Source organism: Miscanthus floridulus, chromosome 10 (genome assembly GCF_019320115.1).
Source record: "Miscanthus floridulus cultivar M001 chromosome 10, ASM1932011v1, whole genome shotgun sequence".
NCBI lineage: Eukaryota > Viridiplantae > Streptophyta > Magnoliopsida > Poales > Poaceae > Miscanthus > Miscanthus floridulus.
In genome coordinates, this window is record NC_089589.1 from 10,561,247 (window position 1) to 10,667,741 (window position 106,495).

Below are 106,495 nucleotides of genomic sequence, written 5' to 3' on the forward strand. Positions count from 1 at the left end.
CACAACAGTCGAGGGGCAGTAAGGCAGTTAGCTAGCTAGAGATGGCTATAGAATGGGAGTGAGCCAGGCCTTGTGCACATAGGGACGCCAGGGCTATAATAGGCTTCTAACATGATTGCACGAGGTTCATCATTACTAGTATTCAAGTAGGGAATATTTTAGATGATCGGACCTTCTATCATCTGGCGAAGTATACAGTGCACTCCAATCCAAGCAGTTGTAGGCTCATAGCAGCTGAGGGGCAGTAGCTAGCTAGAGATGGCTACATGGTTTCATAGGTTCTGATTGACTGCACTCCCTAGGCTGTGGTTGACGCTGCCGCTTTATTAGATCCCGTGGATTTTAGAAAAGTCTGTATTATTAGGCGTATCCTAGAAATAAGGGTGCAATTAACTTCCGATGGAAGTCGAGCTCGTCTCTGGTTCGTTCCAATTAAAGGCTGCATGCATACATGCATGGAAGCCAGGGAGACGGCTCTAATAGAGGCTTAGACATGATATTTTTAATTAATGCAATTTCATAGTCTTCCTCCGTTCCTTGGTATCTGAAATTTCATCCCGTGCGCCTAACAAACCGGCCCAGAGGCAGTATGAACAAATGCACTCAATTTGGTACGACTTTCAAATATACAGACGACACTATATACTGTCCTACGAGATGAAATGTACAATGGGTGGACTTTCTTATGTGTGCAGTAAAAAATGTGAACAGAAAGAAACGTGCAGATCAGAAAGAGAACTAGAAAACTCCACATTTCCCGGTAATCTGACCATCTTGTCCACCCAGTCGTCCGCCCAACCGGTAATCTGAACCATGTCGTCGTTGGAATTCCCATGCCCATTCGTAGAGGGTATTTAAAACTCCTACTGTAACCCCCACTCGGCTGCCTCCCCTACCTCCTCCTCAATCAATGTAAATCGATCATGCCGCACTGTCTCTCCAACGCTCCATCTCGCTGCCATCCACATGTCGTAGCTCCATCCACGCACACGTTGTAGCTCCATCCACGCCATCGCACGAGCCCTCATATGGCCTCCTCGTGCTCCGCATCACGCGACATCGACAACAACAATCATGGCGGTGAGGCAGCACCCCATGTCGCATTTGCTGGCGCTCCCTGACGAGCTGGCCATTGAGATCGCTGGCCACCTCGCTGCGGCCTCAGAGTGACCCATGGATGACCTCTACAGCCTACGGGCGACCTGCTCATCCATACGCTGCATCTGCGGCAACATCGCTGTCGGTCAGCGCGTGGCACAGGACCAGTGTAGATGTGGGATGGGGTGGGATGATGTCGGCAACTACTACACCCTCCTTTCTAGCCTAACCCAACTCGGTAACCCGAAGGCTTGCTTCCTCACCGGGATACCTATGGTATTTGAGGAAATCCACAGGCCCTAGCCATGCCTCGATGATCTCGCCCGCGCCGCCGATGGTGGGCACAATCTGGTGGCCTATCTGGTCGCCATATTGCTCTATAGGCACAATGATGATCCCGCGACGATGACACTACGACGCGGTACATGAGATGGGTCGAGGGCAAGGAAGAATAGCGGGCGGCGGTGGCAGATCAACGAGTAGGTGGCTACGCAATAAGGGGTGTGTCCTATGCCACCATGAGGCGGCAGCCGAGGTGATCCATGAAACAAGGTGAGCCTAGGGCAAGTTGTCACTGTCGCCGCCAGCATAGGTGCGTGGCGATCTTCCATGCACAGGCGGCGCTTGCGGCGATGCAAACGGATGGGAAGGAAGGGTTGTGTATTGCAGCGAGGACTGTAGGCTTCGCCGTGATTTTGAGTTGTTCACATGGGAACTTGGAATAAGAAACTAGTAGTTCAGTCTTTACATGCGAGCGTGAATTACTCCCTCCATTCTGAAATATATTGTATTCTAGCTTCAGGAGTACTTTTCAGTGAACGCACAATATTTTTCTCTCACAACAAATTAGCATAAACCAAATTTCAGCGAAACGAACAGGGCCTCGTTTCGCTAAAATTTGGCTTATGTTGAGGCTTATGTTGATTTGTTGTGAGAGGAAAACATTGTGCATTTGCTGAAAAGTACTGCTAAAGTAGTTCGAGCTCCTCAAATATAGTGTATTCTGTAGCTTTTGATTTTCTGTTGTTTTGTTTCAATTTTATTTATTTCCTTAGGGATTCAACAAAAGTACTCGTACAAAACACGTTTCCCTGTATAACGTGAAGTGTGTCCGGTCTGGTCATATTTATTATGCTCGGACTTTCTTACGTGTTCAGTAAAATTTGAATAGCTATGTGGCTCGTCCTTTAGGCATTAGATCGATGCAAGACTTGATCGGATGAATTTTGTTATGCATGTTTACCATACTATAGATCAGAAAGAGAACCAGAAAGAAACCTGTAGGCAAAACCAACCGACAAGGGCTAGAAACTGGCTACCAAATGACTAAAGAACCTGATCTACACCATCCTCAACAGAGTTTAACCCACCTAATACAAAGTTGAACAAAAGTAAACACAGACATGCAGAGGGATAGAAAAGACACCCCTGCCCCTCAATACTGCGGCAGCAGCAAAGATTCTTGGCAATTAATATGGGCGTCCTGAGTTTTTTGAACTGCTTTAGTCTCTTTTAGTCACCTAAACCAAACACCCTAGGATCTTTGCTGTTAAACTTTAGTCCTATGTTCCCTTGTTCTCGGAGTTATTAGCAGAGGAGTAAATAAAGTTCCATTTAATGCTATATCACATTGCATTTGATGTATCTTTCTTATGTTAGGAGTTGGGAGTTTCTTACGTGTTAGACGCGTCCAAACGAGGAAAAAACTACGGAGGAAACTGTCAGACGTGACCAAATGTACAGAGGTTGGACTTTCTTACGTGTGCAATAACATCTCAACACCAATGGCTACTCAGCTCTACATTAGACTGAGGTGAGACTTGCTCCTCGCTGCAAGGTTCTTGCATGTTCAACAAAGATTGACAAAGACACCAAGGCAACAAAAAAACAAACAGAAACCAAACGACCTAAGCTACACCACGCCCAACACAGTTCAACCCACCTAATACAAAGTACCACCCCACGACCAAGGAGCAATGAGACGTTTGTGTGGTTTGGTGGTGCGGCTTGGCCGCGTCATGGCAATGCGAGCGTCCCTGCTGCAACAGGCTGCTGACACCACCCACGCGCGCGCGTCTACGCGGGAATGCAGGAGCACGCAAGCAGTCACGACAGTCGAGGGGCAGACTAAAGGCTGAAGACGAACAAGTTACATACTGAAGACTGAAGCAACCACGAAAATAAGACGAGTTGGGTTCAACATAGATCAAAGCCACTTATGATACTACTACTGAAGTAGGGGTCATTTGATAGCCGGTTTCTAGCCCCTGTTGGTAGGTTTTGCCTACAAGTTTCTTTCTGGTTCTCTTTCTCATCTGTAGTGTGGTAAACATGCATACGGAATTCATCTGATCTAGTCTCGCGTCGATCTAATGCCTAACGGAGGAGCCACATAGCTATTCAAATTTTATCGCACATGCAAGAAAGTCCATGCATTGTAAATCTAACCGGGCCGGACACATCTCACATTATACAGGGAAACCTGTTTTATACTAGTACTTTCATTGAATAAGGAAACAAATATAATTGAAATAAATTAACAAAAAAGCAAAAGCAATAGGAAATCAAAAGCTGTAGAATACACTATATTTGAGGACAAATTTCAAATGCCAGAATACACTACATTTTAGAGAGTGAAAGGACTAGTCTCTTATTCTAAATTCCCATTCGAAAAAATGGATTTCTTGACGAAGCCTATAGTCCTCGCTGCAATACATAGCCCTTCCTTCACATCTGTCTACATCGCCGCAAGCGTCGCATGTGCAAGGAAGATCACCGTGCACCTGCGCCAGCGGCGGCAGCGACAACCGTGTCCATGTCGTATTGTAGATCACCTTGATGGTCGGGCAGTGGCACAGCACACACCCCTTGTTGCTTAGCCACCTACTCATTGGTCCACGATTCTTCCTCACCCTCGACCCATCTCATTCACCGCCTCGCAGTGTCATCCTCGTTGGCACTGCTATTTTGCCTATAGAGCAATATGGTGACCAGATAGGCCGCTAGATTGTGCCCGCCATTGGTGGGGTCAGTGAGATCATCGAGGCATGGCTGGGGGTTGCGCTTTTCCATGAATATAGTTTGTATCCCAGTGAGGAAGCAAGCCAATAGGCTGCCAACTTGGGTCAGGCTAGGAAGGAGGGCATAGTAGTTGACGGGGTCGGCCCCCATCCTCCTGTGTCTGACCCGGTCCAATGACAGACCCTGACCAATGGTGGGGTCACCGCAGATGCAGTGGATGGACGAGCCAATTGCCCGTAGGCTATGGAGGTCGTCCATGGGCCGATCTGAGATCGTAGTGAGGTGTCCGGCGATCTCAATTTGCACGTCGGTAGGGAGCGCCATCAGCGACATGATTGTCGGCGTGGATGGAGCTACGACGTGTGATGGTGGTGAGCCAAAGGGGTGGAGAGGCGAAGTGGCGCAACGTGCATTGATTGAGGGGGAGGCGGCCGAGTGGTGGTTACAGTAAAAGTTCTCTAAATACCCTCTGCGAACTGGCGTGGGAACTCGCAATGACGACACATTTCAGATTACCGGGTGGGCAGGCGATCGGGTGCATTGAGTGTACACTGTTTCCAATCCCAAGAGTCAAAATGTGAAATAGGGGATGCCAACCAACCGTGAAGCCTCCATCATCATGTCCTGTGGGAGAGCAACCATTCAGCTCACCTCTTTAACCATCGTCGTGTCCTTTGGGAGAGCAACTATTTGGCTCTCCTCTTTAAAATGACCAGTGGGCTATAGAGAGCACCACCGACTGGGGTATTCTCTCATACATACGTACCAGTACACATCACATCACCTCCTCCGATCCCTACTCACCAGCGGCGCATAGAGCGAGCAATGGGGCACTGGTCATTCAGCAAGTATTCCACCAACTTCGAAGACGAGGATGGCAAGGAGGTGAATCAACTGACGCTGAGCCTCGAGCGCGAAGAGGAGCTCACCAAAGATGACGGGGAGCCCACCGATGGTGAGGAGGAGGAGGTGCCGCAGGTGGTAGAGGAGGAGGAGAAGAAGGAGGAGGAGGCACCGGCGGAGGAGGTGGACAACATCACCAAGACCATTCCACCGGGGTTCGGCCACATGCTGCGTAACAAGAAGCACAGGCTCAACCCTCCATCCCCCAACATGATCGTGGAGGACGAGGATGACTCCTCCTCGAAGTAGGACGATAAGGAGGGCGGCGACAACGGTGATGGCAGGGGCAGCGGTGTCGATCAGTAGGTTTAGTTAATTAGTACAGTAACAGTAGGTCTAGTACTAACTAGTAATAGTACAATGGCGGGTGCGTTGTAGTGCACTTTTGGTCTATTTCGAATGGCCTCATGTACCTAGATAAATATTAGGAATTAGGAATCAATATAATGGCAGTTTTAACTATTTTTAGTGCTTTTCATGTATTTTGGAATGTGTTTTGATGAGGGCGCATAGGTAATGGCTTTCTTTGAACAGTGAACAACATTGCAATGAAATGATCAAACTGATATAAACACTGAACAAACACTGAATAAACAAGTGGACTGCCAATTACAGATTGAGATACATCAGCATTATTGACATCCAGATACATGCCACAATTAACTAAGTTCAAACCATTGCCTAACTCATCTTGTTGCCCTTCCACTTCTGCACCATTTTTTGCATGTCCAGCCTATGGCAAAACGAGGGGGTGGACTGCCCTTTGGTTGTTGATTTTGCATGTCCAAGATAAAAGAGCTGGCCAGACACCTAATATATGGTCTGGCCTCGTCTAATACAACATGGCTGGACTATGCTTTGCTGGCATAAAATATTAAACACCTATTCCTGGGTTAGTTTTATAGAGCTAGGCATGGCTACATGCATAATAAGAGGAGAGCAGTGCTACTAGAAAGATAACATAACATCAAACAAGACTTCATATATATATGTGGAGTACAACAACGATACGAGTTTAGACTACATAACCATGCCTTCATCGACCATAATAAGTGGAGAAACGTGCCACACTAGTCATACAACTACTACATAAACATACTAGTTCTAACTACAGATGATTAACATGACTCGTAGTAGTAATGAGCGCCAGGCAGCATACTCGTCCTAACTACAAATGTTTACATGACTTGATCCTACTAATTAATTCAATGAGCGGTGCCATCCCACAGCTCTAAGCCAGTCATGCAACAAGGGCACCAATAGGCCTGATCAAAATCCAACGCCTGCAAAATAAACTGGCCTGGGTTGAAACCAGCAAACCTCTCCACCACATTGAACCGGAGGATCACTTCACCCGCTCCCGCCGTGGGGCGTCGGGAGCCAATCCAGCGAAGGCGAGCTAGACCACGACGGGGCCACCTCTGTAGAGCCCTCGAACATGTCCTCGGTGGACAGTGAGTGGGACTGTGATGTTGTAGGAGACCCACTCCCACCTTGGGGTGCTAGGAGCGGATCCGATGACAGCGAGCTCGACCACGATGGTGCCACCAATGATGGCAAGGTGGACCGCACCGGGAGCGGCGGTGGCGAGCGAACCACCGATGCTAGTGGCATTAACGTCGTTGCTGTGGGCGACGGGGAGACCAATGCCAACCTAGGGGATGGCATGTAGGGCCGCGATGGTGCATACGACGATGGTGAGGTGGACTGCACTGGGAGCGATCGTGGCGAGCGAACCACCGATGTCGGTAGAGTCAAGATCATCGTTGTGGGCGACTGGGAGACAAATGGCAGCCTAGGAGATGCCATGCGGGAGCACGATGGGTACCAGCAGTCAAGAAGGGTACAAACAGGCATCAAAGTGGGGTGCGCCAGCGCATTGGAGGAAGTGTGGACCAGAGCCTAGCCACGGTTCCTCGAGGAGGACCTAGAGCACTTCATGGGGACGACATTCATGGGAACCGATGGAGAGGCAAAGATGGGGACTTTGCGAGGCAGTGTGAGGCCAGGGATTTTGGCAATGTAAGGGGGGAGTGAGGCCAAGTTTTGCACACATAGGGATGCCAGGGCTAGAACAGGCTTCTGACATGACCGCATGACATTCATCATTACTAGTACTATCTGAGTAGTGAATATTTTAGATGGTCGAACCTTCTGTCACCCGGTGAAGTATACAGTGCAGTCATTCCAAGTAGTCACAGGCTCGCGGCAGCTGAGGGGCAGCAGTTAGCTAGAGATGGCTACATGGTTTCATAGGTTCTGATCGTCTGCACACCCTCGGCTATTTTTGAAGTTGTCGCTTCAGGAATCCAATACCGTACTACTTCATGCATGCATCCACAGACAGTGCAGCTCCTGTTTGTAGCATAGCTGATCTGGCAAAAGCTCTACTCATAGCTGAGTACAAGAGTTACATGTCCGGCCCATTCAAATTTACACTGCTTGGACTATCAGGCAAACATACTGTTTACAAGAAACAGGTAAACATCATTTCGTCTAATATCATAGAGGGACGTGGTCGGGGGAAAAGTTGTGAGCGAGATGGCTGGGAAAATGCAAATGGGTGAGGGAAGGGGGGATCCAGAAGGTATGATATTGATGCAATGCTATCGAATCAGGGAAGGGGGCGAGAGTGAAGCGAATGCGGCAGGAAAGCTGGACACAAGAAGTGAATCGAGAGAAAGAGCTTTTGACCACCATGACACGCTTGATACTAGAATGCCTAGTGCAGTTGTGATAGGTCTTTTCTATACTTATTTCACTCCAATTCAAGCAGTCACAGCAGTCGAGGGGCAGACTGATTGCTACTCCGTATGACACTTTATTCTGTCCTACGAGATCAAATACTCAGCGGGCGGACTTTCTTGCGTTCGCAGTAAAAGTTAACAGCTATAGCTCCTCCGTTCTGCATTAGATTGAGGCAAGACTTATTTAGATGAACTCCTCACTCCATGGTTGTTTCAAGGTCAATAAATTTTATCGAAGACATGAGTTAGCCTCAACAGAGATCAAAGGCACTCATGAATGTTTAGCATATTATAGATCAGATCAAAGACAACTAGAAAGAAATTTGTAGCGAAAAGCAATCAACAGGGGCTACAAACCAGCTACAAAATGACCAAAGGACCTGAGTTACACCACACTCAATATAGTTTAACCCACCTAATACAAAGTTCAACAAAAGATAACACCAACACGCAAATAAGAGTTCACATATTTGCAAGGGCGTCCCACAGATCAAACCTATTCATGACTACTAATACTACTGATACGTCCCACAGATAGGGTCGAGGCCGGCATGCTGGATCAGCACCACATCCACCTTCGCTAAGACGGTGTTGGCAGCCAGCTCAAACTCTCGACTAGATCAGCGATGTCATCGTCCATCGATCCCGGCGGAAAACCCTGCTCCGCCACTCGGACATTCAACGCTACGCCAATCTAAAGCTGGGCAGCAGCTAGCACTGTGGCAGCCCCCTGACAAATGGCTTTGGTCACCATGGCTCAAAGGCAGACCGACAGAGCTTGGAGGTGCTCCTCTGCGTTGACCGAATTGTCCACTGTTTCCATGGGGAAGGCCGCGTCACAAGCGGCTTGCACGCACAGCTGTAGGGTCTGGACCCACGTCCTTAGTTTCATAAGAAGGTTCATCATGTTATGGGCCTACTCCTTGACCATTGCCTAGTTGGCTCATGCCTGGGAGGCCTCATTCTCGAAAACTTGAAGTGCGTCATGCGCGGCGTCTTGCTCACCACGTGGCATCTCGGCGTTCAGCCAGGATGATGACAACAACACTTGGACCTTGCGGTAATCCTTCAATAATTGATGGCAGTCTATGTCATCTGAGTATTCACGCTCTTCTGATGATTCTCCCACTTTAGAACCAGAGGGCTATGCGGGGACACATGGGCTCGGTGGCCAGCGACGACGGGACAACTCTCCAGCAACACTAGGGGGAAGCCCCACGACCGGGGATGGCACCGTCATGGAGAAACCACTGCACAATGCAAGCCAAGTTCAAGCCCATATAGGATAAGGGGCAGAGTGATCGGATTGAGAATGCAAACGACTTATACGAAACTGACCGGAGTAGCATGGCACAGAATCGCAGGTGGCTGCCCCCATCGGTGGATGCCTCATGAGGATGCTTCCGAGCATGACCACGGACTAAGAACTAGGCTCTAGGGCCAATGAGGCATGGGACACTGTCATGCCCACGTTCACCTATTGAGAAAGTAGGCACATTCCAAATACTAGTTAAATTAAATAGCATGAACACATACTAGCTAGTGTGAGCATTGCTGGCATATTCTAGTTAAATGAAGACAAACAACATAAATAGCGGTATGGTGATGATCCACCTTCGAAGGGGGAACTGGTGGTAGGTCAGAGACCACACCGACGAGAGGTCCATCTATCAGAGGAGGATGGCCAGTGTGGAAGGCATCTAGGGCCTCCCCATCACCACGATCCTACGTGGACACTCCAATAGCTGTCATCATCAGATCGTCTACCTCCTCCAAGCAGATGGGGACGCTCGACTCGATTGTAGGGTCCATCGCGCCCTCGAACTCCCACTGGGCCGTCAGTCAAGGGGAGGACCCAATAGCTAAAGAAGGTATGGATCACCCTCAGCGCCGTCAGTCCTCGGTCCTTCAGATCCTCAATCGCATCCAGCAATAAGCACAAATCTTGTGGTTCCAACAGGGTTGGCGGCCTCGACCATGATTTCGGCGTGTCAAGACACAACCGGTCATGAGTAAAAGTTGGCAACGGTGACCGCTCATTGTTGGGGATGTAGAGCCACCTATGCTCCCAATCTAGGTCTGTAGCATAGTGGCGGTCATGGCTCAGGTAGCGCTCTTCCAATCCGAGACAAACTTTGATCGAGGGGCCCCCATCGGAAAACAACAGTGCCAAGAGGACGCTAACGGAACCACCCAGAAAAGATACCGCCATAGATCATAATGGGCAGGTATTCCCAGGAAGCCCTCGCACAGCATGATGAAGACTGAGAGGTGGAGAATCGCCTCTAGGGTTAAGTCATGGAGACAGAGCCCGTAGTAGTAGAGCAACCACCTCAGTAAGGGGTGTGCCGGCAACCTGAACCCAAGAAGGTGGAAAGGGACGAAAGAGATGACCTCATTTTCCTTCGGCCTTGGCTCTACTTTGCTTCTCGCCAGGACTCTCCACCCGATCTCCTCGGCAGCCTCTGGGATCACCCTTCTCTCTCGCAACTGGTCGAACTCAGCCCAGTTGATAGACGACCTCGTCCACTCCACCATGGTCCTAGTAGGAGCCATCAGCGGCGTAGTACGGTGGAAGGCAAAAGCTTTGGGATGGAATCAGGAGCTCTGGAGAGAGAAGGCAGCAGGGATAACCTTCCCTCTCACGCCCTTATCTCTGCTGCTATAGTTTGGGGGCCATCGACCACCCCACGACCGAGACGTTTGCGTGGGTGGGCAGCGGGGCTTCGCCCCATCCTATCAATGCGATGGGCCGAGAGGCGACGTCCCCTGATGTAACAGGCTGCTAACGCTAGCCACGCGCGTGCGCCTACACAGGAATACAGGAGCACATCGTCTGGGTAGTCAAGATTTTAGACGGCCGGACCTTGTGTGATCCTATGAAGTATAGACAGTGCGGTCTAATCCAAGCAGTCATGATAGTCGAGGGACAGACTGAGGACTTGCTTCAATTTCTCTTAGTTTGCAGAGGCACGCATAAGATTATAAAAACCAAATTCTGAATAAAATTATCTTTGATGCATGGTTCTTGCAAGTTCAACAAATCTTATCAAATACATGAAAATAAGACGAGTTGGGTTCAACACAGATCAAAGCCACTCATGACTACTACTACTACTACTGATACAAATGTTGTGATTGAGTGCAATCCGTTGGCAATAGCTTTACTCATAGCTCTGTACTATATAGTGTCCGACGAGATCAAATGTGCCACATTCGGACTTTCTTGCGAGTGCAGTAAAATATGAACAGCTATCTAGCTACTCTGTTTTGGTGGCTCGTTTCTCAATGCGTATTTCTCAGAAGGCATGCTCCTCAGAGATCATGGAGATGTGGCCTCGCCTTACCTCCTGCTATCACCCGGCATCTGCTGGAATTCAGGTCCATCAGCCGTGCTTGTCCCCTGCTATAAAATTAGAGAAAAAAATAAGGGAGTCAGTACAGTTGCCTTGTAACCTTGCGAACTCACCTTTCTTGTTCGCCGCCTCCTCCCTAGGACCTCGTTCTTCAAGCTTGAACCATGTCGGTAGAGAAGCATCCAAGGGAGGAGATGATGGTGCATGACCTGGACGTGACTAGGCAGGCTCTCCGCATGGAGAACCAGGAGGCAGAGCGGCTGTGGTCGTGCCTCTTCGCTGTGGAGACGGTACTCGCCACAGCCGATAGGGAGACAGCCACAGCTGAAACCATAGCGGGTTAAGCGTAGGCGTAGCTCGCTGCTAAGGCATTGTCATTACCGTATCTTCTTAATTTGTGTGGCACCACACCTTATTAATTGGTACAGTTTTCTCGTTCTTACTCTTTTAGCCATCATGGAGCAGCTGAACATCGTGTTCGTGCTACCGGTGGCGCCGAACTTCCTTGAGCACGTCTGTGCTCTGCCGGCACGGATCCAGGAGGCAATGACGCATGGCCTTCACCATGGGGCTGCATCAGCCCTGGCCACTGCCCACCTCCATTGAAACATGGACTAGCGTGCAGTGGAGCTGGGGTTTAGGCCGGAGCTGCCGGTCCAAAGGGCTTCATAGGATTTTTTCTTATAGGATTTGGATCCTTCGAAATTCTTGTTTCTCCTCCATTCCAAAGGAGCCATAAGTTTTTGAGTTTTTTTTGTCCATTTCTCAGGATTCCATTTTGCAGTGTTGGTGGGCCCCAAACAGACGGGGAGATCTACATACCTACGCGAAAATTTGATTTTTGGCAAAAATTTCGCACCGTGCTGAGTAGTGTTGCCAACACGCACCGAAAATTAGATGTCTCTCTTTTGCCCTCCGCGCGGAAATTAGGTTTACCATGCCATCAATTTCATACAAGGGCATTTGTGGTACTATGATGGCCACATAAAAGGGCAAGGAGTCGCCGTCACCGCCTCCACCTCCGCCTCCATCTCCATCCTTCAGCTGCCATCGTCTCTCCTCTCGCTCTAAATCCTAGCCCCATGGCCTTCCTCTCCACTCTCTAGCCGCCCCTCTTCCACCCCTCTTCGGACCCTAGGCGCCATCAGCATAGCAGCTCAGCTCATCAATCTCCACTCTCCAGCCACACCCTCTTTCATAGCTTTCTGAACCCTAGCTGGAGCCAGATCCCCTTCGATTCATCAATAGCAGGTCAGCTGACGGCGGAAGGACCGCATTGACGATGGTATAGGCCGGATCCAGATCCCCTACTTAGGCACCTGTCACGACCAGCCGGATCTAGTACCCCTTTGTCAACGCCGGCCGCACCAGTTCCACGACCACGATGACAAGATAGTTGTGCCAACGACGAAGCGTAGCCAGGGTACGTGGAGGTAGAGGTACCCAAATTCCTTTTATGATGTATGTTGTATTGTAGTGGTTCAACTTGGGATATGTAGATAGCGATGGGGTTGTATATTTCCTATAGTTGAGTGTAGCTGACATGTGCTTTATTAGATTAATGACTTCCATATAAGCTGTAGTTACTAGTTAGGCGCTTATTTGCATACTCTTGCTCTTTGTTATGTTGACATTCACTAGAAGCTTTAGTTAATAAATACCTTTGTAATCTAGATGAATAGCCACTACTGCTTTTGAACGAGAGCGGGAGGCACAAGTCACAAAGAATCATAGGAAGATGGAAGAACCAGGGCTGGTTGTTGAGGGATTTGGTGATGCAGATGAAACATATTCAGATTTACATGATGAGCCAGTGGCCCTTGCAGTTGAGGTGCTTGTTGTACCTTGTATTGAGTTCGGGCGGGAGGGGCCGGGGGTGGAGGGGGTTAGATAGCTATGCAATGCGTTGCTGTCTGGATAGCAATGCAATTTGTACATGCTTCCTGCTTAAATTTGTTTCTCCAATTTCAGCATCCGGTTCGAAGAAGCCACAGAGGAGGCTCCGCCAGCAAGACAAAAGGCAGCGCTGATATCAGTCCTAGAGGAAGGCAGTCCAAGAGAGTGAAGTCAACATGACCTGGAGAGTTGACTCATGGATATGAGAAGAACAAGCAAAACCGTGCAAAAGAGAAGTGCCACCGAGCTATAGGATCTCGCTCCTATGTTGTATAGCTACTATCATTTGTAAGTGATGGTTGTATTTTATTGTTACTCTAGCCTTTGTATAAATAGAAACTCATGTGCACTGTTAATAAAAGCAATAGAGCAGGAGCCTAAGGCCCTCTTTGGAATGCGGGATCGAAAAAATGTAGGAACAAGAAAAAAAACAGGAATATGATTGGAATGCATGTGAAAAATAGAGAATTTTTGTTAGAAGGGGTGTTTGGTTTTGTACTGAAAAAACATAGGAAACCAATACAATGAGGTTTCACTGGATGTTTTTTTCCTATGTTTTTCCTATGAAAGTTGAAGGATAGGAAACTTTCCTATGGTTTTCCTTCCCCCATTTCTTCTTGTGAACCCAAGGCCTCTACGGTGCTGATTCCATAGGATTACTAATTCCTATATTTTTTCTTTGAAAATCCTATGAACCAAGGGAGCCCTAAATTTGGCATCATCATTTAATTTTGAAGTTGCAATACCTGTGCATTGTGCTTATGTAATCCATATCTATAATCTATTGTTTACTGCTTGAATTTCACAGTATGTAATCCATATCCGTACCTGTGCGTTGTGCTTATGTTGAGGGTGTTTGGTTGAGGGCCACTGGCTGCCACGCCACAAACTATGGCTCACCATGGGAACCAGAGCAGCTGTTTGGTTGCTGACTTAAATGAGGCTGCCACAGCTTTACTCAGTAGAGAATGAGCCACAAGAGTGTGGCGGATGAAAACCCCGCCACCGCCACAACTCGCCACATCGTGGCTTTGTGTGGCCAAGATCCAAATAGCCCCATAATCCATATCAATATGAAATCTGTGTTACTTGTTATGAACTAATCTCTTAGGTTTTTAATTAAAGTCCTCTTCCACTATTTATAACCTAATGTTTAATGCTTAAATTTTATAGGAAGCTATGGAAACTATACGAGCAGAACCTGTTGCTGATGGGCACAAACCAATGACAAGTGTTGATGTTGTTCCCACGGTCCTTTGCCTCTCCCATGGCCAGGTCCACTCCCAGGTCAGCGGCAACACCCTTTTTTTGAAGAATGCTGGTATCCCGACAAGCTCCTTCAGAACAGAGACATCGACAGAGAGAATGCTTCGGGAACAGCTTATTGCTGAACAGGAAAGTTTCGCTAACCTCTTCGAACAAGTGAATGAACTGAAGAGGAAGACAGAAAAGACTGAAAGGGAGTTTGAGGAGTTCAAGATACAGCAACAGGAGAAGTACAATAAGCTACGTGAGGATATCATGCGCTTCAGCTCTTGTTCTGATAACTCTCAGTCAACTCTGTTGGCTTGATGTAGTGAACATTTGTGGTTTGATGTGTGTACTCGTGTGCTGGTTTGATGTGGTGAAACTATCAGCGGGTTGCTGCTGATGTGTAAACAGTAATTTGTTGTATTTTATTGTCATGCTGAATAATTATGTAGACATTGTCAAATAATTATGTAGTCAATCTATGCAGCAGTGATGATCTTGACTTACTTATATGATGAATTGATTGTTGGGCACGTGGTAGAACCTGGGCAGGCCACGTGATCAAATAAAAATACGACACGTGGACGAACCAGTGCATGACACATGAAATAGCCATGGCACTGCACGTGGGCTAATAAAAATCTGACACGTGGAAGGAAGTCATCAAGCCACGTGGCCGAATAAAAAAACAAAACGTGGACGGACAGCACCGTGACACGTGGTCGAACAAGAAACGGCCATGTGTACCAATAAAAATACGACACATGGTCCAATGAAGAAATAACATGTGACCCAACCGCAACATGACACGTGTGCCAATAGAAAACAGACATGTGGAACAACAGGGGCCCGACACCTGGTCCAATAAGAACCTGAAACGTGCAAGAACTAGAGATGGCCATGTTATCCAATAACAAGGTGACACGTACCCGAACCATCTCCAATGCAACCGGCTATAGCAGGTACATGTGGAAAGCATCTCCAACAGAAGCAACCGCCAGCGTGGCTACCCCCTGCCACGCATGCCAAAGTAGTTCTATGACGATCAGTTTTTGTCATAGATCTATCCAATTCTATGATGATTTTCTAGAATCATCATAGAATTGCAAGAGTGACGCGACTTCTATGACGAACTAGTTTTCGTTATTAATTTGTCGTAAAACTGAAATTATGATGAATTTGGCTCCTTCAGTGACGAAATCTATTCGTCATAGAAGTGGATATTTCTAGTAGTGAGAGTAGAGATTCATCTCGAGAGGCGTGTGGCCCGTGCGACCACATGGGGTCCCAATTTTAGGGCCCCAACACCCTATTTTGCAAACCAACACAAACGCATCAACTCTCCAGATCTAGTTTTGTTTCCTTGTGGCTCACGCCTATCTATCTCTCGTTTTGTCATCCTGATCAACTGGTAATGTGTTGTTCTGTTGTTTGTCTCATGCGAAAGGGTCGAGGTGTCATGTGTGGGCAAGGGTGAGGTGTTGTGGTGTAGACGACCGAGGGCGAGGCACGAGGCATGGATCTGATAGAGGCAGCATGGTCTTGCAATGGCGGCGGTATAGATCTGATCAAGGGAGCACCATGTCTATTTCCTTCCTCTTCCTCTCCTCTCTAGCTCTCACTCACTCCCAATATCCTTGTCCTAGATCCACAATATGCTTGGAGGCGAGGATATGGTGGTACGAACGACGATGTTGGCCTCTAGAGATTGTTACTAGGTGATCGGAGGAGGCGACGCAAGCGAGGATCGATGGTTGACAAGCTCAGAGGTAGGCTTGGAGAGGGCTCAGAGGTGGGCTTGGAGAGCAGCAAGGACATGGAGGGCCATCGTTTAGAGGCGGTTGAGGGATCAATGGGTTGGAGGCGGACTCTGAGAATCATTCTCAACGGGCTAGTAGTGGGTTGGATGGGTTGGTAGCAGGACTTTTGTTATTTTCAGATGCAGCTGATAATATCAACTGGCTCTAGAAATAGATTTATAGAGAAGGCTGATGTTCTGGCCTGTCTCTAGAGATCAATTTCTAGAGGCATAGTTATATACCCGGCCTTAAAGATGGATGATTTGTAGCGACACTTGTATAGAGGTGGTTGGCCCATTTGTCTTTGTGAACCAAATCTACCTGCCCCTAAAATGCAATTCCGTACTAGTGCATTTTGTCTCAACTTTTAGGTGCCGTTTGGATCCTTCATTTTGGAGGAATTGAAATCTATATAATGGATTAGGCTATTTAGCTTGAAATTGGATATTCAGTAATATTCCCAAGCTCACAAATAAGCCTATCTCAAATTCATAGGGTGAGAGATAGAAATATATTCTAAAGATCACTATGCTATAATTTTATTCTCCAACTTATAGCACACTCTTCAACTCACTTCCCTACAATAAAAATGCAACATATAAGTATGTCCCTTGTATGCCTAACAATAAATATAAAAATATATTCCATATATAACTATATTAACTTAATTAATCTATGCTTAAATTGTAATTATTAGAATGAATTCAATTCTAAGGATCAAACGGGCCCTTAGATATATACGTACAAATTAAATTAAACCCTAATAGCATACGTGTGTGTCTCTGTATATATTGGAGGTTTGGATCACACGTCGTCATGGACGAATGTGGGTACATGCGCCATGTAGAAGCCGTCGAAGAGCATACGTGCCAATAATATATATACACACATATTCAGTTCGAGGACGGAATTTCCTTTTTAACGTACACAAGCTGAGAGTGTGTGTCCTCAGTCCTGACGACCGGCCGTATCTAGGGCAGATTCAGGCGGACTATTATGAGTTTGTTGCATACTTGCATGGATATATGCATATACATATCAGCCGGACACTGTATGGATACGGGCGGTGGGGTGGGCGTAGTGTAAGCACTCCCCTACTACCTGTGCGATGACAATAAAACTCTTCCATGAGTCCCTCCCTTGTCCCTTGTAAGTTCTTATTGACATGAAAAGGATCGGATAAAGCTATAGGGTAGAGATATAGAGATTGAAGATGGGTCCTCTCTTCCATCAAAATTATAGATCCGCCATTGTCCGTGAGTGCATAATTCACTACTACAGATATCATTTGTAGGGGTGGCTCATGGCTATTTGTAGTGGCGGTTTGGCCAGCCGCGTCTACAAAAGGGTGGCTACAAATTGCTGATTTTAGAGGCAGTTCGCCAGTCGCCCCTATAAATCGAATTTGTAGGAGCGGCTTACGATTTGTAGGGACGGCTGGATCTAGAGCCGCCTCTACAAAATTTATTTTCCAGAATCACGAATTCGGGTCAAAAAAATAGGAATTTTTTTTAATCCGAGGAGGCTCCAGCCACCTACCCGCTCTGTCAAAGTCGCAAGTCTTCCCCATCCCGTCGCCGACTGTCATCGGCGCCGGGAGAGCAGGTCTTCGAAGCCTATGTCCCCTCGTGTCCCTGCACGGGGTAGGGGCCGTATCAGGTTTTTGGGAAGCACCGTCGCGACTACTCGCTGAACGTCTTCTTCCCTCTACGCCGGTGTTCGCGGATCTCCATCAGCGGACTGCTTCGTCTACTTTTGCGCTATCTCTAGCGCCAACAACCCCACTGTAAGAATGCCTACACTTCCTCTGTTGTTCGTTCTCGCATTTCTTCCGTTACTAGCACTAGAGAGTTGAGTTTATCTTGGATCGTAGTGCTAGTGTTACTTCACATCCCTATGATACGTGCTATTGTATTTTTCCTCAATTTCATAATCAATTTATGTGTCACTGAATTGCTATTATTTCCAACATGTATATGATATATATATATAGTAGCCAGATATTAGAGAGTTAGGTGCTCATAGGGGTAGGGTGTACGCGCGTGTGTTCATTGGGATAAGTGTACGCTCGTGTATGTGAGTGTCTGCGTCTGTGATCGAGTCTCGAAAAAAATAGACCTACTAGTATACAACACACTTTACTACTCTCTCCGTCCCTAAATGTCTGTCGTTTTCGCTTCCCGAGAAACAACTTTGACTAAATATATATTAAAAAATATTAATGTTTATGATACATAATTAGTATCATTGATAGATATTTGAATCTAGTTTTTTAATAAATTTATTTGGAGATAGAAATGTTGTACGTATTTTCTATAAATCGAGTCAAAGTTATCGACACGTAAATCGTGGCGACCAACATTTAGAGACAAAGGGAGTATATGTTAAGTTGTTCTATACGAAAGCAACGCGTATAGCAGTTTGTTATACTATATGAGCTACTAGCTAGTTGGTGTGACTCTCATAATCGTTCCCGTGCGTATGCAAGACGTTTGACTATATAAATTAATTAAAACTCACGTATCTACGTCATGTAACTAAGACTGAATGGTTGTATATATATATAAATGATTACCAACCCGGGATCGATCGCGGTCCGTAATAATTGAGAGCCTAAACTTTTGTTTAGGGCTTGTTTGTTCTTTAGTCCTTGACTAAAAATTAACCCTTGGGCTAAAAGTGCTAAAGTTTAACCTAAGATGGTTCTTTGGATCCAGGTGCTAAAAGGTGACTAAAAGATGAAAGGGAGATGAGAGATAATCAAACTTATCATCCCGGCTTATCAGCCATGGTATAGTGTTTTTCTCTCACAACAAAATAGCACCAGCCGGCTTATCAGCCGCAAAAGCCATCAGCCGAACAAGGATGATTTGACAAAGTGGTGCTACAGTAGACATGTGCTAATGATGGATTAATTAGGCTTAATAAATTTATCTCGCAAATTAGTCTCCATCTGTGCAATTAGTTTTATAATTAGCTCATGTATTGTCGTCCTAATTAGCATCTAAACGTCCGATGTGACAGGGACTAAACTTTAATCCCTTGATCCAACCAGGCCCTAATGTTTGACAGTTGGTGTCTTGTGTGAATATTATTTGTACCTACGAGTAGGTTGACGTATATATATGCTACGCTTATTAAGGTACTTTCGTTTACCTCAATCTCTCTACCCCCACTAAATATGTAAACAATTATATAATATTGTTAGTTAAGTGTAAGCAACAAAACCCAAATTTGTCTCATTTATTTTTTGGATCCGACGTCAATTTATTTTTTGTATAAGAATTAAGCGGAGGAGGACGCCACGGACTGCTTGGCGTTTGGCTGGATCCTCCGAAAGAAATCTAGGTTGTCTCTAGTTTCACCACTGCTCACAAATACATCGACCCTGGTTATGAGGCCATAATTATGTGGGGGGGGGGGGGGGGATTAGTGGGGACGGTCCCAAGGAGTAACTGGGGGCACCTAACACAAATTTGTGACACGTGCCCATGCACATACATCCAATGCATAAGACTATATTGCTTAAATTTAGGAGGAATAGTTGGAAAGAAAAGTTATAAATTCTCTAACGTGTTAGATGTATGTGCATGGACATGTGTGATGTGTCACAAATCCACAATGGGTGCATGCACGGTTGCTCTATAGAGATTGTCCCACTAAATTTTTTTGTTGAAAGGTATATAATTTATGTGACACTCCCATCCTTGAAGCAGTAACGAAGACCACGTCCTATTCGAAAGGAGAACTGAGGTTGACACTAATTACATAATAGTGAAGTGGGAGACAAGCTAAAACTATCTAATTCCTCTGTTTTTTACGTGTTACATTAGTTTTGTCCAAGTCAAACATTACTACCTTTCACCATTCATTTTTTTAAAAAATAATAATTTCACATCATATGAATTATAATCATGAAAGTATTTCTCGTAGTGGATTTAAAACGTAAATCTTATTTCATGAACTTATATAATTTTTTTCAATCGATAGCCAAACATACAAATGTTTAGCTTGGAATAAATAAAGCTAATACGACATGTAAATAAAAACGGATGGAGTACGCAACCAATAATGACGGATATAATAACAGGCATGCAAGCGAAATAAAAAAAAACAGCACTTATTGAGCAGGTGGCAACCACGCATTTGAATTGACACAATTGTCGGACTGACAGATTGTACGTAGGTCCTCGGTTGTTTACGTATGAGAGTACGTGATAATGAGCGTGCATATACATGCGAACTGAAATTCGTTTTCGTGTGTTGTTGAGAGCTGAGACAAGCTAATAATTTAGTAAGTGTGAAATCGGCTCCTCCCAGGCGACTCACCAAAGTATGCGTCGTCCCAGTACACACCTGAACTAATAAACATGCACGCATGTACTATACTATACTCCATCTATGTTCTAAAGAAAGTCGCTTTGATATTATCTTACGTCAAACATTTTAAACTTTAACTATAAATAAATTCTTTTGGATTGAGTTTAAAAATATAAAAGTGATGTAAGTAGATTCATCTCAAAATGTAGTTTTATAAAAGTATATATTGACCATGTTTTATAAATTCTAGCAAACATGCCCATGTGTTGCAACGAAAAAATATATTTTTATATCTAATAAATATGGCAAAAACTATAGAGCCTGATTGGTTGATAGCTAAACTTTGGTTACCAAAACTTAGGCAGACCGAAGTTTTAGCAGTCATTTGATTTGTTACTAAACTTTGTCAGCATCTCACAATTAACATGCCAAGTCTATGGTCAATACTTTTGTTCCAGTTTGGCAATTTTTTTCTTGCCAAATTTTTGTTGGTAGCCAACTAAGCCGGCTGATAGTGTCTTTTTAGAAAATATAGATCACGTCTTGGACATTCGCTCAAGCATGGTTTGATTAGCAGACATTGGCTTTTCCATTTTATTTTACTTGTATGATGCGACTATCTTTCTCTATTTTCACGTTAGTCTCGATGGAGATGACATTTGTTCAAGCATGATGCCATGATTTGATTAGTTTAGTTAGGCTAGTTTGGTAAAAATTAAATAGGAAACAAAGGGTACAAAAATAAAATGAAAGAGTCCCATGGAATCGTAAATTTTTTTTGTTTGCATAATAAAAAATCGATCATGTTTTATTGTTGCCCACGTCACTACACCGAGCCACACGTATACGGCCTTCTCTTTTTTTATCTGGCTTGTATATACAGCAGCACCAAATATTAAAAAATCAATCATGTTTTATTGTTACCCACATCACCACCCAACCACATGTATATGGCCTTCTCTTTTTTTTATCTGGCTTGTATATACAACACGATGAAAGTCGTGGAATCAAATTGCGCATAGCAATTGGGCTACCCTGCTATGTGCAAAAAAGTAATAAATAAAAGAACAAAAAAAAGAGAAAACAAAAAGGATTAGAATTAGAATTCCTATTTACTCATATTGGAGAGATCTATTTGAAATAGGATTCTTATCTACGTAAGTTATCTCAACAAGCCCCACAGATGTCATATATACAAAATATAGAAAGGCTATAGACACACGACCCAATACGTTTTGGAATCGGACTCCGTATCGTGCTAGACAAGAGCTATTATAGTTGGTATGAGCACGGGTTATATATATAAATCCGGACGAAAGAAACTCTACATTGTTCGGTAGTTAGAGGGAGATGGACCAAAAAAATGGACAGGCAAAAAATGAGCTGAAATTTTACCTCTTTATTATTACTAGCAAACATGCCCGTGCGTTACAATAGAAAAACAATTTATTGCATTATCAGTGGCAGGGCACAATGGCCACGACAGCATGCACGCCTAGTGTCACAGGGCATGACCGGCAACCTAGGACGTTGGTGTGCCAACCATCGAGAAGACATGGGCTAGCACTGCACAACGGTGTGATGGGGCGGCAAGACGCCCGTGTGGGTGTGGCTGATCGAAGGCAGCTGCCTGTGGCAGCACAGGCGTGGCCTAACAGTCGCGGTTGAGCGAAGGTGCAACCCTTATGGTGCCTTAACATCGAGAAGAGCGGCGTGCATGAGAGACCTGATTGTGCCATTAGTGTATGCGACAACGCAACAGTTGGTGGAGGTCAGCCTAGCAAGGAGTAGCTGGATCACGGGACGGTCAATCGATTGCTCTACTGTTGGTCTTCCTAACAGCAGGTCCTCATAATTTCAGTATACTTGATGTGTCCTCCTTGTCCATTGCAACAAAAACGTATAACTTACGTCATTTGTTCGAATATGTCTTGGGATCAGACTAATGTATCATGGATTCATACGTGCTACTCTAACTCGTATAAACATGAGTTATGAGTTTATGTCATAGATAGGGCAGAGAACTAATTAGGAATGTCTATTTTATCTCTAATTTTTCACATACTAATCTTAATAAAACCTGCCAAAGTTGTTATATTTAGGGAAGTGCAGTGACAAATGAGCCAGGAGAGTGGAGTGTGACAAATGAACCAGGAGAGTGAACGCAAAATTTAGAGGAATACACTACTACAGGAATCAATTTGCGCAGCGTGGCCAAAATGGGCTCTGTGGCGGGCACCTCTTTTGCCCGCCACGGTTAACCGGTGGCCGGCCAGCGAGGCCGGCCACCGAGGCGCCCGCTGCGGGAAAAGGGTTTACCGCGGCGGGCGGTATGAATCGTCCGCCGCGGTTAATACGATTTACCGTGGCGGGCTCTTTAAACTACCCGCCGCGGTAAAGAGTTGATTTACCGAGGCGGGCGCTTTATCTTGCCCGCCGCGGTAAAGCCTGTACAAATACACAGCGCCACCCCTTCATCTTCTCCACGGGTCTTCCTCTCTCAAACTCATGGGGGGAGGCTTTGTCCTAAAATTTGAGGAAACTTTTGATTTGAGTTGAAGGGCTTGGATTTGAGGGAGGAGGACATCATAAGAGGTTCATAAAGGCTCTCCCTCTCTCCTTCCATCCTCTCTCTCTATTTCCATCACCTAGAGTTCTCTCTAGATCTAGATCTAGATTTAGATCAATTTTAATGGAAAAAACGATGTCATGTATTTCTTTAACTTTAGATTCATCATAGATGCATGCTTCATCTTTCACATCGTCATTTCCTCTCTTTTTCATGATTTTGGACGTAAAAATCATCAATTTCTCCTAATTCTTCTTTATTTAATGTTGATTGTGACAGATAATGTTCGCAGGTATGATGGATAGGTCGGAATGGATGTACCGAATCGATAGAGTGAATGATCCACGGTACCTCTTTGAATTAAGGAAGTTTATTGCTGCTGGTAAAGCTCACCGTGAGAGACTGAAGCGGATGACAACCATATGTCCATGTTCTCGTTGCAAGAACCAGAAAGCCCACCGAGACAGCGAGGTGCAAACTCATTTGATCATGTATGGTTTCATCGAGGGCTACACAGTCTGGACATTTCACAGCGAGAGAGTTGGTGCGAATGGCGGTGCATCTGGAGTGAGCTCTTCGATGCTGACGATGACAGCACCACCGATGAATAAAGATCCTTTAGGAGCACCCAGCTCCTCATCATCTTCAGCAGCAGCTGCGCCAGCCGACAGTGACAATAGTTGTCGTGATTACATCATGGTGGATGATCTAATGCAAGACATGGCTGACGAAGCCGGCGACAGTGGGGATGGTCAGGATACTGTGAGCCAACCTGAGGATGTGCAGCTTGTTGAAGATCTAGTCAAACACTTCGATGAAGACGACGTTGTGTTGGGTTGCCCAAAGTGGTTGGAGAATTTCAGAGAGTTGAAGCAGGCGGCAGTTGATCCTCTCTATAAGGACGGCGGCAATTGTCCGAAGGAGTGCACGGCGCTCCGTTTTAACCTCCATATGTTGATGTTGAAGGCTCATCATGGTTGGTCTGACACTAGCTTCAATGAGTTGTTAAGCTACCTTGCCACCACGTACCCAACGGCTAACAAGGTGCCCACCAATACTTATCGGGCCAAGAAGCTGATCCGGCCAGTGGCGATGAAGCTTAGAAAGTTTGATGCATGCCCTAACCACTGCATCCTGTATCGGGGCAATGAGTATGAGAATTTGACGAGTTGTCCGCACTGCGGCTTTAGTCGGTACAAGAAAAATGCTGGTTGTCGCGTGGATGCAGAAGACGAGGGAGGCTTGCGGGGTGGTCGGAAGAAGAACAAGAAGGGGGCAAAGAAGAGCAGTGCGGCCAAATAGATCTCAGCTCAGCAAGACGATGAAGAAGAGGGTTACACGCACAGAAAAAGTCCAGCACTGTCGGTGTGGTACCTGCCCGTGACTGATCGCCTACGTGCAATATTTGGGAACCTGGATGATGCCAAGCTCATGTCCTGGCATGCATCAGCTGACCGCCTGAAAGACAATGGCAAGCTACGGCACCCATCCGATGGCAAGCAGTGGAAGGATTTCGACGAGGCCTACCTGGAGTTTGGCAAGGAGCCTAGGCATGTTAGGTTCGCGCTGAGTACCGACGGGATGAACCCGTTCGGTGAGCTTAGCAGCTCGCACAGAACTTGGCCCGTCGTGCTCACCATGTACAACCTACCTCCCCATCTATGTCAGAAGCGTAGGTACCTTATGCTGACCATGCTTATCTCTGGACCGAAGCAGCCCGGCAACGATATAGATGTGTTCCTAGAGCCATTCATGGAGGAAATGAAGATACTATTTGATGTTGGGGTCCAGATGGTGGATGCATCCCACAAGGAGAAGTTCACACTAAAAGCAATCATCTTTGTCACCATCACCGATTACCCCGGTCTCTTCTCACTGTCGGGACAGATCAAATGGAAGACCGGCTACGTAATTTGCATCGACAGGACCTGCTACACTTACCTTAAGGGATCCAATAAGATGGTGTACACGAGGCATAGACGGTTCCTCGCCAAAAATCATAGGTATAGAAGAAGTATTATGAACAAATACTTTGACAATCAGGACGAGCCGCAGCGTGATCAAACGACGCAGACTAGTTGGAGGACAAAGGTGTATGAGATGGTCAAGGACATGGATTAGGTGGAGTTTGGAAAGAAGAAGAAGCCGCCTGAAGAGGGGCCTAAGCAGACAAGGAAGCGAAAGTGGGACCAGACAGAGGAAGTCCCCGCCGCCATTCCTTTCAAGAAGAAGTCAATTTTCTTCAAGTACCTATCGTATTGGAAAACACTGAATACACCCCATGCCATCGACTGCATGCACCTAGAGAAAATTGTCTTCGAAAGCACGATCGGTGTCCTGCTAGACATCAAGGGCAAGACAAAGGATGGTATCAAGTCACGGACAGATCTTGTCAATCTGGGCATCAGGCCGGACCTTCACCCGGGACCGCCTCAGAACGGTAAAGTCGATATCCTGGGTGCGGCCTGCAACCTAACGCAAGACAAGAGGACAGCTTTTCTCAAGTTGCTTAGGGGTATCAAGGTGTCGACTGGTTTCTCTTCCAACATCAAGAGCCTAGTCTCCATGAAAGACCTCATAATGACCGGTTACAACTCACACGACTGCCATGTCATGCTGACGGTGTTCCTACCAATTGCGATTAGGGCTATCCAACCAGAGTACGTGAAGATGGTCATCACACGGATGTCATACTTCTTTAACCGCATCACCCAGAAGGTCATTGATAAGGCTGAGCTGCCTACCCTGAAGGAGTTCATCGCGGAGACCCTTTGCCAGCTCAATATTATGCCACACCTAATGATGCATATGGTCAATCAGATCCATCAACTGGGCCCCGTGTACCTACACTAGATGTGGACGTACGAGTGGTTCATGTCCACCCTCAACAGATACGTCCATAACCACGCTTACCCGGAGGGCTCTATGATCGAGGCATACACAACGGAGAAGGCCGTGAACTGGTGTATGAGGTACATAAGAGATGGGAGGGTGATTGGGCTGCCTGTCCATCACCACGAAGGCAAAACCTCAGGGATGGGGTGCACAGGCCAAAAAGTACGCACTGATGTGGCAAACCGAATGGTGCAAGAAGCTCATTACAGCATCCTTCATCAGTTAGTGAGCATGGAGAAATACATTGAAAAGCACCTGGAAGAGATCCTTGCCGCTAATGACGGGCAGCGCACGGAGGCATGGGTCCAGAACCATCACAAGAGCAATTTCATAGAGTGGCTCAAAGAGAAACACATACCCCTTGAAGGATGCCCTGATGAAGATACAGAGACTGTTAAGAGGCTTGTGTTAGGCCCATCCAGCCAAATCACCATGTGGCAAGGGTATGACGTCCAGGGCTACAGGTTCCACACGAAAGACAAGGACAAGAAGAGCTCGGCACAGAACTGCGGTGTTCGATACGAGGGCGAAGAAGAGTCCACGGGCCAGAGGAGGCAATACTATGGGCAAGTCGAAGAAATATGGGAACTTGACTATGGCCAAAACCTACGCATAACCGTCTTCCGTTGCCAGTGGGTCAAACCGAATGCGGTTGCAGTGGACAGTTATGGGCTAACCACTGTGGACCTCAAAAGTATCGGCTACAAAGATGACCCGTGGGTACTAGCAACCAATGTCGCGCAAGTTATATGCAGAGGACCCAAAAAGGCATGTGGTTGTGTCCGGAAAGCAGCGGATTGTGGGAGCTGATGGGGTGCAGAGTCCCGAACAATACAACAACTACGCAGAGCTCGAGCTTTTTACCGATCATCCAAAGAAGATCAAGGCCGTCGAGGACCGATTCAACAAGTCCAGGATGATGCCGTGGGCCCGCCCCGATGGTGAGAAGAGGATGGTGAAAGCACCTACACCAAAATGATATTTGTATCCCAGAAACATATATGTAATAATATAGCTCGATCTATTGAAGACAAGTTTTGTAACTTATTATTAATATCATGGAAACATACTACTCTACTAGTACTACTGAATCTACTACTACTATACAATACTACTCTACTAGGATCGCCCAAGGCACCCCCTCCAACTACCACAAGGAGGTTCTTACCTTCGAGGTGGTTGGATTCAACAAGACAAGGACGATGCCCTGGGCCCGCACCGACGGTCAAAAGAGGACCGTGAAAGCGCCTGCACCAAAATGATATGTATGCCAACCATATCTATAAGACAAGTTGTAATATTGTAGTGGACTCCATTCAAGACAAGTTGTAACTTATTATTAATATCATGGAACCATATGTATGCATCATATATTTTGTTGTGTTGTTTTTTTTCTTTTTCATATTATGTGATCTATGTTCAAACAAATGAAACAAGCTTGTATATATATATACTCCTCTATAGCTAACTACTCCTCCAACTACGACCCTACTACTACTCTACTCCTCCAACTACTACTCTACTACTCCAACTATGTACTACTCTACTACTACTACTCCAAACTATACTACTATCTACTACTACTATACATACTCCTCTATAGCTAACTATCTAGTATATATACTACTCTACCTAAGGGATAAATAAGATTCCAGATTGAAAAAGGGGAAAATAAGATTTCAGATTGAAAAATATTAACCATGACGGGCGCTCTAAGAGGCCCGCCACGGTACATATTAACCGTGACGGGCGTTCTAAGAAGCCCGCCGCGATAAATATTAATCGTGATGGGCGTCCTAAGAGACCCGCTGCGGTTAATGATGCCTTATATATACTCCGCCACCTCCCCCAAATCGGCTAAGTCCTTCGCCGGTTCAAAAACGACCCCAAAGGGCTACCCAAAAACCACCACGCCGCCGCACCATTGCCGCCGCTGTGCACCTCCATCGTTGCCCCTACCCTCCATGCCATGGTGCCCTCGTCCTCCTTAAGCGCACACGCACCCGCGCCATGGTGCCTTTGGACGTCGACGGGAACACGGGCCAGAACCCTAGGCCCATCCTCCACCGCCGCCATCGCCATTCGCTGCATCCGTCGCCGTCCTCCTCCTCCAGGGCCGGTGTGCTCTCCGCGTGGGCACCGTGTACCTCCGTCTGCGTCCCCGCGCCGGTGTGCTATCCTCCCCCGTCTCCCGTCCCCGTCTCCGTCCGCCTCTTTGTCTCCGTAGTCATCCGCGGCCCCGCGCCGTCCTCTATGGCGGCCTAACCCTAGCGCCGCCAATGCCGCAGCCGAGCCCCAAGGAGACCGCCCCGGTAATGTGCCAATTGCTCCCCTAATCCCTCCTATGGAGCAATGCCAACTATGGATGTTCTTCTCCGATTTGTGTTTTCCTGAGCAATGCCAACTATTGCTGCCTATGATGCAATTCTATTTATTGAGCACTTGATGCCACTGCCTATGATGGCACATGTTGAGATGAATTTGGAAGAAAAAGTACTAAATGCTGCCTATGATGCGATTCTTGTTAACTGAGCACTAGATATATATGATGCCATTGCCTATTTGTGAGTACTAAATTATCAGGCATACATGTGCACACCCATGTCCTTTGCTGGATCTGCTCCTTTTAATTTGTACTACTCTTGAGTGGGTGCTCAGTTTTAGACAGCAGGAAGGGAAGAGAAGGGGTTGGCTTTTTCCACTGCTTATGATTTGTACTACTGTTATCTCTGAATCTAGGAGGATACTTGCTGCTGCCACTCTACTGCTATCTGCTACTACTATACTCTACTACTATCTGCTACTACTATACTCTACTACTATCTGCTACTACTATACTACTTGTACTTGCTGGATGCTCCACTACTATACTACTACTGCTACTGCTGTACTACACTCTACTGCTGCTGTACTCCCATGTCCTATTTTGATTTTTTGTGGCACATATGCTTTGTTTGGTGTCTCCTATTGTGGGCTCTACTACTCTACAACTACTACTACACTACTCTACTGCTGCTGTACACACTGTTGGCTGCTCCACTACTCTACAACTACTACACTTCTCTACTAACTATCTCTACTCTCTACTCTCTACCACTACTACAACTAGTACAACTACACTACCACTATCTCTACTCTATGTACCTATATATGACTACTACTACTACTACTACTATAATATACTACTATCTGCTACTACTACTATTTTCTATATTGCTGGTTGCTACTACTAGCTGCTACTATACTCTACTACTACACCCTACTGCTACTACTATACTCTATCTGCTACTACACTCTACTATTTGATTTTGACTACACTTGATTTTGACTAAGTCACTTGATTTTGACTCCATCTATGTGGCATATATATGCAATGATGAACTTTTAAAACAAGAGCTGAGGCAGTGACTCTATCTTGATGGCCGAAGGACTTAGCCCTTTGGGGCCGAATTTTGAAACTATCTTGATGGCTTTTGTTTGGTATTTGTAATGATGATTCTTTTCACACTTCTAAGCTGAGGTAGTGGCATATGCAATGATGTGAACCCTTTTATGCTGAGGCAGCGGCGATGATGATCGAGTGCCCCCGCTAAACTAGGATGGCTTGTATACCAGATAGAAGCAACCAGTTTAAAAGCGATGTGATGACAATGGGGCAAATCTGAGCCAACTACTACTACTTTACTACTCTAGTACTACTCTACTTTACTACTCTAGTACTACTCTACTTTACTACTCTATAACTGTGTCTATACAACTGAAATATGTATTCATTGTAGCTTTCCAATGGCGGAGGAACCGATAAGCGAATGGCGCGACCCTACCCCTAGTGCATCATCATCAACTAGCCTCGAGAGCCACGTGTCCGTGACCCCGAGGCCAACAAAGAAATGTCGTACAGAGGACGAAGATGATTCGACCTACCAACCGAGGGACGACAAAGTTGAAAGTGCGCGGTCTCCAAACCCTGAACAGATGCCGGTGGTGCCTCGAGAATTGAATTTCGAGGAGGAACAAGTCAGGGACAAAGAACCCCCCACTCCATCTCCAACCACTTCAGGCAAGTCTAGGGGTCAGAGGACAAAGCTGAGAAGGGGGGAACACAGGAGGCACCGGAGGGAAATCCACGGCGAAGTCCATGTGATCCATGAGGTGGGACCAGAGGGAAACCCATTGTCGCCACCCACGGTCCTTGCTAAGTTCAGCAACCAGGTGGCATGTATAGTCAAGGACAAGGTGGAGATCACTTGGGAGGACTGGAACAATGTCCCGGTCGACTACAAGACACATATCTGGGGTGAGGTGACGAGGAGCTTCCATTATCCCGAGGACGCCGATCTGAACAAGTGCAGGGAGTGGGTCATGCACGTGGCAGGAAGAGCCTTTAGAAACTTCAAGTCCATGCTGACCAGGTACTACCTGAAGCTAGGCAAGTCACCCTGTGTCAAATACACTATGGTGAAGGAACATCACTGGGAAGAGTTCTGCAAACAAAGAACAACAGAAGAAGCAAAGGCAAAGAGCGCCAAGTTCAGCGCACTCGCGAAGAAGAACCTGCACCCCCACCACTTGGGCATGACTGGGTTTGCTGGTAAGAGGCCCTAGTGGCGGGAGGAAGAAAGGGCTAGAGCTGCCGCCAGGCTTCCCGATCCGTACGACGGTGTAGACTTGAGGGCTAAGGACTTCATCTATGCCTGCAAGCCGAAGAAGCTCAAGGAGGGCGCGAGCAAGTTCAATGAGCCCAAGTTCGAGGAGGTGGAGAGGGCTATCATCGAGGTCGCTAAATCCAAGGTCAGCTTCGAGGTTCGCAGGGGCCAGGACTTGCTGACCCTGGCGCTGGGAACCCTCGAGCACTGTGGCCACGTCCGTGGCATGTCGTTGAAGATGAGCTAGAACTCAGTGGAGTCATGGCAATCCGACGCTGCCACATACTGGTCAAGGTAGAGGTACAAGGAGGGCATCTTTCAGAAGGGCTATGATCAAGGCGTGGCCGAAATGATCAGCCGGTCCATAAAAGAAGCCTTCATGAGCAATGACCCAGATATGGTGTCGATGAGGTCACAGATACTTCGCCAGGCTGGCATGGCCGTGCCTCAAGTTCCACAAGGGCAGACACAAGGGCAGCCACTGCCGATGATTGAGGATCGCCCAAGGCACCCCGTCGACGCCATCCGGGAACCCATGCGCGTCTAGCTCACAATCCCGTTCGGTAGGGCAAAAAAGTTGACCGTGGGTGAGGGTTACATGCACCCCAAAGAAGATATCAAAGATTTCAACCAAGACCAGATCCCTGCCAACTATGCTGTCGTGGTACTTACATGGTATGCGACCGAATACGAAGAATTTGAAATGGAATATCCAAATGCAGAAGGGGTAACGATCCTTGGAGCTGCCTTGGGTTCTGAAGTCCTGTGGAACAAGGACAACATAGAGATCATTCTCTCGACGCCGACTTCTACGCTGACGGCGACACCAGCATCACAACCATCCGTTGCCGGATCTTGTCCCCCTGATGATCTGGATCACGGCGACGGCGATGACGAAGGCAATGGCAGGGATGACAAGGGAAGGAACTCACCCCGAGGCATAAGCCCTCACCCTCGTTCTCCTCCTCCAACAACAAGTCCACCTCCACCTCCCGGCAATCCGTCTAAGGGCACGAGCAAAGCACCGGGAGGCACAAGCCCTCACCCTCGTTCTCCTCCTCCAACAACAAGTCCACCTCCACCTCCCGACAGTCCATCTAAGGGCACGAGCAAAGGACCAGGAGGCACAAGCCCTCACCCTCGTTCTCCTCCTCCAACAACAAGTCCACCTCCACCTCTCGGCAGTCCATCTAAGGGCACGAGCAAAGGACCGGGAGGCACGGAGGAACCGGGGGCAAAGACACCTCCTGCTGCCATTGCGAGCACAAGCCACTGTCCTCCACCACCGGCGAAGACTAAAGGCGACCAAGGGCAGCTCACATACTCACTTGAGTTTGAAAGGTATGGTAGTGGCGAGCATAATTTGCTAATAACTTTTCTTTTGCCATAATATGGTACTAACATTTCTATCCCAGGCCGAGATCACCTTTCCATCTATTTCCTGAATCAGATGACTGCCCCGGCCATTACGAGCATGGGAAGTTCATGATAACCAAGGCCCAACTCGTCGACGAGGAAAGGTGGGAGACAAGGAGGTTTCATCTCTGGTACATGGAAGCGGCAAAAGCTGGCCTGCATGGTTTTCTAGTCAAGGTTGTGGCAGAGTACTTCCACTTGCCCGGCAACGATGTGGAACTCCCGTGGACTTCCACGACATGTACAGACTACTGCGGGAACAAGACCTTGACATCGCCCAAGTCACCTTGTTCTCTATGTAAGTGATGAATTGCGAGTTTCACATATCACCTGCCTTTGAATCGATCAAGACTACTTATATATGCCACGATGGCTTGTCCTTGCATGTTGATGGCCTATATATCCAAGGAACTAAAACTTGATGTTATCTATCTATCTTCAATGCATATTGCTCAAAGAATCATCATTGGTTACCACCTAGATGACAATCATCCAACCATGAAAGACTTGACCAAGCGACAGAGAGAGGCGCACAGGAAGAAATTGATGGACAATGAGAATTTGAACATTTCAAGATACATACTAGGAGCAATAAAGAAGATCAGGGGAAATGGGTGTATCCTAGCTGCCTACCACTTTGGGTAAGTCAAAGACATGCCTGTAGAGATAAGTGGGTAGCTAGCTAGTATTATTATTTCTCGTCGTAACCTGTATTTTGTTTCAATGGCGCAGCCAAGGCCTCAAGGGTCACTGGGTTGCATTTATCATCTACCCTCAGGATGGTAGGGCCTGCATATTAGATTCGTTGATAGTGCCAAACTTAAAAGGGTACAAGGCCTTTGAAGATTGCCTCAGAGTGTAAGTGACTGAACTGTCTTCTCATATGCGTTCTAAAGCCATGCCTAATACTAGTACATTTCGTATACCGCTTATAAGGAGTACGTGAAGGATCCTGAATGCTATGATCGAAGAACAGAGAATTTTAAGGCTAAGCATAAGAACCACATCAAAATCAGACGCAACTTTCCGGTAAGTATTTGAAAGGATTAATTGTGCTTTCCGTTCATATGCGTTCTAATGCCTGTGTTGTAATGCTTGCGTATCGATCATGCAGTGTGTCAAACAACCGGTAGGATCACAAACCTGTGGCTTCTACGCCTGTGAGTTCCTAAGGGTGTGCAAGCAGTACAACAGCAGTTGGAGGGTGCTCAAGAATGGATTGAACTGGTCGAGAGACATGCAGAGCATCCAACACAGCTTCAAGCAGACAAAGACGGACATATGTAAGTTTGTCTTAGACAAATGCATGCTTGAAGGGGGCACGTTCTTCCATAAGAACAGCCCGCTAGCGATGTTACCGGAGTACGAGAGGCTGAGGAAATGGCCAACGATGATGCGTCCACAGGATTACACCTTAGTGCATGTATAACGACTTTAGTATGTAAATGTAATGAATTAACGATGACAAGAACGACTAAGTGAATGTATATATATGTATATTATCTCATGTGTAATGCCTGCATACTTTTTAAGTTTAATCTGTGAAATCTGGATGTGATTTGAATTTGAATTTATATGCCTGCTGTATTTTATATGCCTGCTGTATTTTTTTAATTCAAAAAATAATTTACCGAGACGAGCAAATAATAAAGCCCGCCACCGCTAATCAACATAACCGCGGCGGGCCACAAAAGGTGTCCGCCGCGGTAAAATAATTTACCGCGGCGGTCGATGTAACGTGTCCGCCGTGGTAAAAGTATATTTACCGCAGCGGGCACGTTACACCGCCCGCCGCGGTAAATCGGTTAACCGCGGCGGGCAAAGCTGCCCGCCGCGGTTAAGCCATGATTTACCGTGGCCTCTAGGCCGCGGCGGACGGCTTTGCCCGTCGCGGAAAACCCAAATCGTCCGCCTCCAGTAAAGTTTATGTAGTAGTGATATTTTTTCATTTAATCTTAGGCTAGTAAATATGCCTATATATTGTTATAATTGGATAAATAAAAATTCGATCTTGCATACCTGAACAACCCAGTGTTGCTGCTCGTCGTCGGCGGCGCCACGGGAGGGAGAAGACCGAGAGAGAAAAGCTGTTGCGCATGCAAAGCAGGAGAGAGAAAATACTTATTTAGTTCTGGCATATAGCATACAGGGAAAGGACCGGGCTGCAGGCATACAGAGGAGTAGGAGAAGGGGAGACAAACAGGGACGTCATGTTACCTTATTTTTGGTTGAAAAGAGATGTGTTAGGACATGTCGTGCTATCCACCGCAAACGACTTTAGGATTATTAGGTTGGATGAAAATATAAAGTAGTAAAAAATTTTGCCTCTTCAGTATTAGGGATAGAGGTATAAATATAGATATAGATTTTATAGCAAAAAGTAGGGGTCAAATTAAGTTGTTCACATGATATCCATGGCGACGTACATAACACGCCGTGCACATATGCGAAGCTTGTTTGGTTCACACCCTGACATGGAATGGAAAGCTGTGCCAGGCCGATCGATCCAACTCGCCGTTCGTTAACTGTTTCTCGGATCATGGAATGGAAGGCTTGTTTGGTTCAGACCAGTTTCTCGGATCGGGAAGCAAACAAGCTCGCTATTCGTTAACTGTTTCGAACAAGGAATCTAATGAGCAGACGCTACCTTTAAAAAAAAAATGAGCAGACGCTCGTCCCGCCACAAACGTGTGTGTGTATCCAGCCGTAACAAGGTTGAATCGGAGTAGCAACAAGATGTCATGGTCATTCCTTTCAAAAAAGATGTCATGGTCATGTGGCCGGGTCATTCGCTCATCATCACACACGACTGTGCTATACGTTTGTCCTGGACATGGTTCGTGCGTGGCGCCGAGGTCGACATGCATGCATCGTTCCTTCAAGCTTCTTTCAGTCCTGCTCTTGGATCGGAGCTGTAAAGAAACGAACTGATGTTACAAAAGGGAAAAAGTATCATTCTAAATTATAAGATGTTATGATTTTTTTAAATTCATAGTTTTTGTTATGTATCTAGAGATATCAAAATGTTTTATAATTTGAGATGGACAAAGTAGGTCCTTTTTCTTTAGGTCCATTTCAGTTGTTACAAAAAAAAAATCTACTGTTCCTTAAGGTTCTGTTTGGATCCTTGGAATTAAATTCATTTTAATAATCATAATTTTGACGCATATTAATTAATAAGCTAATATATGGATTATATTTGTATATTATTATTGGCTCTACTAGAGAGATACTCATGTGATGCATTTCTACCGTAGGGGAGCGAGTTAAAGAGCATGTTATAAGTTGCAAAATAGAAAAATAGGATGGTCATCTATAGAATCAATTTCTATCTCACCTTATGAATTTAAGATAGGCTTATATATGAACTTTGGAATATCAAATTTCAAACCAAATAGCCTAATTTATTTAATTCCTCTAAATGAAAGAATCCAAACAGCCCCTCAGTTTTTTTTAAATCTTTTTCCTTTAGGTTCATTTCAGTTACACATATACATGAAAAAAGCCCATTTTTCCTTCAGCTTAATTTCAGTTTTTTCTTAAAAAGGAGGGCTCTTTTTCCTTCAAGTTCGTTTCAGTTACAAGAAAAATAGGTCCTTTTTCTTTTAGGTTTATTTCAGTTTCTTATTTTTATTAAAAAAAATTGGCGCTGAAGTGTTCGGATTAAAAAGCTCCTTTTTTCCTTTAGGTTAATTTCAGTTTGTTTGTTTGTTTTTTCCTAAAAAACTCTTTTCCTCCAGGTTCATTTCAGTTATTACTAGAAAAAGGGTCCTTTTCCCTTCCTTCAGGTTAATTTCAGTTTTATTTTCTTTTTAAAAAGTTCCCTTTTTCATTGGCGCTGCAGACCTGTAGTGTTCCTGTTCGTTTAATCGTATCAGTCATGCTTATCAGCCGTGTGTTGCGACGCAAAATGATCGAGCGAACAAGGTGCTACACTCTACGCAGCGGCCTGCCGTGCGAGATTTCTGGCGGTGATGTGGCAACGGCGACTCGGCGAGCAGCATGCGTGCAGACTCAAAGCAGCATACGTGCATGTGGCGCTGCCGCCCACATGCCGCCCACAGAGGCCGGCCGGAGCCGGACCGTACTGTCGGCTTCACCGTCGCCGTCGGAGATATTAAGCAGCGGCCAGCACTCAGCAGGTGCCGCTGTCGCGAGTGAATAAACGAGCTAGCTCCATGCCCCCATCGCCGTCGCGGCAGCCGGAGAGGCGTCCGGCGACGGACCAATCATGCACCCGCGCGCCGCGCGCACAGTGCGCCACGACCCAGGAGGCCACGACGACGGCGCGCGACACGATGGCACCCATCCGTTCCGGTCCGGTCCCGATGTGGACGGCTCCGTACCAGTCCCGCGGAGCCCACCACCTCTGACTGACATCGCAGGCCACTCCTTTTTTTTTCTTCTTTCTTTCTTTCCAACAAGAAAAGGCTTGGCTGGCAGGAAGCTTGTCCATTTCCCGTCAGCTTGTGCAGTCCATGTGGTGGATGCTGTTGGAATTCATTCATTCCTTCCGGCCGTCCTTCGTCTTCGTCCCCCACCTCTCGCTCTATCTCCACTCCATCTCCCTCCCTGCTCTGCTGCTGCTGCCACTGCCACTATAATACTATAGAGGCCATCAAGCTGCCTGTCCTCCCGTGACAGCAGCTGCTTGTCTGCCTGCTGACCCCGAGGCGCCACCGCCCCAGCAGCCGCTTCCCGAGATCCTTTTCGCCACCAGGATACAGGGCATCTGCGTGCTCTGCGCTCCTCGGACTCGACTTGGTTCATCCATCCAGCTGCCGGAGCTCGATCAATACCTCTACCTGCCTGTAAGTTCCCCTTCACCTTCCTTGCTGCGCTTGCCCTGATGCTCTCTCCTCTGTCCTCTCTGCAGCCAATCCCTGCGCTCTGCGTGCGTGCGCTCTCATCCTCCCTCCCCAATTGAATTCCTGTCGGTGTTTGGATTAACAAAAAAAGAATTCCTTTCTTTTTTTTCGAGATCCATCCACGGCCTAAATTGGAATTTCTTTTCGTGTTTGGATTGATGATTATAACAACAACAACAACCAAAAAGGGGAGAGATTTCTTTCGCCCGTGCTTCGTCCCAGGCAGCAGCAGCACCGCCTGAAATCTGGCGGGCCTCGGTTGAGTGTCTCCGTCCACGGCCTCCCCTGCTTGCTGTTGTTAGCCTTTGCTGCAGTGCAGAGCTTCTTCTGTCTCTCCGTCCGTCCTGCTGCTTCATCTCCCTTCCCCAGCCTGAAAAATGCCTTTTTTCTGCTGACCATGTTTCTTGGATAGTTGTTGCCAAACTCGTACGGATGGATTAGGAAAAGGAATATGGACATGAATATGCCCCTCGCCTGCTGTCTTGCCCTTTGTGGATGACTGGCTGAATATTCAATTCAATGGAGTGCCTAGCTTGATTATTCTCTGCAGTTCCCATCCTGTCTGATGATATTGGCATATTGCCACATACGGAGTACTCCAATATATTCTGTCCAGATCCCAAGGAGGCAAAGCCAAAGCCAAAGGATGGTCTAACTTCTCTTTGACTCCCAATTGATTAGATTATTCCAGTAGGACAGAGAGAGAAGGGAAGAAAACAGACTTAGGATTTCGTGAGATCTTGTCTAGGTACTTAGCAGCCCCATGCATGAATTGAAATATTGAATTGTTCACCAATTTTCTGATGACTTCTTCCTGTTCGGTTGGCTGGTTCGTATCGTTGCTGGTTCGTGAAGAAGTACTGCTAGCTGGTTTGTGTGAGAGAAAAAATACTGTTCCGGCTGAAAATTTACGATCGTTTACGACGAGCCACAGCCAAACGAACAGGCTGTCGTGGACTTTCTTCAAACAAGCTGAACCGACGGCTGTTCACCTGTCGACTGTCGTGGACTTTCTTCAATTGGGCGCCTTCTACTTCTGCAGGCCAACATAACAATTGACTACTGCGTATCATTGTCCTTCGGTGCTTTCATCAAAGAGTAGCTAGACGACATGCAGCATGCTGAATGCATCACGCACGCATCCTGATTCAATTCAACTCGTATCTATCCTGCTGCCATCTTTTTCACCGTCAGCTGTACAGTAAGCCCTGTAACAATCTGGGTGAATTTTTTTCCACGCAGGACAGTGAAACCACAGGACCAGGCGTAGAAGATTCCTGATCTCCTGGTGTTACATTCCAAAGGGAGTGAGAAGGCAGGGAATGAGTACAACCAAGGTGAAGAGACGTGTGGGCAAGTATGAGCTCGGCCGCACCATAGGCGAGGGCACATTCGCAAAGGTCAGGTTCGCGAGGGACACGGTGACCGGCGAGGCCGTAGCCATCAAGATCCTAGATAAGGAGAAGGTACTCAAGCACAAGATGGTTGAGCAGGTCAGGTCGCTTTCAGTCACGTACTTTGAATTATTGCTGTGTTTTTTCTTTCTTTCCAAAGTTTGGTGGTGGTTCACATCTCGTTGATTGTGGGGTCTGTCTCTGCCCGCCCTCCCCCCCTAGTGTCTCTGCTTTTGACTAGTCTACTATGGGCTTAGCAACTTTGTTCAGCATTGAATTAGCAGTTCCTTGTTGGTGAAATGTTTATTTACATGTTTGATTGAATGCAGATTAAGCGGGAAATCTCGACGATGAAGTTGATCAAGCACCCTAATGTCGTCCGCATATACGAGGTACCTTCTTGGTCTTTTAGTTGATCTCACAAAGTCGTTGATCAGAAAAGAAAAGGCAGAATATTTCCTAGCATAATCATTTAGCGCGCAGATTTTCTTTTCACTGGGAGCATGCGGAATTGATGTTTTCATTAATTTGTAGGTAATGGGAAGTAAAACAAAGATCTACATTGTGTTAGAATTTGCTACCGGTGGCGAGCTCTTTGATACAATTGTAAGTGATATGCACATTGCCCATTCCAGTTTATGCAGTTTCTGCTATACCCACCGCCTTACTGTTTCAGTGTCCACAGAGTTCAATGTACCACCGACAGGTTTTTATTAATTGTCTGTATTCCTCATTGTAAAGGTTAACCATGGCCGAATGAGGGAAGATGAGGCAAGGAGGTACTTCCAACAATTAATCAATGCAGTTGATTATTGTCATAGCAGGGGTGTGTACCACCGGGATTTAAAAGTGAGCTCAATTTCTGTCTCTGTGTGTGTGTGTGTGTGTGTTTTTCTGCAATTGAGAACTCTATTTCAGAATCTAAACTATGATACTTGCAGCCTGAAAATTTACTGCTTGATTCATATGGAAACCTGAAGGTCTCTGACTTTGGGCTGAGCGCGCTATCTCAGCAGATCAAGGTAATGACTTCTTGTATGCCTCCAAGTTACCAATGAGTACTTGATTAATTACAGGGTAAAAATTAACACATTTTGCTCAACAAATAACCATAGCCCTTCAAGCTTGAAAATCTTCAGACCCATCAACATATTTTTAAGCATGTTTTTTTTTGTCTTTTTTACCTTGTTCAGGATGATGGACTGCTGCACACGACTTGTGGGACTCCAAACTATGTTGCACCAGAGGTAATGCCAGAAAAGTATATAAAATGAAGCGAAAATGCATATTATGGAAATTACTGTTTGTTGGGAATACAATCATTTAAATATTTATATATAAAATGAAGCAAAAATGCATATTATGGAAATTACTGTTTGTTGGGAATATGATCATTTAAATGTTTATATCAACTTCGTTATAGGTCCTTGAAGATCAAGGCTATGATGGTGCAATGGCTGATCTGTGGTCATGTGGAGTTATCCTGTTTGTTCTGCTAGCAGGGTATTTGCCATTTGAGGACTCTAATCTCATGACTTTGTATAAGAAAGTGAGAATTTCATGGCTTTTAGGTCACTGGTGCAGTCTTGCTTATTCATGCTTATTTGACTTTACCCTTCTTTTCCTGGCAGATATCAAATGCAGAATTTACATTTCCACCGTGGACATCTTTTCCTGCCAAGAGGTTGTTAACAAGAATACTTGATCCAAATCCAATGACGGTATGCCAGAGCACAAAAGCTGCTTGAAAATAAAAATACTATTGAAGCAATCCTAAGATAATGGAATAGAACAGATCTGCATTCACCATATAATGTATCCCACCGTAGGCTCATAAATCACCTGATGCTGCCAATATCCTTAATTAATTGGTATTTCCATCGATCCAGCATTTGTAATGTAACTCAAATCAACAACAAATTTTAGAAGTTCCTAATTCACTTATGAGTATGCAGCCGCTGTTAGATGCAGTTGAGGGAAAAACTATTGGTGAAAAAGTATAGGCAATTTGGCAATGCACATATCACAAAATGAAACCCTTTGTGCCAGTAAAAAATTGCAAATTTGCAACTTCCAGTAGAGGATGGGTTGAGAATGTGCTGAGCCTGAGTCTGGTTTGAAAATGAATGAGCCTCCATAATTTTATCTTTACTCCATTGGTAAACCATGGCAGAGAATAACAATTCCAGAAATATTAGAGGACGAGTGGTTCAAAAAGGGCTACAAGCGCCCAGAGTTTGATGAACAATATGACACCACATTGGATGATGTGGATGCTGTCTTCAATGATTCAGAAGTGAGTAAATGGTGCTTTTTTTTCTTCTCATGCATAACGTCACAGATTTTACTTACTAACTAGTTTTACAATTGTTATTTGCCATCATTCAGGAGCACCATGTGACAGAAAAGAAAGAAGAAGAACCAGTAGCTCTGAACGCATTTGAAACTGATTTCAATGTCAGCAGGCCTAAACCTTGGAAACTTATTCGACTCAGAGCAGGTAAAGGAGATGTTCTTGAGTGCTTTATAGTAACATAGAACTTCTAAATTGCAACGTGCAATAGCTTAAATCATCATGATTTTCTAAGGACATTGTCTGCTGTGTGCTGTGCACTTGGTTTCTTTTGAATTATGCCAGTAAAAGCCAATTACACAATTGCAAAGGATGTGGCAAGCTAATTCTAGTTCTATATGCCTATGTGGTCAAACTGTTAGTTCCAACAGTACTTACAATTTTTTTTTTCAGTTTAGGATTTCCCATCATGGTCATCATGATTTTACAACCTTACTATTATGTAGTCTCTACTCTAATTTTTAGTCACTGTATCTGCAGGAGTTCAAAAGAGAAACAAGGTTTACATCAAAATGTCCACCCAAAGAAATTGTCCGCAAGATTGAGGAAGCTGCAAAACCTCTAGGATTTGATGTTCAGAAGAAAAATTACAAGGTACCTACACGTAACTCTGATAACTTATTATTTGAATATTTTCTTGAGGGCATGACTTCTTGAAACGAATACAAACTTTGAATATATCTTTCTGCATGCTAAAAGTTCTCTTTTTCATTGTGTGATCAGTTGAGGCTCGAAAAGGTAAAGGCAGGGAGGAAGGGAAACCTCAATGTTGCTACTGAGGTAAAGCTTAATTGTTTTCCTTAACTGCAATCTTCTTTTTTGTAAACTTCTTCTGCCTAACATTTATTATTCATATTGATTCAGATACTGCAAGTTGCACCCTCTCTTCACATGGTAGAAGTCCGAAAAGCAAAAGGTGACACACTGGAATTTCATAAGGTAACTATGAGTCATGCAAAGATCATGCCAATAAAGAAACATATGTATTCATGTACTACAGTTCAGAAGCTGAATCATAAGCTGAACAAGCTGATTAATCCCTACCCATCTGCTTGCCCAGTCACCAGTAGTTTGAATTCACTAAGTTACTGGAATTCATAGTTTGTTTATTCTTTTAGCATCTTTTGTTTGAACAGTATGTACTTAAATGTGTAAGCTGTAATTCTCTGCAGTTCTACAAGAACCTTTCCAAGACCTTAAAGGACATCGTCTGGAAATCCGACGATGTTCAAATGCAATATGCTGCTAAGTAGAACCTCAGAGAGGAAGAATGGCAAACTATTTTGTGTACCATCCTTCCAAGCAGATTCCGATTCCGTAGTCTGTACTGTGCACTGCATTCTGCATGTAATGGTGGATGGCCTGGGAAACGGTGCTGGTACTCCGCCATGTTGTAAATGCTGCATTTTGAGAGATTCAATTGCTTGCTGTAGTTGAAGGGAAGTTCATTCAGTAGGTTTTGAGTGTGTGAGTTTTGTATATCCGTATATTCCTATGAGTCATGTGGAAACACTATGATCAGTATCTACGAAATGAAGCCCAGAATGTTCTTGCCATCTTGCCCCAGTTCTCAGCACTGAACAGAAGGGCTTAATCTGCCTTGCATTTTCAAGAAAAAAAATGGACTATTGAATTGGGAACTCATATTGGTATTCGGTCATCATTTCAGTAGTTTTTTTTCCCAATTTACACTGCGAATCATGCAGATTCTTGCTTTGCTTTCTGTTAGTTACATTTCTTTCTCCTGACAGCTAGAAACTAAGGTGGCAGAGTGAGTTGAGTTTCAGAGGATTGTACAGGAGGGGCAGAGTCTCTTGGAGTGAGACGATTCACTCCCATGGTCTTCCAGCTCCTGGTTCCTTCGTCTGCACAAGAACCCAACATTACATTTCAGACTCCAGGTACAAATCATGCATGAACAATTCTGATGCAAAGGAAAAAAAAAAGGATCTTTTTCTTCTTTTTGATCAGGATGAGTGGATGACAGACGGCGACTCACTTGGCGAGCATGACCTTGGCGAACTCGGTGTAGTTGATCTGCCCATCTCCGTCGGCGTCGGCCTCGCGGAGCATCTCGGCGAGCTCCTCGTCGGAGAGTTTCTCGCCGAGGTTCTGGAGGACATGGCGGAGCTCGTCGCGGGAGATGAAACCGTTCTGGTCCTGGTCGAAGACGCGGAAGGCCTCCCGGAGCTCGTCCTCGTCGGCGCCGTTGGCCTCCCGCATCTGGCGCGCCAGCAGGGTGAGGAACTCCTGGAAGTCGATGGCGCCGCTGCCGTCCGCGTCCACCTCGTCCACCATCCCCTGCAGCTCCTCCTCCGTCGGGCTCTGCCCCAGCGACCGCATCACCGTGCCCAGCTCCTTGGTCGTGATCGTCCCTGGTTTCATTCATTCGTGCCGCCCTCCACTGTCAAATGCTGTTGCAATTGCAATCCATCGACCAAGAACGCAATGCAACCAAGAACGAATAATGCGATGCAGAGATTAGAAGAAGAGGAAATGGCCGACCGGCCGGCCTGCCGTACCGTCGCCATCTTTGTCGAAGAGGCTGAACGCCTCCCGGAACTCCTCGATCTGTTTCTTGGTCAGCTGCTGCTCCACCTCGTCCATCCTCCCTCCGTCCCTCCTCGCTCTCGATTCTTCAATCCACCGCTGCTCGATCGATCGATCTCTTTAGTTCCGTTGGAGACGCCTCATGATCGATGGACGACGCATTGTTCGTACTCAGTCACAGATTCACAGGCAACTCTTGTACGGGCGGAGGCACATTTGTTTCGATTGATCGAGGAAGGGACAAGGTGAAATTCCCCTCTCTTTGTTCCTCTGTTGTTCGCGCTCTTGCGTTGGCTAAAATAAGGAGTCTCGACGAATTATATACCAGCTCAGTGCTCACAAATAACAAACCTTTTTGTGTGTTTTATTTTATTATTACCAGAAAAACCTTTTGGAACTTTGATTCTGACCTTCTGGGTAACTATATGAGTTCAGAAACATTAGTACTTTTATGATGTTGTATATTTTTAGTATGATGAGTTCTAAACTGTATTGTACACAGCGGCCTTGTTTAGATTGCAAATTTTTGCAATCTGGACATTGTAGCACGTTTCGTTTGTATTTGATAAACTTTGTCCGATCATGGACTAACTAGGCTCAAAAGATTCATCTCATGATTTACAACCAAACTGTGCAATTAGTTATTTTTTTTACCTACATTTAATGCTTCATGCATGCGTCCAAAAATTGATGTGATGGAGAGAAAGTGAAAAAACTTGGAATTTTGATGGGATCTAAACAAGGCCAACAATTGTGTTATCTTACGATTTCATATGGTATTTTTATAATAAGTGTATTAATGTAGTAACTTCTATAAAATGTTTAGTTTGGAAACTTAATAATACCATAAATGCATGAGATTATAAATGCATTTTATTAGAAAGTAGTGGTTAAAGTTGCATCCTAATAAAATTATATAAAAAGATAAGTGTTCTTCAGTTAACGCACGCAAATAGTAAAACATAGGCGTTTTTTTTTTGTCACACAGTACGTATTCCTTTGATCCTTTCTTTAGAGTTTGGTATAGTAAAACAAAAGCATTCCTTTTTTTTTTTTTTGCCATCAGTTTGGAAGTCTAGAAGACTAAATAGAGCTGATCAACGCTTCAGGGAGGACCAACTGTTCATTTCTAACTGCTTGTCACAGATACGCGCTACTTTATGCAAAATCTCACAACAAATGTTCTCAACCTTTCTTTTAGAGAACTTTTTTTTTATTGACCGCAGACCAAACTATTCTTAAGCCTGTTTTCAATCTCTTTTATGCTATGTATATTCATTATTTAATAGAAAGAATATGTGCCTACCTGATATATTTAATTTTCTATTCTACAAAGTGAGCACATACTCAGCAGCATTTACAAATGGACGGCTGCCAAATTTTCCAAAACGAACAAAGCCAGCATCAGACCGCCGGCCAGGCTGTTGTCGTCCTTCCCGTCTATGCCTATTGCCTACCAGTGAGCCAAAACCTGCAGCAATTCTGATTCTTACTTTCACAAACATTGCTACGGAAAATAGCATCAACCAAATCTAACCATGCAGCATGACAACCAATCAAATTTGCCCTTCTAGTCTCAACACCAGCACCACCTAAGCTGCTAGCTTGAAGCAACACCACAACATCAGGTGATATATGCTGGGCCAACATCCACCTGAATTATCAGGGGAAGAAACATAGGGCGTTCGACAGAGGACTGCCATCCAAGATACTATCAAAAGCATGTGCCTATTATATCTTATCATCTATATATACATATAGCATAGAATCTCAGACAATCAAGATTTCTCATCATGCCCGAACACGTCAACATTGCACTCAAGCTAAACTGGGACGCAATATACACACTACTGCAAGTGTAAACCTAGATGCCAGGACTTGTAAGTTGAAAATTGCTACCAAAAGCACCTATGGCTCAGAAGATGCCATGGTTGTATCAGTGTTGCCTGGAATGGTTGTATCAATGTTGCTAGGCATCAAGACATTGAAGCCATCAATTGCCGTCGATATGATCATCGAGGGTATCTGTGGATGCCAGTGCAGTTCTTTCAAATCTCTCTGGCCCTGCTCATACAAACAGATGTCATAAGTTCGCCTTTTCACATGTAACAAAAAAAACGAATAAGGCAAATCATATGCCCACAAAAGATGGGAGCCAAAAGTAAGTAACGTCCAATGCCATCATAATAAAATGAGCGGATAATTTAATTGTACTACCTGATGAACAAATAGAAGTTGTGGGGGCAAATCTTCTGGTGCATTTGCCTGCTCTTTCATCTTCGCTCTGAACTCAGCCTCCTCTTCTGCATCTCTTTCCAATGAAAGGTCCCAAATTCTAAAACCCAAACAATTCAGGAGATGTGTCAGCAAATAAAAAAAGGGCGTACCCAGTGCAGAGAGCTCCCGCTCTCTGCGGGGTCTGGGGAAGGGTGTTAGTGGCAAGCCTTACCCTCGCCTGTGCAATGCGAGGAGACCGCGACTCGAACCCGGGACCTTCCGGTCACAGACGATAAGACTCTACCGCTTGCACCAACAAATACTAGGCAAAAAAATCAAGTAATCTAGTGCATCTAAAACATGAATGACAAGGAAAAGGATGGAAAGATACATTAGTTGATGATCTTCAGAAGTTACAGCTAATGATGAAGCTTCATGTGGACTCCACTAGATTGATGGAATTGCTTTCTTGTGGTACTCAAAATGTGCAACCAACGAGCCCTCCTACCAGTACGATAAAAGGGGACAGGGGAAAAAGATTCACAACTATTAAGCAATACTTGAAAAGGTACGAAACCAAAATTACTATCAGCAGAAGATAAATTGGGCAATATGGTACAGCCATGGTAGTTTGTCAGCTCCACCAATTTGTGCACAGTGACATACACATACTAGCAGTAATAGAACATATTTAGTGTAGGATACCTAACTTAAAGAAAATCTCGTGGCAAAATCATAGCTCATCTATTTTTCTTTATCCATGAGTCGCTTTAAAAACTTTCTAATATCTTCAGAACACCAAGTTGTGTGTAATTTTGTTACCGCATATTACACAGAGGCAAACAGAAGCCCAACTTAAAACAAATTATAGAAACAAAAAAAATGACATTGTTGGCTACATCTGACACTCACAAGCACAAAAAGTTGTGGTTTATCAAGAAGGAAAATACCTGAATTAATCTAAGATCGCGAACTGAGAAACTGCCATCATCACACCCTGACGCTATCATGCGGCTAGCAAGCCTGACTTGCGAGTCAAAACCGTGAGTAAAACATTATGCACCACTAAGTTATAGTACTCACAAAATCAATAGATTTTTCGACTTGATATACCTATTCCATGAGATAACATTCACATCAGCTTTATCAGCCTTGATAGATATACGAGGTTCCTTCCCTGTACGTACATCCCATATTGATATCGTTCCATCAACGGAACAAGAGGCAAATACGTTGGCTTCCGTGGGACTCCACTGCAAAGATATAGATGTAATAGTTCAGACAATCACATTCAAAGAAAGAAACATGTGAATAGATATATGATACAGCATTCAGACATGCCTGTAAATCTTCGACACTGGCTGAGTGTTCAACAAATGGATTCGCATCTATGTTCCAGCTAGATGGAGTCGGCTCCCACAGGTGAATGCTCTTATTGCAGTCACCTGTATAGAAAATGAATTAATTTAATCTATGAAAATGTGTACACACCAAATTAAATGGTACCAATGATTTATGAGCACGGAATAGAGGGGAAGACATGACGTGTTAAGTTCTCAACTATGGAAACATTTTAAACATCACAGCTGATGACAAATATTGTGAAATGTGCAAGATCATAATATACACACCAGAAACAAGCCTTCCGGTAACAAGTGGACTCCAATCGATTGCATATCCCTCAGCTTTATGGCCACTAAATACTTTCACAGGTGTCTGTCTGTGGATTATGTCATCTTCTTTGGGTGCAGGTGTCGCTGACTCTGCTAAAGAATTAAGGATGGAGCTCAAGTCCCACACCTGCATATTTATCAACCAGGAACGGTTTAGCAATTCACAAAAAACTAGTCAGCATGGTGCACTCTGTTTCTAGACATATGTATTAAAAAAGAAATATAACACATATAGTATCCATTATGTTACTAGGCGAATATAAAAGAAAATTGCTGTACAGGTTTAGGAAGGCAACGATCACAGCAGATGAAAAGTGATGTGAGGTATGAACTGAATTACCTGAACATGACCAGTAGCTCCCCACGTAGCACATATATGTGGTTTTTGAGTCATTGAGCGTATCCGATTTACACAACCCGCATGAGCCACCTTTTTTAGCTGGTACATTCAAATAGAGCAACAGAACAAACCACAAGCTAGTGAGCTACATATAAACATAGAATGCTGGATAATTGCTTTTTTTTTAGCAAAGCCTAGAGTTACTATCTTGATTTAAAAAGAACATACATGTAGGATGGGCCTTGTATCCTCATTAGTTTCTTCATCTTCTTCATCGCTGCTGCTCTCACTATCCACATCAGCGTCACCATCAATGGCTGAAGATGGTGCAGGTTCCCGTTTCTTCCCGCTTATGTTGGAAAGCTTGAAAATGCCAATATAATTACTTGAAGCCTTGTCAGCCTGTCAAGCGTAAGCTCCATCAGTAAGAAAGAGTTTACCTCAATCATGGAATAAGAAGTTATTATCATGAAATGATTATTTATAACTCCACCAGTCGTATGCCATTATTTAAGCTGAAATGTCCAACATAAGCTCAATCCATTCAAGAAAGTGTTGAATTTATTATCTTACTATTTTAACCATCCAAATTTGCTCAATGACAATCCATCACAACTTCTAGCAACAATCAATATATAAGTGCAAGCAATCAATCACAATAAGTTTCTGGTACGGTTTTTCTGAGAATAGAATCAGCAACGGCACACGTTTTCAATTGAAAACAAACAAATCAATGTTCCTGTAATTCAGAAACTAAAATTAATACTCCTGTTTTTGAAGGTGTGAAGAGTATTGCAACCTGCGTTCCTGCAACACCATAGAATGTGTGGGGAAACTCTGATCGGACAAGTCCAAGTTGATCGCGCACAACATCAAAACTGTGACGGAAAGTTATTCATTGAGAATGGACAATGTATTGGCCTGAAGTTAAGGATACAGAGGTAATGAATTGCGCAGACAAATTTTACCTCAAGCAAGACCAGCCAATGCCGAACCCTCGGATATAATTGTAAGCCTCAGGATCAAAGTGGAGCTCCTCTCCATCTTCCAGTGCATCGACACCCGGTTGCCAGACCTGAAACGAAGCACTAAAGAGGTAACTAACAAATTGGAAAAAGGAACAAATTAGAGAGAATTTTTTAAGCAGAAAAGGCAATTCAATTAGGCGTAACTTTATAAGAAAACACCAGTAGTTCAGGTGCGTGACGTGAAGGATTAAGGAAAAAAAAGGTCAGTGATTTCTCCCTCACCTTAGCCGGACCAGAGGCGACCGCAGGATTAGACGATGACGAGGAAACTGGAGCTTTCCTCAGCCCGGAAACAGAGCAGAATTAGGTGGAAACTGGAGCACAAAACATACTGAACACAACGAAGAAGAGCACATCGATCAGAGCTCGAGGAACATATAGCATCTGGTTTACGGTACCTTGGCCTTCTTGGGTCCGGCCTTCCTCTTGATTTTGCATCCCATCAATGAGGTGTATGTATCAGGGCTGGTGGCCGGCCAAATTTGCGACTGCAAGGGAGAGGGGAGGTGGAGGTCGTAGGCGGAGGTGGAAGGGCGGTGGCCGGACTCGGACCGTCGCCGTCGCCCGTCGGAGCGCGCGGGTATTGGCGGGCGGCGGCCTCTTTTATTCCCTCAGGTAGGGTTTCCCGTGTGGTGTGGACACTGGTCTCAAAAGCATTCCGGCCCAGGAAGATTTTTCCTTCCGGAACATTTGACAGCCCATGAAGTTTAAAAAAGTTGATCTATTTTCTCATAAAAAAACAGTCAAACAAAACAAATCAAAGGGGAAAAAATAATCAAATGGGGAAAAGATATGAGTTGCACATACAAAATTCCCCAACTAGAGAACGTTTCCCTTTCTCTACAGAATTTCATTCATCATTCAAATCATACCATACAGCACGGGCAAAATTTTACAGCACGCGAGGAACTGAATAGACACTCAACAAATTTACATACTAGCTACCAGATCACAGTGGATAGAAATTCAAAACAAAAAAGAGCAAAGGGGACCGAAATGATAGATATCCACAAAACAAATGTCTTTCCAGTAGCTACCCGTTGCCTTTCTATCGAGGGAGAAGAGTCGTGATTGCCGATCACCATGATTCCTCGAGTTTAGATAAAAATGAGATCCAGATCATTGCATGATTCCTTTGGAGAAATCTCTTTGACGCTTGAGTAGCTCATCTGGTAGCTCTTCCCCATGATTCCTTTGATCCGTTACTGGACTATTACAGCCTCAACCCAGATAAAGCATCTGAAAGATCAGAATCAGACATGTAGGAAGCATTAAGCCCTTTGATCCATTACTGGACTATTACAGCCTCAACCCAGATAAAGCATCTGAAAGATCAGAATCAGACATGTAGGAAGCATTAAGATCTCTACTGCCACAAGCACTCATCTTTTCTATGTTTGACATGAAGCGATTCTGGATATTTCTGTGATATTCAGCATTGTCTGGATCCATACCATATCTATCCAAAGTGAACCCATGTCAAATGCAGAGTAGTTTGCCATACCGCCACCACTAACTCTGCTCGGTCCAAACTGCCGTTCATCCAAGTCTCATTTACCATTAATTAAACAGGAGGCCAGGTGGTCCAACAGATAAAGATGCAGAATTACCAAAATGTTCCTGAAGCAAAAATATAAAGCCCAAAATTATTCCAAATGAACACATAATGAAAAAGAACTATAGAAAAAGTAATTTGTTGTCCCTTCTATGGAGCATTAGGCAAACAAGAATAAGGCATTCTCTTCCAACAGTTGGCAAACAAATGAAAATCAAAGTTAAACAAAAGAACATGAATCCATCTTTAAGAGGTTTTACAAAAAAAAAAATGGGTACAATTAAATCATTAAGCATGCAAACGTAACAGTGAATGTCAGCAGGATACAAGGCAAGTGGACACAGAAAACGTAGTTCAGCACCAACCTAGTGGAAAGGAAAATTCCAGTTCACATTGTAAGCACTGGTTTTAGTCTCAGTACAAACACAGGAGTTCTAAATTGCAAAGAAATCTTATGATGTGATCATAGGAAAAACTGCTCAGTTTGCAAAGTTATAGGGTTTCATAGCCAACAAGTTCCGACCTAGTAGAAAAATGGGCAAAATATGCCCATAGTAGACAAGTGTCTAGTCATCCAGCTCAATGATCTTCACAACGGATGAATCTACCACTTTCTAGTAAATAGCGACGAACAGTCATGGGACTTGATCACACCAGAGACATTGCCGTGGTCAAGAGCAACCATCAGAATCCACTCATTTGTAGCACTGGTGGATTCTGCCAGAAAGGCACAATGAAGATTGACTAATACCAAGTGACCAGACAATCGCTCGTTAGTTCAGCCAGGAGTAAAAGGGCGTACCCAGTGCAGAGAGCTCCCGCTCTGTGCGGGGTCTGGGGAAGGGTGTCAATGGCAAGCCTTACCCTCACCTGTGCAATGCGAGGAGACCGTGACTCGAACCCGGGACCTTCCGGTCACAGGTGGTAAGACTCTACCACTTGCACCAGGCCCGCCCTTCTAGTTCAGCCAGGAGTGATCAATCAATTTGCATCACGCAATAGAAATGCATGAAAACATGGCAAACTAACTTAATATCTGCTCAGTGGACTAAGACATAATCAGAGCCTAGCTGCAAAGCTGCAAGAACAAGCCAAGTAGGATCACCACGTCAAGCCTTATCAATTAAGGTTCACCCTAGCCTTCCTCTGTGATCCACCAAGCAGGTCGGGCTCTCCCTCTTTGATCCACCCCTGGCCTATGCATCCTTTCATTGTTTGTACTGCTGGGGAACCGCAAGAAAAGGCTTGAAGGTGAGTACGATCCCGATGGCCTCTATCAGATTCAGGAGCATGTTGCCTGCATGTATATTGTTGTTAGAAAATAACAATGTTGTGATTTTCAACCATGGAGCCATAGTTCATACTTCATACAGGGTACTTTCAACTAAGTTTCAGCAAGCCTTATGAGAGAAAGCAGAGTATTTTCGACAAAGTACTACATATATATCATTGAGACTCTAGATTTCATTCTCTTGTTCATGCTTCTACAATAGCGACAGCAGCTGCTCAAATATGATGCAGTGAACCTGGAGTTCTATTAAGCAATGATCTGAGAGTTTGAAGAAGGCTTGGTATGCTTGTATTTGAAGGTCACGCACAAAAATAATGCCAAACACTCAGGTCTTTGCTAAAACCCCCGCTCCAGCCTCCAGATGCCATCATGAAACCAAACTGCTCGAGTTCAGATAACCAGGATGGTTAGATGTATTGGCACCATATATGAAGGCCATGATGGGACTTCCAATGCTCGACCTCTCTTTATAGACATGGAGCTGCAAGGAATCAATGACATGGATATCAGGAAAGCGAGCCAAAGGAGGATGGTCTAACACAAAAGTTAAGCAGAATTTGAGGTAGTTCAGCATGGGCTCCCTCTAAAAAAATGTGAAGACATAGGAACAGGAGATTGTGGCGAACAAAGAAAACAAGTCATGGGAAATTGGCCACAAAAGCAACACTAGTATATATTGGATTTACCTGATCCATGGAACTACAGACAGGAACAGCACACGCTGCTAACAGTAGATATTAGTGTGAAAAAAGGAACTGGTAGCACTCAGGGGGGGGGGAGGGGGGGATACTTCTAACAGTGGGGGAAAACACGAAGCTTAGTGTATAGAAATCCATCAAGAAGTCAAGATGATTGACTTCATTCCTGGCTGTTAAGAATATCTTACAAACTAAGCACACAAAAGGAAGAAACTTATCTGCTCCAAATAGTTTGAAAATTGATTCCCACTGTAAAGATAAGTAAGACTGAAGACAAGATAATTTTATAGGAGATAAACAGGATGCTGACACACACAAGCAGTACAACACTTCCATAGAGAATTTCACAAATAAATGTGACAACACCACATGGCAAGCAAATTAGAGCATGATGTAGACATTACCACTCAGCTGAGGATTTATTTCATTTGCCATAATCCTCATTTGTTGACCTCCTCAAGAAAATGGTACTTTTCAGGTAGGGACTTTGCATGGTGCTTATATTCCTCCGTCGAGAAAAGTGATATTAGCAAGGAAGTAGTAGAAGCCTCAAGTAAGAAGTTAATTTCATCAATTTTAGAGAGGTAAGCCCCAGTCCTCAATATCTCACCTTGACCCAACAGCCTCCTAACTATAGCATTTAGCATGCCTGAGTTTGGAGTGCATCCACTCTTTTCCATTGCTAAAAATAGATTCTCAAACTCATCAAGCAGCCCTTCTTATGAGATTTTCCATCATTAAGCCATAGGTCACCACATTCGGAACTAAACCATGGGCAGGGAAAGCAGCGAACAAATCCATGGCATCTTTCTTTCTGCCGCCTTTAAACAAAGCGTCAATCATAATGGTGAAAGTAATAATGTCAGGTCGAAGATCCTTAGAATCTCCCACTTTCTAGTAAACAGCGACGATACAGGCTTTGCCATGGTCAAGAGCAACCATCAGAACATAGGCTCTGGAGTCTGGACATACATAATGAGGGCCTAGTGGCAAGCCTGCAAGAACAAGCAAAGTGGGATCACCACGTCAACCCTTTTTAAGTTTACATTCACCCTAACCTTCTCAAATCATTACATAGATAGACTCAATAACCAGTACAGTTTTTTTAGGAAAAAAAAAGGAAATATGCTTTGATTAGCCATGTTCTGTTAAAAACTGGACTGATGAACTGCATGAGTGGTCTTGCCTTCAAGCTGCATTCAGCTTATTGGAAGCAATAAGACCAACAATATTATTATGTTAACAAAGAGGGATATGTGTAGAGACTCATAGCACTCTCATACTAGTTTCCACAGAGCATCAAACTTCCATACTGACATCATATTGCCATAGATAAATTGAATCACGGTGACATCTTATTACCATATATAAATTGAATAAACACTACTAGAAGAATATAAGGAATAACAATGGTTATGTGCTAGTGAAGAATCCATCCATCCCCAATTAAGAGTTCTCCGCCTATGTTGTCTCAACATAGCAGGTCCCAAGCCCTGGTAAAAGAGGAGGGTTGTGATAGGCGTGGCGAGCCAACGTTAAATCTAGCGATTCTAATGGAGATGAAACCCGAAATTCTGGACTTCGCGGTAGCTTTTGATCTGATGATAGCCAACACTTTCTTTAGAAAGAGAGAATCTCATCTAGTGACCTTTAGTAACGGACAACACTCTAGCCAGATTGACTTTGTCCTCGCAAGAAGAAAGGACAAACGAGCATATGCTTGGGTTGCAAGGTGATACCAGGGGAGTGTGTTGTTTCTCAACATAAGCTTTTGATGACAGACTTTCGTTTTCAGGTGCATGCCTGTAGAGATAAATAAGCTAAGATTGAAAAAAACAAAGTGGTGGAAACTGAAAGGGAAGACGTCAGAGGTATTCAGGAAAAGGGTTATCAAAGAGGGCTCTTGGAAGGAAGAAGATGACATAAACAACATGTGGGAGAAGATGGCAACCAACATTCGAAAGGTGGCCTCAGAGGTGTGTGGAGTAACCAAAGGAAGTGAAGGCGAGGCTAAAGATACTTGGTGGTGGAACAAGGAAGTCCAAAGGGCTATTAAGGAGAAGAAAGAATGCTATAGACGCTTATACCATGACAGGAGTGTGGACAACATAGAGAAGTACAATGTGGCAAAGAAGACTGCTATGGCAGAACCATCCGAAATAGCACCCTTACAGAGGCACTCGTCTTCTACTAGACACTAAGCGCCCCGAAAGTGAGATACTTCGAGCAGTTCCGTCGAGCACACCCCAAGGGAGAACCCGAATAATCCATATTTTTCATCCAGGATCCAATAATAAGAACGAGTTTACAATACTTAGTCCATTTCATACAACAAGAGTTCTTGGAAATAAATTATTACAATACCAGAGTTTAGAGTGCGAAAATTAAACAGCGGAATTAAAATAAACATCTAACGGTAGAATACAAGGATCCGTCCGTGCCCACCTGAAGAATCCTCCACACAACAGCTACTCTTCAAGCCGCACCTGCAACAGGGGTAAATAAACCCTAAGTATACAATGTACTCGCAAGACTTACCCGACTAGTGGGAATAATTTCCCGACTCTAAAGGATATGATAAGCTTTATGGTTTGCTGGGTTTTCTTTTTGCGGAAAGCAATACTAGTAGTGAATCCTTATGTATGTTTCTTATTAGCAGTCAAGATTAGTTCATTATCTAGCCATTCTATGTAAGCACATGTTCTACTTTCAAGCAAGAGTTGAGCAAATAGATCCATTTCACCATCTTTCATCTTCTATTTCTTATTACGGTGCTAGGTTGTAGACAAGCCGTACCGGATTACCCGGCGATTCGTGAATCAATGTGCCCAGCTGGGTACCCCGAAACACACGCTCTGCCGGTGCCCCAGGCACAAGCAGGACCAACCCACCACTCTCCTATCAAGGGGTCCAGGTCCCCATCCAAACTTGGACTCCCACACATGAGTTCCGGACTCAGTGTGGTGCTTAGACCTCCACCATCCCCGCCTCTAATCAGTCGGTCCGGAAAGAGCCGAAACCCATGACAAGAGAGCAACGAGCCTTCCCTGCTCCCATAAACAAGTATGTGCTCAGGATAATAAGTCTGTGACTTGCCTAAAATCTAATGCAACGGCCGGTCCTTAACCGACACGGACAGGGAAAACAGTGTAACCAAGCTATGCCCTGTTGGCCGCGGGACACAACCTCTTACACCCACCAATACCCATATCATATCCCTGCCCGGTCTCCATTTTTCCTTTCACCATTTTATTATGAGAGTAGTAATGATAATCACCTGCTATGAGTAACGGCACGTTACTCACGCTACCGAAAAATATAAGTATAGCAGCTACTCGATCTATACTAGTAGGACTCATAGGTAGATATATTTATGCATGTAGTTTTCACCAAAGTCCTAAAACGTAATGCACATCTCATATATATATACCATGATTATTCAAAAATAAGGGTTATGCACCGGGGCTTGCCTTGGGCAGGCGGGGTGTCAGCAAAGTCAGTAGCTGGTGGCTCCAAGGCTCCCTCCTGGATGAGGACCTCCTCCTTGTATTCCTCGATCACCTCCTCATACTCTTGTTCTCCCGCAGTCACGAACTCCACTAGCTCGTTCCCTACATGCATGAAATGATGATGCAATGCTTTGTATTACGACAATAGCAACTCTTAAAATACAACTACATCTATCAAACTATTAAGCTAACTCTAATGGCTAAGATGCCAAGCTATCTACCATTTCTATTAAGTAATTACGAAACCATTCGAGCATTAACTTAATGACAGAAATGCATCTCCACTTTTATTAATGGTTCCATATATAGCAAAACAAAGGGTACTTAGCTTCCTCATTTCTTAACCTACTCTAGGGCTACAAAAATTATAGTAGGCACATAATAATCCAATTAACCTACTATAAAAGTTCCATGGCTAAAACTATTATCAATTTGCCACAAAAATTCCTACAAATATTAATCTAAATAATGCTAAGCTTTCCTAAATAAATTAATGGACGTAACATTCTCACAGATAAATGTAAACTAACTACATCAACAGATACATCACATGTTTATGAACCTAACAAATTTTATTTCACTATTTTTGGACACCTGCTCGAATTGATATGCTTTTTTCCAAAGTTCTACTTACAACATAAAATAATAAGCTATTTCTAATCCTTAAAAGGAAAACGATTCCCTCTCGCGCGGCCCAACTCGGCCCACGCAGGGCGCGGCCCACGCGCGCAAATGGCCCGCGACGGGGGAGCCCACGTGCGCCGACCAACTTGCAAAAACGCCCTCGTGTTTTTCGATAATACTACTAACACTATGTGCACTATTTCAACAAACTACGACTTTGCAACAAAACCCTCACTCCTCTCCTTCGCAATGGAGAGGTCCTCGCCCTAGCCGCACACGCCGGCGTGGTGGGCCGATGGCACTGGTGACCCCCGCCGACCAACTGGGACCTTCCCTGCCCTATCTAAGGGACCGGTGCTCACCTAGGCGTAGACGTGAATCGATGGGCGGTGAAAACATGGGCCGGGACGCCGTAGCAAGGCCTGGCCACGCCGGCGCGGATCTTGCGGCAACAACAAGGGCGTTCTGGGTAGCCGCCGTAACCACAAGGCGATAGGGGGGTAGGCGAGCAATGAAGACTCACTTGAGACCTATTCGGGGTGCAGGCTCGGCCAGAGCCAACCCGAGCGAAGCTGGCCATGTGCGCATGGCAGGGGTGACCGGCGGCCGCAATGGCACAACCGCGTCCACGGCGAGGAGACGGCACCAGGGCTGCGGCTAGCATGCGCACGGCGCAAAGAGGCTCAGGACGAGCTAAAGGTGCAGTCCATTTTACCGGGGACTCAGTGCGGCGGCTGACCACAACACGGGGGGGATGGGTCTTAACGGCGCGGTGGCGGGCGCCACTCCAAATTAGGGCTCGACTGAGCCGCAAACAAAGCGGGTGGGGCGGCCGAAGAGGGGCGTGGTGGCGAAGCAGTGGCGCAATGAATGGTGGGACGCGACGTCTCACCCCAGGCGCATAGGCACGGCGCAGCGACGACAAGGGCAGGGGTGCGGGCAGAGAGGGAACGGACGATAGTGGGGACGCAGCCGCGACTCAACATGGCTTGGCGTGACGCTGTTGGCACGATGGGAACACCCCGCGGCCAAGCACAAGCCAACGGGCACACCCCCATGGCCGGTGCAGCCCGCGCGCCTCAACGCCATTAATGACGAGGCGACAGTGGCTCGGCTATGCGCATGCGGTGCCCAGGCGAGCCAGAAACGCAGCGCTGAGCGAGGCCGTGGCACAGCGATCAGCGCACAGCAGCGCAGCGTCCGGAAGCACGTGGTGCGGTGCAGGGTAGCGCACAGCAAGGTGATGCGACGGCAGCGGCAGCAGAGGCAGCGATGGGCGCGCAACAGGCGGCCACGCGCAGGGTGCACACGTGCCTACGCACCGGCGCCGCGATGCCAGGGCAGCGAGCGTAGGGACACATGGGCACGGCAGCTGGCATGGGGGCAGCATCAACGATAGCCAGCCGCGCATGGCAGCGCGAGTGCGCGCGCCAAGTACGTGTGGCAGAACCGCCTAATTTAATGCCTCACGGGAGTGCTTGTCTTCCATTAGACACTAAGCACTCAAGGGAGAACACTAGATTACTCGATTCCGTCGGGCACACCCTAGGGGAGAACCCGAAAATCCACATTTTTGCCATCAGGATCACAAATGAGAGAATAAAGCTTACATCATTCGTAACCATTTCTTACATCACTTTTAATACAACATCAGAGTATAATATTTATTAATATAACAGCGGAATAAAATCATATTATCAGAGTTGTAAATAATTTAATTGAACAGCGGAATATAAACATGTGATCAGTGTTACAGCGGAAATAAACATCTATTAATGATATGATGAAGTATTGATATATAGCCTACGGTAATAGATTATGAAACTTTCATTTATAAAGTATTTGGTGAGAGTTATAAATAACAACTACGATCGCAGCGTAAAGGAAATCCTCGCTGAGCCCACCAGGAGGAATCCACACACAAAGGTCAGCTCTAGCATCCACCTGTCACCTGCAACAGGGGGAATAAAACCCTGAGTACTCAATTGTACTCCGCAAGACTTACCCGACAGGAGAAAAGAAAATACTCCAATGATATGCAAGGCTATCTGGCTTGTGGGTTGCATTTGCAGGAAGCATTACTAAGCGTGCGTCCTTATATTCGATTTTTATTAAAAGCCGCATTGGTTCATTAACTAACCATTTTATGTAAGCACATGTGCTACTTTCAAGCAGGTGGTAAGCAATCAGATTTCCTTTTCCATCTTTCATCTTTCATCTTCAGTTCTTACTACGATGCTAAACCGTAGACAAGCCATACCGGATTTCCCGACGATTCGCGAATCAATGCCCCCAGCTGGGTACCCCGAAAACACACGCCCTGCTTGTACCCCAGGCACAAGCAAGACTAACCCATCACTCTCCTGTCCCGGGTGTCCAGGTCCCCGTTCAAACTAGGACTCCAAGCACCCGCCCCTGAGTCCCGGACTCAGTGCGGTGCAAGGACCTCCTTCACCAAAATAAAACCCTAACAGTCGGTCCGGAAAGAGCCGAATCCGCGACAAGAGAGCAACATGTCTTCCAAGCGCCATTAAACAAGTATGTGCTCGGGATAATAAGTCTGTGACCTGCCTAGAGTCATATGCAACGATCGGTCCTTAACCGACCAGACAGGGGAAAAATAGTGTAACCAAGCTATGCCCCGTGTCCACGGCGACACAACTCCTTACACTCACCAATACCCAAACCATATTCCTGCCCGGTCACCATTTTCCTTTTCACCATTTTGATATTTTCCAAGTGATAATAATCCAATAATATATTTCCTATCTCTCGCGAGTGACAGGCAATCACTCGACTTCTACCGGAGTCCTGTAGCATAGCATTCTACACAATCCTGTCATACTAGTAAGACTCATAGGAATAAAGATATATATGCAAGTGGGTTTCATTCAACTCCTTAAACTTAATGCACAAATATAATTTAAACTGCAGAAAAGTAGAGGTTATGCACCGGGGCTTGCCTGGGTAAAATATAACCAAAAGTTAGCATTCCATCTTCGTGATATGATCACCATAGCATCATCTTTCAGCTACTCTAGTTGATACCATCGATCCACCGTCGTTCCTATTATGATATGTATTGATGCAAATGCATAGATGTAAATAATCAACGACAGCCGAAATTCTTAGAAATCCAATCACGCTTCCAAAAGTACCATTTCTCCAGCAACTCCCGATGACTCCGCGATCCATCGACGTCCCTCCGTCGGCGTCGAACTCGCGGTACTCGGCAAACAGACACAAATGAATATTCACATAAATTCAACTGCGTTCTAAAAATTATGAAACTTTATGGATAGGTGGGGTTCGATTTTAGATGAATTTAGGAAGAAGAAGTGATGGAATCGGAGTTAGCATAGTAGAGATATTAATTGTGCAAGGTGACCGTAATTTTAATCGCGCGGAAAAAGACTAATGCGTGATTAGGGAATATTCATTGCTCTTCACGTGGTTGTTTGGCATGGTTCTTTTGCATGTGCTGTTGCTCAGGGCCCACGCGTCATATACACATGCATGGGATGGGAGAGAGAGAGAAAGCTACGAGCGTTCTTCTTGCTTCATGCGTGAACGCCATGGCCGAGCTTGTGGAGCTCGTGGGCAACTCGGGTTGGAAGGAGAGGAGCAAGGAGAAGGTCACGGGGAAAGAGAGAAGAGTGAGGGGATGCTCATGAGCGGCTCACCTCGCCCGACGAGTAAAGGTCAATTCTGACCCACGTGTAGCTTGCGGACAGAACAGGAAAGGCGAGAGAGTGAGCAGAGAGCTGGAGCTATGGAGAGCGGAGGCTCAGCTGCTGGACTGTGCGGGCTCGCATTTTATAGGCCGCGAAGAGAAGCTGGCAAGCTTGTCCGCCTACCATCGTCCGCGTTATGGACTGGAGCCAAAAACTGAGCCGTCGGAGCACAACAGAAGTCGTAGCTACAACGGTTTCAGCGTGCTACAGTGTTTCCACGGCGCTACAGTGGTCCTGCGCGCTGCATTTTCTACGTTGATTCTGTGCGCTACAGTGTAAGACGGTGCCAGGCGCGGTGAACCGTGTTTTAATGTCAGGCGATGGACTTGAGTAGTCTTTTGACGTGTCAACTGGGCTAGTTGATTTATGATAGACTTGGACTCGAGTGTGTCCTTGTCGTGCCAACGGGGCTGATCAGCAATAAAGAGTGTATGCGTGCTAATTAAATTAAGAAGGGGGAAGGAGAAGATCATTCGCAGACTAGCTCAAGACGAACAAGCAAAGAGACGCGTGCAGGCTCGGTTACTTTTTTTTTAAACACAACGGCCGGACGGCCAGGCCCAACGTGGCCGGCAGGGCGTGCCGGTTGGCATGGACAAGACCACGACCGCAGAGACAAACAATGAGGGAGGAAAAACAAGGAGCGGCTCGGCAAATGTAGACAAAAGTAATCAAGTCAGAGAGAAACAAAGCAAAAACCAGAGAGCATGGATGCGGATGGATGAGGAGACTTTGCAATGCAGCGAATTGCAGGGCCACGATGAGAACGAGACAGTAATCAAAAGTAATGCCAGGCGAGTACGGTGCATGCCGGAAAAATAAACGAAGCTGCTGCGCTCTTCTTTCTCGTCAGTTCGTGCTTAACAAAATAAACCCGTGAGTTTATATATATGTATCGTTCTATTTATTAATGGATTTTATTTTATTATAAAAGTTAATTTTTATGCTTAATCTAACCGAACAAAACGTTCTCTAGAATCGTCGTCGGACATTCCTGAATATTTCTACGCACTGCGTAATTTATCTTGAGCGTTGATTTGAGTCTACGAAACTAAGTCACACGGGATTCACTTGTCGCAGCAAGTACGTTTTAAATTAAAAACCCGAGAAACTCATTTCGGAAATTTTTCTTAGGCCTAAATCATGGTGCTAAACAAGTTCGTAACACTAGGGGTGTTACGGTACGCTAGGGCCACGACGTTGAGCTCGCCTGGCCCGGTGACCGTGCTCAGACAGAGGCGGCGGCCGGGAACAATGCATGCACAGTTTTTCAAGCGTGAAAATTTCCTAAACCGTTACTCCTACCTCCAAACCACCTCTTCCACCCCCAAGTTGGCACATAGGTCTACCAAACCGAGCTAAAGCACCCCTTCACTCCCTAACCCTATTCTCCTAAATAAATTGACAAACATGGTTATGTGTTCCCAACGTGAAATTTTCTCTAAGTCTTGAAGCAACTCTATTTCAGATTGCATTTCTAAGCTATTAGAAAATACGACTTAGCCATATTGTTTTTCAATAGCAAGTATTTCATCACCCTCTACAAAGTTTGCACTCCCAACCTTATTTAGGCCTCTCATGCATGTTCTATAGTGTTTTTGTTCAATAAAAATTCGCGAACATCCTTACTTGATAATTTCATAAGTTGCGAACAACCTTTCGTTTTAAGTTTTTACGGTTCGTTTAAATTACAATGCTTTACCTATCCATCACACCACATGCAATATCACTTAAGTATGATGCTCATGCCATGTTTTAGCAAGTGATTCACTGCGTAACACCGAGCGTGTTACAACTGCAAAGCGAGCTATAAGTGTGGCAAAGGGTAGAGCGTACGATGATCTTTACCAACATTTGAGTACGAAGGAAGGAGAGAAGGATATTTATAGGATGACTAGGGTTCATGAGAGAAAGACAAGGGACTTCAACCAAGTTAAGTGCATTAAGGATGAAAGGGGGCATCTCTTGGTGAAGGAGGATGAGATCCAACATCGATGGCAAGAGTATTTTGACAAATTGTTCAATGGTGAGAATACGGACACAACATTTTAGTTGAATGACTCTTTTGATGACACCAATAGGCGCTTTGTGCGAAGAATCTAAGAATTTGAGGTCAGAGAGGCGTTGAAAAGGATGAAAGGGGGTAAGGCGATGGGACCGGATGGTATCCCAATCGAGGTGTGGAGATGCCTCGGGGACAAGCTATAGTATGGCTAACCAAGCTGTTCAACCATATTTTTCAATCGAACAAAATGCCTGACGAGTGGAGAAAAAGTATATTGGTACCGATCTACAAGAATAAAGGGGATATTCAAAGTTGTACTAATTACCAGGGAATTAAGTTGATAAGCCATACTATGAAGCTATGGGAAAGAGATATCGAGCATCGCTTGAGAGCAATAATGCGGGTCTCTATGAACCAATTTGGTTTCATACCCGAAAGGTCAACCATAGAAGCCATTTTCTTAATAAGTCAAGTTATGGAGCGGTATAGGGAGAAGAAGGACCTACACATGGTTTTTATTGACTTGAAGAAAGCTTATGATAAAATACCAAGGAATGTTATGTGGTGGGCTTTGAACAAACATAAAGTCCCAACGAAATACGTCGGGCTCATTAAGGACATGTACAACAATGTTGTGACTAGTGTTCGAATAAGTGATGGAGACACAAATGACTTCCTGATTAGGATAGGACTACATCAAGGGTCAGTTTTGAGCCCTTATCTGTTTGCCTTAGTGATGGCGGACGATGTAGTGCTAGTTGATGAAAGCCGAACATGAGTGAATCAGAAACAGGAGTTATGGTGGGAGATTTTGGAGTCCAAAGGTTTTAGACTCGGTAGAACTAAAACTGAGTATATGAGATGTGACTTCGGTACTACTACTCGAGAGGAGCAAGATATTAGTTTGGAAGGTCAAGTAGTGCCTAGGAATGATACATTTTGATATTTAGGATCAATGCTATAGAGAGACGGGGATATTGATGAAAATGTTAACCATAGAATCAAAGCAGGGTGGATGAAGTGGCGCCAAGCATCTGGTGTCCTATGTGACAAAAGGGTACCACAGAAGCTAAAAGACAAGTTTTATAGGACAACGATTAGACCTGCTATGTTGTATGGTGTAGAATGTTGGCCTACGAAAATACGACATGTTCAACAGATAAGTGTCGCGGAAATACGTATGTTGCGTTGGATTTACGGTCATACAAGAAGGGATCGAGTTCGGAACAATGATATACATGATAGATTAGGGGTAGCACCGATTGAAGAAAAGCTTGTCCAACACCGGTTGAGATGGTTTGGACATGTCCAACGGAGACCTCCAGAGGCACCGGTGCGTAGTGGAATCCTAAGCCAGGATAGTAACGTGAAGAGAGGCAAAGGAAGACCGAAGTTGACTTGGGTAGAGGCAATAAAAAGAGACTTGAAAGGATGAAATATACCCAAAGACTTAGCCTTAGATAGGAGTGCTTGAAAAATAGCTATTTATGCGCCTGGACCTTGATTGCTTCTGCTGGGTTTCAACTCTAGCCTATCCCAACTTGTTTGGGACTTAAAGGCTTTGTTGTTGTTGTTGTTGTTGTTGTTGTGTTTTACAAGTGAGCAAATCCAACCAGTATGTGTTGCACATGTATACATTTAGTTAGTGAACTGGGACTGAACATAAGATCGTTTTTTAAACTTTAACAGGACAACATTTGTCCAGAGTTTGTTCAAACAAAAAGGAGACCGCGGATCATGGCCAGTAAATTAGAAAGAGCAGGAGCCAGACATAATCACTGCACCAGATCTGCCAGGTCACTTTTGAGCAGCTGACTGGAAATAGTCTCATTCACACTATAGGCTGGTGGTTAAAGGCGAATAGGGTGACCGAGACAGGGCCTGGTATGAGGGGACAATTTGCCAAGTAGCTGGAGCGCGTGGCTGAGGCCCAAGCTGCTCGACAAATTAGTCCCACACAGTAGGACTAATTTGCTCCTGGGGTTGCTGGCCTACTGTGTGGGACTCCTTGGGCAGATGAGTGAAGGTAGCCACATATCTGTGGCACTCCTTGGGCCTGTTTGAGGTGATGCTGCGCCACTGTAGTGCACAACTGCACGGCAATGTCCATCTTTTGCTGCCTCATGGCTCTCACTGGTCTCGTACATCAGCTGACCGAGCTGAGAGGCAGGAGGGTGGGTTCCCTGCACATACAGCAAAGCAACATTACACCATTTAGAAACTTTGTTGGTTTGAAATTGGTTAGAAACCATACAATTAAAAGGGCACTGTGCTTTGGCCACCTGCAATTGCATTCTCCATATCTAGAGTTGGAGCCTGATCCTCCTCGCTCTGGATCAGCCAAGGAAACCTCAAACACTCTGTGCTTTAGACCCTCAGAGGCAATCTGAAAACAGAAGGAAGAGATTGAGATACAAGCAATTCTAATGAGAGCGCAGTGCAGGTGGACCAGAGATGCAGCGTATAACTCAGATAATCTAGTCACCGCCACAAATACATGTATACAGCTAAGGGGTAAGGATACTTATGCAAGTGTCTTGAAAAAAAATCAAATGAATATAATGGCGAGTGCAAATTGCAAGTCACATGCATATAATGGTGGTTAGTTGCCATAGTCATAGCAGTGTGCGTTCCATGGAACATAAAGTGAAGGGATGCACACATGCCACGTTTTATGTCTTGGTACTGCTACTCCAGCAGTGCAGTGCACAATCTGAACTGAATGCAAGATCTAAAAAAAAGTTTCTTCCATCAGCATCTATCATTCATTCTCTTGTTTACTTGAAATCCATGATTACTTGAAAAGAAACAAATTGTGGCAATATGGGACTGTACTAGTGTACTATCAAGACATACAAAACAAAAACATGACTAGTTAAGATTGCTATCTTATGCAGTCCCACCATAATCCTGTTGTATGCACCACATAAACTTTTAATGCAAAGGAATTCACTGTTTGCTGTGTTTCAGACCAGATTTTTAGCTGACAGCGTTTTGACAGTTACCGCTTCTGATGTCTTGAACATTGGCTGATTTCAGTAATTAACCTCTACTATGCCCTAATAATATTGTTTTCACCCACTTGTTTATCAGAAAAGAAAATTTACTTACACGGACTCGTTCAGATAGTGTTTGATTCAAAATCCAAAACCTTGAGTGCTCCGCTAACATCGATCCACCACTAGTTTCAGAGAAATATGAAGAAAGCAGGGTCAGCAGAGAGAGGTTCTGGCCAAGGAGAGATGAAGCCCAAGCTAAGCATCTGCAGTTTGCTCCGTGTCGCCCCTGTACTACTGCTTGTCCGCTTTTCTTGCTGATGCTCCCATGGTCATTCCTCAGAGTTTTACTGTTGTTGCTGCCACCTTCATGAGGATACACATAAGTGGACAATTCTAATGAGAGCGATGCAAGTGCAGTGCAGGTGGACCAACCGCCACAAATATACATAGGGATAAGGATACGTATGCAAGTGTCTTGAAAAAAAATGAAAAGAAAGGTCTCCTAGCAATATAGTTTGTAATACTTAACTGCCTTGAAAATGGTGAGTGCAAATTGTTGAATATAATGGTGGTTAGTCGTCAGAGTCAAAGCACAAAGGGAAGTGATGCACACATGCCACATTTTATGTCTCAGTACTGCTACTCCAGCAGTGCCGTGCAGAATCTGAACTGAATGCAAGACCAAGCAAAAGTTTCCTCCATCAGCATCTATGATTCATTCTCTTTTTTAGCACTTTCAGTAGGGCCGAAATCCATGATTACATTAAAAAAAACAAATTCTGCCAATTTCGGACTGTACTATCAAGACATACAGAACACACAAACATGACTAGTTAAGATTGCGATCTTAGGCATTCCTATCATACTCCTGTTGTATGAACCACATAAATCTTTAACAGCAAAGGAGTTCACTGTTTCCTGTGTTTCAGAACAGAGTAGAGTTGACAGCTTTTGGACAGTTACTGCTTCTGCTGTCTTGAAGATTAGGCTGTTTTCAGTCATTCACCCTATTATGTCCTAATAATATTGTTTTCACCCACTTGTTTATCGGAAAAGGAAAATTTACTTACATGGCCTTGTCGAGATAGTGTGCTCAATTCAAAATCTGAAACCTTGAGTGTGCCACTAGCATTGATCCACCACTTGTTTCAGAGAAATATGAAGCAGGGTGAGCAGAGGGAGAGTCCGGGCAGGGACAGATGAAGCCCAAGCTCAGGAGCCACAGTTTGCTCCATGGCGTCCCTGCACTACTGCTTTTCTTGCTGATGCTCCCGCGGTCATTCCTGAGAGTTCTACTGTTCTTGCTGGTCATACCTTCATGAGAGGACACAGATAAGTGGACAGGGACACAAGGCACGAGAAAAGGTGTGCAAATTGCAAGTCACATGAATATAATGGTGTGCAAATTGTTGAGATGGTGTGCTCGTTTCAAAATCTAAAACGTTTTGAGTGCTCCACTAGCATCGATCCAACACTAGTTTCAGAGAAATATGAAGAAAGCAGGGTGAGTAGAAAGAGCTGGTTAAAAAACCTCTCTTGTTGGCGACGAGAGATGAAGCCCAAGCTAAGCAGCTGCAGTTTGCTCCATGTCACCCCTGCACTACCGCTTGTCTGCTTTTCTTGCTGATGCTCCCACGGTCGTTCCTCAGCGTTTTACTGTTCTTGCTGCCACCTTCATGAGAGGATACACATAAGTGAACAGGGGAACAAAAGGCACGTGAAAAGGTAAAACTCATCAAGCAAGAGATAGCAACAAATAATCAGAACTCTGCTCTCATAGTTTAGCCCAAGTAATCAACAATTCATTATGGACCAAAAAGTATTTCTCAGTGGGAAGGGTAGAGAATTCAGCTTTGAGCTTTTTTTTCTTATTACCTTTTCTCTTGTTGATGCTGTTACAATAGTGACGTCAGCTGCTTGAATATAATGCAGTTAACAGAGAGTTCTATATTAAGCAATTCTCTGAGAGTTCGAGGATAGCTAGGTATTCTTATATTTGAGAATCATGCACAAAAATAACGCCAAACACTAAGGTCTTTGCTAAAACCCCTGCTCCAGATGCTATCATAAAACCAAACTGCTCCAGTTCAGATAACCATGATGGATTGATGGTTAGAGGTATTGACACCACAAATAAAGACATGATGGGATTTCCAGTGCTCTACTTTCTTTATAGACATGGAGCTGCAAGGAATCGATCAGTTGGATATCAGGAAAGTGCAAGCCAAAGGAGGATGGTCTAACACAAAAGTAAATACAAAGGTTAAGCGAAATCTGAGTAGTGCATGGGCTCCCTCTAATACAAAAGTGAAGGCATTGCAGTGAACAAAGAAAACAAGTCATGGGAAATAGACCACAAAACTACAAAAGCATCAGAAAACACTAGTATACAAACAAACTGTGAAAAAGAAAAATTAAGAAAGTATAGTTTGAAAATGAATTTGTAGGAAAGGGGTATCAATTGCTGCAAATTCCCACTTCCCAGCCTCCAAAGTTGAATCAAATATTCAACTTCATCCAAATATGGCACATATGAAACATAATATTCGACTTAAGGAACAAGAAAAAGTTCTAAAAAGTAATACATGCATCTGCCTAAATGCACCAAGTCAACAAGTATTAACAAGGCTAACCAGAACGGAGGACGGAGCACTGGTTCTACATCAACAGAGAATATAAGATGAATATCTATGAAAACATCTAAGCAACAAGCAATGTAGAAGAAATCAAGTCAAATTTGGTACATCCACTACTATCTTGTTAACCTCTTGATCCATGGAAGATGATATATATTGGATTTACCTTTTCCATGGAACTACAATCAGCACACAGTGCTAGCAGGATATTTGGGAAAATAAAGCTCCAAACAGTAGTTATTAGTGGGGAAAAAAGGCACTGCTAACAACAAATATTCAGGGGTGGCGGGGGATACTGCAAACTGTGGGGAAAAACACAAAGCATAGTGTATAGAAATCACCTTAAGGATTAAGAAGTCCAGACGATTGTACTCCCAGCTGTGAAGAATTTCTTACAAACTAAGCAACAAAAGGCAGAAACTCATGTGCTCCCAATAGTTTGAAAATTGATTCCCACTGTAAAGATAACTGGGACTGAAGACAATATAACTTTATCAGGTGATAAATAGGATGCTGACACGCACTAGCAGTACAACATTTCCCTAAAGAATTTCATCAAACAAATAGAGCATGAGATAGACATACCACTCAGCTGAGAATTTATTCCGTTTGACATAATGCTCACTTGTTGACCTCCTCAAGAAAATGGTACTTTTCAGGTAGGGACTTTGCAAGGTTCTTATATTCCTCCCTGGAGAAAAGTGATATTAGCAAGGATGTAGTGGAAGCCTAAAGTGAGAAGTTCATTTCATCAATTTTGGAGAGGTAAGCCCCAGCCCTCACTATCTCGCCTCCACGCAACAGCCTCCTAACTATAGCATTTAGCATGCGTGAGTTTGGAAGGCATCCACTCTTTTCCATTGCCAAAAACAGATTCTCAAACTCATCTAGCAACCCTTCTTTTATGAGATTTTCCATCATTAAGCCATAGGTCACCATATCTGGAACTAAACCATGGGCAGCGATAGCAGCGAACAGATCCATGGCATCTTTCTTACTACCACTTTTGAGCAAAGAACCGATCATAATATTGAAAGTAATAATGTTAGGATGAAGATCCTTAGAACACAGGCTCTGGAATATTTCAAATGCTTCATCAACACAATTATTTTTGCAAAGCCCATTTAGAATTATGTTGTATGTGTAAATGCCCCAATGTTTTCCACTTTTAATCATATTGAGGTAGAGTTCCTTTGCTTCAGAAAATCTCCCTGTCTGAAATAAACCTTGCAGTATAGTACTGTAAGTCACAGCTCCAGGCGTAACTCCCTTCCTCAACATTTCTCGAAAAAGACAATATGCATTATCTATCCTGCCAGCTTTACAGTAGCCATGAAGCAATGTATCATAGGATAAAATGTTCGGTTTCAAGCCAACTGAGAGCATAACATCAAGTAACTTTGATGCTTCATCAGTTGTACCAGCTAAGCAGTGGCCACCTATTAATGTAGTATACGAGATAACATCAGGTGTCATGCCTACACATTCCATCCAGTCAATGACACTCTGGGCTTCCATGACCCGTCCTTCTTTGCATAAATTAGACATTATTGTGTTGAAGAACACAACATCGGGACGGATTCCTTGATCCAACATTTCAAAAAATAATTCCTCGGCCTTCTCCCATCTGTCAACGGTGCATAGTCCATAAACCAGGGAGCTAAAAACAACAATGTTTGGAGTCACTCCTTCATTGATCATCTGATTGAATTTAAGCACAGCATCATCCACTCTTCCCAACTTGCAAAGTGCATCGATTAATGTTCCATAAGTGACTACATCAGGACTCAATCCTTGCTGCCTCATTTTTCTAAGAATGTGCATTGCCTCATCTATCATTGCCTTTTTAGCATATGCATAGAACACTATGTTGAAGATGTAATGATCAGGTGAAATACCCAAGGTTCAAAAAAACGTTATTAAACGCCGTTTAATCGAGTTTAGTCGCTGAACGGTGGCCCAACGTCTCGTTTAGGGGGTAGGCGTTCAATTAGACGCTGGGCGGTCCTAGGCGCTCGTCTACACGCGTTGCAGCGAGTAAACGTCGCGGAATCGGAGAAAAAACGTCGCTGGGCGGTGGAAATCGCGCGCAGAAGCGCGCGCGCAAGGAAAGGAACGGGGGCGGGAAATCGCGCCCTTGCGCGCGGAAAAGAAGAGCGGCGGGCGCGAAATCACCTGGCTAGCGGGCGCGAAAAGGAACAGAGAGAGGCATCGGGGCTTCTGTCGCCGTCGCCCGCATCTCGGCTCTCGCGTGCCTCCTCCTCCCGCAGCCCCGCCTCCTGCCGGCGAGCTGCTGCCTCATCGCCAGTCCCGAGATTCGACGCAGAGGCCGACGGACGCCCAGTCGCCAGTCCCGACACAGAGGCCATAGTTGCTGTGTTCCGCTTCTCCACTGCAGGAGCAGCCACGCAGGGGTCTCCACCGCCGGCACAGCCTCTGCTCCTTCTCTCCAGGTGCTCCATCGGTCTCTCCCATCTTCCCTTGCTATGTAGTCTGCAATTTTGATTTGTGCATGTCAATCACTCAATTGATGAATTGGATTGGGGATTTAGGGTTAAGATTGAATGTGTATTGGTACCTGTCTGCTCAGTAGCTCCTTAGTCCTTATGATGGGTTCATCTTTGGTCCTTATTATGCCTTCTAATCCTGTTCTTGGATTGGGATTAGCATGGCAACGTCCGAAGCTGCAGCTGCTGCTGGTACTGAGGCAGCGGCTCCAGAAGTCAATGAGGTTGACAACCACCTAAAGAGGAAATCATCTGATATAGGCTGGGAGTGGGGGCGTCTCTGTGATCCCAATGACAAGAACAGAGTCAAGTGTCTTTTTTGTGGCCAAGAGAGCACAGCAGGAATTTATCGCCTTAAGCAGCATCTTGCTCATGTTGGCACATCTATTGTGAAGTGCTCAAAAGTGAGTGAGGAAGTGAAGCAAAAGTGCAAGAGGAATCTTGATGAAACAGCAAAGAAGAAAAGAGATAAGCAGCAGCATGACAAAGAGGTTAGGGAGAATGTGCAGCTTTCAACAGCTGAACAGGAAGTGGTAGAAGTTGAGTCACTTGTTGGAAGCTCAAATACGCCTTGCAAGCTAGGACCCTTGGACAAATTTGCAAGACCGATTGATCCCAACTTAAGCAATGCCGAAGCTAAGAGGCAACAAAACATAAATGATGCACTTTGGAAAGAGAGAACACACAAAGTGCAGCAATATGTTGCTAGATGGGTGTATACACATGGTATGTTTTGTACTTCACACTAATTGATCATTCCTTATTGTTGCAGCCTTCATAATTATTGTAATCCATTCATGATTAGTTGCTGGAATTTAATTTTGTACCAATCTATTCTGCAGCTATTCCATTCAATGCCTGTGATAATGATGAGTTTAGGGAAATGGTTGAAGCTATTGGGCAATTTGGTCCTGGTTTCCACCCTCCAACTCAGTATGATCTTCGGGGGAAATTATTGGAAGAGGAGCATGCAAGAACCAAGAGCTTGCTACAAGACCGTGAAGATGAGAAGATTAAGCATGGCTGCTCCATCATGACTGATGCTTGGACAGATATGAAGAGAAGAAGTATTATGAACCTGTGCACAAATACTAGTGAGGGAACAACTTTTATCAAGTCAAAGGAGATGTCAGATGTGTCACACACTAGTGAAGTTATATATGAGTTGGTTGATAAGGCAATTGAGGATGTTGGTGCTGAAAATGTGGTGCAAATTGTGACAGATAATGCTTCTAACAACATGGGAGCAAAGGCATTGCTGAGCCTTAAGAGACCAAACATATTTTGGACTTCTTGTGCAACTCATACTGTCAATTTGATGCTGCAAGGTATTGGCAACCTTCCAAAGTTCAAGAAAACAATTGATCTTGCGAAATCATTCACTATCTTTGTCTATGGTCACCACCGAACTTTGGCATGCTTAAGGTCCTTCACCTTGAAGAGAGAAATCATTAGGCCAGGGGTAACTAGATTTGCTACAGCCTATCTTACATTGCAAAGTATGATGGAAAAGAAAGATTGTCTGAGAAAGATGGTGGTTGATTCAAAGTGGTATGACTTACCTGATGTGAAGTCCAAGAAGGGCAAGGATGCTATAGCTACGGTGTTGAACATTAATTTTTGGAGAGATGTGTCCCTTTGTTTGAAGGTCTTTGAGCCCTTGGTGAAAGTGCTACGCTTAGTTGATGGGGATGTGAAGCCATCTATGGGTTATGTGTACGGAGAACTTCTCAAGGCAAAGAGGGAGATAAAGGAGGCATTTGGAAATGTGGAAAAGAACTACAAAGAAGTCATGGCTATTGTTGACAAGAAAATGAAGGGTAGGCTTGATTCTCCAACTCATGTGGCTGCATATATGCTGAATCCCTACTACAGTTATAGCAATGTAGCAATATTCTCTGATCCAACTGTGGTTGAAAAATTCATGCAATGTGTGGAAACCTTTTATTATGGTGATGATGATAAGGAATATAGGACTGTTAATGAGGACTTGGAGAAATTCCAAAAGAGACAAGGAAACTTCTCAAAAAAGATGGCAAAGAGCTGTGAACGCTTTGAGTTCAATCCGGGTAAGCTTTTGCATCAATTCTGTCCATATATTTCCTTCAATCAAATCTGTCCAGATTTTGTTGCAATCAATTCTGCACATATTTGATATATTTCACTTCATTTTGTAGCATCTTGGTGGAGGCTTTATGGAGGTGGAACACCAGATTTGCAAAGAATGGCTATTAGAATCCTCTCACTGACTTCTAGCGCTTCTGGATGTGAAAGGAATTGGAGCACTTTTGAACAGGTCAGTTTGTAGTCTACCAATTGCTCTTTATTCCCAATTTGGTGTACAAGTGCTGATCAGCTGATGTGAATTCCATGGTTTTTGGTTTGTAATGTACAGCATCATACAAAGAGAAGGAATAGGTTGACAACAGAGCGTCTCAACTCTCTAGTATTCATCCAATTCAATAATAAATTGATGTCCAAGAAGGAGAAGATCGCTAGAAAGAGTAACTATGAAGTGCTTCTAAGTAAGGATGCTTCTGAAGCTCAAGGATTCTTCTTTGACGGCGGGGATGATCATGCATTGGTTGTGTTTAGAGATGAGGAAGATGAGGGAGAAATGCCGGGTACTGGGATACCATGGAGTGTCCTTGGAGAAGCAATGGGAACTAATGAACAGCTCCAACCTCATAGGAGTGCAAGAGTGGCTAGAGAGGTGGATGAAGAAGAGTGGGAATCTGAATCGGATGATCCTGATTATCAAGATGACATTGACTATGAAGATGAGGAGGATGAAGAAGCAATTCTAAACTCCACCACATTTGCGGAGTAAGGAGATTGCATTATGGCAGCATGCTGCCAAGTTATCTAGATATTAATATCTAACTATTTATCTTGAATTTGTGTGTGGACCATAAGACCATTATTATGTGCTGTACTTCTATTTAATTTGTGGACCATTAAGGCAAGTGATGATCTGTTAGTGTTGTCTATATATTTTCCTGTGATCTTGTGACCTGTGCTGCTGATTGGCTGCTGCTCTGTTGTCTAGAAGCTTGGTTGTGCATGTACAATATTGAGCTGCCCCTCATAGATGAGTTTCTACTCTTTGCCTATCATTTGATTGTCTGGTTTTCAGATTATTAACTTGTCTCTCTTTCATGGTTAGCTGCTGTTGGATGCAAGAAGCCAAGGAGGAGAGGAAATTATGTCAACAAGTGTGCAGAAAGAGCAAGATGTATGTCCATTACTCCAAGTTATTACTGAGTACTATTTAGTATTTAGTATTTACTACTCATCTTGGTCTCAGCAGCACAAAAATATTAAAATAATTAAAAAACACACAAACGATTAATCACGTTTAATCTACGTTTAATCTTCCTAGGCGCTAGTCAGTAGGCTAGCGCCTAGCGTTTTTTTGAACATTGGAAATACCATTTGCTACCATCAGATCTAGGAGATCAGTCAAATCAGCAAGGGCTCCTTTTGATGGATAAGTCTCATGTGTGGCTGGTCTTTGTGGGGCTGTGATGCTCACATGGTCCTTGTGGCTGTTTTCTGTTTTCAGGACAGCATCTTAGACTAGAGGACAGCATCTTAGACTAGAGGACAGCATCTTAGCTAGGACAGCATATTAGCATCTTAGACTAGCATCTTGGCATATGCTTGGCTGGCTAGCAGCCTATAAATATGTAACCCCAACCCCTCAGGTTGGCATGGCATTTTGTGTGAGCTTGTGTGAGAAATAGACAAGAAAATTGCCCCAACTCCTAGTGTCATCCTCTCTCGATGAGAGTAAGAATTCTCCTACTACCAAGAGTGAGAATTCAGCGACTAACAACTGGTATCAGAGCCGTATTATCCTGTAGCCTGAGCATCTCTTGCTCATCTTCTCTCCCAGCCCCACAACAGCCCCAGCTGTTGGCAGCAGCAGCTCCTCCGGCCGCTCCTGTTCACTCCTCTCCCAGCTCGTCTGAAGCAGCCCTCTCCCCACGCAGCAGCCCCCTGGTAGCGCGTCATGTCCGCAGGGCAGTCTCAGCGCTCGGTCGCCTCGAGCACGCGGCGTCGGCAGGAGGCCAAACTTGCCGCAGTAGAGGAACGCGAGCGAGCGGCGGCAGAGACCGCTGCGGCGGCAGAGACCGCTGCGGCGGCGGCGGCAAGGGCGTCGAGGCTGGCAGCAGCGGAGCTGGTAGCAGCCAGAGCGGCGGCGAATGCAGCGCGTGCGGCGGCGGCGGAGGTCGAGGCTCTGCGCGGCAGCATCGGCAGCTCCATTTCCGCTGATGACACCGCCGACGCGGACCTCGAGCTGCTAGAGAGGGAGGCAGCGCGAGCGCGGGCGGCGCAGTGGGCAGCCATGCACGTCCACGAGCGTGGCGGCAGCCCAGACAGGCGCGGACGCGCTGGCGGCGCTCCTGGAGGAGGCGCGCACGGCGGTGGCGCTCCTGGGGCAGCCGCGCACGCCCACGAGCGCGGCGGCAGCCCAGACAGGCGCGGACGCGCCGGTGGCGCTCCTGGAGGAGGCGCGCACGGCGGCGGCGCTCCTGGAGGAGGCGCGCACGACAACGGTGGCGGACGGGTCGATGGAGAGCGCGGCCTTCACAGGCAGCGTGGCTCTCTCTCCCCAGATCGGTACCGACGGGTCGATGGAGAGCGCAGCCTTCACAGGCAGCGTGGCTCTCTCTCCCCGGATCGGTACCGTAGTTACCACGGGCTCCAGGCTATTGTCAGGGACGTCGGTCCCAGCGGTGGGTGGCCTACCCTCACCAAGACCAACTACGTCGAGTGGGCTGCGGTGATGAGGGTAAAGCTCCAGGTGCGGCACATGTGGGAGGCAGTCCGTTACGGCGACGTCGACTACGACCTAGATCGACGGGCGTTGGATGCTCTCATCGCTGCAGTCCCGCCCGAGATACAGTTCTCGCTTACCAGCAAGCGGACTACCAAGGAGGCTTGGGACGCCATCGCTGCGGCACGCATCGGCAGCGACCGCGCCCGCAAGTCCACACTGCAGGCACTTCGCAAGGAGTGGGAGAACCTGGCCTTCAAGCCAGGTGAGGATGTTGATGACTTTGCTCTCCGTCTCAACACTCTGTTGCAGAAGATGGTGCAGTTCGGCGACGACACTTACGGCGAGGAGAGAGCTATCGAAAAGCTCTTCCGCTGCGTCCCCGAGAAGTACAAGCAGATGGCTCGCTCGATCGAGTCTCTGCTGGATCTCTCCACGATGTCGATCGAGGAGGCGATAGGTCGCCTCAAGGTCGTCGACAGCGATGAGCCACAGTCCCTCTCGGGGCCCATCACCACTGGCGGGAAGCTCCTTCTCACTCGGGAGCAGTGGCTTGCCAGCCAAGGTGACCGGAGGAAGGGGGAGCCTTCTTCCGCGACAGGCGGCCGCAAGCGTGGCAAGCCACGCAAGGCGCGCAGAGACGCCCAGGCCGGGGCGTGAGGACGTGCCGAGGGTGATGCCCGCGGAGGCGCCTAGGGCGGCGCCGCCGGCAGGCACAAGCCGGCACGAGACGACGCCTGCCGCAACTGCGGCCAGCTTGGCCATTGGGCCAAGGACTGTCGACAGCCACGACGCGGCCAGGCCCACGTCGCACAGGTGGAGGAGGAGCCGGCTCTGTTCATGGCACATGCCAGCATCGAGCTACCTCCAGCGGCACCGGCCGCAGCGGCTCTCCTCCACCTTGACGAGCCAAAAGCACACGCCCTCCTCGGCGACAGCTCCGGCAACGACAAGACTGGCGGGTGGTGCCTCGACACCGGCGCCACCCATCACATGACCGGTCGACGGGAGTTCTTCACCGAGCTTGACTCTAGCGTCCGAGGCTCTGTCAAGTTTGGGGATGCCTCCGGCGTGGAGATCAAGGGCGTCGGCTCCATCATCTTCACCGCCGTGTCTGGTGAGCACAGGCTGCTCACCGGAGTCTACTACATCCCCGCGTTGAGGAACTCCATCATCAGCTTGGGACAGCTGGATGAGAACGGTTCGTGCGTGGTGGTTGAGGACGGAGTCATGAGGATTTGGGATCATCGTCGTCGCCTTCTTGCCAAGGTATCCAGAAGCGCAAATCGACTCTACGTCCTTAACATGCAGGTGGCACAACCCCTCTGTCTCGCTGCTCGTCGGGACGACGAGGCGTGGCAGTGGCACGAGCGTTTCAGGCACCTTCACTTTGAGGCCCTGAAGCGGCTCAGTGCCACGGAGATGGTGCGAGGCCTGCCGTGCCTCGACCATGTGGAGCAGCTCTGCGACGTCTGCGTGTTGACGAAGCAGAGGCGACTCCCCTTTCCCCAGCGGGCGAGCTTTCGAGCCAAGGAGAGGCTCGAGCTCATGCACGGGGACTTGTGTGGCCCGGTGACACCGGCCACACCGGGAGGACGACGCTACTTCCTGCTGCTCATCGACGACCTCTCCCGCTACATGTGGGTGATGGTCCTCGGCAGCAAGGGAGAGGCTGCGGACGCCATCAGACGCGCGCAGGCTGCTGCGGAGGCGGAGTGCGGCCGCAAGCTGCGCGTGCTGCGCACCGACAACGGCGACGAATTCACGGCGGCTGAATTCGCGTCGTACTGCGCTGACGAGGGCATTCAGCGCCACTACTCCGCGCCGTACAACCCGCAGCAGAACGGCGTCGTCGAGCGGCGCAACCAGACGGTTGTGGGGATGGCTCGGGCCCTCCTCAAGCAGAGGAGGATGCCGGCTGTCTTCTAGGAAGAGGCAGTGGTGACGGCCGTCTACATCCTCAACTGCTCGCCTACCAAGGCGCTCGACGGCAGGACGCCGTACGAGGCTTGGCATGGGCGCAAGCCGGCGGTCTCCCACTTGCGGGTCTTCGGCTGCCTCGCGTTCGCCAAGGAGCTTGGCCACATCAGCAAGCTCGACGATAGGAGCACTCCGGGAGTGTTCATCGGCTACGCGTTGGGCTCGAAGGCCTACCGCATCCTCGACCCGAAGACACAGCGTGTGCGCACGGCGCGCGACGTTGTGTTCGACGAAGGGCAAGGATGGGCGTGGGACAAGGCGGTGGACGATGGCTCGGCTCCGACGTACGACGACTTCACTGTCGAGTACGTCCACTTCGAGGGAGCTGGGGGAATAGGCAGCTCTTCTTCGGCGAGCGCGTCTACCCCAGTCCCCGAGCCTCCACCGACCCCGGCGCCTGCTACTCCGACAGCTCCACGCTCTCCAGCCAGGACCTCGGCTGCGATGAGTTCTTCGTCGGCTTCACCACAGCCGACAACGCCACGCACTCCAGCACCGACAGGCACCTCTCCGGGCACGTCTACTCCAACACCAGCTCGTGTCGAGCACAGCCCGGTTGAGCTCGCTACTCCGCTCTCTCACGACGAGGAGCGCATCGACGCGTACCACGACGGCGAGCCGTTGCGGTACCGTACGATGGAGAACCTTCTCGGCGACCAGTTGGTGCCGTGACTGGTGCCTCACGACCTGGAGGACCTAGAGGCGCAGTTGCACCTTGCATGTGACGACGGCGAGCCTCGGTCGTTCGCAGAGGCCGAGAGACACGCGGCATGGCGCGCCGCGATGCAGTTGGAGATGGATGCGGTTGAGAAGAACCGCACCTGGGAGCTTGCTGACCTTCCACGTGGCCACCGCGCGATCACCCTTAAGTGGGTGTACAAGCTGAAGAGGGATGAAGCCGGCGCCATCGTCAAGCACAAGGCTCGCTTGGTGGCACGAGGTTTCGTGCAGCAGGAGGGGGTCGACTTCGACGACGCCTTTGCTCCCGTGGCACGGATGGAGTCCATGCGACTCCTCCTTGCGCTAGCTGCCCAGGAGGGCTGGCGTGTTCATCACATGGACGTCAAGTCGGCGTTCCTTAACGGCGACTTGAAGGAGGAGGTCTACGTGCACCAGCCGCTGGGATTTGCGATCCCCGACAAGGAGGGCAAGGTGCTCCGCCTGCGCAAGGCCCTCTATGGCTTGCGGCAGGCACCGAGGGCGTGGAATGCCAAGTTGGATTCCACGCTAAAGGGGATGGGCTTCGAGCAAAGCCCGCACGAGGCGGCCATCTACCGACGGGGCAATGGAGGAAATGCCCTGCTGGTGGGTGTCTACGTCGACGACTTGGTGATCACCGGCACCAAGGATGCGGAGGTGGCGGCATTCAAGGAAGAGATGAAGGCCACCTTCCAGATGAGTGACCTGGGGCCTCTCTCCTTCTACCTGGGAATCGAGGTGCACCAGGATGACTCTGGGGTCACGCTTCGACAGACCGCCTACGCCAAGCGCGTCGTTGAGCTAGCTGGGCTCACCGACTGCAACCCAGCTCTCACTCCGATGGAGGAGAGGCTGAAGCTGAGCCGCGACAGCACGACGGAGGAGGTGGACGCTACGCAGTACCGGCATCTTGTGGGGAGCCTTCGCTACCTCGCCCACACACGGCCGGACTTGGCATTCTCCGTCGGCTACGTTAGTCGGTTCATGCAGCGACCGACGATGGAGCACCAGCAGGCTGTGAAGAGGATCATCCGCTACGTTGCGGGGACTCTCGACCACGGCCTCTACTACCCGAGGTGCCCTGGGGCGGCACACTTCGTCGGGTACAGCGACAGCGACCACGCCGGTGACATCGACACCAGCAAGAGCACGAGCGGGATCCTCTTCTTCCTCGGCAAGTGCCTCGTTAGCTGGCAGTCGGTCAAGCAGCAGGTGGTGGCCCTGTCCAGCTGCGAGGCCGAGTACATAGCGGCCTTCACCGCTTCAACTCAGGCGCTCTGGCTCGCTCGACTGCTTGGTGATCTCCTCGACAGAGACACTAGAGCGGTGGAGCTCAGGGTGGACAGCAAGTCCGCTCTGGCCCTGGCAAAGAACCCTGTGTTCCACGAACGCAGCAAGCACATCCGGGTGAGGTACCACTTCATCCGAGGCTGTTTGGAGGAAGGGAGCATCAAGGCGAGCTACATCAACACCAAGGACCAGCTTACGGACCTGCTCACCAAGCCCCTTGGGAGGATCAAGTTCCTTGAGCTCTGCTCCAGGACCGGGATGGTTCAACTCTCCCACAAGATGACGCACAAGACTTAAGGGGAGAATGATGGATAAGTCTCATGTGTGGCTGGTCTTTGTGGGGCTGTGATGCTCACATGGTCCTTGTGGCTGTTTTTCTGTTTTTAGGACAGCATCTTAGACTAGAGGACAGCATCTTAGAGGACAACATCTTAGACTAGAGGACAGCATCTTAGTTAGGACAGCATATTAGCATCTTAAACTAGCATCTTAGACTAGCATCTTGGCATATGCTTGGCTGGCTAGCAGCCTATAAATATGTAACCCCAACCCCTCAGGTTGGCATGGCATTTTGTGTGAGCTTGTGTGAGAAACAGACAAGAAAATTGCCCCAACTCCTAGTGTCATCCTCTCTCGATGAGAATAAGAATTCTCCTACTACCAAGAGTGAGAATTCAGCGACTAACACCTTTAGCAGCATACCCGTGAATAAGAATGTCATAGATAGTTACATCAGGTTTTATGCCCTTCCTAATCATGGAATCAAAAATCTTTCTGGCCTCTAAGCATTTTCCATTCTTGCAGAGATAATCGAGCAGCAAACCATAAGTAACAACATTTGGCTGAAGACCACGTGCGGACATTTCTTCGAGCATTCGGACCACCTCTTTCTATTGTCCTGTAGAGACGTACCCAAGGACCAGACAGTTATATGTCTGGACGTTTGGCTTGACACCTTTATCAATCATCTGCAGAAGGACACCCTTGGCCTTGTCAACAGCTTGAGCTTTGCACAGGCCATCAATCATCGTAATGTATGTCACAACATTTGGTGTGCAGCTTCCATGTCCATCATCAGCCATCATGTGCAGCAGCTCAAGTGCCTCCTCAGCTCTCTTTTCATTGCATAAACCCTTGAGAACCGTGTTGTAGGAAACTACATTCGCCGTGCAGCCAAACTCAGGCATTCGTCGGAGCAATATGTCCATGGCCTCGTCCACCCTCTTCACGTCACAGAGGACGTTGAGCAGTTGATTGATGACTATGTTACTGACCCTCCAGCCCGTCTTAAGGATGAGGCCAAAGGCGGCGAAACAATACTCCAGGTGTCCCATGCGACCGAAGCATCCACTGAGGATGCTGTACGTGCACAGGTCAGGAGCCACCTTGTTGGAGCTGGCGCAGGCCATCCGCTTGAAGAGGGAGACGGCAAGCTCGGAGGTTGAAGAGCATCGGGCGCGAGCGACAACGGTAAGCAGGTGGTTGAAAGCACGAACCGAGGCAGGCCTGGCGTGGGGCAGCAATTCATCGAACAGCTTGAACGCGTCGTCGACACCAAGGCTCCCCGACCTTGCTCGGTCTGCGATGACGCGCTCCAGCTCCAAGCACCGGTCGCGGGCGGCGCTCACGCGACGGGACATGCCGACGGGGGGTGCGCGCGCGTGGATACTGGCCCGGCGCGGAGAGGCACGGACGACGCTGCGTCCGCCTCCGGATCTGTGAAGCAGAGCAATTCGCGTGGGCTAGGCGGAGCCGCGAGTGCTGCGCCGTGCAGAGCTGTGACGGGGTGAGCGATTGAGCGCAGGAGCGGGAACGTCGGGAGGCGGCGAGCGGCGGCGGGTTGGGCGATGGCCTACGGGCGCAAGTGGGCCGTGGGCGCGTCGGAGTCGTAGGACGGAAGCTTTCAACTGGCTTGTAACTGTTTCTTTTTGCTGCCGTTGACACGTACGGAGAGATTCGTATGGAGGAATTGGAGGCCTCTTGTTTCTTTGTTCCGTTCAAAACAAAAATGCCTCTTGTTTTTCTTTCCAAAGGACAGGGGGGTTATTATATTAAAATTTAGCATAATACTTCCTCCATCCCAAATTGTAAGTTATTCCAAGAATCTTGGAGAGTCAAAGCATCTTAAGTTTGACCAAGTTTATATAATAAGATAATAACATTTATGATACCAACTAAGTACCAATAGATTCTTTGTTAATTATATTTTTATAGTATACCTATTTGATGTCATAAATCTTTGTAATTTTTTTTATAATTTTGGTCAAACTTGAGAAGCTTTGACTCTCCAAAATTCTTGGAATGACTTACAATTTGGGATGTAGGGAGTACATCCTTAAATTACATATGAAAGAATGTAAAATAAAAATACATATTCGATAATGATTAGAATAAGACGTCCGTCCACCCTGTCCGCCCGAACGCACCCATCGACCCACTCATATCCGCTTGTTCAGAACGCCTTATCCACCACGCTAACGCCCTCTGTGTCTGACTCCACCAGCCGCCCGCCCACTGCTCACCTTCTCCGCTGCTGGGTCGCTCTCTGCGGGGACCGCACCCACCTGCCCTATCGCTGGAGCCACGTAGCCGCTCGCCGGAACCGTGCAGCTGCCTACCCGTTGGCATCCCCCCTCGCCACTCAGCGTCATTGAGCTTCGCGTCAATGATCCTCCATTTCGTCTAAGCAGCAAGTAGATGTTGCGCTTAAAATCGCATGTTGCAAGCATCTGTTTGAAGTGTTTTAGTTGTTTCAGAGGTATGTTGCAAGTGTTTCATATAGATGTTGCAAAAGTAGATCAGGATATTGCATATGTTGCAATGGTTGTATACATATGTTGCAAGCTTCTGTTCCTAATGTTTCATCTGTTTTTTCACACGTATGTTGCAAGTGTGTTTTCTCTGGATGTTGCATATGCTTCACACGTATGTTCCAAATGTTTTATTCGGATGTTGCATATGGTTTGCAATGATTTTTAAGTGTTTTTGCAAATGTTTCAGATGCATGTTTCAAGTGTTTCATCTGTCTTCAGACGTATCTTGCAAGTGTTGCATCTGGATGTATCAAAAGTAGATCGGGTGTTGCATATGTTGTAATGTGGCCCACCTGCCGCAGGCCCCCTGCTGCTGCTACTGGGGCGCCGACGTGGGTTACCATGCAGGCACCTGAGGCCATTAGATGCCTCCACGACGTGCATCCGCAGGCGGGGTGAGGCGGACACGGGGGCACGCTCCTGTTTTGTTACGGCGTTGCGTGGTTACGGGCGTGCTTTTGTTACGGGGATAGGACGGGGTGCGCTTATGTTACGTGGAGACGGGAAAGGGCGTGGTCGATGCACTCGAACGGTAGCCGCGTTCGGGCGCTAGCCCTTCCAACATATATTTTAACAAACACCTTCTCTTATTTCTTCATGATTAACCTTGGACCCTTGGTCCATGCAATCGATGGTCTAGAAGCACTCTCTTCCACTAAAACCAAAATATAGCTCTTATGCTAAATCCACCAACCAACTCCAAAACCTAAACATGCCCCAATATTCAATGGTCTAGAACCCGACCAAAACACATTTGTTGATTCGATAAAAGAACATTGACGGTTGAATCATGGGTACTACACAAGCTACAGATTGAGTATCTCACTACTGGAAACCAAAAATTTCCTGTCGGTAAAAAACCGACAAAAAAAGCAAAAAAGCGACAAGGAAAATTAAAAAAAATTGTCGGTATACCGACAGAAAAATTCCGACAGAACTAAAGCGACAGGGGAATAACTTTTTTTTGTCGGTGGTATTATTTTACTGTCGGTTTACTATTTTTCTTGTCGGTGGACGTCGACAGGAAAATTGTGGGTCGCCAAGTCTAGAATTTTTGCTTCTGTCGGTAAATGACGACAGAGAAAATATGTGTACCGACAAGGAATAAAATTTCCTGTCGGTGTTAAACCAACAGAAAAATAAACTCGTACCGACAGGAAATATTGGTTTTTTTGTCGACGAAGCCACGACAGGAGAATTACAGTTTTCCTGTCATCCCCTCCCGACTGTATAATTACAACATACTGACATAAAATAATTGCAGTCACCGGGCCACAGAAGCACCTCATTTATTTATAATTTCATACAATATTCATGATAACAATATAGACACAAACATGACATCTAATTCTATAAGGTTTTCAACTAGAACACAAATATATTGCATCAATTTGTCATCATCCACATGCCATACATATAGATTAGATGCCCACGATTGGCATCAACAACCACAAATTAAGATGCCCATAGGTCTTGCATCCACAGCTACATAAATAATAATTTCACAAAAGCATCAACTAGTTGATTGTCTTTCCTAAAAACTGGCATCAACTTGTTTGCTACACCTTTACTATCTAAAGGTTAGAAGTGGCAACTACCAACAGCTTCTACAAACACAAAATAGCATTATCTATTTGTGATGACTCCCACCTTCATGCATGGTTTTGGTTCAGTGTTTCCAATGCAGCTCTGTATGTGGATGCTCAACCCACATAAAAATATAAGTGCATCTTTGGTCTTTATCTCTGCTCAACCCACATAAAAATATAAACACAAACAACTCTACATTTGTTGGACTATAATCTATGATGAAAAGAATTTTAAAAGTATAAACACAAGAATGATTTCTGAGATATACGTTTTGAACAACAGCCTCACTGACAACATTATGTAAGTGCATCTTTGGTCTTTATCAGAGCATGATGCTGATGAAGTTTTGATAATTAACGTATGATCTTTTGCAACCTTCTTCAGCTAAACCAACATCTTCCAAATTTGTTAGTTCTCTATAGTTGTTACTACTTACTAGTGCATCTTTGGTCTTTTATTAGAGCATGATGCTGGAATAGTGGAATATGTATCATTGGTTCAGTCCTTGAGTTTAGTCACTTGATGAGGGTTACTACTTACTAGGTTGTGACTAGCTTGCTGTGGAACAAATGTTCCACTTCTCAAGTACAAGTAAATGCTCAAGTGAAAGTGATTTATGGAAAAACAACTAAGTAACACCTCAGTTCTGCAGCTACTCTTATTCCAGTTTTCTCTATGCAAGACAATGACTAATTAATGGAGCAAAACTAAATCTTGGGACACATACAAATTATCAACCAATTTAACAGAAATACTAACTTAGCCAATAGAAAGAGATAACAACAGCAAAGGGTAAAAGTAGTGTTGAATTTGAAGGCATTTAACAAACTTACACTCAGAAGCCAACCCGAAATAGTGCTTCAGAAGTCAGTTGTATAAACAAATTTACTATAAGATGGAATCTGTAAAAGAGAAAGCAAGAGTTCATTTTACCAGGTCTGACTAACACTGTAACCTATATGCAGTGTTCACTTATGCAGCAAATAAAGGAACATACAAAAGGGTGGAATTTGTCAAGAACTATTTTAGCAGGTCTGAATTCAGTAAAGGGATTCAAGCTCCAGTTCAGCAGCAGACTAAAAGTGAGGGGAACATGGAACACTAACACAGACACCTACCTACAGGAAATCAGTCCCTAGATTATGCTAGGCCGTTGTGAGCTGTGTCATGGGTGGGGCAGTTCCTCTATTTTACAACACATGTGAGACCAACTCATTAAGGATTGAAAGAGATTTTCATATCCAATTTGGTCCAAGCTTATTCATTTGTCTCCATAGAGATAGAAAAAAGTAACTTAATTCACTCTCTAAAGTTTTCTATTTCTCAATCTGAAACAAATTACAGATGAGTATTCTTAACTAGGTATAGGTTTGATTGAAATGCTTCGGAGTATGCAAAGACACAGCTAGATAAATTAAAGAAAGAGTCTGGCTATCCAGTTAACTTACTTTTTTATCAACAGATAGCGGCTTGGACAAATTCAGGCCCATATGAAGAATTTTTTGCTGCTGCTCTTATTTGCCCTGATTCAGTATATAGTGAAGATCCACTGCATAGAACAAATACATGCCTCAGAAAGCTCATTTTGGTTGTCTGTTACATGTAATGCAAATGTATGATATGTCAAAGGTTGGCCTTTCCAATTCCTTCATATTGACCAAACAGAAAACACCAATGCTAATTTATCAAAATCTAAAACACCCATTACATGAAACATATGCTGCTTACGGTATAAAAACTAGGCCGATGGGAGAGACTGTAGTGTGCTGACAGTATTATCAAGTGTACCTTTACACCACTCAGTATAATTCAAGTTTTTCAGTTCCTTACTTCTCCCTACAGAACACAAAATTATGCATAGGCTGAAGAAAGAAAAACAACTTTTATAGCCACACATAGTATTATGTTGAATACACAATCAGGACTCAGTAACTCATCAGGCCAATAAATTATGAGAATAAATGACAACACATACATTCATGCTACAACTGTGTTTGCATTGCATTAATCTATCAGCTATATTGATTTTCAGTTCAGAGTGGAGAAGGATCTCGTTTCCGGCTGGTTTCTATGTGGAGATATACAAATATATATTTCATAATACTACAAAAATCGGGAGGTTTTTGGCTGGTTTCTGTGTGGATATATGCATACAAAAAATTGATGATATGAGATTGGGAGAGACGAGATTTAGAACCTGCAGCATGAAAAGCCAACGCCGGACAACCGGAGAGGAGCTACTGGACGCACGGCACCACAGCATTCCTCGAGCGTGGAGCTAGTGTTGGCTTGACCAGGAACATGGAGAGCACGCGAGGTAGCCGGATCCGCCGCCGTAGCCCCAAAACGAGGTGGAGACGAGGTGAGGGTGCCCGATCTGCCATCGCCGGAGTCAGATCCGGGGGCGGGGGCGCCGCTGCTGCTTGGGGCCGTGAGGTAGCAGGATCGTCGCCACTCGTACCAGGGACGCCGCTGCTTGGGGCCGCGCGAGGGAGTCAGATCCGCCGCCGTCGCCGCCCTAGCCTTGCGCGCCACCACTTGGGGGCCAATGGGGAGGGTGCCGCTGCTTGGTGACAGGAGGAGGCGCCGTAGCTTGGTGACCGGAGGAGGCGCCGCGGCTTGGGGGTCGCGCCGTCGTGGGGCAAGCGAGCCGAGAACCGGATCTCCCGCCGTCGCGGTCTCACGAAGTGCAGGAGGCGGCGAACGGGTGGGAGAGGAAGAGAGACAGAGTGTGGCGCTAGGGTTTGGGGCACCGCTTTTATATGCCACGGCATAACCCGCCCGTTGTTGGGCCGGCTGAAAGGCCAACGCAGCCCAGGCCCAAGTTGGCTGCGCATTTCGTTCTCCGGCGCTCGTCAAAATGAATTTTTCCGTCGGTGTCACCAAAACACACAGAAAAATTGTATATTTTTCCGTCGGTAGCTGAAAAATCGACAGTAAAATTATATTTATTCTATCGGTTTCGTTATTTTTTTTTTTGTCGGTTAGTAGGTAACCGACATAAATATACAATTTCCCTGTCGGTTTGTCTTGAATCGACAGGGAATTTTAAGTTTCCAGTAGTGTCACCAACCATTGGTTCCAAGTAGTGTCACCAACCATTGGTTCATCAAGGTGGACACCTAATTTCTCCTCTGTGGCCATAATTGATGAGATTGACAACCCAAAGTTAATATCCCATGGGAAGTGCCCGTGAGCATCATTTCCAGGCACCATTTCCCTTATAGATAGCAACTACAAACTAACCTCCTGCCAAGAAAATCCAACAACACCAATGTCGTGGCCATTATTTGGACTCAATCTAAGTAAATTTAAAGAATTGCTTAACTGCAAACAAAGGATGGGGCACTCTCCGTACCACTGGCGGCCTCGCCGAAGAGAAAGAGGATCTCTTCTAAATTATAAGATGTTTTGATTTTTCTAGATATATTATTTTTATTATATATATATATATATATATATATATATATATATATATATATATATATATATATATATATATATATATATATATATATATATATATATATAGACATAGGGTATATCTCAGTGCATAACAAAAACTACTTATCTAGAAAAGACAAAATGTCTTATATTTATAGAATGGAGTATTGTCAAAGCATATAAATCATTTTGAATAAATAATGGCCTGATTGTTTGATGTTGTAATAACCTCTGCACGGCTTTCAAAGCAGTGGAAATAAAAAAAACTTTCTGAGAAGCAATTTTTTTGAACGAGATTCTCTCTGCTTATATTAAAAGCAAGTAACAAGATAATCTCTATTTACATCGAGCTGCTTATATTAAAAGCAAGTAACATGCAGACAATCTCTATTTATATCGAGTGTGTTGCTATTGCTCTTTATCGCGTCTTGCATATGCCCGGAAATCCGGAATTACTGATATCTTCACCAAGGGCTGCCTTCTCTTGGCTACCTGAAAATTCCGTCCATATAAACATAGGTGATCAGAACCACCACACATTCACACTGTGGGACGTGTCAAACACATTGTATAGTAGGCTATTGGGCTTATGGGATGTCTAGCGCCCGGAAGTCCGGACGCCTCGTGCCTGCTGCCCGCCCCGTATTCGGCTTTCCCACATAGCACCCGCGCGTGCTCCTTCCCTCGTGCCTCTGCCGCTATGTCTCGATTTGACCGTGCACGCTTGTGGGGGCAAATCATCACGCTCGCTGCCATCAGGAGGAGCAGCGACGGGCCACGCCCGGGCGCACACTCCTGCTGCCCGCATGCTGCTGCTGACCGGCCGCATCCAACTGGAATAAGGAGAGACAGAGAGAGCAGCCGAGCATGGATGCAGCTTCGTGCTCCACGCCGCTTTGTGCTCCGCGTCTGCTGTCACGCCCGCTTGGCTTCCCGCGCGCACGCGTGGACCGCTGTGCCCGAGGGGACCACCTCTGCCTCCACCCCCTAGGCCTGCTGATGAAACACTTACAACATAAAGCATTTGCTGCAACATATGTCCGAAATAGATAAAACATTTACAACATACACTTGCAACATATGTGTATGGGCACTGTAAACATATGCAACATCTAGATAAAACACTTGCGACATACGTTTGTGCTGAAACAATTGAAACATACATTTGCAACATACGCGTGTAGCCAGTGCAACATATGCAACATCGAGTAAAACACTTGCAACATACGTTTAAAACAACTGAAACATTTGGAACATACACTTGCAACATACGTGTATAGTTATTGCAACATATGCAACATCCAGGGGGAACATATGCAACATACGTCTGAAATGCATGAAACATACGATTGCAACATGTGCCCATTTACTTGATGCACCACAATGGAGGCTCCTCTACGCGGAGCTCGACGCAGGCGCGGAGCTCGAGGTCGCCGACGGTCGACAGGCGGATGGATCGCGGCACGGCAGGAGGCATGAGGCGTGGGCAAGGGTGCACAACACGAGGCGTGTCCGTCCCGTCCTTTAGCGCGAGGCACGAGGCGCAGGGCGCGCGACGCGAGGCCAGGCACGTCCGTCCCGTCCTTTGGCACGAGGCACGAGGCATGGGGGCGCGCGATGCAAGGCGCGGGGCAGGTGCGTCCGTGCCATCTAGAAAGGACGTATGTCCCGAGGGTATCATTATCGTTGGGCGTTTGGGCCCTAGATGCATGCGCTCGAGCTCGTCAATTGACCTTAGTCCAGGTGCATCTTTCCCTAAAAAAAGTCCTGGTGGACCTGCTTGTTGGTTGCGTGCAATCAATGAATCAATCTAATCTAATCTAATAACCTATACACGACTCCCTCGCTTACACAGCTCAGTGATCTTCAGAACGTATGAATCTTCCACTTTCTAGTAAACAGCGACGATACAGGCTTTGCCATGGTCAAGAGCAACCATCAGAACATAGGCTCTGGAGTCTGGACATACATAATCAGGGCCTAGAGGCAAGCCTGCAAGAACAAGCAAAGTGGGATCACCAAGTCAAGCCCTTTCAGTTTACTTTTTCACCCTAACCTTCTCAAGTAATTACATAGATAGACTCAATAACCAGTAGAGCTTTTTTAGTAAAAAAAAAAAAGGAAATATGCTTTGATTAGCCATGTTCTGTTAAAAACTGGACTGGTGAACTACATGAGTGGTCTTGCCCTCAAGCTGCATTCAGCTTATTGGAAGCAAGAAGACCAACAATATTATTATGTTAACAAAGAGGGATATGTGTAGAGGCTCATAGCACTTTCATACTAGTTTCCACACAACATCAAACTTCCATAATGACATCATAGTACCATAGATAAATTGAATCACGGTGACATCTCATTACCATATATAAATTGAATAAACGCTACTGGAAGAATACAAGGAATAGCAATGGTTATGTGCTAGTCAAGAATCCGTCCATCCCCAATGATGAGTTCACGTGTTTTACAAGTGAGTAAAATCCAATCAGTATGTGTTGCACATGTATACATTTAGTTAGTGAACTGGGACTGAACATAAGATCGTTTTAACTTTAACAGGACAACATTTGTCCAGAGTTTGTTCAAACAAAAAGGAGACTGCGGATTATGGCCAGTAAATTAGAAAGAGCAGGAGCCAGACATAACCACTGCAACAAATCTGCCAGTTACTTGTGAGCAGCTGACTGGAAATCGTCTCATTCACACTATAGGCTGTAGGTGGTTGAAGGCGGATAGGGTGACCGAGACAGGGCCTAGCATGAGGGGACAATTTGCCGAGTAGCTGGAGCGCGTGGCCGAGGCTCAAGCTGTGCGACAAACTGGTACCACATGGCAGGCCAGCAACTCCAGGAGCATCGGCCGTGAAGGTAGCGACGTATCTGCGGCACTCCATGGGCCCGTTTGAGGTGAAGTTGCGACTCTGTAGTGCACCACTGCATGGCATATCCATCTTTTGCTGCCTCATCACTCTCACTGGTAACGTACATCGGCTGACCGAGCTGAGAGGCAGGAGGGTGGATTAACTGCACATACAGCAAAGCAACATTACACCATTTAGAAACTTTGTTGGTTTGAAGTTGGTTAGGAACCATAAGATTAAAAGGGTGCCGTGCTTCGGCCTCCCCCAAGTCTATTCTCCGTATCTAAAGTTGGGAGCAATTACTTAAAGAGAAAAACCATGAACAATTTTGTTCTCAGCATTCCCATAAACATGAGATGTCTGTACTCTCTAGAACTGTTACCTATCTGATCCTGTAAGCCTGATCCTCATCAATCAAGCAAGAGATAGCAACAAATAATCAGAACTCTGCTCTCATAGTTTAGCCCAAGTAATCAACAATTCATTATGGACCAAAAAGTATTTCTCAGTGGGAAGGGCGGAGAATTCAGCTTTGAGCTTTTTTTTTTCTTATTACCTTTTCTCTTGTTGATGCTGTTACAATAGTGACATCAGCTGCTTGAATATAATGCAGTTAACAGAGAGTTCTATATTAAGCAATTCTCTGAGAGTTCGAGGATAGCTAGGTCGTGGGCGCGGCCAAGCTTCCACTGCTGCGACCTTCTCAGCATCCATGGTGACTCCGTCGACGGAGATCAAGGCCTTGGTCCGCACCAACTCCATCGCTGAGAAGTTGTGGACTCCTTCATAGGTCGCCACTATAGGCGCAGGATGAGGAGGGCCACGGCCAGCAGTGGCTAAGGCACCATATTTAGGAAATAAGGAATAATTAGGGAGGATTTTTAGGATCTCAACTAGAGTTTGTTGGACAATGCACCTGGACTATAAAGGTTGCACTTAGGAATGTAATCAGGGACATCGAAGAAGAATAGAACCTCCCAAGCGGGTGGGGTTCCTCTTCGACGGTGGCTGCGCGCGGTTCTGCCGCTGCCGCCGGCGATACCTCCACCGCGCCATTGCCTCGCTACCCTCTCCGTTCCAATTTCCAGTCTCAGCTCCTTCTACGTTCTCCCCTGCGTACTCCACGGCAGCAACGCCGTATCACCCGCTAATACAAAAGTGAAGGCATTGCAATGAACAAGGAAAACAAGTCATGGGAAATAGACCACAAAACTACAAAAGCATCAGAAAACACTAGTATACAAACAAACTGTGAAAAGGAAAAATTAAGAAAGTATAGTTTGAAAATGAATTTGTAGGAAAGGGGTATCAATTGCTGCAAGTTCCCACTTCCCAGCGTCCAAAGTTGAATCAAATATTCAACTTCATCCAAATATGGCACATATGAAACATGATATTCGACTTAAGAAACAAGAAAAAGTTCTAAAAAGTAATACATGCATCTGCCTAAATGCACCAAGTCAACAAGTATTAACAAGGCTAACCAGAACGGAGGACGGAGCACTGGTTCTACATCAACAGAGAATATAAGATGAATATCTATGAAAACATCTAAGCAACAAGCAATGTAGAAGAAATCAAGTCAAATTTGGTACATCCACTACTATCTTGTTAACCTCTTGATCCATGGAAGATCATATATATTGGATTTACCTGTTCCATGGAACTACAATCTGAACACAGTGCTAGCAGGATATTTGGGAAAATAAATCTCCAAACAGTAGTTATTAGTGGGGAAAAAAGGCACTGCTAACAACAAATATTCAGGGGTGGCGGGGGATACTGCAAACTGTGGGGGAAAACACAAAGCATAGTGTATAGAAATCACCATAAGGATTAAGAAGTCCAGATGATTGTACTCCCAGCTGTGAAGAATTTCTTACAAACTAAGCAACAAAAGGCAGAAACTCATGTGCTCCCAATAGTTTGAAAATTGATTCCCACTGTAAAGATAACAGGGACTGAAGACAATATAACTTTATCAGGTGATAAACAGGATGCTGACACGCACTAGCAGTACAACATTTCCCTAAAGAATTTCATCAAACAAATAGAGCATGAGATAGACATACCACTCAGCTGAGAATTTATTCCGTTTGACATAATGCTCACTTGTTGACCTCCTCAAGAAAATGGTACTTTTCAGGTAGGGACTTTGCAAGGTTCTTATATTCCTCCCTCGAGAAAAGTGATATTAGCAAGGATGTAGTGGAAGCCTCAAGTGAGAAGTTCATCTCATCAATTCTGGAGAGGTAAGCCCCAGCCCTCACTATCTCGCCTCCACGCAACAGCCTCCTAACTATAACATTTAGTATGTATGAGTTTGGAGTGCATCCACTCTTTTCCATTGATAAAAACAGATTGTCAAACTCATCAAGCAGCCCCTCTTGTATGAGATTTTCCATCATTAACTGATAGGTCACCACATTCGGAACTAAACCATGGGCAGGGATAGCAGCGAACAAATCCATGGCATCTTTCTTTCTGCCGCCTTTGAACAAAGCATCAATCATAATGGTGAAAGTAAAAATGTTAGGTCGAAGATCCTTAGAACACAGACACTGGAACATTATGAATGCTTCATCAACACAATTATTTTTGCAAAGCCCATTTAGAATTATGTTGTATGTGTAAATGCCCCACTGTTTTTCACTTTTAATCATATTGAGGTAGAGTTCCTTTGCTTCAGAAAATCTCCCTGTCTGAAATAAACCTTGCAGTATAGTATTGTAAGTCACAGCTCCAGGCGTAACTCCCTTCCTCAACATTTCTCGGAAAAGACAATATGCATTATCTATCCTACCAGCTTTACAGTAGCCATGAAGCAATGTATTATAGGATATAATGTTCGGTTTCAAGCCAACTGAGGGCATAACATCAAGTAACTTTGCCGCTTCATCAGTTCTACCAGCTAAGCAGTGGCCATCTATTAATGCATTATATGAGACAACATCAGGCCTCACGCCCACACGTTCCATCCAGTCAATGACACTCTGGGCTTCCATGACCCGTCCTTCTTTGCATAAATTAGACATTATTGTGTTGAAGAACACAACGTCGGGACGGATTCCTTGATCCAACATTTGAAAAAATAATTCCTCGGCCTTCTCCCATCTGTCAACGGTGCATAGTCCATAAACCAGGGAGCTAAAGACAACAATGTTTGGAGTCACTCCTTCGTTGATCATCTCATTGAATTTAAGCACAGCATCATCCACTCTTCCCAACTTGCAAAGTGCATCGATTAATGTTCCATAAGTGACTACATCAGGACTCAACCCATGCTGCCTCATTTTGCTAAGTATATGAATTGCCTCATCTATCATTGCCTTTTTAGCAAATGCACAGAACACTATGTTGAAGATGTAATGATTAGGTGAAATACCATTTGCCACCATCAAATCTAGGAGATCAGGCAAATCAGCAAGGGCTCCTTTAGCAGCATACCCATGAAGAAGAATGCTGTAGATAGTTACATTTGGTTTTATGCCCTTCCTAATCATAGAATCAAAAATCTTCCTGGCCTCTGAGCATTTTCCATTCTTGCAGAGATAATCCAGCAGCAAACCATAAGTAACACCATCTGGCTGAAGACCACGTGCGGACATTTCTTCGAGCATTCGGACCACCTCTTTCCATTGTCCTCTTAGTTAGGACAGCATATTAGCATCTTAAACTAGCATCTTAGACTAGCATCTTGGCATATGCTTGGCTGGCTAGCAGCCTATAAATATGTAACCCCAACTCCTCAGGTTGGCATGGCATTTTGTGTGAGCTTGTGTGAGAAACAGACAAGAAAATTGCCCCAACTCCTAGTGTCATCCTCTCTCGATGAGAATAAGAATTCTCCTACTACCAAGAGTGAGAATTCAGCGACTAACACCTTTAGCAGCATACCCGTGAATAAGAATGTCATAGATAGTTACATCAGGTTTTATGCCCTTCCTAATCATGGAATCAAAAATCTTTCTGGCCTCTAAGCATTTTCCATTCTTGCAGAGATAATCGAGCAGCAAACCATAAGTAACAACATTTGGCTGAAGACCACGTGCGGACATTTCTTCGAGCATTCGGACCACCTCTTTCTATTGTCCTGTAGAGACGTACCCAAGGACCAGACAGTTATATGTCTGGACGTTTGGCTTGACACCTTTATCAATCATCTGCAGAAGGACACCCTTGGCCTTGTCAACAGCTTGAGCTTTGCACAGGCCATCAATCATCGTAATGTATGTCACAACATTTGGTGTGCAGCTTCCATGTCCATCATCAGCCATCATGTGCAGCAGCTCAAGTGCCTCCTCAGCTCTCTTTTCATTGCATAAACCCTTGAGAACCGTGTTGTAGGAAACTACATTCGCCGTGCAGCCAAACTCAGGCATTCGTCGGAGCAATATGTCCATGGCCTCGTCCACCCTCTTCACGTCACAGAGGACGTTGAGCAGTTGATTGATGACTATGTTACTGACCCTCCAGCCCGTCTTAAGGATGAGGCCAAAGGCGGCGAAACAATACTCCAGGTGTCCCATGCGACCGAAGCATCCACTGAGGATGCTGTACGTGCACAGGTCAGGAGCCACCTTGTTGGAGCTGGCGCAGGCCATCCGCTTGAAGAGGGAGACGGCAAGCTCGGAGGTTGAAGAGCATCGGGCGCGAGCGACAACGGTAAGCAGGTGGTTGAAAGCACGAACCGAGGCAGGCCTGGCGTGGGGCAGCAATTCATCGAACAGCTTGAACGCGTCGTCGACACCAAGGCTCCCCGACCTTGCTCGGTCTGCGATGACGCGCTCCAGCTCCAAGCACCGGTCGCGGGCGGCGCTCACGCGACGGGACATGCCGACGGGGGGTGCGCGCGCGTGGATACTGGCCCGGCGCGGAGAGGCACGGACGACGCTGCGTCCGCCTCCGGATCTGTGAAGCAGAGCAATTCGCGTGGGCTAGGCGGAGCCGCGAGTGCTGCGCCGTGCAGAGCTGTGACGGGGTGAGCGATTGAGCGCAGGAGCGGGAACGTCGGGAGGCGGCGAGCGGCGGCGGGTTGGGCGATGGCCTACGGGCGCAAGTGGGCCGTGGGCGCGTCGGAGTCGTAGGACGGAAGCTTTCAACTGGCTTGTAACTGTTTCTTTTTGGAGGCTTTTATCTGTGTACCCTTAAAAAAGATGTCACACTCCTGCGTACCCCTCAAAAGTTGGTCGTCACCTACATGCCCTCGCTCGAACTTTTCTTTTCCCTCACGCCATTCCGTCGGCATTTGCTCCTAACGGTGGGTAACGGCTCTGGAGAATGACTCAGTTGCCCTTGGGCTTGTATGGGTGTCTGAATTTTTTTCATTTCCCCTGTGCCATTGCCAGGCCAACTGGCTTTGGCACCAGAGAATCTACCGATACGTCTGTGTAAGTTTGCCCGGAGAACAGTAGATGTGCTGCGCATACACTACAGCTACAGCTACATTGTACGTTTCACTTTCACCCACCAAATACTTGAATTACACATGCCAATGATACATAGAAACACAGGCGTGTTTTGGCGATTTATTCTCTGATACGTCTGTGTAAGTTTGCCCGGAGAACAGTAGATGTGCTGCGCATACACTACAGCTACAGCTACATTGTACGTTTCACTTTCACCCACCAAATACTTGAATTACACATGCCAATGATACATAGAAACACAGGCGTGTTTTGGCGATTTATGCATATACGTTTTTGTATGCGTTAGAATGGTATGATGACTATACCATCCACAGCCATATGCCTGTGTACCCACTCCGGTCCAAGTATGTCACCGTCTCTCGCACTGCAGCACAGCTTTTGTGCTTTGTCGTTGGTCCATCCATATGCACACACTCTCAACTCTTTCAAGTGACCAAGCATGCAGCTGCAGCTCTGCAGCTGCTCACACACGTTGCTAGCTTAGCTAGCTCCGTTACTCGCCATCGCCAACTACTAATACTACACACTCGCGCACGCACATACAGCAGCAGCCGAGAGCCTCGAAGAGCTTTGCGCGCGCGCCCCGCCGCCGCCGCCAGCAGCAGCCATGAAGTCGTCGTCTCAGACTCAGAGCCCGAAGACCCCATCGCCCCGCGGCGGCATGGGCAGCGCCGAGCACGGGTGCTCGGCCTCGGAGCCGTGGCTGGTGGCCGCGGCGGCGGCGAGCGCCAGCGACGACTCGTGCGTCAACGACGTGGACAACTTCGCGCGCACCGTGGCGGCCGTCAAGTCCAAGGCGGCGTCGTGCGCGCGCCCGGACATGCTGGCGTCCGTGCTGTCGCACTACGCGGCCAAGTGGCTCCCGGACGTGGCGCCGCCCCTCGCGTCGTCGTCCGTGTCCGGACGCTTCCTGCCCCCGGAGAGCCCCACGGCCACGTGGCTCAAGAAGGGGCTCCTGCTGGAGTCCCTCGTCGCCGCGCTCCCGCCGGACCCTCCAGTGGCGGTCGCCGACGGCGGCTGCTGCGCCACCGCCGCGGCCGTCGCAACCGACGACGGCATCACGTGCGACTTCCTGCTGAAGCTGCTCCGCGCGGGGAGCATGGTGGGCGCGGACGCGGCGCTGCTGCGGGACCTGGAGGCCCGGGCGGCACGGCGGCTGGACCAGGCCACGCTGGGCGCCGTGATGATACCGGCGTTCGGGCACGCCGGGGACCACGCTTCGTCGGCGCTGCTCCTCGACGTGCCCCTTGTGCTGCGCCTCGTCCGCGGGTTCCTCAAGGAGGGCGCAGCAGCAGGCGCCAGCAAGGCCAGCAGCGGCGCCACCATCATTGGCGGCGGCGGCGCGGCGGCCGCGAGGGTGGCCAGGCTCGTGGACGCGTACCTGGGCGAGGCCGCGCTGGAGGCCGGCCTCCGCCCCGCCAAGTTCGAGGAGCTCGCGCGCGCCGTGCCCGCACACGCGCGTCCCGCCGACGACGCGCTCTACCGCGCCGTCGACACCTACCTCAAGGTGCGCATGCGCTCCCGTCACACTCCTTCGGTCCTTCCCTTTCCATTCCTGATTCCTCCTTGTCCTTGATTGCACTCCATGACTCTCGGTGGCACACCATGCGCGCGTGCGGCGTAACACGCGTGCGTGCCCATTCCTGCTCGCCGAAAAGGCCACGGCCACGAACAACATAGCCGTGTCTTCATGTCAGTGACTGAAGGAGATGCGGCCCAATATGTCAGTGACCCAGAGGGCAAGGAGGGTATTTTTCTAGCCCGGTCCCACATGTCAGAGCCGCCAAACGGCCAAAACCTAACAGAATGCCGACGGAATGGCGTGAGGGAAAAGAAAAGTTCGAGCGAGGGCATGTAGGTGACGACCAACTTTTGAGGGGTACGCAGGAGTGTGACATCTTTTTTAAGGGTACACAGGTAAAAGCCTCTTCTTTTTGCTGCCGTTGACACGTACGGAGAGATTCGTATGGAGGAATTGGAGGCCTCTTGTTTCTTTGTTCCGTTCAAAACAAAAATGCCTCTTGTTTTTCTTTCCAAAGGACAGGGGGGTTATTATATTAAAATTTAGCATAATACATCCTTAAATTACATATGAAAGAATGTAAAATAAAAATACATATTCGATAATGATTAGAATAAGACGTCCGTCCGCCCTGTCCGCCCGAACGCACCCATCGACCCACTCCTATCCGCTTGTTCAGAACGCCTTATCCACCGCGCTATCGACCTCTGCATCCGACTCCACCACGCCGCCCGCCCACTGCTCACCTTCTTCGCTGCTGGGTCGCTCTCTACGGGGGACTGCACCCACCTGCCCTATCGCTGGAGCCACGTAGCCGCTCGCCGGGACCGTGCAGCTGCCTACCCGTTGGCATCCCCCCTCGCCACTCCGCGTCATCGAGCGTCGCGCCGTCGTCGAGCTCCGCATCGATGATCCTCCATTTCGTCTAAACAGCAAGTAGATGTTACGCTTAAAATCGCATGTTGCAAGCGTCTGTTTCTACTGTTTCAGTTGTTTTAGAGGTATGTTGCAAGTGTTTCATATAGATGTTGCAAAAGTAGATCGGAATATTGCATATGTTGCAATGGTTGTATACGTATGTTGCAAGCTTCTGTTCCCAATGTTTCATCTATTTTCTCACACGTATGTTGCAAGTATGTTTTCTCTGGATGTTGCATATGCTTCACATGTATGTTGCAAATGTTTTATTCGGATGTTGCATATGGTTTGCAATGATTTTCGAAGTGTTTTTGCAAATGTTTCAGATGCATGTTTCAAGTGTTTCATCTGTCTTCAGGCGTATCTTGCAAGTGTTGCATCTGGATGTATCAAAAGTAGATCGGGTATTGCATATGTTGTAATATGACCCACCTGCCGCAGGCCCCTGCTGCTGCTGCTGGGGCGCCGACGTGGGTTACCATGCGGGCACCTGAGGCCAGTAGATGCCTCCACGACGCGCATCCGCAGGCAGGGTGAGGCGGACGCGGGGGCACGCTCCTATTTTTGTTACGGCGTTGCGTGGTTACGGGAGTGCTTTTGTTACGGGGATAGGACGGGGTGCGTTTCTGTTACGTGGAGACAGGAAAGGGCGTGGTCGATGCGCTCGAACGGGAGCAGCGTTCGGGCGCTAGCCCTTCCGACATATATTTTAACAAACACTTTCTCTTATTTCCTCTCTATTAACCTTGGACCCTTGGTCCATGCAATCGATGGTCTAGAAGCACTCTCTACCACTAAAACCAAAATATAGCTCTTATGCTAAATCCACCAACTAACTCTAAAACCTAAACATGCCACAATATCCAATGGTCTAGAACCCGACCAAAACACATTTGTTGATTCGATGAAAGAACATTGACGGTTGAATCATGGGTACTACACAAGCTACAGATTGAGTATCTCCAACCATTGGTTCATCAAGGTGGACACCTAATTTCTCTGTGGCCATAATTGATGAGATTGACAACCCAAAGTTAATATCCCATGGGAAGTGCCCGTGAGCATCATTTCCAGGCACCATTTCCCTTATAGATAGCAACTACAAACTAACCTCCTGCCAAGAAAACCAAACAACACCAATGTCGTGGCCATTATTTGGACTAAATCTAAGTAAATTTAAAGAATTGCTTAACTGTAAACAAAGGACGGGGCACTCTCCATACCACTGGCGGCCTCGCCGAAGAGAAAGAGAATCTCTCCTAAATTATAAGACGTTTTGACTTTTCTAGATATATTAATTTTATTATATATATAGACATAGTGTATATCTCAGTGCATAACAAAAACTACTTATCTAGAAAAGACAAAATGTCTTATATTAATAGAATGGAGTATTGTCAAAGCATATAAATCATTTTGAATAAATAATGGCCTGATTGTTTGATGTTGTAATAACCTCTGCACGGCTTTCAAAGCAGTGGAAATCAAATAAAAAAACTTTCTGAGAAGCATTTTTTTTGAACGAGATTATCTCTGCTTATATTAAAAGCAAGTAACAAGATAATCTCTATTTACATCGAGCTGCTTATATTAAAAGCAAGTAACATACAGACAATCTCTATTTATATCGAGTGTGTTGCTATTGCTCTTATCGCGTCTTGCATATGCCCGGAAATCCGGAATTACTGATATCTTCACCAAGGGCTGCCTTCTCTCGGCTACCTGAAATTTCCGTCCATATAAACATAGGTGATCAGAACCACCACACATTTCACACTGTGGGACGTGTTAAACACATTGTATAGTAGGCTATTGGGCTTACGGGATGTCTAGCGCCTGGAAGTCCGGACGCCTCGCGCCTGCTGCCCGCCCCGTATTCGGCTTTCCCGCATAGCACCCGCGCGTCTGCCACTATGTCTCGATTTGACCGTGCACGCTTGTGGGGGCAAATCATCACGCTCGCTGCCATCAGGAGGAGCAGCGACGGGCCACGCCTGGCCACACACTCCTGCTGCCCGCATGCTGCTGCTGACCGACCGCATCCAGTTGGAATAAGGAGAGAGAGAGAGATGTGGCAGAACCTCCTAAGAAATCGGGCCCACGTGCACCTATCGTTGTCTTACCAGACCTCGGATAGCGTTCATGAGTTCCCAACAACTCAACAGGTCTGTCGGGTGTCCTCGGGAAACCCGAATCATCCACGATTCTCTTTTCAAACAGGATCCCAATCACAGTCATTGCAGATTATAATAGTTTATTCAAATATATACATCAAAGTAAAAGATAGCGGAAGTCTTAAGGTAACATAGGTTACAAACCAGTTGTTTTCAAACTTACAATACCATAAGTGTTATACAACCATAGTAGCGGGATAATATTACATTAACTTTATTTATCATACAAACTAGTGCCTTGTCCAAAGGCTATTCATCATTCCTCATCGTCATTGACTTCAAACACAGACATGCAGCAGGGACCAAAACAAGCCTGCGCATGCGACTCACTTGCAACAAGGGTTAACAAACCCTGAGTACAAAGGTACTCAACAAGACTAACCCGACATAACGGGGTGTAAGACTTTAGAGATGCAAGGGTTTGGGACATGGTAAGGATGTAGCCAGATTCAAAAGTTCATTGCCAAAAGCTGACTATTCTTCATTCTATTTTCAAGTTTTACCCCTAAGTTCTCTTAGTTCATTATCTCAACTAAATGTACATTTCCCATATTCCATTCCTTCTCATTCCATTCTTTCTCATATTTTAGTAATTCACCAGTCCTGCATTGCTTCTGTAATGAATCGAGTCTCCATATCCGCGGAGCACCGACAATTCGAATTGATTCAAGTTCCAGCTGGGGATTCCTTATCACACGACATATGTAGAACTTAATCTTGCATATATCAACCTCGCTACCGGATCCTCCTATACTAAGCCGTCTCCACGCCACCCGAGAGCACAGCACACCTCAAATCTGGCCACATTCCAGCCACGAGGGTACACGCTACTCCCGCCATCTCTCCACTCCCAGTGCGTGGGCATTCGTCTTAGTATCGGATTAGCCGAAGTAGGCTTACCGGGGTATGTGACCAGTACTACAAAGTGTCTCGTTCAGAAGATCCATAATGAGTGGCCTTTAAGCGACATAGTCGGCAACATTACCCAACATTCAAGATAAGTCACCTGACTAGTCTCTAGTTCATTCTATCTTCTTTCTTTCCTTGGCCAGAATGCCATCTTTGATTGCATCAAAACTTTTACTTTGAAAGCCTACCATAAAGCATACTAAGCATTCTACGCCTTTGTAAAAGAAATCATCTTCAAGGATGGTAAACAATTAACAAGGTAGGCAATGCATCAAGTAGATAACATTTGAATTAATCAACTTAATGCAATAGGTAACATAGGTGATAAATTTTTCAAAGTAAACAAGGTAAGGGTTTAATGCATAAACCGGGGCTTGCCTTCGTTGACGATCTCGGGTTCTGGATCAGTACCACAATGATCGAATCCCGTGACAACCGGGGATTCTTCCAGAACTTGCTCAACTAGAATCGTTTCACTCTAGGATTCTACACGAAATGATAACAGATGCTTTAACATGATGATAATGTAAACATGATGCTGCCATGGTACATGAAATATAACAACATCTCGAATACAATTTTCCTTCATGGTACAGTTACAATCCAAACTAACCAAACCATATTCGTAACGGATGTGACCACGCCAGCACCGACCACTTCGGCGAGCTCCCCGACCACTACGGCGAACTCTCCGACCACTACGGTGAACCCTCCGACCACTACGGCGAACCCTCCGACCACTACGGCGAACCCTCCGACCACTACGGTGAACCCTCCGACCACTACGGCGAACCCTCCGACCACTACGGCGAACTCTCCGACCACTACGGCGAACCCTCCGACCACTACGGCGAACTCTCCGACCACTACGGCGAACCCTCCGACCACTACGGCGAACCCTCCGACCACTACGGCGAACGCTCCGACCACTACGGCGAACTCTCCGACCACTACGGCGAACTCTCCGACCACTATGGATCTTGAAACCCTACTGGTCACAAAACATGACCAAAACAAGATCAAACCCTAAACTAACACTTAGGGTTTGCTTTCATCCATTTTTGAATTAATTTGGAAATAAACCCAAAAATGAACTTGTTCTAAATGATCTAAAAATTTTATGTAAGCTTCCTTATGTCAAATTAGTGTACCAAAACAAATTTCATATTTTTTGGAATTATATAGTGGCCTACAAAAATCATAGAAATTGCATTTATTAATTAATGGACTGAATATTTGAACATTAAAAATATATTCAAATTTCAAGTTTCAAATTTTTAAACCATACTAGAGCATGTACAGAGGCTACACACAAAATTTCAGAATTTTTGGAGCTATGATTAATTTCCTACAAATTCCCAAAGTTTCAGCACTATTCACAAATTCAGAAAATACAAAATTGCACTGTTCTTCTTCCTCACTTGCACTGACAGCCAGGCCCCACTGTCAGTGACTCAAAGAAGACGCACGGCGGCGCTGTCAGTTCCGATCGGCAAAACGCGCCGGCGGTGAAGCTCTGGCGAAGCAGACCGCACCTACATGACCTACTCCTTCCCCTGAACCGATCTCAGCTATCAGAAAGGAAAAAGGTGCACTGGAGACACCTCCACACCGGGCATGGCGGACTGGGCACGACGGTGTACGGCGTAGCCACGGTGACACTGCAGTAGGGACTAAAGCTAAACGATCTTCATGTTCAGGAGCTCACCGTGATCACGTAGGTAGACTCGGTGGAGACGGAGATGTACTAGATCGACAGGACCACGGTGAGACCGAGGATGGCGGAGCTCCGGCCGGCTCCGAAGAAGACGAAGTCGCGCGGCGATGCTAACAGGCTAGAGGCGAGGCCAGCAGGTCAGGAATGAGCGGCAGGACGAGGCGGAGCTTCTGGCCAAAGCAATTGGCCCTAGATACTACGGCGAGGATGAATTGCGCGAGTGCGGGCAGGACACCGGCGGCGAGCAGTCGACGGGAAAACTCCGAAATGACGACGGCGTGCTCCTATTTATAGCAAGAAGGAGGGCGTGCGGTGTTGACAGCACACGAGCGAACTCGCCACGGAGGTATTGGCGTGTCACTGCGCGTGAAAGCGGCGAAATCAGATCGGCGGCGACATCCGCGTGGTGCCGGCGACAAGCAGAAAGGTGGATGTTGATTTTTGAAATATTTACAGAACTGCCACTGAGTCCATTTTTTTAAATTACTCCCAAATTTTCTAAAGAAGTTGAAAATCTCCAAAAATGAAAGTTGTTCAATTTTTCAAACTCTACAACTTTGCTTCTAGAAATATTTTCAAATTCTGCCTCCATTTTGAAATTTGAATTTGGGGTGCACTTGAGCATTTGAATTATTTCAAAATTACTCCAAATTTTATATGTAAACTTGAAAAACTTTGAATACCAAAGTTGATCTATATAAAATAATCTCCAACTTTGCTTTTTACCTCAACCCCAAATTCCACATGGATTTTGAATTAGTCAAAAGGGGCAAAAAGGACTTTTATAATTTGAATTTGAATTCAAATTTGATTTGTCTTCCTTTTACTTAAATTTTGATTTTTGACCAGTAACATGGCCCATTAGGGTTATTTGAGTCAAAAGACACATGACCTCACATGATCACATGAATTTTGACCCTTGTAGTCATGATCTTTATTTAGGGTTTTGAATCACATCACATGAAATAACAACATTCTAAAATAAACCTTATTTAGTGAATGCATTCCAAACTTTATACTATATGAATGCTTTGCAATGCATATGATGATATGTCAAATTTTAGTGCTAGGTTAAAACACCAGAGGTGTTACACGCGACGCGAGGCCAGGCGCGTCCGTCCCGTCCTTTGGCACGAGGCACGAGGCATGGGGGCGCGTGATGCAAGGCGCGGGGCAGGTGCGTCCGTGCCGTCTAGAAAGGACGTATGTCCCGAGGGTATCATTATCGTTGGGCATTTGGGCCCTAGATGCATGGACTCAAGCTCGTCAATTGACCTTAGTCCAGGTGCATCTTTCCCTAAAAAAAGTCCTGGTGGACCTGCTTGTTGGTTGCGTGCAATCAATGAATCAATCTAATCTAATCTAATAACCTATACACGACTCCCTCGCTTACACAGCTCAATGATCTTCAGAACGTATGAATCTTCCACTTTCTAGTAAACAGCGACGATACAGGCTTTGCCATGGTCAACAGCAACCATCAGAACATAGGCTCTGGAGTCTGGACATACATAATCAGGGCCTAGCGGCAAGCCTGCAAGAAGCAAAGTGGGATCACCAAGTCAAGCCCTTTCAGTTTACTTTCACCCTAACCTTCTCAAGTAATTACATAGATAGACTCAATAACCAGTAGAGCTTTTTTAGTAAAAAAAAAAGGAAATATGCTTTGATTAGCCATGTTCTGTTAAAAACTGGACTGGTGAACTACATGAGTGGTCTTGCCCTCAAGCTGCATTCAGCTTATTGGAAGCAAGAAGACCAACAATATTATTATGTTAACAAAGAGGGATATGTGTAGAGGCTCATAGCACTTTCATACTAGTTTCCACACAACATCAAACTTCCATAATGACATCATATTACCATAGATAAATTGAATCACGGTGACATCTTATTACCGTATATAAATTGAATAAACGCTACTGGAAGAATACAAGGAATAGCAATGGTTATGTGCTAGTCAAGAATCCGTCCATCCCCAATGATGAGTTCACGTGTTTTACAAGTGAGTAAAATCCAATCAGTATGTGTTGCACATGTATACATTTAGTTAGTGAACTGGGACTGAACATAAGATCGTTTTAACTTTAACAGGACAACATTTGTCCAGAGTTTGTTCAAACAAAAAGGAGACTGCGGATTATGGCCAGTAAATTAGAAAGAGCAGGAGCCAGACATAACCACTGCAACAAATCTGCCAGTTACTTGTGAGCAGCTGACTGGAAATCGTCTCATTCACACTATAGGCTGTAGGTGGTTGAAGGCGGATAGGGTGACCGAGACAGGGCCTAGCATGAGGGGACAATTTGCCGAGTAGCTGGAGCGCGTGGCCGAGGCTCAAGCTGTGCGACAAACTGGTACCACATGGCAGGCCAGCAACTCCAGGAGCATCGGCCGTGAGCGGCGCCCACACGGCGGGAGGTGCTAGAATGGTGTGGCTGGCAGCGTACCTTAACAGAACAAACACAGATGAGTGAAGGTAGCGACGTATCTGCGGCACTCCATGGGCCCGTTTGAGGTGAAGTTGCGACTCTGTAGTGCACCACTGCATGGCATATCCATCTTTTGCTGCCTCATCACTCTCACTGGTAACGTACATCGGCTGACCGAGCTGAGAGGCAGGAGGGTGGATTAACTGCACATACATCAAAGCAACATTACACCATTTAGAAACTTTGTTGGTTTGAAGTTGGTTAGGAACCATAAGATTAAAAGGGTGCCGTGCTTCGGCCTCCCCCAAGTCTATTCTCCGTATCTAAAGTTGGGAGCAATTACTTAAAGAGAAAAACCATGAACAATTTTGTTCTCAGCATTCCCATAAACATGAGATGTCTGTACTCTCTAGAACTGTTACCTATCTGATCCTGTAAGCCTGATCCTCATCAATCTGGATCAGCCAAGGAGACCTCAAACACTCGATGCTTTAGACCCTCACAGAAAATCTGAAAACAGAAGGAAGAAATTGAGATACAGGCAATTCTAATGAGAGCAATGCAAGTCAGCAAGTGCTGTGCAGGTGGACCAGCAATGCGATGTATAACTCAAATAATCTAGACCGCCACAAATATATGTATACGGCTAAGGGGTATGGATACTTATGCAAGTGTCTTGGAAAAAAAAACAAAAGGTCTCCTGGCAATATAATTTGTAAGTAATACTAACTAACAGTCTTGAAAATGGTAAGTGCAAATTGCAAGTCACATGAATATAATGGTGGTTAGTTGTCATAGTCATAGCGCTGCTCCAGCAGTGCAGTGCAGAGTCTGAACTGAATGCAAGATCCAAAAAAAAGTTTCTTCCATCCACATCTATGATTCCTTCTCTTGTTTACTTGAAATCCATGATTACTTGAAAAAGAAACAAATTGTGGCTATATGGGACTGTACTAGTGTACTATCAAGACATACAAAACACACAAACATGACTGGTTAAGATTGCTATATTATGCAGTCCCATCATATTCCTATTGTATAAGTTGCATAAACTTTTCTGCAAAGGACTTCACTGTTTCCTGTATTTCAGAACAGAGTAGTAGCTGACAGCGTTTGGACAGTTACTGCTTCTGATGTCTTGAAGATTAGGGTGATTTCAGTAATTAACCTCTACTATGCCCTAATAATTCTGTTTTCACTCACCTGTTTATCAGTGAAGGCAAATTTACTTACACGGACTTGTTGAGATAGTGTGCTTAATTCAAATTCTGAAACCTTGACTGTGCTTAGCATCGATCCACCACTTGTTTCAGAGAAATATGAAGAAAGCAGGGTGAGCAGAGGGAGGGTTCAGGCAGGGAGACATGAAGCCCAAGCTGAGCAGCTACGGTTTGCTCCATGGTGCCCCTGCACTACCGCTTTTCTTGCTGATGCTCCCACGGTTGTTCCTGAGAGTTTTACTGTTCTTGCTGGCCATCACCTTCATAAGAGGAGACACATAAGTTGACAGGGACACAAAAGGCACAAGAAAAGGTAAAACTTATCAAGCAACAGATAGAAAAAAATAATCAGTACTCTGCTCTCATTGTTTAGCCCAAGTAATCATCAATTCATTATTGATCCAAAAAGTATTGCTCAGTGGCAAGGGCAGATAATTCAGTTTTAAGATTTTTTTTCCTTATCTTTTCTACTGTTGTGGATATCACAAGCTCATTTGCCCAACAAAACTGTAAAAAATAATCGATTTTCAATCCGCATGAAGGGTGAGAAGTAGAAAAATATCATTCTGAGAGGCGAGAAAGGAAGTACTCTTGCTTACCAACAGAATTGGGTATCATCAAGAATCACAACCCGTGGTTGCAGGGCTTGTCTGTAGCTGGCCAAGTCAAGCAGAGACAGTGGGAAAAATTCAGGACCGATCAACATGGACAGGAAGCAAGACAGACCATAGTGCAAATCAGAAACTAGCCGAGTCCTAACCATGGATGGGAGGCAAAATGACCTATAAATCGGTAGAGGGAATAATCTTCTGGCAAT

General features: G+C 46.0%; 5 protein-coding genes, 1 long non-coding RNA gene and 3 pseudogenes across 6 annotated transcripts; 4 read left to right on the plus strand and 5 right to left on the minus strand.

The window, feature by feature from the left end:
* Window positions 1-23,650: 23,650 nt before the first annotated feature.
* LOC136486478 (uncharacterized) lies at window positions 23,651-25,242 on the plus strand (annotated as a pseudogene).
* Window positions 25,243-36,373: 11,131 nt separating this feature from the next.
* Window positions 36,374-42,176, plus strand: LOC136486219 (CBL-interacting protein kinase 32-like). Its single transcript, XM_066483092.1, is given in 16 exon segments — window positions 36,374-36,728; window positions 38,028-38,278; window positions 38,509-38,571; window positions 38,714-38,785; window positions 38,921-39,028; window positions 39,121-39,201; window positions 39,373-39,426; window positions 39,603-39,728; window positions 39,811-39,900; window positions 40,353-40,475; window positions 40,568-40,624; window positions 40,626-40,679; window positions 41,013-41,126; window positions 41,256-41,312; window positions 41,397-41,471; window positions 41,705-42,176. Coding segments are annotated over 15 exon segments (1,326 nt in total). The 5' UTR covers window positions 36,374-36,728; window positions 38,028-38,107; the 3' UTR covers window positions 41,786-42,176.
* Window positions 42,177-42,275: 99 nt separating this feature from the next.
* Window positions 42,276-43,854, minus strand: LOC136486220 (calmodulin-like). Its single transcript, XM_066483093.1, has 3 exons — window positions 43,055-43,854; window positions 42,532-42,907; window positions 42,276-42,397 (listed from the first exon to the last, which is right to left on the minus strand). Exons 1-3 carry the CDS (start codon window positions 43,137-43,139, stop codon window positions 42,316-42,318), a joined length of 543 nt encoding a protein of 180 aa, XP_066339190.1. The 5' UTR covers window positions 43,140-43,854; the 3' UTR covers window positions 42,276-42,315.
* A 937-nt stretch (window positions 43,855-44,791) lies between these two features.
* Window positions 44,792-48,939, minus strand: LOC136486229 (protein HEAT STRESS TOLERANT DWD 1-like; annotated as a pseudogene).
* A 14,408-nt stretch (window positions 48,940-63,347) lies between these two features.
* LOC136486231 (uncharacterized) lies at window positions 63,348-68,781 on the minus strand. Its single transcript, XR_010766733.1, has 6 exons — window positions 67,977-68,781; window positions 67,733-67,865; window positions 66,287-66,427; window positions 64,868-66,069; window positions 64,039-64,142; window positions 63,348-63,939 (listed from the first exon to the last, which is right to left on the minus strand). It is a non-coding gene; the product is annotated as an uncharacterized lncRNA (long non-coding RNA).
* Window positions 68,782-69,879: 1,098 nt separating this feature from the next.
* Window positions 69,880-72,878, plus strand: LOC136487642 (uncharacterized). Its single transcript, XM_066484744.1, has 3 exons — window positions 69,880-71,967; window positions 72,076-72,194; window positions 72,294-72,878. Exons 1-3 carry the CDS (start codon window positions 70,782-70,784, stop codon window positions 72,726-72,728), a joined length of 1,740 nt encoding a protein of 579 aa, XP_066340841.1. The 5' UTR covers window positions 69,880-70,781; the 3' UTR covers window positions 72,729-72,878.
* Window positions 72,879-73,388: 510 nt separating this feature from the next.
* LOC136486230 (protein Rf1, mitochondrial-like) lies at window positions 73,389-80,650 on the minus strand. The gene is made up of 2 exons (XM_066483101.1): window positions 79,007-80,650; window positions 73,389-73,439 (listed from the first exon to the last, which is right to left on the minus strand). Exon 1 carries the CDS (start codon window positions 80,288-80,290, stop codon window positions 79,541-79,543), a length of 750 nt encoding a protein of 249 aa, XP_066339198.1. The 5' UTR covers window positions 80,291-80,650; the 3' UTR covers window positions 73,389-73,439; window positions 79,007-79,540.
* Window positions 80,651-91,367: 10,717 nt separating this feature from the next.
* LOC136487997 (protein Rf1, mitochondrial-like) lies at window positions 91,368-95,395 on the minus strand (annotated as a pseudogene).
* Window positions 95,173-97,401, plus strand: LOC136486226 (coleoptile phototropism protein 1-like). Its single transcript, XM_066483099.1, has 2 exons — window positions 95,173-96,293; window positions 96,445-97,401. Exons 1-2 carry the CDS (start codon window positions 95,394-95,396, stop codon window positions 96,484-96,486), a joined length of 942 nt encoding a protein of 313 aa, XP_066339196.1. The 5' UTR covers window positions 95,173-95,393; the 3' UTR covers window positions 96,487-97,401.
* Window positions 97,402-106,495: the final 9,094 nt, after the last annotated feature.

Excerpts from the sequence above, each read along its gene's own strand:
- LOC136486226 (XM_066483099.1), top strand. The coding sequence starts at position 95,394 with ATGAAGTCGTCGTCTCAGACTCAGAGCCCGAAGACCCCATCGCCCCGC. Across the intron at positions 96,294-96,444 it reads CCGTCGACACCTACCTCAAG|GCCACGGCCACGAACAACAT; the intron begins GTGCGCATGCGC and ends CTCGCCGAAAAG.
- LOC136486220 (XM_066483093.1), bottom strand. The coding sequence starts at position 43,139 with ATGGACGAGGTGGAGCAGCAGCTGACCAAGAAACAGATCGAGGAGTTC. Across the intron at positions 42,908-43,054 it reads CTTCGACAAAGATGGCGACG|GGACGATCACGACCAAGGAG; the intron begins GTACGGCAGGCC and ends GAATGAAACCAG. Across the intron at positions 42,398-42,531 it reads GCCAAGGTCATGCTCGCCAA|ACGAAGGAACCAGGAGCTGG; the intron begins GTGAGTCGCCGT and ends GTTCTTGTGCAG.
- LOC136486230 (XM_066483101.1), bottom strand. The coding sequence starts at position 80,290 with ATGTCCCGTCGCGTGAGCGCCGCCCGCGACCGGTGCTTGGAGCTGGAG.
- LOC136487642 (XM_066484744.1), top strand. The coding sequence starts at position 70,782 with ATGGTTGAAGCTATTGGGCAATTTGGTCCTGGTTTCCACCCTCCAACT. Across the intron at positions 71,968-72,075 it reads ACGCTTTGAGTTCAATCCGG|CATCTTGGTGGAGGCTTTAT; the intron begins GTAAGCTTTTGC and ends TTCATTTTGTAG. Across the intron at positions 72,195-72,293 it reads ATTGGAGCACTTTTGAACAG|CATCATACAAAGAGAAGGAA; the intron begins GTCAGTTTGTAG and ends TGTAATGTACAG.